This window comes from Protomyctophum bolini (assembly GCF_963924005.1).
Source record: "Protomyctophum bolini genome assembly, chromosome: 15".
Classification (NCBI taxonomy): Eukaryota; Metazoa; Chordata; class Actinopteri; order Myctophiformes; family Myctophidae; genus Protomyctophum; species Protomyctophum bolini.
Genome location: NC_137876.1, coordinates 13,672,674 through 13,784,679, shown reverse-complemented (window position 1 = coordinate 13,784,679; position 112,006 = coordinate 13,672,674). Strand labels below are relative to the sequence as shown.

The following is a 112,006-nucleotide window of genomic DNA, read 5'->3' as shown; positions in this document are numbered from 1 at the left end:
ACTGGGATGTCGGTCACAATCAGTGGTGGGCAAAGAAAGTGTTAAAGAGTTAAAGTACTGGGGTTTATTTGAAACAAAGCCACATATGGTCACACCCAGAGTCATCTAATAGAAGAGTTACGATATTGAGGGGGCAGAAACGGAGCGCTGTTCATGCAGCCTGAAAGGGGGACAAGCTGGAGTTTGAAATACATTGTTTTCAACGAGGACGGCGCAAATAAGAGCAATTTTAGGCATGTGTGCAACATGCCAACTGTTTTAAAGTATTGTACAGTAACAACTGAAGTCTCTGTAATGTTTATGTTGTACGATTACTATAAAACAATCTAAAATACAGGGATTTAAGATCATTAAAGCTGGGCTGTTGCCTGGGTCCAATGCATTTCTGCCTACCGGAGTCCAGGACTTGTCCCTATTTGTTGTCCGCATTCTCAATAGAAGGCTATATGTATAGGAGAGCCGCCATTGGACTGGCCCCATGAAGTGAACAGAGTTTTCGTAACTCTGTCTTACTCTATGGCGCTGGTCAGTGGTCACACCTAACTTTGTGTCTGCATATGTGGCCGTCTTTTTGCAATGGTTTTCAATTGGAAGTGTGTAGCATTCTGCGTGTCGCGTACGCCTTGCGTTTACACATTCTTCTTTGCACCAGGGTGCCTCAAGTAGTAGTAAACTAGTAAGTCTATTTGAAGGAGATAAATGCTTGAGACTGCTTTTCCCCCTTTCCAAAAATACAAATACGCAAGTATTTAAGTACAGATGGGGTATACTAAAAAAGTACACAAATAAAGGTACAGTTTAGTAAATGTACTTTGTTACTGTCCACCATCATTTTGGTCACAATGCTGTTATTTATCTCTGCTGTGATTGGAAACCGTCTTATATCCTAGCACAGTGGTTCCCAAAGCGGGGACCGGGTACTCCTAGGGGTCCTTGAGGGAGTTCCAGGGGGTCCCCCAGCTAAATGATAGTTGGGAACCAAATGGACCCTTATGGGTCTGTAACTCAGAGTGTACAAATGGAACCAAATGGACCCTAACACTCTGAGTTAATTTAACTTAGATTTTACAATATACATTGGGGTCCCAGAGATAGAAACCGTAGCCTAATTCAGGTCAAACCGGGGGCCCTTGAAATGAAAATGGTTGAGAGTCACTGCTAGAGCCGTAAAAACTTCTCTTATGGCGGTCCTTGGCATATATTTTCAAATGGGGGTCCGCGGGACATGCATTTTATGTTTTCCCTAATAGTTGACCATAGAGCACAAACACATTCTTTGAGACACACATACGAGTATTTAGAGCCTTGGCCCAATCTGCCATTTCATCGACAGGTCAAACAAAACTGCTTGGCATGCAACAGCATGGCGCATGATCAATAAGTAACGGTTGCCGTCACTATAGTCAGAATACTGGTTCATAATGAATTGAGGGTTCAATTCAATTGTCTAAAGTTACAACTTAAGTTAAGATGTTAATATACTAAATATATTCTGCTTTTGTGTTTAAAACCTTTCAATAAACTTCCAATAGATCAGTTTGCTCGTATGTTTGATATGTCTATGAAGTGTGAATGTGTTTGCAAACGTACAGTATATAAACTCAAAATGGTTGTGTTGGCATGTGAAGATTACTATTATTATTAATGCTAATTCATGTTACGAATGAATGAACATAACAAATTAATTAACACTTTGCTGGCAGGAGGCTCATTTAATACTTGTGTATTGACTGGAGCTACTGTATATTGGGAATATTGCAATTTATTTTTCACAACAATGGCAGCCAGGTCTAATTCATAATTCCACATACTGTAATTGTCCTTGTTTTTCCAAGTATACTGCAGGCTCCAAAAAGAACAACCAGCCTTTTAAATACGGAGAGATGTACAGAGCGTCACGTAAAGAAAGGACAAATGCTCAGCAGACATTTGTGGATAAGTCAACGCCTGAGAAGTCCTCTGAATCAATCACAGCTCCATTAAGCGGCACCTGGAGGAGCATCGGCTGTTATGGGACACTGTCACCCCCCCCCCCCCCCGTGTGTGTGTGTGTGTGCAGCTAATCTCACAAACAACTGGACCAATGCAGTGCCAAACGTTGTACTTCCAACTGCCAGTATGTCAGTACCAGAGTAATATAGTAAGAGAGTGGCGACACTAGCGTTGACTCCGATTGTAACAATGAAATGTGAAGTGCTCATTCTATCTCAATGGGATAGTTCCAGCCATAGGAGCAAATTAGCAATGTTTGGAACTATAGCCCATAGGCACCCGCTTTGCGGCGAGATCAAAGCGTGTCGCTACTCTCCTACTCTACACTCTGGTCAGTAGGCTATCTCCTCTTTTTTCACATAATTATACTTTTTTAAATATTTAACCTACATGTCTACGGGGCCGTGATTGCACTGAAACCTTGGCCAAATTTGGAGTCATACAATAGGCTTTAAATACATCATAGACGACTGGCATTATACATACTGTAGATCAGTGCCAGGCACCCCCAGAAGAGAAGAGCTCTCTAAAAGAAATTCAGAATTATTCAGAAATGTTGTTTTTTTGTTTCTTTTTGTAATGCTAAAAAAAATCACACCCATGTGAAGTGAGCTCTAATCAATTATTGACCTTATACCAACCTTGAAATATATACCTTAGTTTCGTCACCAAGAATGGTGGTCCGTTTTTGGCCAAGCTTGTAGATCTGCTATTTTTGAACAGCCAAGTTATAAAATATGGATGAAGATGAATATGATGTTGTATTAACACATTTCATAGGGGACTCCCTGGAACCCCCACCGCCCCCCAGGGACAATTTGGATCCAGAGCAGAAGAGTTCCAACCACCTTTTCATCTAAAAAGCAAGTACGGCAATCCATAATGTTCGTGTATGTGTTTGTTTGTGTGCGTGAGTGCGTGTGTGTTTCTGCTCAACGGACACTTTTGGTCACCCAGTGGTATTGCAGCTGTTACTCTAAACGGACATACGTAGGGACATACACACACACACGGTGACACAGACAGTTATTGGAGTGGTGTGCTCAAAAACAGCATGAAACCTGGGATTGGGAAACATTCATGCAATACTGTTACTCAACCAGCAGTTGTCCTGCACGAGTTACGACCACAGGATATCAATTTGTCAATAAACAAGTAGGTAGACCACTTGCAAGTTGTGTTAGCTTACATTAGCTATATTATACTATGCTGGGTTGCTACCAGAGGGTGTCTATTAGCAGGTTTGTGAGGACTTTGAGCAGGTGTGCGTGCGTGTGCCTGCACGCATATGAGTGTATGTGTATTTGTGCCCAGTCCTATCTTCTCAAAGAATAAGATGTGTCTACAACTTCTCAGAGGCACAAGTGTGTTGGTTGTGTGTGGTGGCCAGATCATCCCCCCCCACACACACACACACTTTAATGCGACTCTGTCCTGGTGATTTATACTGCTCTTCATCTGGCTCCCTGCACAATCAGCAAACGCTGTTGCCTAGTGATCTCCTTATAATGGGATACTCAACCATCTGAGTCACTGAGTGCCTGGAGGATAGATAGATAGATACACAGGAGTTTAGGGACAGCTTGACAAGGTGACAACAGCAACGAGAGTCGAATGGAAACCCTGCTATAGTTGCTGTGAGCTGGAAGGCGTACATTCTGTGAATGGTACTACAAAGTCGTTGACACAAACTACCAGTTTTCCCTGGTACAGTCCATCAGAGAGTGACAGGAACCTCAAAAAAGAAAAATGAAATCAAAGAGAATAAAATCAAACACACGATTGAATCACAGTATGACAAGAAATACCAGATTTTCTTCAGTCGCAGGAAAATATTGAAATCACAATGTGTTAAATTGAGAGTGTCTCTCTCAGGTAATATCAAAGGGGAAAAGCAATTCCGCTAACTTGGTTGGTTCAGGTAGGCCTACTCATTTGACTCAAGATTATACAGTGAAACCAGAAAAGAGCCCATGTCTCAAAAGCACTTCATAGCATACAGGGAAGCTGCAAATAAAAGTGCTGAAAGGGTTCAATGTATAGTGCCAAAGAAATTATTTCCATTCCATGCAGGCTTATATTGTTGTGTTAAAACGGGCATTGAGGCTATTTTGAAAGCGTTGCTCACTGTATAATACCAATGATACCATCAATCTGTCAGAACAGAGAATGGCTGCAAAACAATTCCACTGATGACGAGCATGTTGAGCTTAATCACACAAACCGAATGTCCTTATTCTGGGCATGGCATAATAGGCGACCATTCAGCAACATTTAGGGAAATAGCTTACAACGCGTCGCAATTGATCATTTGCATACCGCGGACATCTTGCCACCAGAGTTTGGAAGCACTCGTTTTCAGTAAAGCAATGTCCTGCTGCCTCCTGCATTATGTGCAAATTCAAAACCGGTGCTACGCAGGTCGCAGGGCTGTCGAGTGATATCTAACGAGCACTTCCAAACTGCAACACTTAGAAAAAGAATCACCTGCAAGGACAGAAAGTAACTCATAACATGTCTACAGTGGATTTTTATGAAACAAACACTTTGAGGATAGAAAGAGAATAATTCAAGCTTTTCGTACAGCTGCAATGTTGCTGAGTTTGACGTTGTGTAATACAATCAGAAAGGACTTTTCTGTTTAGATGAATGGGCTGCCAATGGGAAGTTGCACCTATAGGTAGCACCTTGCCATTAGCTTATATGGTAAGATGGCCGTGGTCTGCATATGGAGAATGCAATATGAGCTTGTAGATTGGCTATTTTCAAAGAGATTTATTGTAGAAGGGAAAGGGGAGGGGGCCAAGTAGCCACGGGGGACCCCAGTCAAAGAACAATATGTTTTAAATGTGGGACTATGATGTACCAGTCTAACTTAAAGGCAGAGATCATTCATGGTCATTCAAATGTTGAAAAACACTATAGGAGACTTTAAACGTGCAGTTATAGGTAACACAATTTAAGGCATTCAAATTTGCTCTTTGATGGGAAAATAGTTCCTTAAGTGCTGAATTATTTTATTTACGATATACTTTTAGCTAAAGATGACAAACATTTTCAGTGCTCTAGTCTGTTTTATGCAAACTACTGTATGTGGCCAACATTGACTGTGCAATGGATACAGAAACACTGGTATGGTCCTTTAAACACAGAACAGAAGCGATGGAGGTTGACTGAAAAGGTGGGAAGGAGATTGAGACGAATCTCAGGTTGACAGCTGGACTCAAACCCATTGAGCTACTTAAGTCAGGTGAGTCACCATGCGTCACTCAGCGTCACTCCGTACACGTGAAGCTAATCACGCTCTTCCCGACTTCAACTTCACATATTGACACATCACATGCATGTTTGGTTTAACGGAGTGAGAGAGAGAGAGAGTGATTTGTGTACAAGCTCCCAACGCTTTGCCATTTCATAAATGGTCATAACAATAGAGAATAAGAGAAATAAACAAAGTCAGATAACAAAACTACAATGTCAGATAGAACTACTGTACATAAGGTGCATGGTGGTCAAGATACTAACAAATCAGGCGGATCAGGCAGAATATCTCTTGTGCAAGTAGAGACCAGCATATATACAGTACACACGGCAAACCTGACATAATTCATTGACTGGAGTCCCCCAGGTTAAATTAGTAGTGTGAAGGTAGATGCTGAACAACGTGTCTCCAGCATGTGTGGGGGGAGAGAATGTCAACACTGCACGTGACTGACAGACAAAGTACATATACTGTATGAATGAACACTCTGCTTTTCACCATGGGAAGTAATGGAATAGCCTTGGGCCCAAGGATCACTCACTCATCAAAGGACATTCCTGAAGAGAAACGCAAGGACTTACTAATAGCAATAGACCATGCTTTGTTTGCTATAGGCTCGGTATGTTTTACCGGTGTATCCATCTCAAATAGTCAGCCCAGGAACATTGGATTGTTCAGCAAATACAGATTTGTTAAGTCTCAGCAGTAGACAATCTTCCCTGCAATGTCCTTGACAAAGAACGGGCCAAAGGCAATTATAAATATAGCTGCAAGCAGTGATAAGGAGGGACCAAGAAAGAAGGCAATACGCAATAAGAACAATACGCACAATACGCCATAGAATAAGCCATAGAAATAGAAGACTGAACTTGAGAAAAAGAAGACAAGGTTTTTTTGGGGGGGAAAGGTTCTTGACCGATATCCGATCTCCGATTATTTGCAGGGTCATTAGAAATATACAAAACAAAACAAAAACATTGACGGTCACATTATTGTTGTCATCTGTGAAAATAATCTGGATTATTTTGAGACCGATTCGATACCGATATTTTTATGGTCGATTTCGATATGCTAGCGATTATATTGTGCATCACTAATATATTTATATGTATGTTTATGTAGTTTAGTGTGCAAGCATTGCAAATTCAACACGTTGCAAGTTTCACAAATAAATAGCTACCGATTAATACAGTACAACATTTTCAAAGAAATGCAGCCGTTTGACCATACAGTTGAGAAATATTGAATTCTTGAATCTGGTATCATGTGAGATTATGGCAAGGTGTGTGTTTTTCTCGTAATCACTTAAACCCTACATAGTACATACTACTTTGAATGAATGAAAAAATTTGCATATGTTGCATCATGTGATCAATAGCATGCGCATTCAACGAATACAATGTGTCACATTGCGATGCGCTGTGAGCTTGTAGATCTGCTTTATTTGTTTTTTTGAAAACCTTGCAAAACCTTTTTGTTTTCTTCTTTGTTTTTGTATGTATTTTTTGAAAGATTCCACCTATAATGACTTTCTCAAAATAGTGACGTCAGGTTTAAAGTGGATAAATAAATCCTCCACATGGTTTGTTTTCCACTGCCAAAACCTGAACCGCTTCTGCTACCATTTCCTGTGTGTATATGTGGCGGGGCAGTAGGCCATTTCTCCAGCCAGGTGACGCCGACTTTTAACCGTCTCCAGATGATGCGGCCATCACAGAAATACATTTGTTATCCAATTGTCCAATTTACAGAGCTGTCAGGGGGGCCGGCATGGCCACAAATATGCCCTGTCACAGTGGAGATGAAGAGGAGACTATCAATCTATCTGTTCTGCATCACCGCAGGAAAGGAATTTCCATCACGCCTGACATATTAGGGATGTGGCTGCAGGTGATGGCGCTCTTTGGAGGACGTAAACTGAGATTTATTGTAAATGTAAAGATATTATTGTATTATTGTAACAGATCCCGTGGTCGTCTTGATTTTCTTCCTGGTTCATTGCATGTCAATTGTTGTTGACATCAACAACTAAAGAGGCAGGAAATAATTCATATTCGGCTTTAGTGTGTCTGTAGCCTCTGTACCCAAGCATTCAGCTCAAAAAGAAGACCCATTGGAAAATCTGGCATAGGAAGTGGGAGCCAACTTGTATTTTGCTATGTGCAGAGGCACGTCGCTCCAAATGTGGTGATGTCAGTGTTCTCCGCTGTTTTATACCAGGAGAGGAGGGGAGGAGGGGGGCGGAAGCTCAGATTGGTGAACCAATAAGATCCACTGGCCGTTTTCGCTGGCACCCGCCTCTCTCGACCAGAAATAGTACTAGTTTATTTTTCATATAGGATTATGATGGATTCTGAAGTGTGTGTGTGTGTGTGTGTGTGTGTGTGTGTGTGTTGTGGGGAGGAATTGTGATAGGGTTGACTTGACCCAAGCCTCGGTGCAGGCTTTTATTTTCGTTCACATTCAGCTTCAAAATGAAAGCCTGGGCAAACGCATTGGAAGATCTGCCATAGGAAGCCCACTTCCTTGTATTTCGCCAACCAATAACGGTGCAGAGGCGTGTCATTCCAAATTTCGTGACGTCGGTGTTCTCCGACGTTTTCTACCGGGGAGGGGAGGAGGGCGCTCAGATCGCTGAACCAATAGGATCCACCACCGTCTTCTTGCTGGCACCCGCCCCTTTAGACTAGAAATCATACAGGCTGGGCCAGACTAACTTGACTCTTGTGCTGTATTATGAGGGCTATCGATTCTGACATTATACTAGATAACTAGAACATCACCAGGTGGGCTTTGTTTGTTGGCTCTCAGCTGGAGGATTCCAATGGCCAATTGTTGAATTGAATAAGCCTTTTTCACAGCAGCCATATTGACATGAAATAGAACAGGTGTTACCAATGTCATTTCACCAAAGTAATTAAGGCTCTGTACCATTCAGCTCAAACAGTAGTGGAGTCAGGGAGGGTGTAGCCTCGGAAACCACAGGTGTTTTTTGTCATGGTATGCAGAAAGTTGAACCCAAACGCAGAGCCAAACACAGGAGCAAATTCAAGGTATTTATTCACAACATGGTGAACTGGAGCCTGTGGAAGGCTGCATGTAAAACAAACATGGAGGAATGAGGAGAGCAGTCCAGACAGTGGAACAGGTGAGCTGGGTTCTGGAGGAGAGGAGAAGAGCTTGAGTTGCAGGAAACACAGGAGCAAAATACTATAGGCAATATAACTATAATACTCTATGATGGCAACACAGAGCCACATACTGTGACAAATCTAGTGAGGGTGGCAGGGTGCTGTTGGTTAAAGACTGCTACAACAAATTGAACAGTCTTAATTAGTAGCATGGGTCACTTACTGTATGGTAACCAAGCCTGACTGTACTCCCATCCATCCGTGCAATGACATCAAGTTTGTGGATGACAACAGTGACAACAGTGGTGGGACTCATTGCAGAAGGGAATGAGACTGCATATAGGGAAGAGATGCAAGCGCTGTGAGAATGGTGTGAGATGAACAACCTCATTCTCAACACCTCCAAGACCAAGGAGCTGATCGTTGACTTCAGGAGGAAGAATATTCAGCCTATCCAGCCTATCTACATCAAGGGAGAGGAGGTGGAAAGGGTCTCAGACTTCAGGTTCCTGGGCATGAACATCGCAGACAACATACTGTACATGACCTGGAAAACAAACACCACTGCACTCCAGAAAAAAGGTCAACAGATACTGTATTTTCTCAGTGTGCTCCTGTCCTTCTACCGCTGTTCCATCGAGTCAGTGTTGACCTACGGCATCTCTCTGGTTTTCCAGCTGCACGGCGGCAGAAAGAAAGTCCCTTTAGGGGGTCATAAACACGGCCCAGAGGATCATGGCATGTCCTCTTTCATCTCTGGAGAACCTCTACAAGATACACTGTAGCAGAAGAGCCAACAGCATCCTCAAGGATTCATCACACCCAGGTCATCACCTGCTGCAACTTATGCCCTCAGGGAGGCGCTATAAGGTCATCAATGCAAGGACGAACAGACTGAAAAATAGTTTTTACCCCAGAGCTCTAAACACTGACACTTGAACTCTGACACTTGACACTTTATGGACTAAAGGGACCTACCGTGCAATATGTCTTAATGTATTTTTTTTTATATAGAGTATTATGTCTTGTTTTAATGCACTTGAGCTGGATCGCAAATCAATTCCGTTGTCATGTACAATGACAATAAAGATATTCTGATTCTGATTCTGTCATATATTCGATTCTCAGTTTTCTGGCTTCTTGTTAGGTATTTCTGCTCTCACACTTCAACGGTCATTCTCCAAACTTGATGCCAATGGCAATGTTGTGGAGGATTAAAGTCAACACATGAGCCTGGGAGCATCTACTAATGGTTGGTTGTCCAAAACGTCTCAGTTCAGAGCACTAGTTATTGGATGGCACAGCCTGGTGATTACCATCTGGTCCTGGTGGGCACTGGATTAACGAGCAAGGCAATCTGAATGGAGGAGGAGAACGCGGGGAGAGCTCCACCTCAAGGCCAAAACCATATCAGAGCCCACCTGCCCGATTGACAGCTCCCAGCATGTGAGTCTCTGGTTGAAAGCCTGTAACTCCCAGTAATAATAATGCTCTCCAATCCTGCTCTGCCTTTCTCTGTGTTTGTCCTACTTTTGCTCACATGGAAGCCCTTAACCAGTGGTTCTCAAAGGGTCCAGGGGGGGGTCTCCAGATGAATTGACAGTTAAGGAAACCAAATGGACCCTTACAGGTCTGTAACTCAACCAAATGGACCCATAAAGAAAGATCCATTTGTACCCTCAGTTATGGGGGTCCGTAGACCTTTCATTCCATGAAAGTAACCAGTAAGCAGTATTCAATCAAGCCAAGTGAATTGTTTTTGTTTTTGTTTCCCCAAGTTCAGTTCACTCAGAGAGTGAATGGTTAAAAGGGACATTTGCTGACTGGGATAGCTGTGCTGACCTGACCTGAACCTCGGTGATGGAACACACATGCTGTGACAGCAGGCCAGCTGCTGCCTCCTTCGCCAAATGGCAGGTATGTGAATTGTGAAGTGCCTGTTGAACCCCAAGTATAGCCGTGTCCTTGTGTGGCAAATCAAAGGGCATTCGAGGAGCCATGGGGGGGACTGGTATAAAGAAATTGGATTGAATAAAGATCAAGCATGATTCTGCCATTGTTGTCCAGGCATTAGTTGTTCTCTCAATCTCTCTATGTATTGAAGTAATGCTCTACTGATGTTTTTGAATAACATTTTGATTACATGCAAAACAGTCTGAGAAAATGCAATTCACTGTTCTGTTCTGAACACTGATGTATGTCACTATGCAAATCCTACAATATCCAATTAGAAAGTGTCTTTAAGCTGCATTCATATCTAAGGGCCAGCAAAGGGCATGAACTCCCAATTTGCTGGTTTGATTTTATGGAAGTTAAGGGAAAATATCTAATGCTAGTTTCAAGTCTTCAATAAAAAATGGATGTACATTTTTGAGGGACGCTAGCCCCTCAAAAATGCCCAGCTTTGTCTGTGTGATCACAAACACAATGATTTGATTGGCTGATCACCCCATAGCGATGATTTGATTGGCTGAGCAAAGTACATATTGAGGATAAAAGTGAAGACAGGACATTTGTGATGATTTGATTAGCTGAGCATGGAATCTGATGTATGATGATAAGAGCGCCCCTCACTTCACACAAGTGTGATTTTATTGAAGACTTTATTATGATGCCATTTAGAGTGATACGGTATACTTATTAGGGTGTCTACATTGTGATTGACAATCGCTGACATAGACCAGTGGTTTTGCAACCTTTTCAGGCTGTGAACCCCTTAAATAATCATATTTGAACTGGGGACTCCCAACCCTTACAAGCGCTTGGAAGAGTTGAGGATTACATCTAGTTACTTCACGTCACCCCATGGGGTCCCGACCCACAGGTTGAGAACCACTGATGTAGACCATCACAGTGATCAGGAGGACATGTGCAGCAATCTCCAGCTCCACAGTCTCATTAACATGGTTACTGTTGCAGAGATCCACTGCATCATATATCTCACATGGTCACTTCTGGTTGCAGAGAGCGGCGAGAGCCACAGCGTCGTATATCTCCCATGGTCAATTTGGTGAAACTCGAGGTTCCAACATGGAGGACTCCACAAACCAATGGGTGACATCACAGGTGAGTGTCCAGATTTTCTTTTTACAAGTCAATGTTCTTCAGCTGTCCTCAAGGCCATTGAAATAAAGTATTGATCAGTCATATTCGATACTGGCACTGCCCTGTCCCCTGCAGTCTGCTGTAAGCAATTCGTCCCAACCAGAGTACGATATTGTACTGGTCACTCATAGCCGGCTATGTTCTTCTGTAGTTCTCCAATCTCTCCTGTTATTCAGTCCGTTCGGCAGTAGCCGGTAAACTGCCACTAACTGCTACCAACAACCACGGCGGTGCCAACATGCATTGCGCCGTGGGTTAGGTTATGGTTATTGCAAGGTTTTGGGTTATGTTATGGTTAGAGTTAGTTTAGTAAACGCATTGACAATGAAGGGGAAATGTACGTCATAATGTGTCGTTTAAGTCATATTGTCTCTTTATTGTTAATGGCGTTTAATGTTTGTGTTGGCACCGTTTGTTTTACATCACCATATCAACATGAGTTAGACTTTAATATATTAGTGCCCCTCACTTCACACAGGTGTGATTTTTATTTTAAAATTCCCTGGCACAAAACATTTTCAGATGGCCGGCCATATACTGTATATAGCACATACCGATTTGGGGGTCCTTGACATGAGAAAAAATGGAAGTCCTGCACACTACTGTCTTCACCTAACAGCAGTAGTTTATTAGGCTACTAGGGTACAACAGGGTCCTTGACATGAAAAGGTTTGAGAACCACTGATCTAATGGCAGCATGCAATGCAAGTGCTGAGAGGAAGTATTCCTGAAGGACGTCGACACGTCCATGAGAGACGACACAACGTGTCTGGGTGGAGATGGAACGCTTGATTCATTTGGGCAGCCCTTCACTCTGCCCTGGCTGCTAATATTGTCTTCATGGGAGAGGCGCCATGGGAATGGCAAATTAATGACGGCGGATGAGCTGCATCCTGTTTTCCACACTGTGTGATGGCAGACCCGGGCATTCTCAGGTGTGCTCCAATTAGCGGCGATAAGATGAAGTATAGCATGTGTACTGTAGCCTACCTGTAGGATAATGGACAGACCTGCAAGGCACCTGTTTATTTACTTACTGTCATTAGGGCTGTCGCAGTCATGACACTTTACTTTCATATCGCATCACGGTATTCATATAAATAATCGCGATTAATGATAAAAATTGTGTTTTTCCATTGAACATTCAAATTGATTGATTGATTGAATACGTTTTAGTCAGAAATGTAAATGGCACATGGTGTAGTAAGAGGTCCTGGGGACTTGTTTTCATTGTGGTCCTCAATTCGTCTACATATATTCAATTCATCAGTCTAACATAAAGCTTACATTTTTGTTTGGCTTTCATGGCTTTGTAAACACAAAAATGCACAGGCAAATATGACAAATAACTTTGATGATAAGAACGATGGCTGTACCGGTATGTAATAATTGTGACAGGCTTTTAGTTGTCATCCAAGCTTCGTTCAGACCAGGCTTACAGGCAAACCCGATTTGTTTCTCATGGCTAGGACTGACTGACCTCACTGTTACAGTATTTACCACCAGTGATCAGATCCAATTTGTGTATACACACATCGGTGGCCTATCTGCATTGGTTGCTGTGGTAACTACTGCATGAAGTGTCTGGTGCTGGGAGTCTGGTGCAACGCACAGGTCCTAGCTGTATTCCTGGTGAGAGCAGGAGAAGACCTGGTAAGACGTAGGAGGGGCCCGGAGAGGAGTCAACCCACAGAGCCTAGTCCCTCCACATGCCAGAATAGTAAATCTCAGTCCCGGCATAGTAGTTCCGGAGTGGTTCCAATGGATTGTGTGGCCCTGGTCTTTCCCTAGTGGGTCTGATCCGGACGTAAGTCGGGACATGATCACCCCGGCTGGGTCACCCGAGTGAGGGGTATGATGTTCGCGAGACCTGAAACCCCGATGACCTTGGGATACATCACTGAGGATACGTCCCAGTTGCATCCATGCAATGTATTTTCGTTCTTTCGTTCATTTCAGTCAGATATCTCAGCAATAGATTGATCCAATATTTAATTATGGAATGTGAATACGAGTGTGAATATAATATTTTATCTTGGCGTTCAGGCTCTGCCACATTTCTTCTCCCTGCTCGGCACAATTAGACCACCATCATTAACCATTAAGAGCAGGGAGATAGGTATACAATAACAACCCCCCCATGGGGAACAGAACTAATGGCAGAGCCCACTGGCGGTGAAGGGGTGGCGGTGTGACCAAACACAGGCACATACCAACAGACCTGGGACGCTGACAGCAGAGAGACTGAGGTGAGCTTAACTTAACCCATTTAGACCTGAGGACGATTTTACAAATGGACCCTTAGAATTATATGAATTTGTCCGCCGACCCCCATCTGAAAATATGTAGTTCCAGGGACCCTCCACGCAAAGATTTGAGTTAAAAACGTTCGCTCTGAAAGAATATATATTCAAAGATTTGTGCCACATTTTCACGGCATAGCTTGTAGATCTGTTATTTTTCAAGCATAACATAATGCTTAAAACACCAAAAGGGGTTCCCGCCCAAAATGGGACTAACTGGTCGGCTGATTGCCATGTCAACGTATGACATAACAACACGTCTCAACGCGCCGCGCTGTGAGATTGTCAAACACTAGTATATAGAGCCCAGAGGGACTCCAGTCAACCATATTGATGATTATGCACACGGCTGCCATCTTGCCAGCAAGGTGCTACCTAGGTGCAACTTCCCATAGACAGCCCATTCATCCAAACGGAAAAGTCCTATTTAATTTTATTAAATAACGTCAAACTCGCCAACATTGCAGCTGTACGAAAAGCTTTAATTATCGTCGTACTATCTGCAATGTGTTTGTTTCATAAAAATCCACCGTAGACATCCTTGCAGATGATTATTGAGTGGTGCAGGCACTCCAAGGAACAGCAATGACCCCTATGTCCATATGTCCATCCCTATGTCCATATATGTCCATCCCTACTGTATGTCCATCCATCCCTATGTATGTCCCTATGTTTAGAGTAGGGGAACTGTTGTGTTAGAAACAGAGAGAGATAGTGTTTGCACTGTTTTTTGTGTCAGAGTTTGGAAGCACTCGTTATCAGTAAAGCAACCACCTGCTGCCTCCTGCATTATGTGCAAATTCAAAACAGGTGGTACACATGGGCTGTTGGGCCAAACTCCAGTAGCTCATAACATGTCTACAGTGGATTTCTTTTAAACAAACACATTGCAGATAGAAAGAGGATAATTCAAGCTTTCCATACAGCTGCAATGTTGGTGAGTTTGACGTTATTTAATACAATATGACTGTTCTGTTTGGATGAATGGGCTGTCTATGGGAACTAGACTGTGAGCTAGCATATCTAGCTCACAGTCAAACCAGCCAACACAACGTACAGTGAAGGATAAATCAGGCATCGGTGTCCGAGGGTCCAGAAAACTCGGCTTGTTTTTGTTGTTTAGACTTGATAAAAAAAACAATCTAATTCAAATCTGTATCTGCCAAAAATCTGATTTGTGCAGCCAGTGTGAAGTCTTAAAATCCTGTGCTGTGATCTTGATTCTTGATGCCTCTCCTCCAGTTGGAGATGGTTACCTTTCTGTAAGCAAGTGTGAGCTGGCTGAAACTATGACACACACATTTCGATTTATTTATTTGAGTCCACATTTATGAAATACAGTACATTATCAAGGGCACACACATGTATACACACACACAGACACACACAGAGTAAACATTGTGCAAGCCATGACGTGACCGGAAATACAGTACGGATATGGATAGAAAATGTGATGTTCTAACAAGCAGATCACACTTGTCTGTCTGTCTGATTGTGCTTACATAATAAGCACAATATGCACAGATACTGTGGTGTGCGTCATGCATTGCTTGTGCATATTACAACAGAACCCTCAGCTACAATAAACAGGTCTTGATTAATTTAGTCCCAAATGATCCATACCTTACTGCTGGGAGTTGAGCCGTCCATTTTGTTTCCATTCCTTGTTTCCTTACAGTACTTTGAGAGATCAGTTTATTTTCTAGACTTGGAAAAGCATTGTCCCCTGTGACTAATCAAGACATTTAGCGCCAGAGATAACACCTCAACTTTACACAGGGCTTAATTTCTAATCAGACAGTCCGAGTGGCTGCTGCCTGGGCTAGACCCAGCAATGAATGGAAGATGGGGTATTTACCATCGCATCTTTCCTTTTTTAGCATACATCTGCCCAATTAGCAAGCCTCATGGGGCCTCGGTGTATTCATATTCTGAATATTTCATCTACATTTCTGGTCAATTCCATCCGTTACATCCGGTGAATGGGAGTTAAGAGTTGTTTAATGTATACATGTAGATGCATCCTGCTAATTGGTGCCATAACGTCATTCTATTAATTATTGGAATTCTGATGTAGCATCACTCCACTTACTCTAATTCCACTTACTGTATGTTGATGCACATGGAAACAATTACTGTAGTTTTACCACAGCAAGGGGGTGGCAGTGGATCACCAGGTAGAGACCTCCACCTGGAAACCAGAAGTTTCCCGGTTTTGATCCCCTTCTCCTCCTGGCCGCATGCCAAAGTGTCCTTGAGCAAGGCACTGAACCCTGACATGCTCCTGATGAGCAGCTTGGTGCCTTGCATGGTTGCTCCGCTGTTGGTGTGTGAATATGTTGTGTTTATTGATTTATTGATTTGCACAACAGGAATCACGAGGGCTTATAACACTAACAGAACCTCACAGTTTACATTACATAAACAACGCCGGCCGTCTCCGAGGCTATACAGTATACAATTTTAAAGTATTATTTAAAAATACATAATAGGGCTAATGTGTAATAGGGATGCAACAGTTAATCAAACAAATTGATTTTCATTGATTATACAAATCGATGAATAATCTCTATTTTGGGCATGTCATAGGTGAAGAGTGTAAAAGAAAATGTCATAGTGAAAAATACCAGATCTACAAGCTCACAACATGCCGTGATGCAATATGTGGTGAATTTGTAGATCGGCTATTTTCACTATTTTTTTAAGTATAAAAAGCAATCGATACATTGATTTACAGTTTATAATATATAAATGTACAGTGTTGAGATGTTGCAGTATGTGTGTGATGTGATGACGTTGTAAAGCATTAAATTAATGCAGTCCATGTATTTACCATTTAAAATGTTATTCCGTTTCCTTTGGGCCGCTACCAATATGGAAGAGATAGAGAGGTGTTTACCCCAACACCCCATCTTGGGAACTACGTGTAAATCTAAACGTATCTTTTGTGCACAAGAAGAGAAGCAGAGAGCCTGCTAGCACATAATTATCAGCGGTCAGGACAAGTGTAGGTGCCAGCAACGATAACTCAAACGCAGCCTGCGGACTGCCTTGTGAGAATGCAGGCCAGGCCTGCCTGCTTGCATCTATTTCTGGATGGATCGGGCTCTGAAATAGCCGCCACGGGCTCTGAGCACTGAGTGCATTGAAATAACTGATAAACACACTGTAAAATCATCAGTGTGGAGAGTGTAAAGGCTTTCCATTCTGGGGTCAGTTTTTACACACAGAATTAAATATTACTCAGGATTCTCCGGATTTTGCTGTGCAGTGTCGTGGTCGGTACAAGTTTAATGGAGCTCTTTGCTACATGGTGCTTCTGTTTTATCTTAGCTGTGGCCTCGTCTTTAATGCTGTGCAAAATGCCCCTGCTGATATTATTACCAATCTTACAACTATATAATTAGTTCTTGGCTCTGATCTGCTCATACAGATGTCTTTATGGCTACAATCTGTAAGTTTTATGCGCTGTCTGAACTACAATAAATAAAGACAGCATGCAGATAGTCCAGTCCTGTCTGCTTCAATATATAGTCAGAATTCTCAATAAAGAATGTCTTTCTTATACCTGTGGTGTGCGGGCTCCATCCAATATCTGCTAAAGTTAAGGCCTGGCCCTGTGTCCTCAACAAACCCTGTACACTCAAGACACTGCTACCGCTGTCATCCTTAGATCTCCATATATGGAGCTGACCTGTTCTGACATTCCATATGTTGATCTGACCTCATCTGCACATCTTGACTACAAGTTATTTAGACTACTTATCTAGAAGGCATTTTGTAGAATCTGATCAAGTCTTAATGGGTTAAAAAAAATCCCGGATTGTAGCTTTAATCACCAGTTCGGTATAGTGAGGGAAAACCGGTTCGTAGAGACACTTGATTAGATTTGCGTGGTTAAAAGAAAATTGTCTCATTCTCATTGACCTCGTTAAGATATTATTACCTTCAGAGGGGACTCTGTTATAACTGCGTCATCAGCACGCACAGACTCATTGGCATGGCAAGCAATGCATGATGGTAATTAGTGTAGGAGGTGAACCGAGTCGAGACTGCTGCCAGAAACTGGAAATATATCATCTGTTTCTGAGCAGAGGCAATCCCCTCTGTCAATAGTCAGCGTTGCCGCCCATGTCCGCTTATTATAATCGACTTTGGGCTTTCTTGCTTGTAAATATTGGTGGTTGCGGTTTGTTGGGGCTTGTTTCTAAATCGTAGTTGCTTATTGTGCTTGTTTCTAAAAGGCGTATAGTTGCTTATTTGGGCTTGCTTCCAATATTTGTTGTATTATTTAAACCAGTGGTTCTCAAATATCATTGACTGTAGACTGTTGAATGTCATTGACCCCCAAATTTATGTTTTTGTCCCTAACCCCCCATCTGAAAATGTTTTGTGCCAGGGAGCCCCATATTACCATATTGTATTATATTCTTATATTCCACATTTTATTTCAAGACCTTTTTGAAAATAGCAGATCTACAAGCTCACAACGTACTATTGGCTATTTTCAAAGAGCAATCAGAGAGCAATCAGAGAGCTGTTAAAACTGTTTTCAAATTGAGGCTGTCAGATGCTGTCCATCTTTCAATGTATCTGTAAATCACTTGCATTTGAGTTGCTACGCATTTAGCTTCTTCCCATCAATAGGCTATAATAATAATAGGCTACCCACTTAGAGGGCAGAGCATAGATCCTTGTGATCAAATTAGACACATGTCACAACTCACAACACCATATCAATCTCATTGTTGACAGTTCCAGGGGGTCCGCCCCAGCTAAATGATTGATAGTTAGGAACCAAATGGCCCTGTACGGATCTGTGACTCTGAAAGCGTGCAAATGGCGTCCATGGACTATATCAAACTGGGGGTCCTTGAAATGGTAAACACGAAATGATCACATAGTGATATTTGTCAGGTGAAAGAAAAGCGCTGACTCCGTTGTGTTCTCTCTCCCCCCCCCCCCCCCCATATTAGTCTGATTATTTTAGTGTATGTTTGTGTGTTACAACCTTGCGTGTCCGACGTTCTGTGTGTGGAGTGTGGTCCAATGACTGTGTCTTGTTGGGGCTTTGCATTGGCTGCGCTGCGCTGTTTCAGCCGCGTTTGGTTTTAAGTTATATCGAGTGACGTTCGAACATGGTAGTGGAACTGTCTGTCTGCACATGCATTCGCATCGCACACTTTGATGCGTGCCGTTTATTTTCCATATTGCTTGCTGTCGCTGGCATCAATGTGACTCTTCATGCCGTTCACATTGATGCGTGTGGTTTATTTTCCACATGGCTGGTTGCTGGCGTCAATTTCCACATGGCTAGCATTATGTTGTGACTGCTCATACCGCGCAGAAGTTGAGTTTGTGACACGTGCATGCCGTGCAGTTGATGGGATGTTATGGGTTGTTGCCATTGTTAGCAACTGTCATGACAGAGATAAGCTAACCAACCTCCAAAAACCAGGCAAGCAACTGTTGGAAAAAAACAATCCAAGTTTTGATGGAAATTAGCGGACTTGGCAACCCTGGAGTCAACTAGGTGCGCAAGTTGCTTATACATTTCATGGGTGATGTTAGGTCAGGTTTAAAGGAGAATTCCATACTAAAAGGCTTTCTTACATTTCTTTGTAGTTGTTACGTCCACATCAAAGAGGTCCAGGTGTTATTTTGTGCAAAAGCTCCTTATTGGCTGTTTCCCCTACCATAAGCCCTAAATGAATTGCATTGAATTGAATGGGATGTATGGGGTGTTGTGCTAATTCGCTTATTTCCATCGCTCAAAATTATATATTTTTTGTATATATCCTCTCTTCATAATGTAAATAATAACCCAAGCGGCACACTTTACTACTTATTTCGATGGAAATAAGCAAATTAGCACAACACCCCATACATCCCATTCAATTCAATGCAATTCATTTAGGGCTTATGGTAGGGGAAATAGCCAATAAGGAGCTTTTTGCACTTTTTTTCAACACCTGGACCTCTTTGATGGGGACGTAACAACTACAAAGAAAGGTAAGAAAGCCTTTTAGTATGGAATTCTCCTTTAACCTGACAAAAGTCAGGAACCATAGCGATTTTTAGAGAATATCAGTCGTGCAGTGAGACTAGACATGCTAGCAGCGCTGCTAGGGGATATGATGAGGTAAAGTGTCTTGCTAATATGAGGGACCTGCTGAGGATCTGATGAAGTGTCTGAGGCCGGATGGCGAGCAGCAAGGACGATGGAACCCTGGCGGTGCTTTTGTCACCTGCACTATTTGGGTCTGTTTTGGCCCTGCTGAGATTTATATTAGCAATTAAAATCAAATTAACGGCATAAGCTGTGGAGGGAGTACAGGCAAGTTATGTAAATGGGTGTTAACATGCACTTAGCCTACTGTATACTACCTTTATTCATAGATACTGTACTATAAAATCTGCAATCTACAGTCAATAAAAATAAAAATGTATTCTCCTTTATGAAAAGATCCCTTGATCATCCAAAATGGGTTCTTGGATTTGATTCCCTGCTGTCCAGTCAGTCAGTCATATTGACAGTTAAAAGTAGCTATAGGCTATACAGTGGTTCCCTACATTCCCCCCCCCCCCCTAATTACATCTGACAAAAGATGAGAGCCTACACACGTGCGTGCATGTTAAATCATATACTTCTCATACGATCAATAGCGAAAATAGCGGTTCTAAAATCTCGCGATGCAATGCATCGTGAGATTTTAGAACCGCTATTTGAGATCTACACATGAGATTGTAGATCTTTTCTCTTATTTCTTGGACTTTTTTGGAACTTGGAAGTTGGAATCATATCACATTGAGGATATACACGGGCAGACGGTGGATGAAAGTTATGTATTAGGACTACCTTCAAATATAAAAGGCCCCACTTCCCCCTGTGATCTCTGGCGCTCCCCCAAGGGCAGGGCCGTGCAGAGAGCACTGAGGGGACAGGGGCTCAAACTCCAGAAAAGGGCACATGTGTGGGCGCGCGTGTACTAGCGAGCTCCGATTTTTGGGGGTGGTCTTTTTGTGGAGTCCGTCCCTTGTGCCATTTCATGTCATTGGACAGTAAAATAAGCAATATGTTAATTCTCATTAGTCTAGCTGAAACTAAAACTGACTGATCGCAGATTAAAAGATCATTCATTATGATAGTGGAATTATCATTACTTGTCAAATGTTCGTCTTGAAGGGCCAATGGCACTTATTGGCCCCCCACACAAGCCCTTATTGGCCCCCCACACAAGCCCTTTTTGGCCCCCACATAAGCCCTTATTGCCCACCCACACAAGCCTTTATTTGCCCCCCCTTTATTTGCCCCCCCCCCCCCCCCCAATGCCCTTATGTGGAAAAAAGAAAAGAAAAAAAGAAAGACAACTTTGTTTTGCCCTTTCCCTCAAAAAGAAAGGGCAGGGGCTCAAGCCCCCCTAACCCCCGCCCCCCTCTCCCCCCGCCTGCCTAAGGGGGGCCAGAACAGGTTGAGAAATACGGCATTATGTCATTCAAGACCATGCAGTAACTCTAAACTAAATTGCTATTAACCATAGATTGCTGAATGAAATTAGTAGTATAGTGAATCATCGAAGAATATAACAGAGTGATGAGTCGATTCACAGACTTTTACCAAGTGCTGATCATATGCATGTTTACATAGTTCCTTGTATATGGCCATTGTTTTGCACGAAACCATGTTTTCTTTAGTGAGTGAGTGAGCGAGTGAGTCCGGAGTTAATCTCATAAACCGCTGGACCTAAACTTAAACTAAACTCGGCGCCAAATAGATCAAGGAAGAAACTCCCTGAATAATTTTCCATCCATGAATATTCGTTGTGCATGGATTATAGCTTTTAATTTAATTAATTGTTGTACAAGAAAGTATTCAGGGTTTAAGTTATTTTTCTCTCACAAATAAAAGTAAAGATTATCAAGATTGTTGTACCATGGATTTTCCATGAAACAAAAAGAGAAAGAAAAAGGTTTCAAATTGGAGATTTGGAGATTTTCGCCTATAATGAATCATGTGAAAGTGGTTAGTCTTTTGTCAAACTGCTGGAAAGAAGTATGATGACAAAATATCCAACAACATCCAATGTTAATTTAACTCCGAAAGGGTTAGTACACTATCTTGCTGTGTCGTCTCGAAAAAAGAATAACACTCAACACCATGCTCTATTCATAGGTTTTGCTTTTGCTAAATCCATACTTAACTTTTATCTGCTTCTCCATTCCATTAGCACAAAAGATTTATTCATGGAGTTGGTTGGTGTGAAGAGTATAGCAACTTTAACCTCACAGACATGAAAGTATAGCATAAAGTGAGAAATTATTCTGTTTAAATAGCATTATATGCAGGCAGAGAGTGCTGGGGTTGAATGGAAGCTGCCACTGCATTATGGTCCTCAGATGGCTGTTTCCTTGGCAACGTGGGGAGGGCATGTGGAGAGGGAGGTATAAAAACGCCGGCAGCTCCTCACCGAGACTTACTCCGAGGTAAACACACTCACTGGCAACACAGACAGATTATCTCCCGCTTTCTGAGCACACTTTAACAGGCTCAATTCTTATACCTGTTGGAAGTATGATGCGACCGAAGGACTTACGGCAGGGTTCTGGCACCAAGACATTTCTAGATGCCATGCACAGTGATAAAGTTCACTTGGCTCGATTCATCCTCGATGCCCTGGACGGACGCATCATCAACTCTAAAACGGAAAACAGCCGCACCCCCCTGATGTTTGCCGTGCACTTGCCGGAACCCGGAGCCAGGACAAAGTTCACTCGGCTGCTTGTGGAGAAAGGGGCCGATGTCAACTCTCAGGATCAGGACGGCCGCACGGCCTTGAGCCATGCCTGTGAGATGGGTTACCTGGAGGTGGTCAAGCTGCTTGTGCAGTTCAACGCCGACCCAGACGTCATTGACACCTGGGGGAACAGCGCTTTGATGTATGCTGCCCTTTCTGGACACAGTCAGGTGTTGGAGTTCCTGGTACGGGCTTTCAAAAGAATGGGTCTCAGACTGGACCGCACCAATAATGCCGGTCATTCAGCCATCCAGGTGGCTGACTTCTTTGGACACAATCAGTGTGTCCAGGTTCTGAGCCTTCCTTGCAGAAAGAGTGTTGGAAAAGATGAGACACCCGTTGATGTCGGCAGCTCGGTAGGAAAGGGCCGTCCGCCCAGCAAACTCCCAAGACATGTTCTGGAGAGATTCTCCAAGAAGAAGGAGGACCCACTGCCTGGGGTGTTCCAGAGACGACTGAAGGACGGGGACAGTGATGGGAAGTGGAAACCTTTCAGATGTCGTCGGAGCCAGACTCCAGAGGACAGCGGCCACCAGCAGGCTGTCCCCCATCACCGTGAGAGAAGCCAGTCAGAGGTGGATGACACTCATGACAGTGTTCCGTTCACAGCCAAGCAACTCCAAAACTGCCAGCTAGGTGACACACAGGGAAGTAAAACACTGAAAATCACCCGAGACAGGGGGCTTCAACAAGAGAAACCAGAGAGCTTTCCATTCTGGGGAAAAGCTAAATCCTTTAACCTGGATCTCCTGAGCAGCAGAAAGCAGTCCTATCAGGGCGATGTGCGCGACATGAGCCTGTCAGCCAGCAAATTAAAGAGAGCCTCACTACAGGATGAGAGATCCCTGATGGACAAGATCGAATGTCAGGAGAACACTTTGGTAGCGGCAAACGACACTGACAAAACTGTCACCACGCCAAAATCATTTTTGAAACGCAAGAGTCAGTTGGCGAGAACAGCACAGGAGAACGGCAGGTCACGGCAAAACGAGAGCAACGAAACAGCTCTGTCAAACCAGAGGGAGCAACAGAAGAGAAGAAGTGTCCCACCACCGTCCAGCAGACACGGCAAACTGCTGTCCGCCAGAGGAGAGATGGAATCTGGGAAGATACCCGCCCGTCCTCCCCCGGTGATCACCGTGCTGGGGAGCAGACTGCTGCGGCGATTCACCGCCCCAGAGTTCATGAAAATGGTGATGGACTGTTCCTCTAGCTCTGCCCGCGGCAGAGGACACATGTCCCGCTCTGAGACGTACCCTTTCTCTGAGGCACATCATCAGCGAGTCAACAGTCAGCCGAGCATCGACAGCATCAGTGGAGTGAAGTGCGAGTTTGAAAGCAGCACCTGTTGATCTGAACAAGGAGGACTACTGTATATGAAAACTGGTAGGATAACTAGACAAAGCATCAGGATCAGTTGTTGACATCTCCTGCTCACAGTGACAGAGAACATGTGTTTCATATTATGACTGCTTCATGATGAGATTTGATCAATATTTAATGAAAGACAAATAGTGATATATGCTGTTTATAAAGGCTTAATGTTGAACTTCACTTCCTTTATGAATTATGTCAGTCGTTTAAATGAGCTGTTCATAATTACTTAAAATCTTTAAGGAAATTTTATTATGAGATTTGGGACTGTACAATACATGCTTTGTTTGTGTTTCTAATAATTCTAAGTTGAAGCTTATTATCTCCATAAGTATAATGTTTCAAGATTTCCTTCTGCAGCTGAATGATTGCGCATTTATGATTCCAGAAAAATAATAAATAGATTATTTGAAATGTCTGTGTGTCTCATTGAAGCTGTGTGTGTGTGACTGTGCACACGTGTGGGCGCATGTCCCTTAGGAAAGGCACACAAGGTGACTGAATGAATTCACATCAAAACCGACCGGGTTCGGCTGAGATTCATTATGCGTCATTTATTGATTTATTGTACAAAATTAAAATGTGTAATTCTCAGGTTTTCATGAAATGACCCACATATAGAAATACAAATACATGAAGAAACATGTAGCATCCGTGTGGGATTACAGAGAGCATGTGCAACGTGTTCTCAGCTGGTGGACCTCTTGTAGCATCACATGCCAAGCCTGTGTGCTTTATCTATAATCTATATGCAAACTGATGCAAATACTGTCATACACACAAGCACACGCATGCACGCACGCACACTCACGTGCACGCACGCACACTCACGTGCACACACACGCACACACACCTGTGGCTTTTAAAAAGTCAATCACAATACACAGAGGGATGTCGGATGCAAAGTCTGACATTTCATCATACTCAGACACACGCGCGCGCGCACACACACACACACACACACACACACACACGTGCTTACAGCACACTTCCAAAATAAAATGAAATACATTTTTGAATTCATCTCATAACTTACAGCAAGTATAAGGTTCTAATATACAGAATTTATATTTACATGTGTTTGTCTGCTACGTTTCAAGTCCATTGTCTAAAATGAAACCTTATTCACATCATACAAACTACCCACAACACCTTTTTGGAGAGAAACTATAAATATCAAAAGGAGGAATAATTCCATTGTTGTTTTTCTTTTCTTCCAGTAGCCCAACAGTAGCAGCTGGGCATTATACCCATTAATTACAGAGAGAATGGAGGCTTTTCTCTCATATCCCAGTGTAATACATTATTCAAGCATTCACATCAGGCCTATTTGGCCATGCAAAAGAGCCCATTTCAGCACTGAAAGCGTCCACTGATCAGGTAATAGTCTGGTTTCCACCACTAGATTGTGGATGTGCAGAGGTACCTCGTGTTAAGCTCTCTCTCTCTCTCTCCTCAAAAATGTCACAATGAGATGCAATGGTTCGAATCACAAGCTTTAACCACTCAGGCCCTAAAGTCATTGTACGATAGAATAGCGGAAATAGCTGATCTATAAGCTCACAGCACGCCATGAGCTTGTAGATCACCTATTTTCTCTATATATAAAAAAAAAAGGGAATGGAAAAGTGGGGACATTTTTGTAAATGTTTTGGAAAATCTGGAAATGTTTTAAAATGTGTTGGAAAATATTTGGAAAATGTTTGAAAAAAGGTTTACAAATTGCGCCTATAATGACATGCCCAAAATAGGGACGCCATGGGGTTAAAGTGGTTAAGCTTCACATGTACCCGACTAGGGACAGTCTTGGTGGGTAGTACTAGTGCGTGTTCATTGCGTTTCATTATCCTCCATCGATTATGCACCGCGTTAAGAAGAATCCCACTGGATACCATAGGAATCCCGACACAGGTTGGGCTCAAACTGAGTTGAGATGTGGGGAGCAAGCAATGCTTACATGCTTGCCGCCTTTCTTTAACTCACTACTTAAGTGCTATTCTTTCAAGACCAAGCAGCCCATGTCGTGTCTGTCAACCAAACTTGCTGTCTTGCCGTGATCCCTCCAGCAGCACCATGCTGTCTGGGTGCTCTCTGTGGAGGAAGCTGATCTCCCCATTGGCTGTTACAGGGGTTTGGAGCCTGTAGATCCACAGCCTGGCTGGATGGGTCCGACTGAAGGCATCGAGATTTCAAACGGACACGCGTGCCCAGAGGGTCAGCAGCGGGACATGCGCTTGCGGTACTGCTCCACCAGGGGGACCAGGCACTGGGGAGAGCCGCACTGCAGCAGGAAGGGATGCTCCAGGAGGTCCGTGGCGCTGGCTCTCTCCATCGGGTCCCGGGTCAGCATACGATCCAGGAAGTCCTTCAACACTGGAGAGATCTGGGATGGAAGGGGAGGGGGAGAGTGTCGTCTTAAAAAGTGTGTGTGTGTGTGTGTGTGTGGGGACTAAGACTATATTTTTTTGGGGGCTTTTTTAGCTTTATTGATAGGATAGTAGACTGGCAGGAAATGGGGAGAGAGATGGGGAGTGACACGCAAGCAAAGGTCATCGGGATTGGGATTCGAACCCACGACATTGCACCCTATGGTGCCCGGACCACCACGCCGGCGGCACAGGCCAATACTAATCATTCCAGGTCCCCTGTGGTATGAGAGTACTATTTTTTTTAGAGCTAAGGTTTACACAATTAGTCACTCAGATTCAGCGGTTTGGGTGGTTGGGGTTTGTATGTACTGTATGTTGCTCTGATTCTCTGTTACAAAGTGTTCTCATACTGTACCTGGCTGGGGTTGCGTACAGTGGGGGCCATCTCATCTCTCAGTCTCTTCATAGCAGCTACTGGGGTCTCACTGAAGTAGGGAGGCTCTCCGTCCACCATCTCTACCACCATGATGCCCAGAGACCACACATCCACCTGGCACGCATGTACAACCATTTCACACAATCAACCTTCAGCTTTCAAGTGTAAATCATCAAAGTACAGATTTCCCCTGTGCGCCTGTGGGCATTTAAGGGTGTAGTTCACCCAAAAAAAGACTTATTTACTAGGAGACTCAGTTGAGACTCCACCGGTCATCGAATTGTTGGCTCAGGAATACGCCAAAAATAAAACCATCTCCATGAATTCAAGGCTTTTCATGGGGTGTGTAATTGATAGAAATGTTTTTTAAGGTCACAATCAGGGACTTATTTTAATTAACCAATCTGTATAGGGTGTGTGGATACAATATAACTAGTAGACCTACGCCTACAGTGTTTGGAAATGGTTTCCCTATTCTTTAATTGATACATTTTAGGAAATGTACTGGTTGACAAGGTCAATAAAGCTATTTGAAGTGCAGGGGCTGCCTATCAGTGACGTCTCAATAGCCAGACAAAGTTTTGATTGAGGTTAGTTTAAAGCATAGTTCTTGTGAGGTTACAGTGGTTAGGTTCTTATGCCATGGCACAGCAACATTTCAATGGTGAACTTTTCTGGAGCTGTCGCTGCAAGGCTGTAGTTGTAATGAACATGGAATGTTAATGCGTTACTCACCTCGGTGCCGTATGGAGATTTGGAGATGACTTCGGGAGCCATCCAATATGGTGTGCCCACAAGCGATTTTCTTTTCGGGATGTCCTTACTGATCTGGGCACAGAAGCCGAAGTCGGACAGCTTGATCTGTGGGGGCGTTTGGAAATGATTGCTCATTCATAATGCAACATGGCATATTGGGATCTGTTATGTAATGACATTCAAATATGAGACATTTCAAGTGCAGCCCCATTTGAAGAGCGGAGCGCTTGCTACACAGCAAAATCACAAGTTTTGCTCAGAGGGCACACGTGCTGTATGGATCCAAATGGACCTGTATGGGTCCGCACCTCTGAGAGCTACTGTACAACATATAGAACCACTGGCCATATTATGGGTCCATTTGGTTTCATTTGTACACTCCCCACAGTTAAATGGACAGGATTTATAGTACAGTGTAGATGGAGGGATGTTATCGTACCCTCCCGTCCAGTGTGAGCAGTATCGAGTCACTCTTAATGTCTCTGTGGATCACTCCCTGTGAGTGCAGGTACGCCAAGGCCTGCAGAACCGCCTCACACACTGTGGCAATTTGCTCTTCGGTCAGCCTGAGGGGCAACGCATGCAAGCACACACGCACGCACGCACGCACGCAAGCACACACACACACACACACACACACACACACACACACACACACACACACACACACACACACAATATATTTACACACATTAGTGGGTGTTGCTGCAGTAACTGCTTCAGCATAATACACTTAAATCCATGCGTTATCATGCCGCAGGCAGACAATAAGAAAGTATGCCAGACTTGAAAACAAGTAAAAAGCTTCCGTGTTTGAAGTCAATTCTCCCTGTATCATAAATCAAACATACTGTTTACTGTAGCTGCTGGCACATAAATAAGAGACAAGCATTTTCTGTTTCAAACTATTACAAGAGTGCTGTGCTCTCTAAGCCCTATAAGCCTTTCATCGAATCACAAAATTTGTCATTCGAAGAAAATAGCAGATCTACAAGCTCACATGGCATCACATTTAATGTGATGCCACCCATGTGAGCTTGTAGATCTGCTATTGTCTTTTTAAGATTCTAACATTTTTGGAAGTGTCTGCCTACATTGAAATACGCCGCATTTAATTACTGACTAAAGAAGTGCCTTCTATTAGTGATGGCCTACACTGTATACAGTTTATAAAGTGTAGGCCAGTGTGACAAAAAAGAGATGCCTCAAGTTCAACACAGAAGCTTGAGCCATCACTCCACTTCTCATTTTAGCAAGCTATCGATCATGCTAAAAAATATGACTTGAAGCCAGAAGGAGGTGTAATTTAGCAAAGGGGTTTCATTCCAGACAGTTCTGTCGATACAGTGATCTTAAAGATGTGACGAGCACTGGCTGTGACAGCTGGCTTATTTTAATGGCAGTCGGCTTGGGAGAAATGTCCCATATGAGTCCACACATCTGATTCTGGGCTCATCCTCGGGGAGTACGTAAACCAGCAGGGTTGTTAAGAATCTAAAACAGAACAGCTAATTTAGTTAATTTACTTTGGAAGTTTCCACCTTCTGCATGCGGATCAATATGTTTCCCTTGTTTTGGATGCATGCTGTATTGAACACCACAACAGGGACACCAAATCAAATTCTTCGTCCAGCAGCATCGACTCCCCCACATGTCATTTCAACATGCACAAATTGCATTATGTTATTGAATTATCGTGTTCCCCGGAGGAAGATGTTATTTTCGGCTGTGGTTTAGAATTCCGGGATGAGGCTGAAGGGGATTCTTTGTGATGCAACGTTTTACTTCTTGTACCAGAATCAACAGCCACTGGTTCACTGAGTCAATACCATACTACCACCTTGTGGTTGAACTAGTTATTAAAGATGATCTCATAACTAGACTGAATTAATGCACTTGCAACATACTTGATTTCATGCACTCCCAATCGGTTGCGTTTATCTGGATCATACAATTTGCTATGCTTTTTGGTGAATTTGTGAATATCTGCAAGCTTGTAGATCGGCTATTTTTGCTATTTGACAAATATAGGGCATAAGTGGTTAACCGAGATGTGCATAGATGATGGTTGATGTTGGGGTCTTGTAGTTACTGTACGTACCTGGTTTCAGACACAATGTTGGTCAGTGCTCCACCCTGCAGGTACTCCATGATAACCCACAGCTCCTCCTCCACCAGGGCCGACTTGAACATCTCCACCACGTTCCTGTGCTGGTAGTCCCTCATGATCACCACCTTCAAGGGACACCAAACAACCAGTATAGCATCAAAAAGGCCGGGGAGAAGACCTATGTGACATGACCGCTGACAGGCTGAGAGGCTTCGACAGATGTAAGCAGGAGAACTTTCAATTGATAAACAAGTGTTGTTTGTGTTTGTGTTACTTGTGTGGCGCTTTGAGATGGAGCGTCCAGATTTGTAGGTGTTGTACTGTATAGCATCGGACAGTGGTTCTCAAACATTTTTACATCAAAGACCCCCAAATTGATACGAAATAGGCCGCGGACCACCATTTATGGTTTTGTGCAAGCCAGGGATCCCATAAGAATGGTTCCCACTTTGAGAACCATACTGATAGAACCGGACACCGTACCTCGTTAAAGAGCAACTCTCTCCTCTGCTGCCTCCGCAGGTCCATCATCTTCACCGCCACCTGCCGGCCGCTGTGCTTCTCCCGGGCGATGCACACCACCCCCGTCGAGCCTTCGCCGATCTTCACAAAGTTCTCCAGGTAAGACCGCGGCTCTCCCTTATCCACCACCATCTGCAGGGCGGCCTTGAACTGCTCGTGGGTCACCTTGGGCGGGTCCGGGGGCGGCCTGGGCGATGGGTGCTGCTGGGGTCTGAAGGCCGGCGAGCAGGTGCCGAGCGGACTGGTGGCCAGGGAGCCCGGGGGGGACGGCCGGGGCTGGGATGGGCTGTCCTGCATGACGTAAGAAGGGTTGGGGCAGCCGGAATGTCTCAGGAAGGGTTCTGGCCCGTTGGGTCTCAGCTGGCCCATGTTAGGGGACAGGCCCAGGGTGTAGCTGGCTGAGGAGCGGACGGTCCTTTGCGGCCTGATGCCGCTGACCAAAGGGCTGCTGGTGCCAGTGGGCAGGAAGCTGGAGTGGTACCTCACAGCAGACTCTGCCTGCAAGATAAGAGGCAGAGGGGGGAGGGGTGTCAGAGAAAATTGGCCACTTGCCCAGGGTCCCTGCTCCGCTTTATAACTGAATATAAATCACATCCTTCATTGTCACACTCTGCATCCTATTCACCTGATATGCCCCACACAAAGATGTTGCCACAGGGACCCAAATGTCCCCTTGAGATCTTGCCAAACATAGCATCTCTCGGCGCTTACTAACACGCAGGGACGCAAATCATATTTTATGGCCATCAAATAAAATACCCCACAGCTTTAATTGATCAGTCATCTGCGGCATAAAGCGGTGTGATTGGCCGTGGAAGACGGTGAAGAATTTGACAGTTTCGGCATTAATGTGATCCCCCTCTAACACTTGCGGAAAGATGCCTCAATTTGCAGTTTATGGCAATAAGCAGATTAATACGAAACAAAACAAGTTGATGAGCATGATGATACATGACACCTTTTAACTAATACCTCTATCAATAATGTGATCACATTTTGGGGATGACTATTGGTACTGGTTGGTTCAGACATTTTTAGGTGTAATGTGTATGTGATGACAAATCATGTAAAGGCATTTCAGCAAATATTGTCTAATAAGTAAATTCTATCACTTTAATGTAATGCAGCATTTCATCAGAATCTGTTTAATCTGTTTAACCATCTTATATCAGGGATTTCCCTCATATCCCAGACCCTCTATACGCTCATCATTTTATATCGCCCAGTTCTGCATTGTGATAAATTAATTATGCATGCATGTTTTCTGAGATTATGGTATCTTCAATATACCAAGCATAGTCTCTTATATTGTTGGGCATCTCAGGCAGAAACCTTGTATTTCCACATTGGACACATTGGACCATTGGAACGCAAAAAAGAAAAACGTGTTTCCACCTGACGGTATTCAGACTTACCTTCAGATCATAAGAGGAGAATGGCCTCCCGGGGCTGTTGTGTGAGTGCATGTAGAGTGGTAAATTGGTGCGGTACTCCGTAGTGTGTCCCCCCATGAGGTCTCCATGGGGCTGCTGGACAGCCATAGCCGGGCTGTAGAAACACGCTATGGGTCTTTGGTTAGGTGGGACCCCCCTCGGCAGCTGGAAGTCTCTCCTCCACACCACCCTTTCCTGGGGACCGCTCATATCGCTGCTCATGTAAGCCCCGTGGCTACGTGGCTGGGGGGCCGGAAACTGGGCGGGGGGATGCAGGGGACCGTCCAGGGCGTTGACGCTGACCTCATATGTGGACTTGGCCCTGGGCAGGATGCCGTTGGGCTGCAGGGTGATGCTCTTCTTCATGCCCAGGTAGGGCGTGTTGGTCTCACTGTGGATGTGCCTGGCTCTGTCCCTCCAGTGCTGCCGGGACGGATCCTCGTCCTCGTCCTCGTCGTCCTGGGTCAGGCCCTCGTACTGGTAGGTGTCGCCCTCCTTGACCTCCCCCAGTCGTCCCAGGGACTGGGCTCTCTTCCTGGACGCAGGGCTGCTCTTCCTCAGAGAGTTGGAGCTGGTCACGGACAGACGGTTCATGTCATTGATCATGGCCGCGATGTAGTCACCGTGGCCTATCATGCTCCCCCGCACGATGGTCTGAGAGGGGAGAGAAGGGCATTCATCTTCGTCACACTGTGTTCACATTATGTGAAGTTTGTGCTGAGGCGGATAATGAGCATGACATAATCATCACTCGGAGCCCAGTTAAATATAGACCTGAGAAGCTGCTAAGAACATCTTTGTCAGTCAAGACACAAGACTTGAGACTTTCCCCCCAATGGATTGTGGTGACAATGCGGTGACAAATGTACACAGCAAAATATTTAAGGGGACCCAGTAACAAATAGGTTGAGCCTATGCAACTCCCCCTATATTGCACAATTCAGATGATCAGTATAAGCTGATGACGAATGTCTTATGCCCGATTGATACTATCGAAAATAGAAGATCTACAACCTCATAGTGCGTCATAAATGCGACACAGATGCTATTTTTGGTGTGCGGCACCATTGTACGATGGAGCATAAATTAGGCATCAGACTGGTAAACTCAAAGGGCCTAAACTTCCCCCTGGCAGAGAATGACGACACTGACATGAAGCAGGAGGTGGCATTTACGGTTTGAACCTATCGGAGAGGACGCCCAGTGGCATCTTTTAGTCAGTCTCTGGGTAGAATGGTTGTTCAGTTTACAGTCACTCAACATCTCCTCTCATCTGTCTCTGCCTGGTCTGGTGCCATTTGAGCTGCACAGTGGGGCTGAGGTCAGCCAACATGTCACCCAGTGCCTCCCAGGAAGGGGACAGTGATAATGACCCAATTGGCTGATTGTTTTGGAAGATGCCATTATAAAACGTTCTATATTGACTAGACTCAGAGCTGTACTATATATTCTTCCCCTGTGCAGCAAATGCGTTTGCTGAAAATTGACGATCGACAAGCTCACAATATGTTACGTTGCGATGCTTTGTAAGGTTGTAGATTGACTATTTTTGGCGAATGTTCCACACATAAAAGGGATGCTATGCTGTTCAAGTGGTTAAAAGCTACAATCCATAACTTTATTTGTGAATAAAATTACATTTTGACTCAGTATGTACACAATATAACTAACACAAACTGTGGTGGTTGTAGTTCTGTAGTTCTGTAGTTCTGTAGTGCTGCCTGCTCTTCCATTGAAACATTGTGCTTAGGTTTACTATTTTTCCTCTTCTCAAACAGACTTTCTGTATTCCTAGTATTAGATTATTATTAGTAGTAGATTATTTCAGCGGTAGCTTGGGACCGATGTTCAGCTCATGCAGGAAGGACATGAAGGACAGTTTTAAGCCCTATAGTTTTAGTAGTTTATAGGTATGACAGTGTCAGGAAAATAGCTGCTTTATAAGCTCACAATGCATCTCATGGTAGCCGTGGCATGTTGTGAGCTTTTAAATCATCTATTTAGAAGAAAACAAAATCACACCTCTGTGATGGACGCCCAGATTTTTGGGGGCATGTTGATGTTTGACGATGATTTATTTACAAGATGTATTTGTATCAGCGAGATGACATCGCTGATTATTAATATTTATCCTAAACAAACATTAAAGTCCATAGACTTGCTGGCACGAATTACATCATAATTTACCCTATACAAACATTACAGTCCATAGACTTCACAATGCACCATAAACAAACATTAAAGTCCATATTAGACTTTGGCTGGGACAGGAAATGTATGATTAGGCTCTGGACAAACATAGACTTGGCTGGCCTATGATGTAATTTGGGAAAGCCATGCATTGGAGAGGCTAGCACCCCTCAACAAGTTCTTGGCCTATATATACTGGCATACATGCCCAAAATCTGGACGACAGGTTGAAAGTGGGTAAAGCAATCAAGGTTTTCCTCCCTGTCCGCTTGAGGGACATGTTTTCTCTCAAATTATATTTGATCAGCCTGGCATGCTTTGTTATTTACATTGCATGAGTCTGTCGAGCAACAGCAATCTCATCTTGATGATGCTATCAAATCTATAAATCCCACCTACAAGCTGACATGATGGTTCTCATATTGCACAGTGGCGACCACATCCCAGTTGCTATTAAAAAATGTGTGTGTTTTGTCCTTTTTTATTTTTATTTTTTATTTGAAGGCGGGGGACGTATATAAACAGAACAGACAGAGCGCACCGCAGAGCGTGGAAATCCTGAGATTTGCAGGCTTTATCGCTCACTGGCATTTCCTTTGCTGTACCTGCACTTTTCAGTCCCTCTGCCTGACATCTGTGGGGAGGCACCATGGATCGTTATTAATTGCCTGCATGGAGTAATAAATCTTGCATCCCTCGGAGGATTCAACGTTGTACAGTCAGTGTACACAGCAGGGTCATTAGCCCAGCCCCGTGATAGATAAGAAAGCAATATGACAGCGAACGGGAGGGGGGCATGCAGGGCCTGGCCTTCTGCACTGCCATCACAGGATTATGCCGTTTTCTGAGGGACAGCAGGGGGCCTCTGCAGCACTGAAGGACAGGTATATATATATACACGTTCTGGTGCATTCGTAGAATAAAAAGCACTGTCTGTTTATGGGACGGAGTTACAAAGAACTCTTTGTGAAAAGTTCATTGGCCACTTTCAGCCTAGAATCCTTATTTTGGACAATAACAGAAAACAGAAAAGGCACTAGTATAGAGCCCTGCGGTCAACCACGTGGGGTTTAAGTGGGTTAAAGGGCTAGTGGAGTATGACGTGCAGTTCAACGAGAGGTCACAGGAACGGATCAATAAACAGATAGAGAGGATGGTCCAGCAGCAGCCTTCTGCGTACGTACCTTCTTGGGCCTCAGCTCCACCTCCGTGATCCTTGACGGGTCCACCATGGGTTTGGGCCGGCGTAGGTTCTCTATCAGGCTCTGCCATTGGCTCGGCAGGCCTATGAAGCAGCCCCGCTTGACGTCAAACGAGGTGTGGACCCGGTGCTCAAAGTTCTTGGGCCCCGAGATCTCGGGCCTCTTCTTTTTCTTCTTGCGAAACATCCTCACTGGGTCCACGCGAGTGACAGCTTGCCCGCGTCAGGTCGGCTCTGTGTGAGACATTTCAGACAGGCCTTGACACATAGCACAAAACGCAAACGAAGCACACATGCAAAAAAAGATTAGATAATGTAAGCTTATTCAAATGAGCTACGGTCGCAGACATGGACTGACCGCTCTCCTCTAGGCCCTGCACTTTGAACGGACATATATTCAGCTGAAATCTGCCTTGCAGATGTCTTCTATAGTATGCGAGAGAGAGAGAGAGAGAGAGAGAGAGAGAGAGAGCACAGGGGAAAGGATCGAAGCCATCTGTCTAAAAGCAGATCTGTCTCCAAGCGGGTTCTAGACCGCATCGTTTGCCTGTCACTAGCGCTTGTTCCGCTGAGCCTGTCTCGGTGGAGAGTGGGAGGATTCGTGCACACATGTGTAATGAAGGATATCTCCTCAATTAAAGCTCATTCATTCTCTTTGCCCTTTTGCTGACGAACATACGGCCAGGCAGGCCAGTACCCACAGGCTTCCAATGCATTAGTGAGCGATGTACAACACGTGCACGCTTGGGGCACGCAGGCAGCATGGACACACACACACACACACACACACACACACACACACACACACACACACACACACACACACACGTATAACTTAATTTGGGCGATCGCCATGAACCCACACATTTTTTCAAAATGCACACAAACAAGCTACGGCGGGCCATTCTTCATAGCCTCAGCATAACCCCCTCATAAGCCATGCTAATTACAGACTTGGGTGTCTTTGATTGCTGAGAATCTAACCACCCTATCCTCAGATGGATGACTCTATGTTTGGCCCGCCACTAAATGCGGAGTGGCTGTAATAGAGGCCGTGCTGTCTTTTTTTTGCAGTATGTCTATTTTTTCATTCTGGAAGGCAGAAAGTAATTAAATGCATTACATCTCATTTCCTCAGCTGCACAGCTGTACTGAGAGATAAGCACTCACATTTAAGTCTTATTAGTAGTACAATTTCATCTAGTTTGTGCCATTTAGGGCATGCCAGATGCTATTCTAAATGTCAAGCTATTCTAAATCATCATAACAGAGATAAACAGACGTAAACAGATCTAATATTTGTTGTTGTTTTTATTCCTCGCCGCATGGCAAATGTTACAATCTGTTAACCATGTCCTGGTACGATGAATAGTGAAAATCACTGATCCTCAAGCTCACAACACGCGTTTTGAGCGTTTTGTTCACATTTTCTGAAAATATTAAAATGTACGCCTATAATTAAGGACATGCCCAAATTAGGGATGCCAGGTTTATTCAGGTTAAGTACGGCCTGCTGTGGGGAACCTCTGCTTTGTACGTTATTATGTGACCACCGCACATGAGCGGCAAGGTGCCCTCCGTAGATCAGATAGCGTCTCCCATCATGTGCCGTGAAACGGTGGGAGAGGCGAGGAAATGAGGTCCGTGCCGTACGTGTCCTGTGCTCAGCAGGACGCTCAGTCCATCAGTGGCTCCCTCCACCTCTGCCCCTCAAGCCTCAGTTGAGTTGCGTTGAGTTGCAGGTGTCGCACATCGAAAATAGCCAATCTACAAGCTCACGGCACGTCGAAGTGCAACGCATTGTGAGCTTGTAGATCTGCTATTTTTTACTCTAATCAGCCACTCGGCCAGGCGCCTGTTATGAGCTCTGTCATTGTGTAACCTGATTGTGTCACTGACCCAGATGCCTCATACGGGGCACCGAAGGCGGAAGGGGGTCAGGACCCACGATCGCAGAAGGCTGAACCTGACTCATTAACAGAAGGCAGTGAGGAGAGCATAGGTAGGGGGGATAAACATTCCCCACCCCCCATAAGGCTAATTCAATCACAGGGCCAATATCCTAAGTGTTGCGTAAGTGCAGCGCTCTATGTATACGTAATGGTGGTGGTGGGTAGGAGTTTAATTCCACCTGACAGGGAAATTATGTGCTCTGGCGGGGGGAGTACTGAGTTAGTTGAACCTGAATGCCATGGAGAGACGGGGCCCATGGTTATCCTTCAAAGAGACACAAAAAAGCTTTTAAGCACCGGTTGTGCATGGTTGCTTTTTGAATAAAGCATATACAGTTATACTGTACTGCAGACAGTCAATCATTCGGGCGAATAGCTATTCTACAGTAGGCTAAGTGCAGATGTTTGGCGTTGCCTGTCCCAATATTTACGCGTAGAGTGTATCCTGTATGTACAAGCAAATCAATCAATATTTACTCATGAGTGAAATGCAAACTGCTAGAGTCCTCCACTGCCACTGCCAGTCATAACGTGGGGGGGATACCATCGCAAATAATACGGCTGATTCACGCGTGACTTTATCAGGCATCATCGATTCAAAACAGCCAGTTCAGGAAAGTACTTTTACTACTTTTACTTCCAATATACTTATAATATTACTTATATAACTCCAATATATCTTAGAAGGAAATATTGGTAGTAGGCCTATATTTTGATGCCAATACTTTGTTACTTTTACTAAAGTATTTTTTTAAATACAGGACTTGTACTTTCAACAAAGTATTTCTACATTGTGGTATTGCTAATAAAAATAATAGTAAAATAATTGGAGTACTTCTTGCTCAGCAGAAAACTCTGGACCACTAGTTCTGTATGAGATTAGCTCTGGAAATACAAGCTAAGCACCACGTTATTGGAACCAAGCATAAACGCACGCATACAGTATGACCGCTGATTCATGGATGAAATGAATTGAAAAGTAGATGCAATTATTGATTTACAAGCTGTAATCACATGCATCTGGCCTCATATCGACCTCTCTGAATCCACCAAGCTTATGACTGTCTTGATAACAATATGCTATTGATCTAAGCCCATTGGGCAATAGCTGAACTTGCACAGTGCATAATCATGCTTTCTGGGCACATCCCGCTGGACTGCAGGGACTTGACCCTATGCCTCAGTGGTCTTGTCTTGAATCTATCAAAACTCTGGAGTCTACTGCTGTCACGGATATCAAAACCCAAAGAGGATGAGGTCATTCTGAAATTGTGCTGTTCACGGCTTGTGCAAGGAGTAATAACAGAAAAGTAACAGACGGGAATACCCGCCGTGCACGTATTCATTCTGCGTCGCTGAAGAGGACACTTTTAACCATTGTTCTCCCCAACATAGTCACTGCCAACCCCCATGTGTACTGTGGCACCTGCCGGAGGGAAAGACATAGTTTCAAGGCACACTTTTACCTGCAAAATAGCCTCTATAATAATGTGCTATCGCTCCTATCACGCTGTAAATGATTGTGTTATTTTGTAAATCAATTTTGTTTTTAAATAATAATCATTCATAACTTTTTGTATAGAGTATATTGCAGCCAGTAACCAAGGCACACCAGTGCGCCTCTCGGCACACAGCAGTGTTTGGGAACCTGATGATGCATCGCAGCGTCATCATACGTCATCTCATTCTGGCCAATCACAATTTGCATCCTCACTTTTGTCTTCAATGTTTGTGTTTACACAGACCCTCAAAGCTGAGCATAGGGGGGGCTAGTGCCCCTCAAAAATAGTAAAAATAGTCAATCTACAATCTCATGTCGCGATGCGACTTATTGTGAGCTTGCAGATCGCATAGTTTCACTATATACAAATCGAATTACATTATTCCCCAGTGTCGCTTCTCGATTATTTGATTGATTATTTAATTGAAAAACGAATCAATAGTTGCACTTGCAGCCCTAAAGGACACAATCCCTCACCAGCAAGACTGGCAGTATTGTTCATTGGAGCGCTGGCCCGGCCCAGCCAGGGCCACTACAGCCAGGAATTGAACCACGGTCCCTGCGGTGGTGGGTGCCCTAGATCAACACATTTGATTTATTTTTGGCATTTTATGCTTTTATTTTCAGATAGGTCATTGTAGAGAGACAGGAAACTATACAGAGAGAGGAAGGAGAGACGTGTGAGACAAGACAGTCGTCGTCAGATTTTACATTGTCTCTTTTCGTCGAAGACTTTTGTTGTCGAGGGGGGGGGGGGGGAAATAGTACAGACCAAAATATCTGAATCCAGAAGTCGGAATATGGACTATAAAGACCAAAGATGATGTCATTGCGCTCACAGCTGAATGGTACTCTTGCACCCCTGCGTCACTCTGCCTCGCGTTATCCCCCGATCACAAGTTGTGTGTGAGTTTGATCGAATCGGGACAACAAGATATTGGCTTTGCTGAACGTTAGTGTTCTGAGCTCCTGTGAATGATTTCTCCTTTCTGTTATTTGCCCTGATTTAACTCTCTCTCTCTCTCTCTCTCTCTCTTTGTTGGCAGGCAATGCAGATATAGGGATAGTGCAGGTAACTATGCTCACGGGATTAGTATTGCATCCAGTCCTTCACTGATCTAATTTTAGGACACAGAGCAACCCCCAGACGCCACCAGACGCGTGTTTGTTTTGCAGATGTGTGTCAAATAGCGAAGTGGGGTTGGTAGATGGATATGAGGTAATCCTCTTTTTGTGTGCGTGTGCGTGTGCGTGTGGCGGCGGCGGGGGGGGGGGGGATTCCAGTGCAGGAATCGGTAATCCAGCTATGCTGAATTACACAGGCTCTATCTATCTGTCTACTACAGTGGCATAGATACACAGGCTCTATCTATCTGTCTACTACAGTGGCATAGATACACAGGCTCTATCTATCTGTCTACTACAGTGGCATAGATACACAGGCTCTATCTATCTGTCTACTACAGTGGCATACAGTAGATACGTGGCATCAAGGTCTCAACTGCTGTTTTTGGATTCTGCAGTGCAGCGCTGAGGGCTCAGAGATCACTCCTCTCTCCGCTTCATTATGATGACCGCTTTGCCCTTTGAGTGTAATGAGACTGCCTTGCTTCTCAAGAGGGGGTGGGTCATCTTTTCATTGTGCTTGGCGAACATATACACACACGCAAAGACACACACACAGACAACACACACTAGCAGATGCACGCACACACGCACGCATTCACGCACGCATGCGCACGCACGCAGGCAGGCAGGCACGCACACATACACATACACATACACATACACATACACATACACATACACATACACATACACACACACAGAATGTGAGGGCAAGGTAGACCTGAGCTGGACGTGACTGGACAGTACAATAGCAAGTGTTTGTGATTTAACCCACTTGAACCATAGTTGATCATTCTTGGCATGTCGTAATAGCCAAACATTCTGCGAAAATAGACGATCTATAAGCTCACATGCAGCCGGAAATGGCTATTTTGAGGGAGAGATTTGTTGGGGGGGGGGGGGGGGGTAGTTAGTGGGCCAAGGACAGACCCCTCGGGTATACCCCGGTCAATTAAGTCTATATTATATAAGATTTAAGTGGATAAGTTAATGCAGTTGTTTCATCGCCGATGTCTCTTTGAAGTCACTTCTACTGATAGGGGTAGGGGAAACAAAACACACTTGTGATAGATTTTATACTTTGAGAGAGATGTAAGGCGGATTCAGTGACACAGAATGGCACGTTTGCTACCATGCATATTTCATGCAAGTAGTCTGCCATAAAGCTTGGAAGCTGGAAGGTCAGATACCAACATTCTCAAGACCTCGCCATGAATTACTATCTCTGACAGAATCTCCGTGAGTACCTCTGAGGGAATCTATATAGAGCATGCACACCCAAGGTCTCCTGCAGCGACTGTTATGAACTACTTTCACTAAATACTTCATGAACAATAATGTTTGGGTGGCCCCCGAAATTGGAACAGACGCCAAAGGAAGTCAAGGTCATAGTTAGGGCTGTCACGATTACACATTTAAGTAAGACGATTAATTGTCATAATTGTGATTGATGATTTAATTGCGTTTGTGGCGTTAATTGAACATTGGAAGATATGAATAAAGAATACATTTCTGTTGCCTGGTAATCAAAAAATGCACAGGGCAGATATGACCTATAACCGAAATATACAAAGAAATTACTGACATATTCATTATTCTTTATTCTTCCAAAAAAGATTAGGAAAAACGGAAATAGCAGATCTACAAGCTTAAAGCACATCAAAGTAGTTACATCAGCGGCCCATCTTACTACATGACGTTAGAGTGTCTAAACACTGAACATTGACCTGAGGTGATTCATGTCCGCCCCGACGGCCCACTCACAATGAAAGCCCATCAAACATCTCCTGGGGCGTTTCAAATGTCACGCAGCTTGTGTGGCGTGTCATGTGCGTCCCCGGGGTTTCTCATTCAAAGCCCCTGTGGGCGGGTGACAGTGGCTGAGGAGGAGCAACAGCGGCCCTAGCCTCACATGGCCAGACTATATATCACAATCTTTTTTCGCACCGGCACATTTGTGTCTTGACCACGCGAGGCTACAGTTCGGCCCAGTTCGATCCCAGGCTCATCCTTGCAGTGTTCTAAACTTTTAGTTTTAGTTGACTAAAGTAAATATCATATGATTTGAAGTCGCCTAAATCTGTAGATGGTCTATTTTCAGCGTTTACAGCCAACACACAAGCAAGCATAACATATGACTTGTCTTAGTTCTACTGGATCTCTTCTCCACTAGTCCCTCTTTAACAGTCTGGTCTAGTTTTGTATTTTTTGTCGAAATACTCAATATATTTAATCATAGTTCTAATCGTCAAAGCCTTAGATTTTATTTAGTTTTTATTTAGTTTTCGTCAGTGAAATAAGGTAGTCGGCGAACATTTTTCGCCATTGTTTTAGTTGACGAAATGAACACTGGCTGAAGTTCAGGTTTATTTGTCATGTGTATAGATACAGAGTATACAATGAAAATTATTTTGCTCAGAGCACTCTCAGTCTTACATACACAGGACATAAACGACATCTATAGTGCAAGAAAAAGACAAAAAAACAGAAAAAAGTGACAAAACAGTGCAATACAGTTCAAGGTCAGCTGTTCAGCAGCCTGACTGCCTGGGGGTAGAAACTGTTACTGAGACGGGTGGTACGAGATTTGATGCTCTGGTAGCGTTTTTTGGAAGTGAGTAGTTTGAACAGGGTATTTGCGGGATGGCTAGTGTCTTCCATGATGTTGTGGGCTTTTTTCGTACAACGAGTGGTGTAGATGTTATGGAGACTGTGTAATTCTGTGCTACCGATGATTTTAGCTGCTGTTTTAACGGTCCTCTGCAACCTGTTGCAGTCCTGAGCGGTCGTGTTACCGTACCACACTGTGATACAGCCAGTTAAGACACTTTCAATTATACAGCGATAAAAGTTCACTAGTCCTTTTGTACTTAAGCCGAATTTTTTAAGGCGCCTCAGAAAGTACAGTCGCTGCTGCGCCTTCTTGAGGATGTACTCGTTGTTGAGTGACCATGTGAATGTGTCTGTGATGTGTATGCCCAGGAATTTAAAGTTATCAACTATTCAGTGTCCTTGAACAAGACACTGAATCCCTAGCTGCAACCGATGACCAGGTTGGTCAGAGTGTGAATGGGTGAATGTACAGTAATGCACATTGCAAAGAGTTTTGGAGAAAGGCACTTGTCAGACTCATTTCAGGCCACTGAGCAAAATGCGACTTTATACAGGCCGGAAATGTTGTGCACGAGCGAACAGTGAACCAGTGGATGCACACATGTATGCATGCACACATACATATGCAGTATGCACGTGCACGCGCAGATGCACATGTACATGTACATGTGAATTGTGAATGCACACCTGTATTATACTCCCGCAGCTGTCACTGCCTGCTTTGTTGTTTCAGCCTGTCTCTGCTATAACTGTAGTGTCTCACTTTATGAATTTTGTTTAATGTGAAGAAGATTACTTTTATGATTGGTATGGTATTACAGTCGCAGACCAGGCAGCAGGCTACAAGGCATTTGTGATGAGTAAACAATGCTGTTTTTTGTTACGGGAGCCTTATCCTTTTAATGAATAAACCATTTATTTGAAATACTGCTACGAAATATTTCACATGGCACATTTTATTTCTTATTCTTCAAAAGGAATTCGAAAATACATCACAATGCCTTTTGCTTACGTGCCGCAGTGCATTGAACAGTGTCACACATTTTTTTGTTGCTGCTTTCAGACACCACTTCAATCTCTTAGCTTTAAGGGACATTTCACCGCTTGGAGGAACTGCAGTCACTCAATGTTAATAGTATTTGTAGTAGATAACAGTAGCACAATTTGACATTTGCACCCTATGGCCAAAAAAAGTCTGTGTTTGACTGATAGCTGAATTTCTACAATGACCATAATGCTTTGCCCCTCCTCGTGGAGAGGGGGGAGGCTGCGTGGAGGTGTGAATTGTAGTCCAGGAAGGAATTGAGACCACATTTTCATGACAAATTGTGGTCATGACTAAAATATCTAAAAACATGTATCACACACATAAAATAAGATCTGGTTGCAAAAGAGGTGAAGTGGCCCTTTACAGTAACTCAACACCTGAGTTTCTGAGCAGTTGTTACTTTCATAAATGTCATTTAGTTGTCTCTGTCACCTGCACGTGCAGTTAAGATGTTCATTACTGACAAGAGTGATATATGTTGTCCAGAACATCCTGATGCTGGTTTTTCAGCACTGCTTCAGCCTTGGTGTCAAATTATTCTGTTTTATTCAGTTTGCCCTTCCATTTCTTACAAAAGAATGACATCATTTTATATCATGAATGAACCATCCAATCATCCCCAATTTGGAATAGCATGTATCTCTCTTCACCTCCAAAAGCACTTTCACTTATAGTCCCCACACCTAGGGGAGTTTGGTCACTGTATATTTCCACATCAAAATGTGTCCTCTGCATTTACCCATCCTATAACTACTAGGCACAATCCATTCTACGGTGCTCGGGGAGCAATTAGGGGTTAAGAGTCTTTCTCAGGTCCGGACGGTTAGTGTAGTGTAGTGTCACGGGTTCGATTTCCAATCCCGATGACCTTTGCTGCGTGTCACTCCCCATCTCTCTCCCCATTTCCTGTCAGACTACTGTACACTATCTAATAAAGGCAGAAAAAGCCAAACAAATATCGACATAGGCTGGCCTGCCCTGGAATCAAACCTGGGGCAACCAGGGTCTTTGGCTTCCCAGGCGGGCTCACTAACTCCCCTCATGTCCTGAGGGCTGCACCCCACGACTGACACAACTCTGGGTAGGCACTATTCTAGTTTCCATTGTTGCACAATAAGGATGTTGGGAGACGGGAATTTTAGGAGACAACGTACAGACAGCGAGAGCAGTGAGGTAAACTGCCGTCTATTGTTATGCTAAACACAACAAGCTCACCGGCAAGGAGACAACAGGTGCAGATGCGAGGGTGGTGAGGGCGGCATTAGAGAGGCTACATAAATAAATAAATGGTCGGATTGGACCTCTTGGGGGCCAGCGGGTCGCCAGTTTAACAGCCCTGCCGCTACAGACATCTAAAGTCAGAAACGGCTCGAAGGTCGAGAGGGCATCCTACGTTGGCCCAGCAATTCTAAAGAGAATGAATGATCAAGGCGCTTCCCTGTCATAATTCCGTTACCTGGGTCCAATGAATGAATAGTGAATAGTAAAATAAATGTGAAAGAATACGACATCCACTGCCTCACAACTGTGGGTCGTCACACAACTTCAAGGGCAGACAGCGGAGCGTGAGCGCACATCACTCCCATGTTAATGTCGACGGGAGGCAGGGAACAAAGAGGAGGGGGGGATGAAAGAGGAAAGCCGAGCCGGGACACTGATGAAGGAACGGTGACTGACACAGACATATGGAGAGGAAGCAGGCGAAGGGAAATGAGGAGGGGGAAGTAGTACAACAGGGAGAGTGTTGGATATAACAGAATAGATGGACCAGACATTGATTGAAAGCTGTCACTACTATCCTGACAATGAGGTTGCCTGGCGGTGGGTCTGTTCTGTTGTTATGCCTCTCTATAGGCTACCTGATTCTTTCCTCCGTCACCTTGGGTGTCGTCTGCTGTAAACAAGCGAGGCAGCAAATAGTGAGGATATGAGGAGAGGACAGTCAGGCTGACCGAGAACATACATCATTCTCCTGTCATATATTGACACTTGACTCATCAGGCAGAGTAAATGGACAAGAAAAGTATTATTTTAGCTACAGTGCCCTCGTACATGCGAACAGCCTGAACAGGGGAAGGGAACCGACGCCACACGACTGTATTGGAGGTGCAAACAAAGGTACTTATTGTGATTTGGCACGTTGTTGTGGCTTGGGAGCTTAAAAAGCAAATACGTGGATGTAGTGACTTAATTTTACATGTTGTAGGTCCATGCAATTACAATGGTTTTGAGTAGGGACAGAAAAATGTAGCCCTGTATAATATGATCTGTCTCACAAACTCAATGCTGATACCTGTGTTATGCACCTCAAAGACAGAGGCGGACTGCAAATGGCAGACCCCAAAAGGTCTGCCATGTTTCTTTACCTCCCACCAGCAACCCACCACAGCCTGTAGAGAACTAATGCCTGATTTATAGCTGTGAGCAGGTGTCGCACAACGGAAATAGTTGTATAGATCGGGCTGATCTATACATCGGCTATTTCCGGTGCACGATACGGCACACGACCATGAATAAATCAGGCATAACGCAATAATGCACAGTAAATGCTGTGTGGTCGCTGTCCGCTCTCGACACCTTACCATAACGACGTTGTAAAAGCCTGGGCTCCAGGCTTTTTTTTATGGGGCTTCTGTATTGCGATGCTGCTGACACATGCCCGAACACATACCTTGCACTCCCAAAACCAGGAAATTAGGCTGTTGTCTGTGAAGTGTATTGCAGTACGTGTGGTGCACTGCTAAACAGCTTATAGGCGAGAGAAGGGTACTATGCAGTGAAAGACTATTGCACTGCAAGACTTGCACTCTGTTTAATTAATGATGCTCCTGGCTCGCACAATTACGTTGAGCATGTTTTGATGCTCAGCTGATGAGCGTATGATCAAGCTCGACCAATGGGACGAGCAAGAGAGAGAGAGCGCTCTCTCGTTATTTTGTCTAATTTATTCATGCAGTGGGACTCTGGGCCAGCTTTATTGTTCGCCCCATATTGCCACGAACGCAACAAATTCGTACTTACTTCTTCCAATCTGCTGCTCAGCAGTCAGCATGTCCCTGCAGGGGACAACGTTGTGGCCATTCTTTAACCCCCTGGTGCCTTGCTGCAACCTCTTTGTATCAATCTTGGTCCAAGATTCTTGGAGCCAATTCCGTCACCCAGTGTGCACGGCATTCCGGCCCAGAGGAGTGGGATTCGGACTTGGAGCCTCATTTAAATCTTTAGTGTTTGACGCCTCATGGCCACTGGCTGCATGTTGGCCTGTAAATGCGCACTGTTTCTGTGTGTGTGTGTGTGTGTGTGTGTGTGTGTGTGTGTGTGTGTGTGTGTGTGTGTGTGTGTGTGTGTGTGTGTGTGTGTGTGTGTGTGTGTGTGTGTGTGTGTGTGTGTGTGTGTGTGTGTGTGTGTGTGTGTGTGTGTGTGTGTGTGTGTAACTGCTAGCCTGAGCTGGACCGTGCATTTAAGGTGGACCACACATGTGGGCCTTTCCAAAAAACGAATGATGTGAGAGCTAAGTGGATGTCCACGTATGTGTGCCTGGGATTTCCTGTGCATGATGTGTGTTGTTGTGCTGTGGGTTTTCGTCCTAAAATAACTTCTCAGTCACTCGCTGTACTTGTTCCCCTCCTTGAATATCAACGTGTAACCTGAGATCAACACACAGTGGTGTTTTGGTTACTGATAGCAACAGGACCACAGCTATTCGATTTTTCTAGTGTGTCTCTATGGTGAGGCAAAGCGCTCGATATACAGAGCAATCTTCCTACTCTCACCTATGGTCATGAAGTGTGGGTCATGACCGAAAGAATAAAATTGCGTGCCGTGGCTGAAATAAGTTTTCTCAGACGGGTGGTGGGCCACTCCCTTAGAGATAGGGTGAGTTCAGTCATCTGTGGGAGACTCTTGAGTAGAACCACTTCTCCTTGACATGGAAAGGAGCCAGCTTAGGTGGTTCGGGCATCTAGTACGGATGTCTCCCGAGCATCTCCCTAGTAGCTCCTTGCTGTACGTCCCACTGGGAGGAGACCCACCAAGGACCAGATGGGGGGATTAGGCTATATCTCTACACTGGCCATGGAAAGCCTCGGGATCCCCAGGAGGAAGTTGCTAATGTTGCTCTGGAATGGGGAAAGTTTTCTATAAGAGGGTCTGTGTGTGCGTGCATGCGTCTGAGACTAATCTCACCACTAGATGGATCAGCGCCAAATTCCTTTTGCACGTCAAGGTTGTGTAGGCCAAGGAAGCAACTCTCCAAATTTATTTTCACATAATTGTGAATAGGCTAATGTTTAATTTTTAAGGGGAGATCTAGCATGCATCAGCCAGGTTTTGGCCGGTCCAATGTGTCACAGGAGTGGGACACCGAGCAACAAAGGTAATGAAAACACTGGAGCAGCTCGGACCGTTTAAATGGCTGCTTTTTTTTTTAAAGGTTCAGAGTACAGAGCAAGACTAACGTTTTGATGTTGCTGCACCTTCCATAGTCCATAGTTGTACTGACGTCATAGGCCACATGATGTCCAAAATCCTTGCATTCATGCAGTCTTGTTCTCTCGAACATCACACTATCAGCTTAATCAACACCTGCTATAACTATCTCACAGAAATGCTTGCACTGTTTATCTGCATGTACAGTACATGTTTCCGTTCATTGTTGATGATTATCATATAGTTATGAAAAACAAAAGACTATGGTACAACCCAGAACCCATATTGATTAAGAACATTCCTCTATCTATTCCAACCATTCTCCAATATGCATTTCACAGGCAAGTGCTGCTCATTCAGTCTATGCCTGGCATTTATCAACCTGATTAATATTTTTGAAGTCAATTGCTTTTTTCCTCTTTCTCCACAATTTAGTAATTATGCCAATTGATTCCTCCCCCCACACACGTCTGCTGTTGTAATTGTAACCAACTGACTGACTCACCTACCAGTGAGAAGCCCCCACTATAGGAGGACGTGGAAGAGCCTTGGTCCTACTCCTCCCTCCCAACACTCCCTGCTGACAGGTACCGCCCCACCCCGTAGAATTACTTGTATAGGGACACATTTCAACCTTCCCGCCCGGCTTCCCTCCCCCGACCGCGGGCCAATTGTGTTCGTATAGACCAGTATAGACGATTAACAAAGCCGGATGCACCACGGTGGATTTGAACCCACAACCTCTGCGGTGGTGGGCACTGGGCAAGCAAGCAAAGGAATTATATACCGGTGTGTGTATCTATATATATATATATATATATATATATATATATATATATATATTATATATGTATATATTATTATTTATATATATATTATTCTTTTTTATAACGACAGCAAACAATGACGTGATGGTCACCATGGGTAGCATCTGAAAACCAGGAAGGAAGTTTTCCAAACTGGGGTAAACTTTTCAGCACAATTGTGGTGGCGTTCAGAAACAATGATTTGGCGTTCAGAAACAATACAGGGCTGCTACTGGAACACACTATAATAAATAAAGAGCAGAGATACTGTAGGATACACTGATAAGGTGAACATTGTCATGTTTTCCCTTTAAGTGGATTCAGACTGAAAAGAAAGGGGGTTTCCTATAGTCTGCGTCACTGATTGATTGGAATCATCCATTAGCTGTATACTGTATAGTTACTACATGCACTTGCTGGACGAGAGATGACTTATGCTTAATTTACAGTCATTCGTACAACGAAGTATAAATCAGGCTTTCGTGTGAGACCAGCATAGTCCATAATAATTTAATGGCATGAGAGGGAAGCACATTGATGACTATGGATAACTGTGATAGTAAGACTTACAACTGCAACCTTTCCTGCACACACTCATTGGAGCATTATCGTAACGGAAAGACAAATCTCCCTTCTTCATGATTAGCCTGCATGCCCACAACCTTAAAGGTGCTACTGGGTTTAGTTTTTTCCCAACTTCACAATGCAAAAGATGACACGCTCTGACACATTACGTCGGCGGCGCGTCTGATTTCAAACTCTTGTGTCGAGCAGATTTCACCTGCATTGTTGTTGTCTCCACATGCATGCTGCAATTGGAGCCTCTCTCACGGCAATCTCTCCACGCGTGCCACTGTTATGCCGGGAATGCACACAGGTGTTGATGAAACAGACCTGACACATGCCAGATTCATGTCCTTCCCTCACCTTAGAATGCATTCCTCGGGAGGCCGTCCTTTCATTTGATTTTTAACTACAATTTAACTAATAAATAGACCAGAGAATTCACCTGAGCACTCAGCCCACACACACACACACACACACACAGATGCATACACGCGTCAATGTGCGAGGACAAAAACAGGTAGCTTGTTTTCACAATGCCTTGCAGTTTATAGTCTGCCGTGGCAGTGGCATTAGTATACTGTTAGAATATTGTCACTAGGTGATCTGACACATTTTTTGTCTTGTACCAGGCAGCATTTTGGGATTGTCTTCCTTTACAATAAAGAGAGAGAGGAGAGAGAGAGAGAGAGAGAGAGAGGGGGGGGGGGGGGGGGGGTTTGGGGGTGGATGGATGTGGAGATGGAGGGGGTGGGTGGTGAGAAGAAGGTGAAGGCAGTGCTTTGGGATGCGGTCCTTCACTAAACCAATCCAGTCATCCTCCCGGACAGCTTCTTTTGGTTTTGCCTGCGCTCTCCTCCCCATCACCATCACCTCCACCGCCACCATCACCACCTGGCCACCTCACTGCATTCTTCTTCTGTTCCTCCACCTCCGTTGGTGCCTAGTGCACAGCCAGGCAGCACACAGTAGCCCACTCTTTATCAATGACGCTAAGCCTCTCTTTCTCTTTTCTGCACTTACACATTTGGTGTGTAAGAAAGAGAGAGACAGAGAGAGAGAGACACACAGAGAGAGACAGAGGGGGGAGGCAAAACCGGGGGCTCTGTAGAAAATAAATACATATATAGCAGTCATTTCTCTTACCTTGTCGTTCAGCGATGAGGAGAGCCTCCTCTCTCCTCCAGGAAGGCTTGCGAGCGAAGAGTGCACACATACACACTGTTAGACACACACACTCATTCACGCGCACCCACATTTACACACGCTTGCACGCACGCACATACCCAGACCCCCACCACACGCTGACACACACGCCACACTCCCTCTCTCATAAACACACACACACACACACACACACACACACACACACACACACACAGACTCAGCCAGCGATGAGGAAGGCTGGCTCTCCTCTCAAGCAACCGCGCACTGCAGGCTGCCGCTTGCCTGGGAAAGCATGATGCGTTCCGCCCTCCAGGCAGAAGCACGCGCTGCCATCTCAAAGGCTCTTTGTTGGGGCCGATTCATGCCCAGGCTCGGCTCCTCTAGCTTGCGTATACGGGTCCGTCCGCGTAGTGGCTGTCTGCTCCCGGGGGGGACGCTGTGTGGTCAGACAATGAAGAGACAAAACCGTGGAGGAAAAAAAGCCACATCCAGGAGGAGAGAATATCACAGCCTCACAGAGCTCCTTCCATCCCCCTCTCTCTCTCTGCTCTCCTGGCTCACTCAGTCTCTCTCTCTCTCTCTCTCTCTCTCTCTCTCACGCACGCACACGTACACACACACACTCGCGCGCGCTCCCTCTCGCCCCCTCTCTCTCACTCGCTCTCTCTCACTCTTTATCATTCCCCTTCTTCCCTATACCTCCCCCCACACTCTCATTGGGCTGTCTTTGCAGTAGCCCTGAATTGATAGCTCTGCATGCGCGTGTGTGTGTGCGCGTGTGAGAGCTTGGGTTGGTTTCTAGTGACTGTAAGAGGAGAAGGGCTTCTGGAGGCATCACCTGGGATACCTTTCATCCACCTGCCCCCCCTCTCAACAACGCCATGCCATCCCTCCATCTCGTCCACACACGTGATGAGGTGATATGAGAACACGGCCAGTGACTGAGGGTGCTGTGTTCACCCAGCGTGCTACTCAGTCAGATGCATTATCCATGGAATGACAGGGTCAGACTCAGGGATGGCAGATGGTGGTGGTGGGCGCACGTGTGGGCGTGTGTGTGTGTGTGTGTGTGGCCACTGTGATGTTGGAGGGACTGGCACAGTGCTAGGCCGTTCCTAGGGAAGGGGGAATCCTCCTCACAATCACTTTTGTGACAACCATGACCCAAAATCCTCAGGCGAGATAAATACAGCAACTCTCATCGTTTTGAAGGCACCGCGTTCATTTCTGTTTTCAGTCGCAATCGTTTCCTGAATAATTTATAAGCCAGCTAAGACCAGACACTCGGCAGCACAACGTATTAGGGTCACATTGTGCAGAAATAGCAAATGGAGCCAGATTTGGGACATATGTAATGCATGGCATTTTGATGTGAGAGCAGCTTGTCAGGGCACTATAAGGGATTTAAATCTGTGTTTCTCAAAGACGGGTCCTGGGACCACCAGGGGTCAAGATGGACACTTATGGGTCTGGGGTCCGTACCTCTGAGAGTGTAACCTGGTGGTTTATATTTAGGCCACAAACCCCCATTTGATAGCATGATTTTAATCTATGGGACTCTAATCTACACTCAGTTATTTTAAACATTTTTCACTTCAAGGTCCATTATGTATTCGGCATTTGAGCTACGGACTACCATTTGATGAGTTTTAGACGCTCAGACCCAAAACGAAATAATCATTTGCTGTCGTTGGAAAGGTTTTGTCCACAATTCCATGCAGTATTGATGTGATACCATATGGGAGAGATAACAGGCAAACATTGATCAAATCAAATATTGTAATTGTGTAGACTTCTTGTAAATTAAATAATGCAGATGTTTAACATGTTTAATAATGTATCTCTTGAGAGCGTAAAATGGGTCCATTTGGTTTCATTTTGCAATAGTTACAGCTCCATTGGTTACCAATGTGGCCTCCCGGTGGCACTATAATAGGCCAATGTGAAAAGGGTGTCATTTCTTGTTACGCTTTGGATGGCAATTGGATGATTTGAGGCATTTTGTTCCAAAAATGTGTTTTGCAAAAATCCACCTGTTGGTGGCGCTATAACAGGCCAATGTGAAAAGGGTGGGATATATTCCTCAGCCTAGTAGGAAAGTCTGTGAAAGATTTCAAGTAAATTGCATGCTGCGTTCATGATTTGAGGCTTTTTGTTCAAAACGGGCCAATCCTGCAAACTTTGAAAGCCAATGTTAGCCAATTAGGATGGAATATGAAATATTGGACAGATCCGTCTTGAACACATGATTATAGAGATGCTGTGTAAAGATTTCCGGGATTTTTGGACAGAATCTGGAGGAGTAATATGAAACAATGTGTTTTACAAAAGTCGGCCTCCTGGTGGCGCTATAACAGGCCGTTCTGGAAAATTTGGGGCAGAGGTTCATTGTTGGCATCCAGGGAGTGTGTGTGCAAAATTTGGCATCGACCGGGTAATCGGTGCCGGAGATTAGCTGGTAACAGACGGACGGACGGACGGAAAGATGGACGCGCGCGCGCGCACACACACACACACACACACACACACACACACACACACACACACACACACACACACGGAGTGCAAAACATACTCTCTCCCCATGCCTTCGGCCTGGTGGAGAAAATAAACACAGGCAAGAGTCGTGGTCAATTTAGGTAACAGCTGTGCCGACTTTGCCACTTGGGGTAATTGGCAGATGTGACCAATATGTATTGACCACTCTTAATGACGCACTGTTTTATACTTTGTATGATTCTGTCTCATGATGAAAACGGCTGACCTCCAAACCCTGCTATTTTTTTTTTGTTATTTGTGAAGATTTTATTTCTATTTATTTCAATCTATATGGTGAAATGCCGACATTAGGGATGCTAGGGTTAATGTGTTTAAGAACAGAGCAAACATAATTTTAGGAAATTGTCAAGCTGTATCGAGGAGAATAATGGACCCTGGTGCATCATTGCCATTGTGATGTGACTGTAAGGTTCTGTAAGGACTCCACAGGCTAAGAAGGTTTGATCTTTTGTATTTGTCAGGGCCATTGTTACGCTTGATGAGCCAGCCACTACTGCTGATGAAAACATTGACTCTCTCCACTTAGATGAAACAGGAAAGCAAATGGCCTGCCATTGTGAAAAGAGCTTATACACTGACAATGCAGAGGTAAACCTTTTGTATGCATTTGTTTAAATGAAAGCCCCTGAGCCTCTTAAATTATACAGACTTGTATTAATTCTAACCATTGTTTGGGCTAAAGATTAAGCCATAAATATTTACAGGCCAAGGCAGGAGCCTTGGGCTATATATATAGTGCTAAACTCACAACAACAATGTTGTTTTGAGATTCAAATCCAATGCTATTTTCCGGGTGATAATAGAGTCCAGGATGGTCAATCATGAAAATGTGTGAGGGAAAGATACAAAGACCGTGGTCCTTTTGGCCTTGTCTCCTCCTCCAGGCAGCACACCACTGCACAATCACAGCATTTGGCGATGGAATTGGATTAATGATTGATGATGCTGGAGTTCTTTTTTTTGGGCAGGGGGGGTGGGGGGTGGTGTCTCTCGATGTCAGAATAGTCAAGTGCAGTCCGCTCTCACGCTTGGCCCATGACATGTTTTACTAGGACTTGAAAGCAGTTGTGGACAGTAACTAGTAAGTGCATTTACTTGAGTACTACTGCACTCAAAGGAGCACTCTCCTCACGACTTAATTATAATTAAGTTGGCACCATTTCTGTCTACCCACATCTTGAAGGGGGCACACTTCAAAAACCTGCATGTCTCCCTGAACCTAGCTGGAATATTTGACTCAACTACATTTCTCTAAAGGGACTCTTGGGACCCAAACTTACAAAAATATATATTATGAATTAACCACTTCAAACAGTTCCTCAATTCCTCAAAATGTCTGATTCTTATTTTGTCTATAAATGCATTGATGTCAACTAGAAAATGCACTTTGTAATTTGTTCTTTCGAATAGCTGAGTATCTACTTGAGTATCGTCCACCACTGAGTCCCCTCCCACGCTCGCTGGACCCATGACATGTTTTACTAGGACTTGAAAGTGAGGTAAAGCCTGGCTAGGGAGCTCGCTGTTAACTGGTGCGTGTAAATATAAAGCGTACAAATAGGTTAAGAGCACTGAGTGTAAAAACACAGGCGATACAGCCTGAGTGTGTTTGTCTGTCAAAGTAACAACGCTGGACAAAAGCTCTCCTCTGAGGGGACTCTCTGAAGGCCATTAGGGAAAGGTAGCTAGCTTGTAGCGTAGAGTCGTCCCTCTGTTGCAGAGAGAGAGAGAGTGGAGGGGGGGTGAAGAGAGAGAGAGAGAGATGTATAGATTTTCTGTCTCAAGAGCAATCTGGATCAGTGGCTGCTTGCTTTCATGAGATGGGCTTTTAACAGGTCCTGCCAAATAACAAGCCGTAGACGTAGATGATGCATTATGATGTGGTTATGCTGTGTTGTTATAATATTATAATAGTGTATCATGTGTATCATTCATTTGTCACTGAATTTCAGCCTTTTCAGAACACTTTGAAAATCCCACGTGTTAAGTTGACTGAGAGTGTACAAATTAACCAAATGGACTCTGTCAAGGCCTTTAGTGGACCCTTCTGAGTTAATTGAACACTGAGGACTTTACTGCATACCAAGGCAAACTTTATACTTTTAAATTCTCACCAGTAGAAAAGAACAGCAGAACAGCAGCTTTAACCACATTAACCCTGGCGTCTCTATTTTGGGCATGTTTATAGATAAGAATTCTCAAATATAGCCTAGGCCTATGTGCTTAATTTATACATGTCGTATGATGGTGTCCTGCAGCGAAACTATAGCTGATCTACTCACAACACGCCACAATGTGACACATTGTGAGCTTGTATATCTGCTGTATTTGCTTTACAGCAGTGTCAGGTTTAGTGGTTAAATATTTCCAGTACGACATTGAAGTAATCTTTTCTACAAGACCAAGGGGCTGGAGAAGTGGCTTCACCCAGTGTCACAGCACATTAGTATAGTGGTCTATTTAATAACTAGGTCTGATGATCTGCTCACCATGGCAAAGGAAGGGATTTAATTTGCTAATAAGGCAACCACCTATCATCTACTCATTCATCAGTCTGCCCTTGGAGTGAGTGAGTGAGTGTGTGCATGTGCATAGGCCTACTTGTTACTCGTATTACTATACTTGTGGGGACAATATATCCTCACAGTATAGTACAATGTGATGAATAGATTTTCCAGATTCTCACAAGCTCATATGTGAGCTAAGCTTGTGTTGATATTTTCGGTGCGTGACACCTTAGGGTTAGGTTCCTCAGTTATAGTAGTATAAGTGTGTCATCACAGAAGATTAGGTCCACTCCCATGATTTCAGTGCCACCTCCCACGGGATGACAAACATTTTGGCTGGTTTAATTTCATCCTAGAAAGGGTTTAGTAAATATTACTGCCAACAGTTTACATAAAACACAATGATATCCTGTATGCACAACACTAAGTTTAGTGATTTAATTATAGTAAGTAAGTAATCCTGCAGTTTATGGCCATCTAAATTTAGATTTTATTTATTAACTTGCGACAACCTGCCAGAAAGTGTATGAAATTACATACTGTGGAGTCTGTCAGGTCTCACCTCAGGGGGAGGGGCGAGTTACCATGACAACCAGGCACGCCCACGGCCGTGTCATAGACTCAGTGTACTATCCTAGAGCAATTCTAAATCAGCTGCGCCTCATTCCGGCCGCCGCCCTGGTTAGCAATTAAGGACAGCCACAGCCTGTCAGCCGCGCCCTTTATAAACAACCTGCGCACCTAGCAGTATCAGATCCCTGCTACACACAGACGCTCGCGCAGCATATGCCGTCCACTCGGCGTTGGATGGTAAGTCCACACTCCTCTCACTTATGGACTCTCACGTATGGACTATGTTTATTGTTTGATCGTTTGTATCACCACTCAATTGCTCTCTTATTCTCACATCACCAGGCTTGTAGGAGTGGGGCTGGAAGCACACGCAGGAGCGTGTACCCCCCATAGACAAGTATACACGGAGAGCCGCATGCATACTGGAGACCCACCTGGCTCGTATCGGGGACGAGTGCGGACGACGGGACCCCCGTATGGAAACGGCAGCTCCACAGCTCCATAAGGTCGCAGTAAGACAAACCGTTCACTATCTATCACCCGTGTTATTAAGAAGAGGCACTCATAGTGGCAAATGAGCAGCTAAGGATAATAACGAAGATTGTGAATGAAGGAAGTCACCCTGTCGATGCTAAATGAAGACTGTGAATGAAGAGTGTCACCGTGGTGTTGTACACTGAAGATTGTTGAAAGAAGATAACCCCGTAGAGACTAATGGAAGCTAGCAGGCTCTAGATAAAGTGTCACGTCCACCCTGTGAAAGAAGACAGGCCCGTGTTATGTTTATTTCACCCTTTGAAGAGACTTTAAGTTGGCTTGCTCCGCCAGGCCCGGTGAAAGAAGACCGTTAGAAACTAGAGCGCTTACTTTGTGTTAACCCTCTGACTGCCGTTGTCGTACCGACACGGCCACCCAGTAGATAGAGAGAAATAAGAATATAAATGCTTGTGTATCTTCCTGTCGGCCGAGCCTAAGGGGCCCTCCGTACCATCCCCGCCCGGCACCATACCAAGTACTTTTACTCTAATTACTCACCACCCCGTATCCGAGTACTTCTACTCTAAAGTACTCTTCTGTGCCTTGTGGATAGAGAAAGATACGCACCCCCTTACCTACCTCCGGGGGAGCCTCCTGGCCTCCTCTGGAACCTGGAAAAGAAGAAGAGAAAGAGTTATACAAAGGCCTAGTTGGTAGACTGCCTAGACCGGGTGTCTCAGGCCCCAACTTTGTACTTACCTTGTGCTCTGACCGTATGCTAACATCCCCTCTCATCCTCTGCAGTGACGACTCCCGCCTCGGAACCGGGACCTCATGCAAAGAATATTACTGACTGAGTTCTGTTTGTGAAAACTGACGTTGTTTGAATCTGTTGGAGAAATAAAGCAAGGGGCGCCATCGTGTGTCTAACCCCTGAAACTGCACTCTGAGTTGTATTTCCCACCCGACCTCCCACAATACAGACAGACAAATACTAACTAGATGTTATTAGTACTGGAGGTCAAGGTGGTTAGAGTAGCCTATGGCTGGGAAATATGGCAATATAGATGGGATTTTGGATGATTCTTATATCATGTTCCTTTTCTGGTTAAAAAAAGTGTTCTGTATGTCACTGGCAGCGCATCGAGTATCCTATCCTTCAAATAACTTTGACATTGTCTACCAGTTGGTGTCCCATCCTACACCAGTCAAAATGTATCATTGCAAGAGTATATGGAGACAACTTCCAACCACTGCATAATCATATCTCAAATGAATATAGCGCTTTTCTACCCAACATGGGGTGGAAGAGAACATTTTTAATTATTTGTATTAGGAGTCGGACATCAATAAAAAGTGGAATGGCAGTTAATGACAGTTCACTTTCTTTATACCTATTCCTTTATTTCGTTTATTTTGTAATCTCACTGTGAATAATATATGATAGCAAATATACCAATGTTAGCATATTTGGCTCAAAGTATTAATAGATTTTTGTGCTTGCCAGCTTCCCATTCTTGCACCCAGCTAGTAATCATAATACCATTACCAGGATAAAAAAACTGGGCATTTGAACTCACTGCATCTCTTGCATGCCCTCTGCTGACAAAGCATTATAACAACGGCCTTACCATCTCATCAAGAAATAAGCATCATGCAACCACTTTTTCAGGTTTATTGAACATCAATACAACATTTGCTGGAGAATACGTTTGACCAATACGTAGACACAATCCAGACTGAATCACATCACCGACACATCCTCCCATCTACAACAATATCCGACTCACTTGATGATGAGTAAATATGAGACAAAAAATGGAACAAAAGTAAAAATGAAAGGAAACCAAAATGATGAAGTATGTTAAAAGATCCTGCATAAAAGTACCGGATAAAATGAATGAAAATTAAAGCTAGTAATCCTGCTATAGCACAAAACTGATCAATAGCCAGCAGTCACGTTTATATTTTTGAACAGTTCAATATTCACAACTATATACAAAAAATAAAATGCCTTTTGAAACCAAATGTAAAAGCGCCAGACAGTTTGACAAACAATTAGGGGCGCCAAATAAAAAAAGGACTCAGTCCTAACTGCCAGACGCAGCAAGATGCCTTAATTATAATCGCCGTGCCTGTAATTAATAATTACGTGGCATAGTAGAGTTTACAGTCTCTGCCCCTCCATGTTTGTAAACAACAATGGCTGCCATTGAGAATCTGCAGATTCCGCTCAGACGAAGGGTTTTATGGGCAAGTCAACGATTGGCTTAGAGGTAGCCTAGAGACAAGGCAGCCAATCATGAAAAAGTGTCTACTAGGTCCCTACTAGCCCCAGTAGTGATTATAAGCCAGGTTAGCACCTGACAAAAAAGGAATAGAGAAATGTTGAGAAAAACAACTTATGAAGTGTGTTTGTTGTTGTCTTTGTTTAAGTTCCTCAGACACCAGCACCGGTACTGGTTTGGTCCTTTGAAACTCCCTCGTGTACATGATGTGCTGTCTTTTGGCGATAGCGCTCAGCACGCATCTCCTCGAAGCAGAACTCTGTGCCGCCGCTATGGAGGAGCTCCTTGCAGTACATGGACCGTTCCTGTGCTTTCCCCGCCTCTGCCTCCTCCTGCTGCCGCTGTCGTCCCTGCAGCCTCTTTAGAGGGGTCTCATCCTCTCTGCCGGGCTTGCGTACCGATAAGACCATGTTCACTGCAGGGTTGATGTGACGCGGAGTCCTTAGGCAAATAAAGCAGATGGTACATCTCAGGAGGACCACAGATGAAACAAACTACACACAACCTCTGCAGGGTGGTCTACAATCTAGAAAAACCATCTAGACTCTAGATGGTTGCAAGTTGATCGTCAAATAAATGAAGGAATGCGTTAGGGTTGCAAATGTTTATCAAACTAATCGTTTAACAAAAAACAATTTATTTGAAAAAGGAAATACCTGCGTATACCCTGCATCAGGATTATTCCACATTACAATCGATAAAATACTTGACACACAAAAAATCCATCACCCATGTAAGAGGACCATGAGGACCATAAGAATCCATGAGAGCACTCACATTGTTGGAGGCTGGTCCGACTCCTCAACAAATGGCTGGAAGGCTGGCATAAGAGGAGGTGGAGGGGCTACATCATGATGGCCATATCTGGACCTGGGGGGCATCTACATAAAGCAAATAAAGGAAATGTTGAAAAGGATCCCACCGGTTAAATTTTCAACATTTTACTATGTCATTAATACACCCTAGAGCTGTTTTGTGGAAATAATAAAAATAATGTCCCCCATTCTGTGTTTCCTAGAACTGGAGGTCTGAAAAAAAAATTAATTAACATGGTTAATCACATATTGATGAAGTCATCAACATGATTTTATTTTATTTCCACACAACAGCTCTAAGGTATATTAATGACATAGTAAAGTGTTGAAATTGAGTGGAATGCCCCTTTAATGACGTTCACCAGCCAATACCACATAAGCACTGAAGTAATCCTACCTTGACATCGCACCATTTTTCAGGCTTTTGATCGTTCTCCTTTCCCCTCACTAGTGGAGGGGCCACCCAGGCCTCCAACTTGGATCCTGAAGGCTCAGCACTCGGAGCCTTGTTCTCATCATAAACCACAAAGTGACTGTTCTTGCCATTTGAGGAAGCTGAGGGCTCCTGTGCCATGACCGTCAGACCCTGCTTGTTAGCTGTCATGAAACAAACGCAAAATAAATGTGTAATCCGCCGACTGCATGTCTATTCTCTTGAGTTACTGTAGTAGCAGGTGAGGTACAGTAGAATACTGTGCAGTAAAAGTGTTTTTGCATGGGACTTACGGAGTACTGCTCCAATTCTATTGATAGGAACAATAGCCTTTTTCTTGCCCCTGTGTTTGAGATCCACCAGACAAGTTCTCTCAGGCTCTTTGGTATCCTCATCGCTGTCGCCTTCCAACATTTTCATCATCACCTGCCGGGACACACGTGCCTGCAACGCCCTGGCAGGAGGAACAGTGCAGGAAAAACGGTTGGGCTTAAAAATGCAGTGCCATTTCAAAGTAGGTCATTTCATCTATTACTGTGCACAAACGATTCATGTTGACCCATACTTGCGAAACGCCATGAGCTTCTCTTGTGGTTCTGCAAGGTTCTTGAATCCCTCCTGGAAGACCATGTCTGCCTTACGGTTGTCGCCTAGTTTCTCATATTCCTCCGACCAAGCGATGTAGAGGGAGGCTTGAGTCACTCCTATTCCCTGGGCCTGCATGTATCTGTAAATATCCATGGGCTCTGAGCTGTGCTCCGCCTGATAAGAGATAAAGGACACATGTATGACAAAGGTAATTACTGTTATACTCAAAAGGCTAGGCAATATCAATATTGGAATACATGACTATATATAGTCTGCGATGACGTGTTGGACAAAGCTGTTTGTGTACAAGATGACCAAAATGAAAACAAATTTTCAACCCCAAAAAAAGGTCACTTACAAATTTGATCCAGAGGTCAACATAGCGGGGGTCACTGTGATACTTTTCTTCCTTTGTGAATCGCGTCACAGCTCGTTCCAACAGCGTAGCCAGGTTGCTCTCCTTTCCCCCCTGAGGGAATGTTTGTTCTGTCCACTTTATATAGCTGTTTAAACACAAATCAACATGAAGCTGAACTCTTATGAACTTCTTGTGTCTAGCCTGACATGGTCAAGGCAGATGGCTTTCCAAATAGATGCCTGGTTCGTTGAGGATTCTTCCCGTCGCCAAATGCGAACTCACAGGGAAATGTCGGGTCTCTACTCTAAATGTAAAGTGTCTTGAGACAACTTGTAATTTGGCAGTATAATAAAAATATACAATTGTACTAAAACCTCATCCGAACTAATGTAATTCCAACCTTACCTAACTCAAAACCTAACTAAATTATATCTAAGAGTATAATCTTTTACCTAATCTAATATAAGAAATGTGATCTGTATTATCTCTCTTACCGGTCCCAGACATCGAGTGGATCCTCTCCTTCATACACACGCAACTCAGATTCAAAGGCCCTGGGAAACCACAGCACAATAAATCACTATCATATCTGGAGACATGATACACAGTTCACGGTGTAAAATGTGTACGGTTCTACATTGTTGAATGTCTGATCAGTGTTCTCACTGTTTCTGCTGTTGGATGATGGGGCTCGTTCCCTCCTGCAGAGCCAGCTGTAAAGCTGACATAGCTCTGCCCCGTCTCAGAGGCTGAATGTTTTCTTTACTTAACTCCCATTCTACATCGCCGCCTTCTGCCATTGTGTATGAAAAGGAAGCTGACACGGCAATACAGACAAAAATAGTCATGTTAATTACAGTCGTCTCAACACCTCTTTGCACAAATTTCACGTTTTAGAATTGACTTAGATCAGAATCATCAGTTAACATATCCGCAATTTGCAACTCTATATTATTTTAAATAATGGCATAAATCTAGAGTTGCTATACCCTCCACTGACAGCGCATTGATCTAAATCGACATCACCAACATTGCAGCTGTAGGGCAAGCTTGAATTATCCTCTTTCAATCTGCAAAGCGTTTCTTTCATAAAAATCCACCGTATACATGTTATGAGCTACTTTCTGGTAAGAAATCCTGTGCTGTGATATTTTTTTGACGTGTTGGAGTTTGGCACAGCAACGGGATGACGAACTCTAGATTCGTCATCCCATTATACAAAAATCTAGTGTTGCAAATTGCGGCTACAGTTAACCATATTATAATATTTACTGTAATGCAGTATTACCGGTAGCCTGGTTTCCGCCCACTCCACTGAGTGAAGGAAGCTCAGAGTCTGATAATCAGGCTAATGCAGTACCCGGTAGCCTATGTACTATAATATACTCAGTGATGCATATAGTCTGCATCCTGCGTCATTCCATACTCACTAAATTGAGAAAGGACACAATCATGTCACCCACCGGGGGTCCTTGGATGCAATACTGTACTCAGTACTGTACTCAAAATCTAATGTCATTGAAGTAGGACTCATAAAATGTCCCCAGACCCATCTAAAAGACCATCCCTGGATCCTGGGACCCATTACATTGAAAACTTATTTACATCACTGCATACTTGAGTTAAACTTGAATTCATGGTTCTGCTGCCATGAATGCAAATTGTTCAGTTGATAATGTATTAATATTCTGACTATATTCATCAATGACTGATTGATGCAGGTTTGTTGTTATCACAACTTATCAGGTTTACTTTAAAAAGTCTCTACACTACACTTTAGTTATTTAGTTACCGTACTTACGTATACTACATTTACTTAGTTGTAGCCCAAGATTTAGACTCTCGTAGCTGGTACTGTACTTCCCTGTGCATGCAAACTCTAATCAACCAGCCTTACTACACCGCTTGCATTATATCATTTGATAATTGATAGATACTCTGTCACTGTGTGACAAGAATGTGAAAACGTTAGGCCCCAGTGCTGCTGTAGCTAACGACATTAGCTGCACATGATCTCCCAAACGGTCCTGCAGAGCTTGTTCGCACCGAAAAAACGTTTGAATACAAAACACGTCTTCAAAACAAACCCGTTTGATGATCATCGTGGTAGCGTTAACAAACTACATGTTTTACAAACCTTTTTCCTTCTTTTTGCACAGATCTTTAGATCCACATGAAGACGCACTAACGTTGTTGTGAAGTTGTGCTGTCCTTTTTCAACCAGACATTCGCTTTTTTGTCGGTTCGTTGCCCGCAGCCCACTTGCTTCGCTTGGTGATCCGGCCCGGGGGTCTAGAGCGGATACGGAAAGAGGTGCGTGCATGTATGTGTGCGCGCAGATCAGCGGACACAGCAGGGCGGGCTGTAGACCGGATCACACCGGTTCATTCACAATGGGAACCAGCAGGCTTGTGTTGTGTGACCGACCGGAGGTTAACATTTTTGAACTGGGGCCGCGAGAGAGATTGGACGGAACTGATTGGAGGAGCGACGGGTAGCGGAAATCCGTCATCTCAAAGACGATTGGCTCGAACCAAAAAGAACAGATCTACAGTATATCACCGCGTTGCAACGAGACGCGGTGATATCTTGTAGATCTGTTTTTGGGCGAGCGACACCGTCTCACAGCGGCGTAGAGAACAACAACGCCACTTCCGGGATGTTTCCTGTTTTGATTAGGCGTGTGTGTGTGTAATGCACCGTACGAAAATAATATTATTAGCGCTTCAGTTTTAAGCAATTATCCCTGATTATACGTACGAAAACAGTACAATTAATTATTACTATTTTTAAATATTTAGTTACCACGTGAATACCTGGAGCACAATGGATAACCGTTGTTACAGCTGTGCATCAAAGTTCACTCTCTTCAGGAAAGAGGTCAGATTGTGCTCTGATTATATCGACGTGAGCCCGAATGACTTTGCATAAATTGTGTGACGTTTTATTAGACATTCATTAGACGTTTTAACTGTGCATCGTGTGTCACATGCGGGTGACTGAAATAGAACCATTCACATCATGGTAAAAACACTGAGATTGACATGTAAATAATTCAGTTAAATGCAAATGCCACACCCCCGGGAATTGGTCTTTCGCTGCTGAAATGCTCAGAATGATGTCCAAAACAACAATATAAATCATCATCAAGATGCATGTAACGTTTTTGGAGGACATGTGGGATTGATGGTTTCTATAAACAAGTCACAGTGGAAGAGGAATATTAATATATGCTTTTCCTACGTTTTCCAACTCTACTTTTTGCATTTTCTTTGGAAAGTGGTTACCTTGCATGGTTTACACACAGCTGTGCTGGAACTTGAAGAAAGAGACTTTTACAATTCATATTCAGATTGCTTTATTTATCCCAAGAAAATGCAAGGCTTGAAGGCTTCTACCGTGGGAATGTGTGATGGCTCAGGGTAGGGTAGTACTACTGGTAGAGGACAGAGTACTACAGCAACTTGCAATGGTCTCCAAGATGCCCACAAGGGGCAACGTGAGAGACGCATATAGACACAACACCAGAGATCAGCTTCTGATCTCGTTCAACCCAGATTCGGTACAAATATGGGGTTTGTTATGCCACCAAAATGTGGAATGCCCTACCAACACTCCTGGTGGAGACCTTTTCTAGTTTGTTACTGTTATTAAATGGAATAAAAAGACAGGATGAAATTCATGGTGGTGATGATGTCACTGTGTGATTCTTGTGGCAGGTTGGCTGTAAAAACTGTGGCCGGTCATTCTGCTCAGGATGTGTGAACTTCACTGCTGTGGTTCCTCGCTGCAACAACACCCAGCAGAAGGTCTGCAAGCAGTGCCATGGAAATCTCAGGTAGATCATATGAATTGTCAATGTCAGATTTTGTCCACATTTAATATACCAACATAACAATGTATGTAGTGTTTATGGTGATTTTTTTTATTGTCAGTGGGAAGACCGCAGAAGATGCTGGCAGATGGTCTCCTCCAGAAAACTACAAAAAGTCAGTATGAATCGATAAATCATGACACTCTTAAGTATTTATTCATTTAATTTAAAGACACTCTTATCCTGATCGACTTACAATAAAGCAAGGCAATCACATACATAGAATGCAGATAAACTAGGGTCCCAGATTAACCAGGATAGGTTCCTGGTAAATTTGAGTCTGCATCACAGTCTTAACAATACACTATCAAAATAACAATCTGTACATTGAAACTGTAGGATACCAGGTATTCAATCAGCCTACAATGTTTAAATAATATGCTACAGTATCTAAATTACTTTCTTACATTGTGGTCAAGAAAACAAAGTAACACAAACATCAGAGCGAGTGACCAAGATATGTCTGCATGGTAGCATATCTTGGACAATCACTAGCATCAATCGAGGAATAAGGTGCTGTGAAGGGGCTGCATTACAGATGCATTTTATAGAGGATATGCACGTGACATCATCATCATACCCGGAAGTTATGCGGGAACATCTATTGAGTGGCAAAAAACTACTTTCTGGCCTTGACAGCCCATACATCCAAACAGAAAAGTCCCATTTGATTGAATTAAATGACTTTAAACAACATTAAATTGCCACTCGATCTGCCATTCACTTTATGCATGCGCATACCCTCTATGTTCACTCACTCACTCAAGTATCCAGTGCAGATATTTTGCACCAGCAGCATTTTTGGCCCTTAAAGGTGTATTTGACTGCGTTCAGTGGATTTTTGTTTTGACACTCACTACTCAGTCTGGCCAACAGGCAGCAGAATCGCATTTCATAACATCACCTGTTATGTAGCCACGTTGTTGCTGATACGTCATCAGCCAGTGCCACTCTCTCCATGCTTCTCACTGTAAAAAAAATAGCGCCAGTTCGAGACTAAACCTACGGTAAAAAGTAAACATCAATTTTATTCAGTAGTACAAAAAAACTGACGGCTGTGTGGGGTGAGTTTAGTGAATGATAAGGGGACGTTGCAGGGAACAGCAGTATCTGCGCGTTGATACAACGTCTGCGCATTGATACAACGTCTGCGCATTGATACAACGTCAAACTGGTGTTTTTTCCCCCAACCCACACCACAGACCAATCAGAAGCCACGTGTCCAGTTCACCCTTTTACATGTCCCGCCTACCTTGGAGATTGGACCCTTTCCAGACTGAGTAGCGAGTGACAAAACAAATCACCGGAACGCAGCGAATCAGGCTGGGCCTGGAACCCTGACTATTTTGTGCACCCCAGACAGATTTTAAGTTGCTTGATTCAATATTTAGATATTTGATATTAATTTGATCAGACCCAGCCATTTAATATTTACTGCTGTTATGACACCTCCAGGTGTCATAACAGCAGTAACCTCCAGCTATCTTATCTTATTAGTTAAATAATTGATATGCTACCCTTTTGTTTACCAGACGGGTTGCTGCACTTGAGGCTAAAGGGCAGACGGTGCAGCCTCTTGCCCAGGGGGGTTGTAGAAATGCCCACGCAGGCCTCGTGCCAACCAAAGGCCTAAGTAAAGAAGACCAGGACATCGCCATGAGGCTTCAGAGGCTGAAAGAAGACACTCAACCAAGCAGTGGTGGAAAAAGTACTCAATTGTTTTTACTAAATAAAAATGCCAATACTGCATGCAATGAAAAGTAAAAGTCAGAAAATTCTAAATTTACTTCATGTAATTATAGTACCAATAATCGAAAGTACTCATTATGCAGAATGTCCCATTTTACAAGTTTTCAAATGAATAAAAATCTATAATTTATATCTGCAAAGTAACTAGTAACAAAAGTTTACAAATAATTGTAGTGGAGTCAAAGTACAATATCTTCCTCTGAGATGTAATGGAATAGAGTAGAGTAAAAATTTAAATACTGAAAATTGGAAATACTCAGTAAAGATACCTCAAAATTGTACTTAAAGTACGTAAAGTACCTTTACCGTTATGTAGTCACTAGTTTACACCACTGCAACCAAGTAACAGAAATCCTCCACAAGATGCCACCATTCTGTGTTAACATTAAAAACTTGTTTATTTTGCGACCTTTTCCCTTTTGCTTTGGACTCGTCGTACAGAGTCCATCCCATCTGAGAAGGAGATAGAAGCTCGTCTTGCTGCTCTGAAGGCTCCCAGCCAGTGCCGTTCAGTGCCATCTGAACGAGAGATGGAGGACCGTCTGGCTGCCCTGCAGGGCAGAGCTCCGCCTTCTCAAGCTCCCCCGCCAGTGAGCCAAGTCCCGTCCTATTACTCCATTGTTAAAGGCCTCTCTTACACACTGTAATTAACTGATCTGTCACCGTTCTTCAATGTCGCTATGGCTATATTCAGACTGGCAGCTCAGAGCAGGTGTTTGGCCTATCCAGATTGGAATCAGATTGTTTTTTTATTAGTCAGTCCTAAAGATCATATTTGAGAAACAAATGGTGATTTAGCCTGCAGTCTGAATAAAGCCTAACATCATGCGTGTTGTTGTGTGCAGGTGCATCAGCCTCCAGATACCAGGTCCCAGACAGAACAAGCCAATTCCCTGATAACTCAGATGACAGAGGAAGCTGCTATAGACAACCAAGAAGAAAACCCCCAAGGTTGTGAGTTGTTATTTAGCAATCGTTTCCCTTCGGATTCAGAGTCCATCTCATCTGTACGTTAGAAGTTAAAACCATTTGAATATCTATTTGTGAGCATTGTGTCCGTAAAATGGCCATCATGACATAAATCATACATGACATGATTTAGTTTTCATGATCAATAAAGACATCAGTCAATGACTTATTTCAACATAAAAGTGTTTAAAACAATCTATACACACATTACAAATGATCCTTTCCTTGAGATGAAAGGGGGAAATAATTATAAAACCATGTAAAGAAGTTACTGGCCAAAATGTGTATTTTAAAACGGGGCTTGATGGATAGATTGCTTGGAGAGCAAATTACTTTATCCGGGGCCAAGTTGGGTTGTGAACTCTCTGCTATCATTACCATAAGGCTGGTGTTGAATTTTTTCTTTTTTTCAGCTTGACGTTTCAATTTCAGTCAATGAAAGTGACGTGTGACTGCTGTCCATCATGCACTGCAGTGCATTCAGTGTAGCTTCCAAGACACACATGACACTCTTGAATAAATAAATACTAAATATAATAAGGTTGACAAGGTTGTTTCAAAAACAGACAAAATAGTTTGTAGATTGTCTATTTTCATGATTGTTTTAAACGTTTTTGAAAATATTTGACAATGGCATTGTCAATGCCAGGTTGAAAGTAATCTCTCCAGACAGATTCTGCTAACAGAAGAAGAACAAAATATGAGGTGGTGCCCCCGGAGGCAAAAACAAAGGGGGAAATACATACCGAATGGGTTCCCAGATTGGGTTGAAAGTGGTTATGGACTTTACCCACATGAACACTATATTCAGAACATTGACTTATCTATGCTCCCTACTGTAAGTACCTAGCCCCATATGTGCCCTCTCCCTACGCTCATTCTGTAGCTCCGAGATGAGGTCACACACTGGGCCCCTCCCACCGCGTTTCAGAAACGGCGCAAGTTTCCGCAATACACGTTTCTTATCCTTACCCACAATGAATCCAAAACTTGAAGGGGCAGAAAGGGTTTACACTAATTCAACCTTCAGCCGGGGAGGCGCTAAAGCTTTTCAACTTCCTTGAAAAACATAGCGACTGACAATATACGGGACGTAAAGGCTCGGTTCAAATGGCTAGTTGGATTTTCTTGGGCGTTGTTAAAGGGACACTTCACCCTTTTTGCAAAAAAATATATGTTAATGACGTTTAGAAGCTTTAGATCACTTTCCTGGGGGTATTTATGTGTGTAATATGTGGTTTTAGATATTTTAGATTGTAGCAGTGAGCCTGTTGTCTCTGATGTCATGGACACTGGTCTCACTACCTTCCTGGACTACAATTCCCATAATTCTTTGGTGCACTGCTCCTCCTTGTGGATAGGGGGAGAGCTGTCTTACTGAGACAACATGTAGTCCAGGAAGGAAGTGAGCCCAGTGTCCATGACATCAGAGACAACAGGCTCACTGCTACAATCTAAAATATCTAAAACCACATATTACACACATAAATACCCCCAGGAAAGTGTTCTAATGCTTCTAAACGTCATTAACATATATTTTTTTGCAAAAAGGGTGAAGTGTCCCTTTAAGGTTGAATTAGTGTAAACCCTTTCTGCCCCTTCACGTTTTGGATTCATTGTGGGGTAAGGATAAGAAACGTGTATTGCGGAAACTTGCGCCGTTTCTGAAACGCGGTGGGAGGGGCCCAGTGTGTGACCTCATCTCGGAGCTACAGAATGAGCGTAGGGAGAGGGCACATATGGGGCTAGTAAGTACCTAACTTACTGTTAACCTTTCGCAGGTCCGGATGGCCCCATGAACAACCTAAACAAAGGGGAGGAGGGCAGGTCAGAGGAGAACCTGGAGGAAGTGCTGGACGGGCTGGGGCAGATGGAAGCTGAGAAGAACCGACTGCTGGAGGAAGCCATGAAGGAGCTGAAGCAGGAGAGCTGCTCCCAGGACCACGTCCTTCAGATGGCAAAGAGAATCGCCACGCTCAAAGGACAGGACCCGGACAAGGGTACAGCACTTCCTGCTCTTTGACTTCCAATTGGTCTCTGTGTTACTCTGCTAGTCTGATTATTAGCCCATTAACCCATTCAGGCCTGACCACGAAATTAAAAAAAATCTTCTAAATCCTCCAGTTTTCTGAAATAAATATTTTCACGATTTTTCAAAAATAGCAGACCTACAAGCACTGAGTGGCGCGCTATGAGCTTGTAGATCTGCTATTTTTCAATTGCTAAATTATAATATAATGATTAAAACACCAAAAGGGGTTTAAGACCTGAGACCGGTTCTAAAAATGCCTTCTATGCCTATCAGTTTTCTGAAATACGTATGTTTCTATGTCAATGGTTAGAAGACATTTGTAGAATCTGCCTCAGGTTTTAGTGGGTTAAGTTAGTGTGATTCCCAACCTTTGTGCCGGTGTGCACTTTAGTGTGCCGTTTGAAAAGGCCACGTACTGTATGCCGTTTGATTTGAACAAAAGTAACCCCGACCAAAAAAGAAGAACAAGACTAACAACAGGTGTGTGATCACTTAACCGTTACGTGATCACACACCTGTTGTTAGACTTGTTCTTCTTTTTTGGTGCAGTGTAGCTGACGGTTAGAGTTTTTTTTTAATGTTGTTTTCTTGACTTTTAGTTACTATGGAAGACGTGCAGCACCCTGACAGTGAGGAGGAGACCGAGGAGGAGGCTGTGAAGAGAGTATTAAAACAGGTCTGGAACAGAAGATGCAATAGAGGAGCTTTGATCATTACTCATGCATGATAAACCGGTTTCAGAGTTCATATCTTACATCACACTTGACTTAATTTGATTCACGTTGTCTGCTAATAATGTGTAGACAGGATGTCATCTGGTCTGACTGAACCTGAGAACCTTTTGTGAATTCATTGACATTACTTAGGTCACCCACAACGGGCGGCTACTTTGCCTATTTTATTCAAAATAAATTGGTAAGAAAAAGCCATACTGAAACACATTATTTGTGTTGTAGCTCGATGAAGAAGCTACATTGGACGAGGCCAGTGGCTACAACATACGTTTGGAGCACAGTGGCCCAAGGAACAGAGAAACAACAGAGGCTTCAAAGAAAACGGTATTAAACACTGTAAGAAGTTAAAAATAATTATCAGGATGTATAATGATCATTAGACTCATTAGACCCCACTTATCTCTCAGACTCCCTCCCCAGTCAGAATTCTGAATTCTGAAAGTAGAATTCGTCGCATACAAATGTGAGGGGCCTTTTTTCTGCCCAGCTTTGTGTGTTTGTGTGTACCCCATAGCGATGATTTGATTGGCTGAGCACAGATTGTGATGTATGATGATAAGAGCGCCCCTCACTTCACACAAGTGTGATCTTTAAAGACAACCTCTCTCACACACTTATGCCAGTGATCACCCTCCCCTGTTCCAAATTGTGTTGTGTGCCGTGTTGCCTACCTCTGTCCTGGACAATCCTTTCTGTGTATCTGGTACGTTGTCCAGGTGCCGGCGGCTCCGGTCCAAACCACCCGCCCGGCGGCGTCACCAGACACTGACGAGGAGGAACTCCCCTGGTGCTGCATCTGTAACCACGACGCCACGCTCCGCTGTCACACCTGTGATGGAGATCTGTTCTGCAGCCGCTGCTTCAGGTACCACCACCACCACATATGTCTTATAATGATAAGCTAGGGGTCTTCAACAGGGGGTCTGGGCCCCTAAGGGGGTCCTCAGAGTTACGACAGAGGTGCCTACAAATCTTTGTGTGATAGGACACATTAAGCATCCCTATTCTGAGGGGAACATTGGCCGAAAATAGCAAATCAACAAGCTCACGACTCCTCACGCTGCGAGGCGTGAGGCAAGGTGAGTGAAAGGTCAAGTTAAAAAGTATTGAGGGATTAAGTGGTTAAATGTCTTAAAATACACATTAACATGATTACAACGTGGCAGTGCTGTCAAACAAGTTTATGAAGCTTTCTACAACATCAAATTAACCCATTAGACCTGAGGCAGTTTTCTGATTCACAAAAGGGGTTCCTAGATTAAAAGGTATAATAAAGGTGTTCCAGGTCTATCTGGAACTCAATGTTATACAATGTGTGTTATACATGAATGTAGTAGAGGTCCCTGCTTCATCTCTCTCAACTAAGGACTGAAAAACGTAGAAGACCTAGGTCACCAACTGTTGGTTATTTTCCTAATTGATCAGTTGATAATGTTTTTTATTGTTTGATGATTAACCCATATGTGATTAATTTAGACTAGAAAAGTAGGATAACATTTAAGGTAATAAACCCAAATATGACGATAAATGTAATACTCATCACAAGTTATCTGAATGCACTTGCTTCTTAATATGTAACTTTTAATTTTATAATCACACAAAAAAGATGTTTCATTTAATTAGGTGTTTTTAGCTTTCACTAAACCGATTATTTGATTGCTAATTTTATATGGTGAAGTTTCTATTGATTGATTATTCAATAAAACATTTCACCCCTTTAATGAACCCAAACCTAATGTTATAAGTCGGTCAATACTTTGATGCCTGAAGGGAGTTGCCTACAGTATGATTTGGCATGAAAACCATGTGTGGCTATCATGCTGCTAAATAGCACACAGATAAAGTATTTAGTGTGATGAATTATCAAATAGGCCTGTCACAATTACGACATAATCGCCTATTCACAATGACTTAAAGCATCATAATTGTCTACAAAACGTTTCCATGTTGAAAAATCTTCACTTGGCTTGGCTATTGCCACTATTTGCAAACAGAAATGTCATTTTTATTTATTCCAATGTCCAATGCTATAATCACCATTAAATCTCTAATCGCAATGAATATTAATCTTCGTGTAAAGGTTCATGATCGTGACAGTCCTGTTATCAAACAGATAACGTATGTACGGAAGTATGATGAATTATCATAAAGATAAAGTATTTAGTATGATGAATGATCAATCAACACTCATTTCTCTCCCCCACACAGCGAAGGCCATGATAAATATGACAGGAAGGAACATCGCACTGTCAGCTACACTGCACCAAAAAAGAAGAAGAAGACTTAAGAGTTGAACTAGGAGGAGTTTTGCATCATTGTATCTTGCCAAGAGCTGCCAATAGATTTATGTTTTAGCCTTAGCTGGAATCTATATCTTGGAGGTAACAGCTCAAATTTATTTATTACTTAAAACAATGCAGAATTTGTAATCATGTTGCTAATCCAGTGTAATCTGTCAAGAAGAGCAGTTGAAAAGTTGCATTTGTGTGTGTGGATTCCAGGAATGGTAAGGACTGCTTTGTGCAGTACTAGCAGATGAGCAGAGAATGTGGAACTACTTGAGGTCAGTAAACGCTATGATGTATGTATCTATTCCCGTGGTCAAATAATGTATATAAAATGAATGTGAGGGTAAATTAGAGTTAACAGTGCTGATGATGTGATGTAATGCATCGTGTAATATCAAATACAGATCCTACTATTTTCAGTAATGCTCAGAGCTACTACATTACTGTAGGCACAGCTTGTGAGTGCAGAGCATGATCTAATTTTAGCAGTAATGTATTGCTACTGTAGATTTTCAGCTGGTTTAACCATTTCCAACCTGGCATCCCTATTTTGAGCATGTCACTTTAGGCAAAACAAAGAAAAGCAAATCTACAAGCGTAACACTTGAGCTTGTAGATCGGCTATCGTAACAATCCATCATATGACAAAGTATTTAGGGCTTATATACATTGGTTAACCTGACTAAAGAAGGCCACACATTCTTTTGTGTCACTTCACATGGACAACAAAGGCACTTCTTTGATTAGTTGTGGCTTCCATTTTTCACAGTTTGTACTGTATTTGTCACTGTGACACACACACACCTCTGTCACAAGCTCATTTGGGATGATGTGTCATCTCAGACTCCTGTCAGACCCTGCCTGGGGAACCACAGCAGCGGCGGTCTAAAATGATTACAGAGGGCTTTTGTCTTCTCTTGGCAGACAGTGGCGGTCTCCGTTGTAATCTCTGGTTGGCTGAGACTAGGACATTACTGTTGCCTTTCCTGTCCCAGTGTGTGATATTAATTTAAGATGTGAAGCTTGTAGAGACGCTGTAAGCCCTCGTCTTAAGTGACATCATCTGATGGCCACAGCTCGGTTTGTTTAATTCCTTTCTCTGTTCTTTTCTTTCTTTCTTTGTTGTACAGTATGAAAATGTCACTGGTTGGCAGTACCATGTAGGAAAAATAAAACTAGAGTAATGACATTTCGAGCACCAAGTCGCTTCCTGTGGCCATCAAAACATCACTCACCTCTATAACCAGTAAGACGCCTGAGGGCGAGAAGCTGGCCATATACTGTATGGACTTGAGTGTAAAGGGTTTGATGAGGTCAGATCAACATATGGAATGTCAGAACAGGTCAGCTCCATATATGGAGATTTAAGGGTGGCAGCGGGGGCAGTGTCTTGAGTGTACAGGGTTTGATGAGGGCCCAGGTAGGGCCGGGCCTTAGTTTTCGGGCCTGCTGAGAACTCTTTTGGCAGTGGTGGAAAAGATGGTGGAGAAACCGGTAAATGAGTATAATGGCTCCCTCGGCCACACGGCCCTGTATGTGTGTGTGTGACAGGGAAAAGGGCCAGAGTGCAGTGTCATCAACGTGCATTACTGTCTGGCAAACGGAGGCGAGACCGTAATTACGGCCTCCTCCAGGGGTTTGCTCCATTTGGACCCAGATGGAGGTTGTTACTGTGTTTGCCTAGCCTGGTCATGTCGTACACTAACCACACACAGGAAATGGATGGGGGGCTTAATGGATGCATACTTAAAGGGGGCACCTCCCTCCCTGGCCTTGATTTCATTGTATTTAGCCCTGGTCTTCACATACCAGCACTTCCATCATGTTAATCAGTCTTTGAAAAATGAACGTTCAAAGCCTTACCTACAGTACAGCAGATGTTGAGTTTAATTATGCCAAGTGCATAATATTCTGATACTGTCACATTACTTTTCCGGACATGGAAAAGCGTTATTACTTGTCTTAGTCACAAGCTTGTTTATTTTTCATTGGTTAAATATTTATAAAACTCCACATACAGACTTAATTACTTTAACCAGGTGTCCTTATTTTTAGGTAAAAAAAAAATTCAAAAGTAAAAAGGTAAATTAAGGGTTGAACGTTGGAGTACCATTGAAAACCTATATACTGTAAGGCAAAAAAATTGGCAAATTTTAATTATGCTTTAAGTAGCATGTAAAAATGGCTATGGCCCTTAGGGGAGTGTCTCATAAGCGTAAACACACACACACGGACACGTACACATTCACAAAAACCCATGCTAATTATTATAGCCGGTTTCAATACTGTAGAACACTGCACATAACTGCTTAGCTAAAGACTGCAAGTGTGAGATGGATAAGAAAAACCTTTATTCCCATGGGAAAATTGAACGTGCAGATCTGCTGTTTTTGCTACTTTTGCATGACACTGTCATATGACAAATCCATTTATGTAAATACAAAAACAAAAAAACATGGAGATGCAAGGTCCTTCTGCCCAACAGCAACAATATGATTTTTGAAAGTTACCTTCTGGTACCAGGACATTATCTCTGTCCCTGTCTTTATCTCTGCCAGGCCAATGCAGGATACTGTTTTAGCCTGTGTTCATGTATGTGTGCATGCGTCCGTGCGTACGTACGTGTGTCTGTCTGCCTGTGTATATCAATTACCATTCACTTTGTGGCCTGTACTGTATGTCACAGATCAATTTATTGATTATTAATCCACAGACTTGTCTTGAAAATGTTCTCTTTTATTTTCACATACAACACTGTTAAAAGAACAAAAAATAAAAGTTATGTACATACATAGGCAACCAAAAAATGTACAGTCTTGCACAAATAAAACAAAAAAACAGTCCATGTGAGTAATACAGTACTGTACGTCTTTAGCGCAGGCCCACTATGTCTATGTTGAGGGGAGTCAAAAGGTTTTAACTGTCCATAAATAAAAGTTAAATAAAAAAGAAAATACATTCCTAATAACAGGTTTTTCTGTATTATACCAACACTGACCCATGTGCGCAGGAGAGAGGGTCTCACCACTGACATGTAAACCACGTGGACATACAGTAGGGAATAGCTATGCATGGGACATCCCACGGACATGTAAACCGCATGGACATGCAGTAGGGAATAGCTATGCATGGGACATCCCACAGACATGTAAACCGCATGGACATACAGTAGGGAATAGCTATGCATGGGACATCCCACGGACATGTAAACCACATGGACATGGGGAACAACGGGACGTGGGGAGAGCAGAGTATTCACATTGTCTCAGTTCTTCGTTTTGACCCTTCATTATTTCTTCAAGGACATTTTACGTAGACCCTTGATCCTGTACACCAGGCTGTTGATGAAATCCTAAAGGAACACAAATAGATAGGTAAAGTACAAATTACAAATACCTCAAAGTTTACTTAAGTACAGTACTTAAAGGAGAATTTCGGGCCTAGAAGTCTTTCTTACCTTTATTTGTAGTCACGTCCCCACCAAAGAAGTCCAGGTGTTATTTTGTTCAAAAACACATTATTGGCTATTTCCCCTACCTATCATAAGCCCTCTAGTCCGAAATTCTCCTTTAAGTAAATCTACTTAGTTACTTTCCACCACTGCTAGTGCCCTGCAAATCTATTCTAACTGATCAGAGCACGTGAACCTTGGCCAATCAATCCGGATGTTACATTTGTGACACCCGGTGGCCAATCAATCCGGATGTTACATTTGTGATGCTCACCGTATTTCTTTGTAGAACGTTTGATCTCTATCAGGTTTCATGTGGTGGCTGACCTGCAAGCTGTAGTTTCATGTATGTGGTTTCTTGTAAGCAATGGAATTCTCCTTTGAGACTCACCTCTTTTGGCTTGCAACATTCCTGCAACAACTCCTATTGAAGAGAAGAAACAAATATTAGACAGAGACGCAACATGGACATTGCTCTTTCATGGTAAACATTGCACAAGGGTTCTTTTTGTCTCGGGCCAGGGCATTGTAAAGCTATTACCCCACTAAGTTAGATATATACCCAAGTTTATGTGTGCAATATGAACAAGGTCATATTTTGAAGTGCTTGTACTGTAATTCTTTTTTTCCGACGGCTTTCTGGAATGTGGCCTAGAACAGGGTGGAATATCGAGTGAGAAGTGAGGGCGTTTGGAAGATGGGCTTCCCCAGCATGGAATTTATGGAACACTGGATTAATCATGTTTCATAAAAAAGAAGGGGGGGTGTAGGTGTATAAGGTTTAGAATTTTAATCAAAATGATAAATAGTTGATCATAAATCATCATCATCCCATTGTGGCGGATTCGATGTTGGTGACTGTCTGGTACCAGTCTGAATGTTGGAATTTGATCATGGAAAGGTCAGGGAATTTTAACCTTTTTTATACAATCTGTAGCTATATGGATAACAAGTTACTATAGGAGTGCAGTTTGTGAACGAATCACAAGTGTTGTGCTCATGTGAGTTTAGCAGCATGAGGTGTACTGCGTAGCAGCGATGTATGTGGCTCGCTGTAATCTGTAATTTTGTGGGGACATGCAGAGATAGACAGAAGAAGCCTCTTCTAGACTGCTGGACCCTTTGGCACCATGCTGTGAAAATAAGACTCTTTTTAAACTATGTTTGAACTGTGCATTTGCTCATACTGTCTTTACGTGAAATGTGTCCTCTGCATTTAGCCAATCTAATGTTTAGAAGCAATAGGCGTTATTAACCACTTAAACCCTAAACATAGTTGATCATATTGCCAAGGACTCTCCTGTTTTTTTGTGTGATGTGTTTGCGACACGTTGAGAGCTTGCAGTTGGGAAGTTTGCGCTGAACGTTATCTGCAGAATAGGGACGCTATAAGGTTCAGCAGTTGGGGTTGTGTCAGAAACTAATCAGCTTTATTGTCACATCACAGGTTTACAGAAGTAAAGAAGTGGGTGAAATACATTTTGTGCATCGTTCCAATGAATCGTATCGTTATTTTCCATAGAAGAAAGGAAGGGAATAAGGGGGTGAAAGGAAGTCAAACAAGAAAAACAAAATATTTACATGGTAGCTCAGATAAGATAAAAGGTGCGTGAGTAAAAGTGTCTCACTCAGGGCCCTTCGACACATTGTCTGGGGGGAAACCGGCGAGACGGCTTCACTCTTTAGTCAGCTACGGGTAACGATGTGAAATGTGTGTGTTATCAGAGTGTGTCAACTGCTCACCTGCAGTCTGGTCCTCTGCTCCTCGTCAGACAGCTCCAGCAGCTCGTCTATATCGATCTCTAACTCTGGCATCTCTTCCTCCTGCACGGACGGAACAAGACAAAGAGACACAGTCATGAGACACAGATTCACTCACATGACCTACTGTACACAGCATTGCAAAGTTAACCACTTTAACCCTGGCATCCCAATTTTGAGCATGTCATCATAGGTAAAAAAATTATAATCACGTAATATATATATATCTTTTTGTGGTTAAGTGGTTAACCCTCAGGACTTTTATTGTGTACACAACCAGGAAATGAAGTAATGCCGCTGTGCAAATTAAGTATCATCAATTTTCGGTTGAGCTACTCCTGTATCGTCTATTACTCGCTTTAAATGTTTTCAAAAACATGTTTAGCTGTAAATGACATCGTGAGTTTGTTTACTTGGCTGCCGTGTTGGATACAGCATAGGCCTAAAATCAAGCAGCGCAGTATGTGCTCTGAGTCTTTGATTATTGTCATTGAGCCCAATGGTCATTATCCAGAAATAACACACCGCTGAATTGAGTGAATCAAGCATTCAACCAAGCCGTGTAATAAGTAAGGTATAATAAAGGATGATTAGGCAGGATGGTTAGGCACCTCCGTTCTGCGTCGGCGCCTAATCATCCTGTTAAAGTAAGTAGCCTTGCCGAGCCATGAGGCCCATAGGGCAGGAGACTATCTCCTGTTTCTGTAGCGTGAGGCAGCTTGATGTACAAGTACACCCCCTGGACATGACGCTAGTATGTCGCAGGGACTTACCCCCATTCCAACCCTTGATGCTGAGTGTCAAGCAGGGAGGCATTGGGTCCCATTTTTAGAGTCTTTGGTATGACCCGGCCAGGGATTGAACCCCAACCTCCCAGTCTCAGGGCGGACACTATAACCACAAGGCCACTGAGCTGGAATCATCCTGTTAGGATTTATTTATTTATTACAGGATTTATTTCTCGATAATGGCCTGTTTATTACACGCATATTTAATGAATACATTAACAACAAAATTAGGTATTTCCTCGCTTACGGTAATTAAAGTAGCCCATCAGTTGCGCTGGCCGCCTGTCAAGCACAACACGATCGCCTTGGAAAACAACAAAGTGTTGATCAATTAGAATCAATATTCGGTTTTACGGCTTCATCTGTTTCTTGCTTCAAGTGTTTTCACAAACATTCTTGAGAGCAGCGTTTAGTTACTGTTGCCTAAATGACATTGTGTGTTTGTTTACATGGTTGTCATGTTGGATACAGCATAAAATCCAAGCAGCGCAGCCAGGTGCTCTGAGGCTTTCATTATACGTCATATGTTATAAAGCTGATCGGTCATTATACAGAAATAACACACTGCTGAATACAGCGATTGACCAATCAGAAACAAGCATTCAACCAAGTCGTGCAATAAATTGAACCACACAGTTGTATCGTTATCATACAGTAATGGCAGCTAGGATCCAAAAACATAATTGAGAACCATTTGCAAAGTTTGGAACAGTGACAGGTAAGTCTGCAGCTATAAATATGAAGTCTAATCAACTGGTGTATGAAGCTCACATCCTCAGCGTTTTCAGAGGACATGACGATTGCTGACTGGAGGGAGCAGTGAGATATCTGGAGTCAGCAGGTGCACACTCATATTTAGCCATTGCAGAGACGTATTTTCCAGTTGGGGAGTTTTAATGGCTGTTGAGGAAGACGGGCTTCACACACTCTGGGCTTTCTGGCTGAGCGGAGAGATAATTAATGTGGGAGTGCTGAGTGGTGGAGGAAATCTACAGCCAGACTACAGAGTCCTCTTTGCCACAATTTAATTGACAAATGCTGCCAAGTTTGGAGTCGTATTGTGCTGAGTAGGGACTGTCTCTTTTATGGCACAATGCAGGGCAGTGGCCTGTGTGATGATTTCTGTCCAAGTGGGCTTTGGGGTGCGCCGTTATAGTGGAGCGGACTGTGGGTCAGCCACCTATAATTGCAAGATTCCCCTGTTCTAAATAAAGCAAAATTGTTGCCTAAAAATAAACCATGATTGTCTGGCAGCGCTGTACTGCACTGGTCTAGAGATCACAGGTCTCCAAAGTTAGTTTTTTAAGCCATAAGGGGTGGCTGGTGCAGCCATAGGCTATAGCTGTTTGAGGTCTTTGGCATGGACAAGTTTGAGGACCCCTGGGGCTACGGTGGGCGGTGGCCCTTTGAGCTGCTTGAAGCAGGACTGAAGCTGATGTTTTTTTGCACAGCTATACTGCAAACCACAGATGCAGGTAGAAAGTAGCTTCACAGTTCCCTCTGTTCCATGACTGCAGAGTCCAACAGAGTGCCACTGAATATCAATGAGAGCTTTGCAGAATGTGTGCATTTGTCACAGTGGATCACAACTTGTCCCTTCCTCCACCTTCTAAAAGTGCTCCATAGCATTCGGTGCAAGGAGCGGGTCTAATAGTTGAACCTAATTTATGCTCCGCCATACAACGGTGTTACAGGCCTAAACAGCAGTTTTTTTGGCTGTCGTATGTATATCATAGTATTATATCATGCCATACCTTCATTGTCGAGGGCAAACGGCACCTTAATAATAGAGATGTGGTGCTGAAAATGACTCCACAGCACTTTCTGAAGTTGTGAGCATTAGACTGGTGCTAAAATGAATGTCGGCACTTATTTATGAATTCATGAATATCGAAGTGCCTCTTAGAGGAACACAAAGTTAAACTGCAGTATGGATAAGCAGCAGCAGTCTAATGAGCAGTGGGATTTTTGTTGAGGGAGTGAAGGTTCGACCTTCACTAGACTTTGAAACAATCATTACCATGAGCTCAGAGTCGCTAAACTTCAAGATCATTTAGGTTCATACGGTTTAATTAGTTTAGTTTAGTCATCACTGTATCGATTCATGCAGGTTTCCCTGCAGGATAGCCCAAACTCTTGTGTATGTTATTGACTATGCCACAAAATGGGTGATCTTTGAAGACACTGTGCCATGCAATGTCCCATTGGTGCGACGGTGCACATTATAACTAAGTAAAGTAAGTATGTTGCCTTGGAAACCAATGGTTCCCGAGCTATGTGGCCAATATGGGCAGGAGCCTATCTCCTAGCGTGAAACTGCTTGATGTGCAAGTACATCCCCCAGCCATGATGCACAAGAACACCCCCTGGGTATGATGCAATAATCTCGCAGGACCCCAATCCAACCCTTAACTAAGGGCCGATTCATACTCCTATTTTACCGCTGTTTCTGCGCTGTACTGCCGAAATGATTTCGGCTCGTCAGAAATTTTCAGTAGCACCGAAGAGACAACTTTAGGACGGTACCCGCCCCCCCGAACCTCAAATGACGTCACATTGTAGGCTCTACAGAGCCGAACCGACTTTTATTCGGCTCTAAAATAAGAGTATGAATCGGCCCTAAGCCTAACCCTAACAATAACCTTAACAGACATCGGCCGTCTGACTAATGCCTAATGGGCAGCCTCTGAAAAGCACAACAATTGAAGTGGAATGTTAAGCTCGGCTTACATCAGCTAGTTTCAGCAAAGAGTAGAGTATATTTGCAGTAGATGGAAAAAAGGAGGGGCAAAGTACAGGCCCCTGGGGGAGCCCTGTCAACAAAGTATATGGGTTTTAAGTGGTTAAGGAGCCCATGTCCAGGAAGCCAGGCCATTGTGAGAAGACACTGGTGTGTGCAGATTAGAACATATCAGATCTTCTCTTTCCTTTTTCCTGTCAGGGGGCAGGAGCTGTCTACAAACCAAACATTCCCTAACAAAGAGATCACAGTTCATTAACCTCGCGCAGTGAGCCGTGGTATCGTTTGAAAAGTCTACAGTGCGTGATGGGAGATGAAGTCTCATGGTTCCCTGGTATGTCCAAGGACTAACAAAATATTCTTTAACCCATTAAGACATGGGGTCGATTCTAACTTTTTGTGTGATGGACCCCCAAAATGACTGTCATTAGACCGACAACCTACCTGGCTACCTCAAACCCTAACTTAACCCTAACCATAAGCACGGGCGCAGCGCATGTTCGACCGCATGTCCGCCCGCATGTCCGCCCGTTGTAGACTTGACAGTTGCCCAAATGGGTCATAGCTCAAATGACATTCAGGTCATAAAGGAAACTTCAACCGCTCTCAGAGTTACGAACCTCTAAGAGTCCATTTGTCCTATCAATCATTTAAAGCGATCGTGACATAAAAAAGGTTTTTAGGTTTTCTGAGCTCAATTGCACCCAAAGAAACTTTTAACAGTCAGTATATTTTCTGTGGTCTGGGGTTTTCTGGCTCAAGCAAGTGCTCTGATTTGCCTGTGAACTGTGAGGTAAGAGTCCTCAAATGCCATATATGACATAAGAATTTGCCAGAAGATGACACTGTTGAGGGATTTTACCTGTTTTCATTGCAGCTCAAAGGGCCTCAGAACACACAGAGAAAACCCCAGACCACAGAAAATCCACTGAATGTTCAAAGTTCAGGTCGCGTGAGGGTGTAATTGAGTTCATAAAACCTAACGAAAAAATACATGAAGATTAATGTCATGAAACCTTCAATGCCTTCACTGAATGACTCCACATTACTAGATGACCAGGACTATATTTTGTAAACTTGGAGCCAGCATAGACAACGTTTATGTCAACTTTATCGACTACTTCAAACTAAATTTCTGATGCGTTCTTATTATTCAGCTCGATGTCGTCGTCCCCCACACCACCCCAAAAAAAGGTGCAAAGTTTTACTAAGGAGGGCTGCCACGCCATCCCAAGGCAGGTATGAATTAGAGATGCAGCTAAATAATTCAGGCGATGACACTGGGGACTGACTGTAAATGCTTCCACGCGGAAGACTCTGAGAAGCAGCAGAGTAACCTTCCCCTGAGTCCATGCAAAATTCATCACCCTGAGCTGACATGGCAGCACATCAACTCCCACACCGCAAACTAGGCCTGAGACTATTGATTATTTTCTTCGTATATCGATTATTCCATCGATTACTTTTCAGATTAATCGAATAATTGAGAAGCGGACTTTATTTATATACTGCATATTTTTCTAAACATATATCAACAAATCGATTAACCACATAAGATATGTTTTATATTTTGTTGCACAGCAGTGTCGGAATGCAACATGTTGTGAGCTTGTAGATCGGCTATTTTCACTTTCTTTAATGTATCTTTTGCCAATGTTCGCCTAATCACATTCCCAAATAGGCATCGATTACTAATCTGTTATTTCATAAATGATCGGTTATCTATTGTTTTTTTTGTAAATAATAGATTAAATCAATTAGTTTGACTGTTGCACCCCTATAGTTCAAAGTTAAACATCTCATCTACCAGCTATAGTTAGTCAGTCCTTAGTCTCACGTGGCCAGACTATTGCCTCCCACAATTTTAAAATGCTTCCGTACATGCTTCCATACAGTCTGGAGCACAGAAGCTCTGACCATGAGCAAGCAATAAAGCGGATGTGAAGCCTCCCCACTTCCGTTTCATCTTTACAGTCGCGCAAATTTATCCTAATATAAACCACAATCATCTAAGCATATATATCTCGCTGCATCCGCCTGGGCGAGCACTGGCGCTCAGCCGCGGGCCAGGCCAGCGGGGACAATGTCTTGGGTGTACAGGGTTTGATGAGGGCCCAGGTAGGGCCGAGCCTTCATTTTCAAGCCTGTTAAGAAGTTTTTGCCTGTTGCCGGTGCGGCTGCACTAATAACTTTGGTGCGGGCCCGTCTAGAGTTTGAATGGACAGGTATCAGTCAAAAGGGAGACAACGGAGAGGAAGGACGGGTGGGGTGGGATCAACATATGGAATGTCATAACAGGTCAGCTCCATATATGGAGATCTAAGGGTTTGAGGTTTGAGGGCAGATGTAGAGTTGCTGGCCAGGCTCCATATATGCAGATCTAGGTGATGATCCATTCTTCTCCATGTATGGCTATCCAGGGTTTGATGAGGTCAGTGTCGTGATCTTCATATATGGAGACGAACCATATATGGAGCGTGTCACGAGGTGTGACAGACTGATGGCCATATATTGTGGCGTGACGTGTCACGAGGCGTGACGGATTGACGACGGAACGGCTGCGTGACGGAACGACTGACAGACTGACAGGTTCTGCAGGTTTTCATAGTAAAAAATATTTTCGTGAACGGAAATGACAAACGGATCCGTGTTAGTTTTTCCGGAGGTGTAGTTCCAGACTCTACAGGTATATATCGTTCAGAGATTGTGGAATTGTGGTCTGGCTATGCGAGACTAGTCAGACCACAGGGCTTCTCAAACATTTGCATTTCAACGCTCCCTAAAAGGACTTGGGAGCAAGTCTTAGTTGTTAGATTAGATATAAGTACACTGTAGTTGGGGAGAAAGAAACCTACAGTATGATCTGAGTAGATATTCATAGTCTTTCATTAGATCACCTTTTAACTGGTGTTATTAACTAGTTTAAAACCCGATGTCCCTATTTTGTGCATGTCATAGACTCAGGCAGAAAATATCAAAATAAATGCAAATAGCAGATATAGAAGCTCTCAACGTGTTGCATTGTGACGCACTGTGAACTTGCAGATTAGCCACTTTTGCTATTTTCAAAATAGGACTTAGGTATGTTATTAAAGTGTTCCTCATTTGCTGAACCCCCCTGGAACCCTGGGTGGGCGTCCCAAGACCGTACTTTACCAGTGAAGTGCTTGCATTTGCATTTGTACACTGGCTCTCAGTGTTACTAATGGATAAATGTAAGTGCTTACATTTGTAGACTCTCAAAATGTATTACTTTAACTGTTGATAAACCGGATCTCTCTTACATGCCAGAAGCTATTATTTGTTTATTTCCCTTGCCTATAATATTACTGTTGATAAGTATGTCTACTGGCAAATTGCAAGAGGCTGTATACTCATGCACTCTCCACTGCAGTCAGACATGCAGGTAAATGCACATGACTGTACAACCTTTCAACCTGGTGTCCCTATTTTGGGTGGTTTGGGGGTGGCAGTGGCTTTGGAGGTAGGTAGGTAGATTGAAGGTTCCCCGTTCTATCCTGGGCTCCTCCAGAGTTACTGTCGGAAGTGCCCTTGAGCAAGACACGGAACACCTTTTTTGATTGATTGATTGATTGATTGAATACTTTATTAACCATGCAGTTTGATAAGTAACCTACTGGGAATTATCGGTTGATTTTCACTTGAATCGGTTGGTTTGTTAACAGTATGGTAGTACAGTCAGCAAAGCTCTACTAAAAGAATAAAAAACAGCAGGGCTTGTTTCCATTGTACTCAAAGTATATAAGGCATAAGTGACAGACATCATCACAATACAAATCAAAGATGATTTGTTATGTGATGATGTTAGCGTTATTGCTTTATTTTGTCTAACGCATTGATTCTATCTCAATATTAAAGCTAGATCCCCTGTGGGAGTATCTGTTTGGCGGCACGGGCACACACACACACACACACACACACACACACACACACACACACGCACACACCCCTTACATATCACCAAGCTACCAAGACATAGCCGGTTTCAATACTGTGCATACGTTACAAGAACACTGATGTGTAGATTGATACAGACTGCAAGTGTGACATAATTGTTTGTTTCTGGGGCAAGATAAGATAATTCAGTGCAGTAGCATTAACAGCAGTAAACCAGATGAAAGGGGGAGTAGGTGGCGTGGAAGGAATTTGGATCTTCTTCTGTAATCCAAGTGTCCCTGTTTGTGATAACACCATTATTCTACCCACAGGGATATTTGCATACAGTACGGGGGGGGGGGGCATAAGAAGTTAATGGAATGATGCTCATCAAATAAGGCGTCCCTATTCTGGGGCAAACATTTGGCGAAAACAGCCCATCTAAAAGCATGTCGCATTGTGATGCGTTGTGAGCTTGTAGATCTGCAGCTAAGAGATTTGGTGTAGTGGTAAATACTAGCAGGTCTAGTAGAGGCTCTGGTGGCCTCCCAGTCAACTATACTTTAAGGTTGAAGTACAATTTTCTAATACATTTTCCAACTTCCTCTTACATGGATCACTTACCAGGAAGATCATATATAAGATAAGATAAGATATTTGTTATTGTCCTTCAAGATAAATGTTATCAATTCATTACATATAAAGCAACGTGCTATGGCATGTAATATCTAATGATTGTGAGTATTATTATTATTATTGTTATCTTATCTGTGCAATGGTTATTATTGCACAGCTGATGGTAATTCATAGTTTAATAACAACCTTCCCGTAGAGAGCTATATATGTGCCAAAACACAGCAGCAAAGCGGAGCTCCCCACCCCACATGCATGATGGAAGGACCCCCACAGCCACCACCTCCTCTGCTCTCCGCCCACACCTGCCATTATTTGTGTGCATCTAGTTTGTGTGTCGTGTGTGTGTGTGTGTGTGTGTGTGTGTGTGTGTGTGTGTGTGTGTGTGTGTGTGTGTGTGTGTGTGTGTGTGTGTGTGTGTGTGTGTGTGTGTACACGTGTGTGTGTTCCCTCCCCACTGCTCTTACCTCGCAGTCGAAGAGCAGGTGCAGCTGCCCGTCGATCCACTCCTCGATGTCCAGCCTCTTCTGCAGATCCTTGCGGTTGTACTTGACCGTCAGCTTGCCCAGCTTGCGGTGCGGCGGCTCCTCCGCCTTGTCAGCCGCCTGGAACATCACCCTGGACGGAGCGGCGGGCTCCGACGCCATGTCTGATGCCACGGCCTCAGGAGAACCGTGGAAAACGCTCACACACACACACACACACACACTCACACACACACACACACACACACACACACACACACACACACACAAGCGACAGAGGCACAGTCACTTGCAGCGGCTGATTCGCGCCTCCTCTCTCTGCACTGTTTCTGAGTCTCTCTCTGTTCTCCTGCTGTCGTTTCCCCACCGCCTACTGGATCTGCTGTTCTGTCTCTGTCTCTCTATCTCTCTCTCTTGTGCTGGCTCACTGTCTTGCCAGCTCTCTGCTCGTCCTCTCTCTCTCTCTCTAATGCTCACTATCTCTTGCCCTCCCTTCCTTCCTCCCCTCCCCTTGCAATGCCCGCTGCCTCCTGGAAATGAGATACGCCTGTGTGTGTGTGTGTGTGTGTGTGTGTGTGTGTGTGTGTGTGTGTGTGTGTGTGTGTGTGTGTGTGTGTGTGTGTGTGTGTGTGTGTGTGTGTGTGTGTGCGCGCTTGTCCGCGTGTGTCTATCCACTCACGATTGCATGTCTGACTTAATGTGTGTGTGTTGTTTGCTCTCTCTCTCTCTCTCTCTCTCTCTCTCTCTCTCTGTGCTATGGTGAGGAGCATAGGTCGATTGCGGTGATAACGACTTGGGAAAGGGTGAGAGGGCAAACGAATGCCAGGAATATTGCCCTGGTTGCCAACACTCACACCCACACACTGCAACGCTACTCATTTATATACGTACACAGCTAGCTACATTTAACTCAACCCTGCAGGACTGTCATCTACTAAAGAAATTCTTAGTTAAACTAAACTAACCCCTCTATATTTTGTTGATCAGTGTCCCCCAGGGGTCTGTATGTTCCCCACTCCTTTGTTCCCTATACACCAAATCTCAACACAAACAATTGCAGATTGTGTGAGTTTGTAGATCTAATGTTCGCCTATGTTCACTGAATGTTCACCCATTATGATGACATGCCCAGAATAGGGAAGCTAAGGTTCATGTGGTTTATCAATGTGTCAAATTTGAGTTTGCCAAGTCAAGTGCAATCTCATATTTATGAGATGAATCCCTATTTCAAAAATAGCAAAACATCTGCAGCTCACTACGCATAATAAATTGGCTATTTTAGCTCATTTTGATTTAAAAAAAGAAAATCACTTATCACATGCTCAGAATTGTGGCTGACTCAGTATGGAGAAAAGATCAAACTTTGTAAAATGTTGTGCTCCTGTCGACTGTAATGTATGTATGTGATCATGTAATGAATGTTATGTGAACTGGACACAATGACACATGCCATCATGTCTGACATCTTTGATTGAATAATCTACACATCCCAAAAGTACTATACCCTAACAATTATTCAATGACGACAAATAGATCAAAATGTTTATAGATAGCAAGGTCCTTTCTTCTGTCTGTCCACACTTAACAACAATGGCTGGGTCCCCCTGACAGGTGAACCAGGGTTCCACTGGAGTGATACTCAACCTGTCCCTTATAGAGCCATTATCAGGTGTACGCTTAATAAGCCTTGAAGCCAAAATTGGCAGCCTCAGTTACGTCGTCATGAATAATAAATTGATCTGCAAATACTGTCTATGGTCATTTGAAAAACAAAATGTTTTTGTTTTTTTAATGAAAAAGTCAAATGTCGCCAGGAGCAGGAGTACCCCACGGTCAAACATTCATAGCTCCAACTTCCACTGCCAAATTATGACAATTGAGACGAGGGAGACATCGGCCTATGGACTTTCCAACAGATCCCATTACGATATGAACAATGGGCTTGGCTTTTTTTTGTCTTGGCAGGGGACTATCAGTCAGCGTAGCTGTGCGTGTTCGCCCGCTGATGCACCGTCTGTTACAAACACTGAATTATTGACCAACTCTGAAAGCTCACCTTTCCAGGCAAACAAATATTCATTCATTGCCATCCTCTGCTGCTCAGTTCTACTCCATCAGCTTGTCTGGATATGAGAACTCTCCTCCACCCTGCCTGAGTGATCTCGTTCTATAGGTGGGAGAAAAGGCAGCCAGCATCAGTTTACTATAAAATCCTTGAGTGTTGGTGTTTAGACCTCACCCATAACACTTTTCTCCCTTCTTGTCACCTTTTTGATAGATACTACTACTCGTTAACATGTTTTAGTTATTTAGATTTGTGTATGATTGACAACACATGTTAAGAATGTTTGATGTTTACTGTACCTGGTATCCTAGTTACTTTGAAGTGCTACATTGTTCTCTTTGCACTCTACTTATATGACTATTTACATCATTTGTTGACTATGGTTCATGCCATGTAATCTGATTCCACAATTTAGGCATGCTAAATGAGTAAACGGTAATTTAACTCTGAAAGTGTACAAATGTATTTGTATTTGCATTTGTACACTCAGAGTTATCTATCTTCCCTTATCTATGATGCTTATTCAGTGATCATCTGTTTGTCTACTGGCATATTTCAGGCTTTAAAGTTAAGAATGCATTCACTCTCTCTCTCTCTCCACTCTAAAGTTAGAGATTGGTTTATTTATTTGTTTCTCATGCTCTCTGGCTATATCCTATGGAAGGTGGATGGAGAAGATTGATGGAGTTATTACTTTATTATATGTCTCATCACATAATTTATAGATGACTGATGACTACGTATCAAATGACAGAACAGTCTCCCATGTGGGGTCTGGGGACCCCCAGGGGTCCTTGAGGGGGTTAGAGGGGGTCCCCAGGTAACTTAGAATATAGCATATAGGCTATTTTAATCTCTACACATACAATAGACAGTAAAATAATTCTGTATCAGATGACAGACCACACCATCTCTAGAGACCCAATGCATATCAAATTGGTGGTTGGTCCTTGCAATTAAAAAGGTTAAGATTTGCTGAGGGTGCGGACGTGTTCTTATGAGAGTCCTTTTCCAGTAGTTTTCCCTTGAGCTTCTAACTCCCTTTTCTGTGTAAGTTCTTGACATCCAACTTCCAAGTAACTGACAACATTGACGCGTCATCATAATGTCACCAGGGCCTATTTCACGAAACTTGGATTAACTAATCCAGGATTTAAAACAAAACCAGGTTTGTTAAATCCTGTTCTGTACAGCCTGGTTTATTCCGTGCGAGGCTTAGAATGGGCGGATTTAGCGAGCCAGGATCATAAATTATGACAGTTAGCATCCTTAATAGTTGCATCACTGCCCCTTCTGTATATATATCTCAGTATCTTTACTAATCTATTCCAGACTTACTGATACAAGGATTTAAGCTTCCAAAATAAATACTGCTGCTGTAATTAAAGAGAGAAAATACTCTCAATAGTGGATAGAATGATTACCCCAAAAATATAGTTTATATATAGTTTTACCACTACTAGTGGTAAAACTTAAAACTACATAATGAAATCATCATAATAAATGTAACAGAATTATTAATATTGTAAGCATAATGATATTGTTGCATTGTGATATTTGACCATAACTCCCTCCTCTGGGGAAGGGGGTTGTTGTCCAGACAGGGGCCAGACTTGAACTGTGGGTCATGGGTTCAATAGTGGGTGAAACGTTACAATGGTGATATGTTGTAAAACAATGAGTAATGGTAATATTTAGTGGTTTTCACTTTTACAAGAATAAATATATATATATATATTATATTATATTATATAATCATTCTTCTTAACCACTTACACGACAGCAAACCTATTCTGGGGAACATTCACCAAAAGTAGCTGATCTACAAGCTGTCATGAATCATGATGTTGTGCAGCCTATATATTTTGGTTCTTTGATTTTATATAGTGCTTAAATTAGTTCTTTAATGCAGACCGATAAAAATAAGGCAACATAAACCCATAATAATTGAATACGTGTGGAAAACATCATTGGTTTGTGATCAGTTTGACTGCTTAATGAACAGTAAAGACATCAGGATTAGGTTAAACCTGGCTGTTAGCCTGGTCCGGAGCAGGCTAAATCCAGTTAATACACAGCATTAGTTTCCATGGTAACTAGTGTGGCATTGCTTTCATGAAACCGAATCAAGCCTCAACATATCCAGGTTAACTGGCAAAATTAATCTGGCAAGACCACCTTTCATGAAACCGGTTAATCACTGATCCAGGAAAAGAAATACGGGGAAGCAGCGTTTTCTTTCCACGGGCCGACGGTTTGGAACAAACTTCCAATCCACCTTAGACTGGCACGCTCCCTAGATGTTTTTAAAACTAATTTTAAGACCCACTTTTTTATTTTAGCATTTGGCTGAATCCTTTGATTTTAACCCACTCACTGTTTTTTCCCATTTCTTTTGTCTTTTTATGCATTTTTTATGTCGTTTGGTGTTTTTTGCATTTTTTGTACTGATTATGCCTTGATTGTTATGTTGTTTGATATTTTTTATACTTTGTTGTCTTGTAAAGCACTTTGCGCTGCACTCGTGTCATGAAAGGTGCTCTATAAATAAAGTTTATTATTATTATTATTATTATTATTATTATTATTATATTAAACCAGGATATCTGTTAAATCTCCGTTTAATCTCTAATCCAAGTTTCGTGAAACGGACCCCAGGTAATTTACTGCATTGTTTCTCAACTTCAGAATCTTCACTTTCCTACATTTAATACTAAATGCATGGTCAGGGACCACATTCAATACCTTCACGGACCACCAGTGGTCCCCGGACCACCAGTTGAAAACTCATGGATTATGTGAATATACCGCCCTCTTGTGGATTACAATTTAAAATCGTCTGGGCAGCACATACACCTACATTTTTCATCAACTTCTATAATTCTATACATTTCTCAGCCACCCCCCAATCAAAATTATGCAGCAAATATAATGCTATGAACTGTAATTGATGTATAGCCTATATTATTAACAGTTTGACGTATAGCCCATAAAAGGTAGCTATAGACAGGCATTTAAATTTTTACTCTATATTATTTCATGATAACAGCACGCAGTGGGCCAGTACAAAATTAAAAGGAGACAAGGAGTAGTCTTAAATGAGCCACGTGTGTAGCTGTGGTACAGAATTAACTACTTTTTTTTGAGTATCTGAAAAGGCCTGTTGAAACTGGAAGATATACTTTATAGACAAAAGGTATCCTTCCTCCAAGTAGTACTGCTTGTCAAAATGTGAATTGCAGACTTGAAAGGAAAAGAATCCAAGGCACTCCGTCTTTGGTGAAAAATGTAATAGTTTATTTCATGATGAGCAAGGCAAATAAATAACAGGACCATATACTTATTTTTTTTTTTTTTTAAAGAAAGATTCATAGTGATGTTATGCAATGATGACAATAAAATTCAATAACTATGTACATTTAGCCTAGGCGGTGGCGTACAATTTTGAAAAACTTTACTGGAGTATTTCCAATTTTCAGTAGCCTACTTTTAATTCTACTCCACTACACATCAAAAAAGGAAAAAAAACAAAACATTGTCGATACTGCTGACCGTCCGTGTCATGGCTGTGGGAGTGGCGTCTCCGCACGTCTACCTAATGACGACGACGACGCACCTTTTCCTGTACCTACATCACCTTCCGTTCCTGTACCTGTTCCTGTTTTTTTCCGTAGAAGTCTCGAGTCTCGACTCAAACCGGTAAGTGTTTTTCTGTTTTCTGGAGAATTCCGCCTCCTTTTTCATTGTCGGAGATAAAACATTTGTCTAAAAGTCTGTCTGGAAGGCTGGGCTTTTTTCACCTTCAAAAATGAGTATAAAAGCGCAACTAGACTAGCGGCCTAGACTAGCCTCTCTTTTAGTGTGTTGTTATTATCATTTCCCATCTACTTAAAGGTACTTAAAGGTAGGGTAAGTGATACTTTGTTGGTTAAAACCACGTTTTTTTGTTAAAATGTTAAATCACTATATTCTGATAGTAATCATTGCCAGCCCTACAGTGTTTGTTTGTTCGGTAACAGGAGTCTCCCTGTCTCTCCAGGCTCCAGCTCTTTATAAGAAAATACATTTTTCAAGTTGACTGACAGAAGTTCAGCCAGAGAGAGTAGCCATTTATCAGCTTAATTTTGCATAGTGTTCCAGTTGCAATTTGGTCTGCTCATTTGTTTGTGTCATCACTTACAATTCCATTTGTCTTAATCTGTATCATCTGACTGCATTATATATCCTGATTGGATAAAATTGGTATCCCGACCTGAAATGCATTTTCTGTTTAATAAAATTGGTATCCCGACCTGAAATGCATTTTCTGTTTAATAAATAGCTGGAGAGACATGGAGTCTCCTGTTGCTGAACAAACACACTATAGCAATGAGCACTATCACAATATAGAACCTTTAAACTACCTTTAAACATCTATCTCTCTCCCAACAGGTCACCAGACCGGATTTATCTATTTTTAATTTAATTTAAATATTTTATCAAATTCTCAACAATGACACTTCTCCACATCCCAAAAAGTGGACTCCTCCTCCAGGTGTTATTGTTTTACTTTTGCCTGCTGTGCTTCACGCATGGCCAGGATCCGGATCAGGAGGGCTTTGGGGAGCAGTGCTTGGCAAAGTTCAAACGGGGACGGGAGGACTTCATCCTGGACGCGGACGAGTCTGTGAAAGCCGGGGGGACGTTCATCGCCAAGCCGGAGGTCAGCAGCTACAAGGACTGCGTGCGCGCCTGCTGCCTGAACCCCCGCTGCAATGTGGCGTTCATGGAGAGCAGTGGAGGGGTGGCAGGGGAGGAGATGGAGACCAGCAAAGTCCAGTCCTGCTACATTTTCGACTGCCTCTACAGCGGCAAATACGCCTGCAGATTTGTCAGGAAGAAGGGATACATCAGCTACATCCGGGACTCTGTGTTTGAAAGTCACCTGGCAGAGGATGCAAATCATATACACCGTAAAGTCCTATTATGTTATGTTCATTTTTAGACCCATTCTACAAATGCCTTCTAAAATCAGTAGTTCTCATTTTTCTAAAATGTTCAAAAATAGCAGATGTACAAGCTCCCAGTGCAGCATGACATGCACCGTGACCATGTAGATCTGCTATTTTTTGAATATCCAACCAACGCCCAAATCTAAAACAACGACACAGATGCTTTCCCGGTTTTAGTGGTTAACATTGAGGTGCCCACAATGTTTTTAGGTGTCCACTCTTCCTGTATCCTGAGAGCAGTACAAATGGAGCTACAGCTCCATTAGGTTCCAGAGTTTTATATTGTTGTATTTAAAAGTCTTACTGAATGGTCTTATTTGAGCCATTTACTCATGAACATTTTGTAGTGTATGTGATCCAAGTAATGATTGTTTTGTGGCCTGGGTGGTTCAAAGTCGGGCATATAATCTGTTGTTATTTAGGCCCCTGGCGGATGGGAGAATGCTCCCTCGCTGCATGTTCACACATGCACAGATTTCATTATGTCTCCTGTCACAGGCTTAGGTTTCTGTTCTCTATACAAACCATGTCCTGTGAGAGCTGGTGGCTCCTCCAAGAAGTGTTTTGTCTCTGGCACCGACAACAAAGTGAATGCTGAATAGGCACAAAACATTTCAGCCACGTGAACCTGCTTTGAAAACAGTGCTCTCGTGTTGGCTAAAATGTAAACGACTGTTTGTGACTTTGTGTACCGGTACACGGTAGTTAGAAATGATTCCTGTCTGACAGTAACTTTCTCCTCATTTTGTCGTGCGTGTTTGCTATGTACGTACATTGAACCCGTGGTGTCGTTCCAGATGAGCATGACCACCCACCCGAGGCTAACGCTGGTCCGGACCAGGTGGTCCAACCTCAGGACAGTGTGACGCTCAATGGCATCCAGAGCAAAGACGATCTTAAGATTGCGTTCTACCAGTGGCAGCAAGTGTCTGGAAACGCTTTTGCTGTCATGGAGGTGGGCACAGATATGATAACGTTTTGTTCCTGTGGAGAAAGTGGGAATGAATCTTTTTAAATGAGAAGTCAGAGTAATTATGGGGTAAAATACAGCCGCTATGCCTTTTGTGTGCATGTTTTCATGTGACTGTAATACTTTGTTCAAATCCTAGAGGTTTGTGCTGTTTTTAAAGGTGTTTCTTTCCGTACTACATAGAAAACCAACTTTGAAGACCAAGTCATCGTGTCCAATCTGACCTCTGGAGTGTACAAGTTCATGTTGACTGTCACCGATTCCAGCGGCCAAACCGGTTCGACTCAGATCACAGTCTTGGTCTTAACGCCTGAACAGTCTGACGGTGAGTAACTACTCTAGCCCAGGGGATTGATTGTTGGTTTTCTATCACCAATAAATATGTATTAGGAATCTGACTGAGCCAATAGCCAGCATATTGTATCGATATTTAAAAAGATTTTTATAATAACTGAAATAATGAAACTGCATTTAAATAAATTCAAAGGGCTAGGATCACAACTTAATATTACTGATATTAGCCATAGCTAAATAACGGAAATGGGAAAGGTCTTGGTTTGCCCAGTCTGTGTCAAAGTGTCCTGAATGTCCTTAGCAAGACACTTAGACTCCTAACCGCTCACGGACGCTATATTAATGGCACTGAATGCTCCTAATGGTTAGGATGGGTAAATGTAATGGACAAAATGCACTTATTTGCTAATGTACAGTGGCAAATACCTATTCTCAACCAGAACTAAAAGGACCAAAAAGCCAGGGTAGATTAAAATGACCACAGAAGTGAATGAAAGTGAATGAAAACACAGTTCTACAGTAGTACTGTCAGAGTAGGAGTGATTCTGAGTGAGGTGGGTCACTTCAAAACCATACAACAGAAAATGAATATCAGCCCCTGCATTTCTCACAGAAATATCAGCCTGGTCTGTTGCTTCTGAAGTTCTCTTTTTTTTAAGTATTTTAGACGTACAGGTAAACTATTCTACACACTGTCTAGACAAACCTGCGATGAAGTTCATTTGACCAAAACGCTTCTTCAATACATTTAGCTATAAGTAGTCTCTCATATCCAGACAACGATTCCACAATCTCTGAATGCATATACGGTAGTCTGTAACTACACCTCCAAGGAAATGTATTTTATATTATATAATATATTTATTTATTTCTTGTTTCCATTTCTGCTAAGCAGCAAGGTACATATGCTTAGATGATTTCGATTTATATTAGGGTAAATTTGCGTAACTGTAAAGCCAAAGGAGAGGCTTCGCTTCCGCTTTTGTCCTTGCTCATGATCAGATTGTTGAGGCAACAGTCTGGCCACGCGAGACTAAGCTGTAAGTGAAGTTTTGGCTGTTCATTCCTTCCTACTAAGGTGTGCAAAAATACTTTATTTACTTAGGATAAGGGTACAGAATAGAAATATGGCTAGAATGAAGGTATTAATGGATAGAAAGAAAGTATTTGATAAAGATTTCTACGAGGGGTTGTTCTCATTCTGTGGAACTGACTCACGTTGATGACTCATGTTTGTATTTGGTGACAGTCACCTGCTTAGTTTATGGTGAGAGAACCATGATACCCATATGTCTTTTCTTATCCGTCACTGATGCAGTGTAATGACGTGTGTTTGGGACAACCCATTTAGAAGGGTTTAGGGCAGTAGTCCCCAAACCTTTATAATCCGAGACCCAAAAGAGAAATGTCGTCTTGTCTTCTTCCAAATAAGGTAGTAAATGAAAAAAAGGCTTATTTACTTGTCAGTCATGTCCCATAAATGTCCCACTGATTTAGGGGTTTCACAGAGGCTCAGTGGTTAGCACTATTGCCTCACCAACTCAGAAGATTTATGTATTGTTTATTTAGACTACGCCTATTCAATTGGGTAATTGATTTAAATCTGTTGTTACCACTGTAAGATCAGGACACAGACTCTGTGTGTGTGCGCGTGTGTGTGTGTGTGTGTGTGTGTGTGTGTGTGTGTGTAATCATAGCATGGCTTTGTATCGAGCTCGCGCATTCAAATCTAACTTTCACAGCAGATGTTTACAAGTGGCTCCTGTGTGAGGAGGCATGGCATGCTAGACTAACCCTGTAAACCAAATGACAGCTCAGCTCTGTACTTAAGACCATTTTAGGACTGTTGAGTTTTCCCTCGCTCGCTAGACAATTTGCAGGAATGGAACTGTTGTTGATGTTTTAGTGTGTGTGTGTGTGTGTGTGTGTGTGTGTGTGTGTGTGTGTGTATCTATCTTGATGCAAGGAATGTGTTGTGCGATCATAAATTGGACAGACATTTGCTACAATATCTATGAAACAGTACTAGTAGTCCCACAAAGAATGTTTTCAAAAGACTCCATTCCTGCCCATTTAAAGTAAAATACAATGGAGGAGATTTCACAGCAAAATGGGGTTAGCAGTGCTTTGAAATATTTTAGGTGTTCAAAAGTCAAAAACACCAGGGTAGCATGGATGCTGCGTTTGAAAATAGCTTAGTGTGGATGAAGGCCAGGAAGAAACTAGGCCTTTTTATGTGGGTTTCCTGCTACCACAATAGACAAGCATGTTGGGAACCTACATCTGCCAGTGTCAAGTAATAGTTAGGATGGGCCAACGACAGCTATTTTTTGTGACTTTGGTGGTGTAGACTGGGGGAAAAGGAGCCGTTCTGCTATAGATCCCTGGGGGGACACCGCTCAACAAAGTGTATATAGTTTAAGTCATTTGTAAATGCAGAATAAGTGAGAATTTAGAATCAAATTTGATTGAATGTAGAGATAAGCAGGCGTGCAGAATGTGGACAAGATGTGTGTAGTATGAGCCTGATTGAATGGACTGATGTGAAGCTACAGCAGGAACGTGTGGAGAGTGTGAGGCAGGGGCTGAAATTCCGTAAGAGGGCACTTGTGGAAGAAAATGGCTGATCTACAAGCTCTCAACGCGTCGCAGCATGGCGCGTTGAGAGCTTGTAGATCAGCTATTTTCTTCGAAAAGCGACCCCGCACTCGTTGGCTACTGGAAATGCGGCGATGACATGGATTTCTAAACAAATTCTTTCAATGCAAAATGCTGAGTTCAAGATCAGGAGAGTTCAGAAAAAAGCAATTCTTGGGTATGGTATGGTATGGCATGGAAAGGAGAGGAGGGTATTTGCTGAAGCCCCCTTTGATGTCTATGTGTGCCTGACTGCACGTGCCTGAGCTACAGTATGGATGCCATAGTTATACAGTCTGTATAACAGTCATTTAAATAAATGGATGCAATGAAATATGAAAAGGCTACACAAATTGATGTAATGGTAGAATTTATATCTATATTACCGGTACTTTAAATTGCTGTACGAATCTGTACTCTCAGAACAATCCAAATCTCATTTATATTACATTTATTCAGTACAATGTGGATGGAATGTTGATGTAACACAGATGTTTTGGCTTTAAACCCTTTCTTCGGTATACTCTCTGTGTTAAAATATCATTAAGACCGCTTAAATCCTATATACTTATTTGATTTTAATGTTCACTTATGACCCAGAATAGGGACACTACGCTTCATTTTATTAACTCTTCTGGTATTATTTGCGTATTTCACAACAAGACACAAGCCCTGCCGTGTTGGTTGTGATGAGACAGGTCAAAGCACGCTCCCGTGGATTGAATCTTGAAGTTGAAATACCATCAAGAGTGGGAAATTTCAGTAACATGCCAGAAAAACCCATCTCAGGAAAGCGTTGGGGCCACTGACTAACTGCAGTACTGTGACATATTGTTCATTTTGCTAGTCTTCGTCTGTTTGGTCTATCCACCTGAAAGCAGAATCATGGTTTTTCAGTGACTAGCCTCTGACGTTATGCAGTGAGTAGGCATTCCATGGAATGGAATGGATGGAGATGAAATTCCCAGGAAAAACATGGAGGTTTTTGTTAGACCTGCCAGTTGTTTCACTACGAGCAGCGGTTGTGATTCGTTTCTGTCGTTCCGCCCTGACGTGATCCCAGTCTCTCTCTCCACCCCTGACTCCACAAAACCTGTTGGTCTGGTTTCAGTAGCTCGGGTTTCACAAACGAGGACTGTAGTCACCGTCATTATAGTCTTCAACACTCAACACTGATTAATACTAACAATGATCTCTTGTCCTGTATTCTGAATACGTCAGGCCCATCCTTTAGATGTTGCTGGTTGAATGAAAGCCTATCTAGTCTGGGGAAAAAGGAAGAAAGACTTTTAACCATTCATTGGTTCAGTTAGCCATTAACAAGCCTGAGTGGTGTTAGGAATGTGATTCAATGGAACAGGCCAAAGGCACAGCAGTGACCCCAGATGTCGGTCTCTGTAAATTTGCACCTAAATACATTGCTTGTGCAAATTTTAGGGGCTTGAGGCTACATGGAACCCAACAGGTCCATGCTTAATGAATGAGAGGCATCTCTTTATTTCAGTGGAAGTCGACTAGACTTCCACTGAAATAAAGAAGTCATATCAGCCCTATTACTCGATACTTTGTCGAGTGTTGAAATCTCATAGTGATTTTACAGTGTAGCTGCCACATCTTGTATCGAATCGAATGAGCAGATCGATTCGATCTGCTCCTTCTAGCTTTTATAGTCAACATTTTTGTTTTAATGCTGCACTATGCAAGATTTTAAAACAAACTAAATCCTTTTTCTTTTTTTAAATCACCCATTGTTAAAATTCTGTACATTTATTGCAATGAGCTTCAGTGGTCTTGTGCTGACCAGTGGCACATTACCGGTATGTCAAAACGGATAACTCCCTCTGCCACTTGGGGTCGCCAACAACATACAGTACCCAAACTGTGAAAAATACAGTGTAGCTTTGAGGTTGTTTTTACTATTTTCATTATCATGAACTGGCTCGGATTAAACACAACAGTGCTGCTTCCCAACATGGTGCATCAACAACGGCCACATCATGGAAGAATAACTGGTTCATCTAATCTATAAACATGTCAGTGTTGCTCAAGAGACACCACTTCCTTGTGCACCCATGTGTGTCTGTCACCACGCCAGGACAAACTGAAGTGCCACAATGCCGGGGGGTACACACACACACACACACACACACACACACACATCTATCAAACATTAGACAGATCTATTTATGGACTACTCAAAAGTAGGCAGATTTCTAAATAAATTTTGTATTTATTTAGCACAGTATACAAATATAGAAAAGGGAAAGTGCTAGGATGAGGCAAAAAGCCCAAGGGGCTTATATGAGGCTGCTACCTTATGTAAGACGCAATAAAACATCCAGAACATGATTGTAAACAAGAAATATAGAATTTCCAAAATACATGATTGCCGTAAATATGAAACAAAACAAAAAATTAAGTGATCTGTTCAACTAAATAGGTTCTAAGCTTGTGTTTGAAATGATTACCGGTATTTTAAGTAAAATTTGATGAGCTTGCTTTATAGATCTTTCATAGCTGGGTCCCCCTGCATCTGATAGAGAACTGACTAGTATAGATCCCTGGGGGACCCCACATGTTAAAGTGGCACTCTCAACCTACCATTAATGATGATAAATTGTTGACTGTTATGAATACAATTAAAAGAGAAGTCAAGGAAAATTCCCAAAGCATATTCATGAATTCATTATGAATTGTATCAACAAAGGTGCCTTTGGGCTCATGTTATGGTAAACCAGCTAAATTATTATTAATGTGTAGGACGGGTCACAATAATAATATATTTTTTTGTTTGTTTTTTGTTTAAAAAAAAACAATAATCAATTTTGTTTGCAGCGATAGGTTTACTCGAGTACAATATCTAGCCTAAAGTATATGTGGTTCTGTCTGCTAAAAGGGAATAAAACTAATTAATGTATTTTTTTCTGTATGTATTTTAGCGGTTTACCCATTTGAAGTCACAGTTCACACTACTTACTTACATTACTTAAGACTACTCTTTGAAAACGAAACCCCTGAAAAGACTAAAGAGTAAATTAGAGATAAGTGTATTGGTGAGACTGTCGCTAAACTCCCAGACTTGGTAAATAAATGCAAGATTTTTGATGACGGTGTGATATGTACGAGATCATCATATACACTTTAATATGGTCCAGCATAAATGTAAATGTCATGTTGTTCATCCCATCATCAGACCACTGTATGGCTCCCAAGAAGTCTGGACCATGTCGCGGTTCCTTCCCTCGGTGGCACTACAACGCTGCCTCAGAGCAGTGTGAACAGTTCAAGTTTGGAGGCTGCAGACCCAACAACAACAACTACCTGTCCAGCCAAGAGTGTGTCACTGCCTGCTCTGGCTCCGGTAGGTCATCAACTCTTCGTCTTACGGTCTTATACTGGACTTTGTTATGGTTTTCAAGTATTTCTTTGAGAAAAATGTGTTGGATTCGTACTATTTATCCACCATAAATAATCCACAGAGCATTCAGGCTAATCTTCTACAGTATATTTTATTATTTTCCATTTGTATGAATCAAGCTTATGTTCTCATTCAGATATAATCAATGTAGCTGTAGTAGTATCTTAAAATCACTGATATTACAGTGAATCAACCAATAGCTGGATAAAAATTCACTGCCGTATATTCTTGTTTTATAGAATATATGCACTCATAATCGAGACAGCAAATTAGAACTGCAGAGTAAAAAACGTTGGATGTTGTGCTGTGTCCGTTTCAGAAAAAGGAGGTGAAAAAACCGGAAGAGGATTGGTACCTACAAGTAGGTGATTTCTGTTAAGTAAATGATGATTGCATACAAATGTGTGTGAACATGAGATGGAATCAGAGGACCTGGATCCAACTAGCCTGGCTCCAGCCCCTGAATCGCTAGCCACGGCCATTAAAAAAACATTTAAAAAAAAGGTGTTCTTGCGATTCAGGGTCTGGTGACTGTCTATGGCTATGTTAGCCTCGGTTGAAAATCTGCGGTTTACGGCCAATCAGCACCGTTTCAACTTGATGACGTCAACAACAGCGCTGGACCATACATAAACAGACATGGCAGTAAATTGCGACCGTATCAATCTGACTATTAAATCGCCTTATGTTAAAACATTTATTTTTTACAAAACGACCCAGCTGGTCCCTGGCTGCCTGGTTTGATTCCCTGCTGGCGGGACCTTTTGATGAATTATCATTCCCCTACTCTCTTGATGCATTTCCTGTCTCTCTCCACTTAATGCAGGCTTATAAATGCGCCCACCTCCAACCCCTTTACATTACATTTATTGACATTGTAACAGATACCACAGTCTAAATTTCTCAATGGAAGAATAGAGCGGAGACGGGCTCCTCCTACCACTGCAGCTTTACTAGTTATATTGTATTATCATGCAATATTTAGTTATTGGTTAAAATGCTTTATTTAATATTTAGTGTGAATGGAACTGACAAAAATCCCGCCTTGTAGGGCTGCAAGCAACTATGATCTTTTTAAAGATTATTCGATTAACCATAAAAGTAATTGAAAGAATAATCTGTGTACTTAATGTTATTTTATACTTTGTCGCACAAGTGTTGTGCAACAATAGTGAAAATAACAGCTTTATAAGCTTGTAGTTTATTTCACTATTATATATATCTTTTGTCATTTTCTTTTTAAACTTTAAAAAAATGACACAATACGGATAGATTATTAATCCATTGTTGCCCCTAATCATAACCATTCACAACAACACTGTTTCTGTGTTGCAGAAGAACTATGTGGGACTCCATGCACTGATGAACAGTTCACCTGCGCCAACGGCTGTTGTCTGGTCAAGGGTTTGGAGTGTGACCAGGTCCAACAATGCAGTGACGGTTCAGACGAGGCAAAGTGCCAAGACTGTGAGTGGTGTCTATGCAAACTATAATCTTAATTTTCATACTGGTTCACTGCTAACGTAAATGCAGCGATGGTTTTCGATAGCAATGAAAATGTTTTCTTCAAAAGTCTAACCTAACTTCTGTTTCTCATGCCTTCATCAGTGGACAATAATTTTAGAATTCTGCTGGACATCCAAGTCGACGAGCAAAAAGGTGAATTTGAAAATGTTCTTTAAGATTGAAATGTTTGTTTCACAGCTGCTGAAGTGATTGTCTATCACTGACAGAAAAGAGAAAACTGGTTCTAAAGGAAATTATAAATGCAAAATCTTTGGATAGATATAAATTCCAAACCTATGGTATTTATTATCCTTTTAGTGTTGTGTGACACTTCCTTTTTGTCTTTTAGCCATTACAAATGTGGTAGCGTGAATACCTTTTGAGATATTTTACATGATGTCTATATAAATAAGAAATTAACATAACCACTTAAGTCTGACATCATATGACGAAAATAGCAGATCTACGAGCTCACAACACGCTGCAAATGTGTTGTGAGCTTATGATCTGCTATTTTTGCTGTGCAACACTGGTTTACAACATGTATAACGTATAAGCATAGGCTACTGAGAATTGTCACCTATAATGATATGCCCAAAATAGGGACACCAGTTTGGGTTTTTTAAGTAGTTAAATGTTTCTCTTCCCCACAGTTCGCTGCACAGATCCGCCCCACACAGGTGGCTGCAGGGACAGTGTGACGAAGTGGTACTACAACCCCCTTGATCTGGCTTGCTTCCGCTTCAACTACGGAGGCTGCAGAGGCAACGAGAACCGCTTCGACGATGAGGCGTCATGTTTGAAAACCTGCAGAGGAGTAACACGTGGGTTGACCTCTAGACATAATATAACAAGGAAAATCTAACTAGACAAAAACAGTAAAATTAAATTTTTGAGGGACGCAAATTGTGATTGGCAAGAATTAGATGATGTATGATAAGAGTGCCCCTCACTTCAGACGGGTGTGAGTTTTTAAATTGTTTTAACCGATGTTGAAATAACTGAATCCAATATGTTTTATCTCTGACTTTTAGAAAAGGACATATTTGCAAGAAAGGAAGAGTTTGAACGGGTAACGGGTAACGGCGAGATGGGTGAGTAATTTCATGACACCATAACTCTGGAAAATGAGGCTATTGTCTCTGTAGAATGGTTTTGTTTAAGTGACATCCTAACAATGACTCTTTTTAAAAGTCATTTTCTGCTCCATGAGATTTTACGTGCTGTGGGCCATTGTTGGTCAGAGGTACTGCTATGGAAGTTTGGAACCAGGTCTCCTTTTTCACATTGAGGCACTGAATGCAGCAGATGGTATACTATATTGATCTGTAGTTGTCCATCTAAACTTGACATTTTTCGCTAACCAAAACACTAGTTAAAGTTTTTACTAAACATCAAGATTCAAGATTCAATAATTTATTTGCCATGTCAACAAGTTGATAGGAATTTGTCTTGGTTCATACTCAACATATACAGACAACCATAGATACACAAACAAGAAGGACAGTACAATACAAAAACAAAAACCAGCAGCATAGGAAATTACATTCAGTTTTTTAAAGTGCTATATGCATATACTATGAGTTCAGATGTCTAATGGCTACGGGGTAAGTGCTATCCCTGAAGCGACATGTTGAGCTCTGGATACTTCTATATCTCCTGCCTGATGGGAGGAGATTGAAGAGGTGATGTGCAGGATGGGAGTTGTCTGCAATGATTTTATATGCCTTCCTAATTATTCTGGTGGAATAGAGTGAGGAAAGTGTAGGGAGGCTGCATCCTATGTTTTTTGATGCGCGACGTACTACTCTTTCCAGCTTTGATTTGTCTTGAGAGGTTGTGTGACCAAACCAGACAAGCATAGAGAAGGTGAGAACACTTTCAATAGTGGCCCTATAGAAGTGAGTCATGGCTGCTTGGCTGACTTTAAACTTCTTAAGCTGCCGCAGGAAATAAGACGCTGGTGTGATTTGCTTATTATAAGACTGGTGTTGAGATCCCATGATAAGGACTCATGGATGGTGGTCCCTAGGAACCGGAAGGAGGAAACTCTTTCTACCTCTTCCCCATTGATGAAGAGGGGGGGAGGGGACACGATTTAACATACATACTTCATGACACAATTACTCTGTCTAACTCTTTGTTTTGATGTTGACAATAACTTTTAGTTGGCCTTAGGTGGAGTTTCATCTATAAAATAAACCTTTATCCCGTATCTTCCTTATTTGACCTTAGTAAAGACTGAACAGTGACTGATTGGTATGAAAAAAACATTTTCTATTTAATTTTACCCGGGTATCTAACTACATGTCTGGCATTTGTAACAAACCAAACAGCTTGAAAATAGGTTGAGAACTCAGCATTATACATGAATGAATGAATGAATGAATTTTATTTATATAGCACCTTTCCAAACATAAAGTTACAACGTGCTTTACAGGTTAAAAAACAACAATCAAAAACAACATCAAGAACATCAGAAATAACAAAGCAAAGAATCATAACCACAAACATCAAGGAACACTAAATAAATATATACATTACACATATGCCTATACATACATATACACACATAAGTAAAACTGAAATTAAGAAAAGCATTTGACATGCAGTGTGTTTTTAAAATATGTTTAAAAGCGGGCACAGTCTCTGCTTGCCTGAGAGCCAAGGGGAGGGCATTCCAGAGGGATGGTGCGCGTGCCGCAAAATGTTGATCAAAATGTTTTTCCATTGTTTTTGTGACCAAATCATTTTATGGGTATATGAAAAACAACGTATCACTGTGATGCACCTGCCCTTGGTTACACCTGCCATTGGTTGGATAACCTCCTCGTTCACAATGTATATTTTCACTCTCTCCGTCAGGTATCATAATTGCAGCCGCTGTCCTGGGACTGGCCATCCTCATCCTGCTCTGTGTTTTGGCCTACTGCTGCCTGAAGGGAAAGAAGAGGCAGCCGCAGCGCCAGCGAGTGGCCATGAACGGCTCCCAGGTCACCACCATGGAGGACACAGAGCGCCTGGTCTACAACAGCACCACCAAGCCCATCTGACCACCTCCCTCCCAAACCCTCCATGGCCCTTAACCCCTGACCTCTCAACGCTCTCAGTTAAGGGTGTCGTATGAACTCAATATCTCAGTAACGCATTCAAACTTCAAAGGGAAAAGACAACAACGTTCACCTCTCATATTTGAAGGTTAAGCGAGTTAGCTTAAGGGTGAAAGATGGTCTGTTTTTATTTTATTTTGCATACGTTCTAATCTGCTTTATCGTTTTTTAACATGAAGCATGTTTTTAAACCAGTGTATGCTTTTGGAATCCTCAAACTGTGGAATGGCACTGATCTCATCACAGTGGTCTGTCAGAAGTGGTCAATAACTCAGTACTCAGGTAACAGCATGTATGTGAAGTGACCATTCCATCCTTTTTGATAATTGGGTCCTTTGTCACTCTTACTTTATTAGGATTTCTTAAATAGTTTTCCTTATTGTAATCTAAAAACATAAACACAGCAAAATCACATACAACTTACCACACTTCATAAAAATAACTACTCTGATGTTGGTGTTACCACTTTTGTAAATTGGGTCCATTCTGACATATGCCACATGTCAAAAAGGATGATGTGATCATTTCCTATAACCACTTTAACCCTGGCTTCCCTATGTTGGGGTCATTGTAGCCGAACATAAAATATCGTTTTTGCTAGATCTATAAGCTTACAGTGTGTCGCATCGCAACGCATTGTGTGAGCACGTAGACCCACTATTTCTCGAAGCTAAGGAAAAAAAAGTGAAGAAAAAAATGATATGAAAAATGATTTGAACATGTTTTATTTTTATGTTTGTTTTTAAGTGCTTAAGTGTGATTACAGTGAAATGCCACTGGATGTCACATATTATATATCTGAATTTGAGTTTGTATTTGTGAACATAACTACTTTATTATTTCAGTTGCCTTATGTGTACATATAAGAGAGATCAGTTGATCAGTGTATTTTCAGCTTCAGAGCAGAATCGGGTTATGTGTTCTACACAGTAAAATACTGTGTTAGTTTTAGTTTAGTTTAACACTAGGGAGTTGTAAATGCTACAGAATATCTACTGGTATTTGACCTCAAAGTCAAATTTTCACATTTTTACTAAAGGAAAAAAAAGTGTTTGAATACTTAAATTGAAGGTTGTTCAGTTTTAACTTCCCAATGTCTTGCTACTGTCACTTTTTCACACGGTTTGTTTCTTTCACATTTTATTACACATTGTAGTGTGGCTTGTTGGAGCATGTACATAGTGTTTGAATTTTGAGGAAGTTGTGTTATTTTAGTTTCTTTTTAATTATGTGTTTTGAACAGTTTGACTCTCAAACATACAGATGTAAATGATTCCTTAATTAAGATCGTCATCTTAACATTTGAAACATTTATACCTTTTGTACATAGTGTTTTTATGTTCCATGAGGACTGCTAAATAAAAATAATACTCACAGAATGTGTTTTTCCATCAGGTGTTACTTTGTGCTTAGTTCCTAGTACAATATGTGATACTATAGATATCTGGCTAGTAGTGAGTTTGCCCTGGGCACAGTATTTATGTTTAACAGTGCACGGTCGGTAGTAGCCTGGCTAATAAGCCAGACCGAATTATTAGCCAGGCTAGGTCGGTAGTGCTGGTAGGTTGTGGGTTCGATTCCCGCTGTGGGCGCTGGGGGCGTGTTCCTTCCTCTGATGCGTCATCAGTGCCCATACCCGAGGCAGGGTTGGCAAAAGGGCCTTTCTGTGTGGAGTTTGCATTTTTTTCCCCTGTGTCCCCTAGGGTAGGTACCCTCACAAAAACATACCCTGGCCAGCCGGGGCGCCTGACACTGGGTGAAAAATGGGTTGCAAAATCGTGGGATAAAATAAATAAAAAGCTCAATCATAATTGCAAGACCTGTGCAAGTTTATCACCATAGACATTGATTAGCTTGGCATCAATATATGAAGAATGCAACACCTACTCTGATTAAAAATGTAATCAATTTGTTTGGAAAAATAACATAATTAATATGATATTTCTCAGAAAGCAAAATCAATGGACCAGTAACCGAGTAACGGTATCAGACAAGTCTTCATTCATTCATTGTCACCAACCAAATGAAAACAAGGGAACATTGACATTCCCATTTGTCACCAGCAGATGGTGACATGGGTTCACTACCTCTGCACTAGAAGCGCATGCGGCCGCATGACCGAAATGGACCAAATGGAATTCAGAGCTGTAGATTTTTTTTGTTGAGTTTGTTCTCTTAAACTCATATCTCAGTAAAACGATTGATATGGCACACATCTGTGATATATGTCTATTTTCTGTGTTTTAGGTGCAGCCTACAGAGCAGTCTTTCAGACCTCAACACTCGCATGCATAATTCCACCAAACAGACTATAGCATATTGTTCTCTCCATCACTTGAGATGATCACAAAAGACAGCGGCACGGCGTGGAGCAAAGGCATCCTTTCCTATTCAATCAGCAAGTCATAAATTAGCATCAACCCAATTGATTCACTCAAGCTTTTTGTGAGTTGCCCTTTTAACTGACCTTCCCCTCATAAATGTACAATTGGTAGAATGACAATTTGTTACTTTGGTTCACAAGCCTGTCCGATTTTGTAGCCTATGCTCAAAGGAGGAGAGCATGTTAAATAAAAAATAAAAAAATAAACAAGTTTAGGATAATGTATAGCCTACCCATGTAAACTTGGTTCACTGAATGTCAGAAAAACAGGACATGTATGGAAAACTTTGCAAATCAATTGTACTGGAGAATTAAAGGAAACTAATGACTGACACAATTTGATTGAAATTGAATCAAGATTAATAAAATCACAATGGAGTTTGCTGGTGATTTGATGATTGTCAGTCTCCTCCAGGACAAATTCGATATAGCCTATTTGTATTTATTGATTTATATTTATGATGTGTATTGTGTGTTGATTGAATATAGCATAGACTATTTGTTGCAAGTCAAATTATAACAGTAGCCAGTGGTGGAAAGTAATTACATGTAGGCCTACACAAGTAGGCCTACTGCAACTTATTCTACAGTACTACATTTCAAAGGCAAATGTTATACTACTTTACTCTACAAGTTTGTAGATGTGCTATTTTCAATGATTTTACTCTTGGTACTTTAAGTACATTTTTATGCCAATTATTTTGTACTTTTTACTCGAGTAACATTTTGAACACAGGCCTTTTAATTACTTTTTTTTATAACTGTAATTGATGATTTCCGGTTTTTCATATAAGTGTATATTTTTACGTCTTTTACTTTAAAGGAGCATTCAGTGATTTGGGTGATTTGGAAAACCCCCCGGTCCGCTGATGTGCACGCACTACAGTGGGGGGACATTCGACAGGTAGCCTCGGTCCCAGGCTTAAGGGCCTCACACACCGTCTGCGAACGTCGCGCGTCAAAACAGCCGCCTCCGTTATTTTCAATGAACCTATCGCACACCGGCGGTGTCCGATGCGCGCTGGCGCGCGTCGGACGCTCCGATAGAAACCAGTTCTATTTTCCAGGCGTTGCTGTGCGGCAACGCGCTGTGCCGCGTCGCTGCGCACCCGGTGTTTGTTGGACTGTTGGGCTTTACTTATCTGCAAGGCCAACAAACAGCACACACACCAAGGCCCGCCCCCGCTCGATCATGATTGGCGGAAGGCCCCTCTCTATCCTGATTGGATGAAGGCTGGCCACCTAGCCAAAAACGAATTATGGTTTTTTTGACCCCCAGGGGTTAGGGGGACAGGAAGGAACTCCTTATATGGTCAGCACACTCTAAGTAGGGATGATTATCACAACAAAACAAAAAAAGAAGTGAAATCACTGAATATACCTTTAAATGTTCTGATGAATTGAAAATGGAGGTCCCTGATGTAAACGATTCCTGGTTTCATCCTCGTAGCAGTTTTTGTATTGACTTGTGCTTTCGTTTGAAATTAGCTCTGGTCCATAGCTCTAATGCCTTCATTAATGCAACGGCAGCAAGAGCAGTAAGAAGGTTATGGACCAGAGCTAGTTTGAAATGTACTCTAGTTACTAGATAGCTCTGTTCCATAGCTCTAATGCGTTGCATTTAGTTTATACGAATGACACGCATTAGAGCTATGGACCAGAGCTAGTTACTAGAGTACATTCTACATTCTAGAATACATAATGTAGGCCTACATTACATTACATTACATTACATTAGGTCTAGTACATTATGTATTATTTCTACCTACTGTGAATACAAATTTCAATCAATCAATCAATCAATCAATCTATATTGTGGTATTGCAAAAAAAAAAAATCTGAGTTACAGTAGGCTACTTCTTCTACCACTGACAGTGGCCATTGGATTTAACTAGCCTAAGATTAAGACTATCGTAGAGGTATTTTTCTATTCTGACGTCTACTCTCTACAGATGTCAGAATCGAAAAATACCTCTACGAGTGTCTAAATCTTAGGCTAGGATTTAACTATCCAATCCAATCTAATAGCAAAGTCTACAGTGGCTCTCTGCGCACAGGGCTGTGCGCTCCAGAAGTAGGCGGTCTTTGTCCATCACTTGTCTCACTCAACCTAAGCAAGCCCAGCTGCCCAGGCGTTGCGTGCGTGTGTGCCTGTGTGGAACTGTGGATGTTTTGGGACGCTAGTACGAGCTGATGTTATTCCGTGAGATGAGATTTGTCTGTCTCGGAGACTTTACAACTATGTGAAATGAAGCAACTAACGGAGTAAACCTCAATCTTTTTGACGAGACCTACAGGAAGAAGAAAAAACTACTGTGTGTGTGCGAGATCTTGGGAACTAAACGGGACGGGACTTGGGAATTTTGGTAAGTGCGCTTCTGCTTTGAACTGAAGAAAGTGAATTTATACTACGATGATGTTTTGGCGTTTTCTTAGTTCCAGGTATAGACTTTTTTTGTTTTGTTGTTTTTTACTACATAATGTACTTAACTTAGTTATCTATCTCACTTTGCACAGTTCTCGATTTAATGCGCGTGTTGATTTGTTACTCGTGAAATCAGTTGAATTAACCCACTCCACATTTTGGACCCACTCACATGTCAAGATAACAACACACTGAAAGAAAACATCTGTGATGGATAGAGTTTTAAAGATGTCACATGGTGCATCTCGATTTCAAATGACATTGTCATTGAGCCCATGGGACTCTTTACAGAGTTCCCGTTCTTGTGCGTTCTTCTCATTCCCCCGGGGACCACCTCATTCCCAGGACCACGGCTCTGCCTCTTCAACAGCGTTGTGTTCATTTGCATTGCATGCCTTGGGTGCAAATTTCAGATGTTCTTTTTGGGAAGAAAAAATAAATAACCCTGCACATTCCCTCTCTCATGGTAGAGTCATCACCGGGGGTAAAGAATCTCTGGCAGGGCCATGAGTTTCAGGCTGATAAGTGTTGTTTGTTCTTTGAAAGAAAACAACTCTCTGCTGGGTGAACTTTGATCAGCTGCACTGGCATCTGCTGACTTTAGACTCAAGTTTTCCTGGTTTAGGTTGGAGAGCAGAGTAGACTATACTGTACAGTGTACATGCAAGACATAAATAAACCTGTGATGTTTTGACACTGATGCAGCTTGAATCATTTAGCTATTTCCCATTTTAGATGTGCCATCTTCTTCCCGCATACTTCACATAACAGACCTATATGTTTATTTTCTGATGACTCTGAGCATACCTGCTAGATCGGGTAATGCTCTAAATTTAGGCCGTTCCTTGGTCAGTGAATTTCCCAATCTATTGGGAAACAATGGTGCTGTTGGTGCAGTCAGGCAACTGCTAATTTCATCATTTGACCCGTCAGACAATAACACCCAAGTCCATAATTTGATCCTTCGGACAATAACTCTAAGCCCATCACTTTGACCTTTCATCAGTTGACATTTCAGACCATAACATCTTAAGTGCAGTCCAGTCAAACCTTCCCAGATGGAACACAACTCTCTTCCAGGTGGTCTGGGTGGGGAGGAAGCTGCTCTTGGCTCTCTGAGAAGCGAGAGACGCAGAGTTGGCACACTTACTGCTTCACACTACACAGTCAAATCCTGAGTGTTAACTTAACGCTGAAACAGGGTCCATTTGTAGACCCTCGGAGTTAAACAAACGCATGCTTTTTTCAGTGTAGTCTTTGGTATGTACCGGTTTGTATGTTTGTAACTCCACTGCCAGTCTGCTCCCAGTCTCACTGTAGTTGTTGATGAGCAGACAGAACTCTGCTGCAGACAGCATGGAGTGTCCCAAGCACTTGAATTCAATAATTGCACCTGCAAATACATCCAGAAAAGTATTATCTTTAGAATGGCAACTGGCCCAAATTGCCAGCATTTAACCCATTAAGACCGGAGGCTGATTCTACAAATGCCTTCTAAATCTGTTCAGTTTTCTCAGACTTTCAAAAATGTAAAAAAATAGCAGATATACAAGCTCACGGCGCAGCTTATATGCTATTTTTGAATACGCAAAAGCAAACATCTTAAATGACACGGTTTTCATGCTTTCACGGTTTTAATGGGTTAAAAGAATAGTTGCAAATTGTTAGTTTGCGCTTAATTTTGTATGAAGGAATAATGTAATGTGATATAATGTTCAGAATACATCATGCCATTTTTATTGACTCCAACGTCAAAGCACAGCAATCCCAGAATGTGTAACAAAAAAGAGAGTCATGTGACTTTGCACACATGACCCTGAAGTTTCAACTTTTACAGCTAGGATTACACTGGCAAGGTTGGAGGTCAACTTCAAAGGTAAACAAAGCTGGAAAACATTGGTTTAGTTTGAGTTTGTGCTTTAATGTGTACACACTTTCAACCGTGTCCCTATTTTGGCCATGTCATCATTATGGGGGGAAAAAAATCTTCAATAATGTTAAAAAAACATCCAAAATAGCTGA

The 112,006-nt window shown here is 42.7% G+C and overlaps 5 protein-coding genes across 6 annotated transcripts; 2 read left to right on the top strand and 3 right to left on the bottom strand.

Annotated features, from left to right (window-relative positions):
* Positions 1–26,177: 26,177 nt before the first annotated feature.
* pak6 (p21 (RAC1) activated kinase 6) lies at positions 26,178–35,166 on the bottom strand (the record flags this gene model as incomplete). The annotated part of the gene is made up of 8 exons (XM_080783598.1): positions 26,178–26,345; positions 26,747–26,881; positions 27,503–27,628; positions 27,963–28,089; positions 29,625–29,758; positions 30,117–30,653; positions 31,571–32,242; positions 34,963–35,166. 8 exons carry the CDS (start codon positions 35,164–35,166, stop codon positions 26,178–26,180), a joined length of 2,103 nt encoding a protein of 700 aa, XP_080639724.1.
* Positions 35,167–57,983: 22,817 nt separating this feature from the next.
* On the bottom strand, positions 57,984–62,999 carry bub1bb (BUB1 mitotic checkpoint serine/threonine kinase Bb). Its single transcript, XM_080783905.1, has 9 exons — positions 62,922–62,999; positions 61,451–61,601; positions 61,279–61,338; positions 60,785–60,929; positions 60,404–60,600; positions 60,132–60,292; positions 59,803–60,002; positions 59,368–59,471; positions 57,984–59,031 (listed from the first exon to the last, which is right to left on the bottom strand). Exons 2-9 carry the CDS (start codon positions 61,582–61,584, stop codon positions 58,743–58,745), a joined length of 1,290 nt encoding a protein of 429 aa, XP_080640031.1. The 5' UTR covers positions 61,585–61,601; positions 62,922–62,999; the 3' UTR covers positions 57,984–58,742.
* Positions 63,000–63,479: 480 nt separating this feature from the next.
* Positions 63,480–74,306, top strand: zfyve19 (zinc finger, FYVE domain containing 19). Its single transcript, XM_080783312.1, has 11 exons — positions 63,480–63,664; positions 64,504–64,622; positions 64,720–64,773; positions 66,191–66,366; positions 66,849–66,997; positions 67,253–67,361; positions 69,158–69,376; positions 70,008–70,084; positions 70,365–70,478; positions 70,859–71,007; positions 72,351–74,306. Exons 1-11 carry the CDS (start codon positions 63,611–63,613, stop codon positions 72,427–72,429), a joined length of 1,299 nt encoding a protein of 432 aa, XP_080639438.1. The 5' UTR covers positions 63,480–63,610; the 3' UTR covers positions 72,430–74,306.
* A 147-nt stretch (positions 74,307–74,453) lies between these two features.
* Positions 74,454–86,644, bottom strand: ppp1r14d (protein phosphatase 1 regulatory inhibitor subunit 14D). The gene is made up of 4 exons (XM_080783450.1): positions 86,168–86,644; positions 77,625–77,705; positions 76,273–76,305; positions 74,454–75,782 (listed from the first exon to the last, which is right to left on the bottom strand). Exons 1-4 carry the CDS (start codon positions 86,345–86,347, stop codon positions 75,720–75,722), a joined length of 357 nt encoding a protein of 118 aa, XP_080639576.1. The 5' UTR covers positions 86,348–86,644; the 3' UTR covers positions 74,454–75,719.
* Positions 86,645–91,880: 5,236 nt separating this feature from the next.
* spint1a (serine peptidase inhibitor, Kunitz type 1 a) lies at positions 91,881–106,555 on the top strand. 2 transcript variants are annotated; one of them, XM_080783763.1, is made up of 11 exons: positions 91,881–91,949; positions 92,682–93,202; positions 94,039–94,196; positions 94,395–94,536; positions 100,336–100,503; positions 100,880–100,921; positions 101,896–102,027; positions 102,169–102,219; positions 102,720–102,890; positions 103,101–103,160; positions 104,932–106,555. In XM_080783763.1, exons 2-11 carry the CDS (start codon positions 92,743–92,745, stop codon positions 105,117–105,119), a joined length of 1,572 nt encoding a protein of 523 aa, XP_080639889.1. In that variant the 5' UTR covers positions 91,881–91,949; positions 92,682–92,742; the 3' UTR covers positions 105,120–106,555. The 2 variants fall into 2 exon arrangements, with proteins under 2 accessions (XP_080639889.1, XP_080639890.1); XM_080783764.1 differs by lacking the exon at positions 91,881–91,949 and adding an exon at positions 92,052–92,154.
* The last annotated feature ends 5,451 nt before the right edge of the window (positions 106,556–112,006 follow it).

What these genes read in the sequence shown, in the direction of transcription:
- bub1bb (XM_080783905.1), bottom strand. Translation starts at nt 61,584, where the DNA reads ATGGCAGAAGGCGGCGATGTAGAATGGGAGTTAAGTAAAGAAAACATT. An exon ending in AAAAATGGTGCGATGTCAAG is followed by an intron (nt 59,472 to 59,802) that starts GTAGGATTACTT and finishes TGCTTTATGTAG; the next exon opens with ATGCCCCCCAGGTCCAGATA. An exon ending in TCGGACCAGCCTCCAACAAT is followed by an intron (nt 59,032 to 59,367) that starts GTGAGTGCTCTC and finishes TATTTGCCTAAG; the next exon opens with GACTCCGCGTCACATCAACC.
- zfyve19 (XM_080783312.1), top strand. Translation starts at nt 63,611, where the DNA reads ATGGATAACCGTTGTTACAGCTGTGCATCAAAGTTCACTCTCTTCAGG. An exon ending in CAGTGCCATGGAAATCTCAG is followed by an intron (nt 64,623 to 64,719) that starts GTAGATCATATG and finishes TTTTATTGTCAG; the next exon opens with TGGGAAGACCGCAGAAGATG. An exon ending in AGAAAACGGTATTAAACACT is followed by an intron (nt 70,479 to 70,858) that starts GTAAGAAGTTAA and finishes TACGTTGTCCAG; the next exon opens with GTGCCGGCGGCTCCGGTCCA.
- ppp1r14d (XM_080783450.1), bottom strand. Translation starts at nt 86,347, where the DNA reads ATGGCGTCGGAGCCCGCCGCTCCGTCCAGGGTGATGTTCCAGGCGGCT. An exon ending in ACCTGCTCTTCGACTGCGAG is followed by an intron (nt 77,706 to 86,167) that starts GTAAGAGCAGTG and finishes CCGTCCGTGCAG; the next exon opens with GAGGAAGAGATGCCAGAGTT. An exon ending in AGCAGAGGACCAGACTGCAG is followed by an intron (nt 76,306 to 77,624) that starts GTGAGCAGTTGA and finishes TCTCTTCAATAG; the next exon opens with GAGTTGTTGCAGGAATGTTG.
- spint1a (XM_080783763.1), top strand. Translation starts at nt 92,743, where the DNA reads ATGACACTTCTCCACATCCCAAAAAGTGGACTCCTCCTCCAGGTGTTA. An exon ending in AAGAGGATTGGTACCTACAA is followed by an intron (nt 100,922 to 101,895) that starts GTAGGTGATTTC and finishes TCTGTGTTGCAG; the next exon opens with AAGAACTATGTGGGACTCCA. An exon ending in AACGGGTAACGGCGAGATGG is followed by an intron (nt 103,161 to 104,931) that starts GTGAGTAATTTC and finishes TCTCTCCGTCAG; the next exon opens with GTATCATAATTGCAGCCGCT.